Below are 144179 nucleotides of genomic sequence, written 5' to 3'. Positions count from 1 at the left end.
CTTTCTTAGAAATATCAAATTAACAATCATTTATACAATATTAAGAAGATAAAATGTGTAATCAGTTATTTCATATATATATATAATGAACCATCTTGTTTAATATTTTGAGACATATTTCTAAATGATTCGTAACAAGTCTTTAAATTTTATTGAATAAATATGATAAAATTATTATGATTATAATATTTCACGAGATGTTAACATATTAATGTTCATCGACTATCTGTAAAACTGTGGCATTATTTAGATGAAATGCACGTTGATAAAACTGCTCAAAATCTCCACAGAAAAGACTACTTAATATAGAGCTTCCAAATTCAAACAATAATTACTTCTGCCATAAATAGTGTAGGTATACCAAGAAAAGATTTTCAAAATAAAATTTTTTAATTAAGTAAAGATCCTCAATATCTTCCGAGATTATTATTGCACAAAGACTATTTTTAAATAATTTTAAAATAGAAAAAAATATTCAGTGACATTAATTCTAATTTTCCGCTACATTTTTTTCTAACATTAATAAATCTTAAAAATATTTTTGGTATATATTTAAAAATATTTTTACTAATCCACCATTTAAATTATCTATTACAACTTTTTAAACTGTTATATCTGCCTCTCTGGAAGTGTGTTTCTTGGTTTCTATTTCATCTCTTTCTTGTCGATATAAACCGGTGATGATTAAGTGCTTAAAAATATAAACATTCTATATATTCGACTCTTCATCGACATATTTGGTATATGTCGACATTCTACGAAGAATATTACCATTCTCTGACTTCGGTTAAATCAAATTTATCCGCAACTGGAATAAATATTCAATAAAATAGATAGAAAAAATTATTTGATAGGCTTAGGTAATGGAAACTAATTGCAAAAGCCGAAAATTGGTTGACAATGAAATGCAAGATTTTCAATAATTAAAATACTACATAATCTATTCACCTGAGGGACCTTTTGAAAATTAATAATTGGAGAAACGGTTATAACAATGACTCTTAATTGATAAAAAAAATTCTCACTTTTATTTTTCATGAGAAATTTTAAGCATAACTTAAATTTTCAATTGCATAAAAGCCAAGTTTCAATTGCCTAAAGCCATTCAATCAAATTTAAAACGTCTTGTTTATCCTTAAAATGTTTTATAAATTCCAAACCAACTATTTTTATTTCATTAACAGAAAAATGTTTATAAAGTAATGAGATGATTTCCTAAGTTTTCAGAAAGAAACTTAAATGCTTCACATTTTTTGCCGTAAACAATTTTAATGAAGGAAAAGTTGTACGAACTGAGTAATACAAGTGACGAATGATAAAACAATCTTGATAACAACATCGTATTGGTTTAATCCTAGATGCCTTTACTGTCTGAGTTTAGGTAATGAAATCATAATAACTATGGAATAAGAATCACTGATTACAAGAAATGAGCCCTAAAAACTTTCCCTTTGATATTCATTTATTTTTATTTGAAATGATGGATTAGTCAATCAGAAACTTATAGATGATGGCTATAAATCTTATATTTAATTTAAAAGCTTCTTATGAAATTTTTCTATTTGACATTTTTTCCCCTTGTACAGAAATGTGCCTCCATGAACGAGGAGGAAATGATGGAGGAAGCAGTAGCTGAAAAATGAAATGAAGCTCCGAAGCCTGAGTTTTGGAGTAAATCAATGTAGAAAACACATGTAGTTTTAAATAAAAGACTCTTATACCGACGTGTTTTTTTTTCTTTTTGATATTTACTTAAACTTTCTTAGAAATATCAAATTAACAATCATTTACACAATATTAAGAAGATAAAATGTGTAATCAGTTATTTCATATATATATATAATGAACCATCTTGTTTAATATTTTGAGACATATTTCTAAATGATTCGTAACAAGTCTTTAAATTTTATTGAATAAATATGATAAAATTATTATGATTATAATATTTCACGAGATGTTAACATATTAATGTTCATCGACTATCTGTAAAACTGTGGCATTATTTAGATGAAATGCACGTTGATAAAACTGCTCAAAATCTCCACAGAAAAGACTACTTAATATAGAGCTTCCAAATTCAAACAATAATTACTTCTGCCATAAATAGTGTAGGTATACCAAGAAAAGATTTTCAAAATAAAATTTTTTAATTAAGTAAAGATCCTCAATATCTTCCGAGATTATTATTGCACAAAGACTATTTTTAAATAATTTTAAAATAGAAAAAAATATTCAGTGACATTAATTCTAATTTTCCGCTACATTTTTTTCTAACATTAATAAATCTTAAAAATATTTTTGGTATATATTTAAAAATATTTTTTGGTAATACTTTTCAGTGTTTTAGTTATTGGATTCATACTCATGAGTATTATAATAATATTAAAAAAATTCTTTTGAATGCACGTCATTGTGGTTATGCAATTAAAATAAATTTCAATAATTAAATAAACGAATCTAGTCTAAAACATTAATAAGTTACAGTGTTTAGAACAAGAGTTCTTATTTCCTTTTTTTTTTTTTTTCTTTAGCTTTATCATTAACACATTGTGATAAAAAAAAAATCTGTTTAAATCTGCAAATAGCTTCGTTCTCAATGAATCTTATAAATACATTTATTAAAAACCACTTGAGATATGAAGATCCGATTTGCTTATTAAAACTACTGAAAAAGTGGGATGTCTCTACTGAAAAAAAAACCAAAATTATTGTCCACTTGAACGATTAAAGTTCTTCAGGAAAATAATTGTTCAGAAAAAATTCTTTAAGTAAAAAAAGTTAGTGTGTTGAAAAGTATATCTCAATAATTTTTTTTTTTTTACTTTTTAATCTTTAATTTACAATTCATTATTATAACGTTACAAAATTTTGAAATCATTTTTCCTCAAGTTCACTAATAAGGGCACCATTGACATGGAACCGAAATATAATTAGAATTAGACGATTAGCTTATAATCTGAATATATCAAAGTAGTTTAATGTCAATCAGAAAATACAAATACATCAAATTTCAAATCTTTGGAGAACGAGGGAAAAAAATAAATTACACAACATGATCTTTTCAAATATGAAATATGTCATGTTTATTAAATTTTTTAAAAGCAGTTTAGTACACCATCAGCTGTAGAACTTAACAATCGTTGCCATCTTTTATAAATATTGCAGTATATAGTAGTTTAAATTTAATGTATGATTACATATTCTATGAGCTAAGCATTTTCTTGCAAATATGTTTGATTTCTTTTCCCAGAAAGGTATCAAATTTTCAATAAATCAAGAAATGAAGCTAAAATCAATTCTGTTTTCATTACTATACGAAAATACATGTTAAACCAAAAGTACATGAAAACGGTTACTTTTTACATTATAGTAAATGTACAAATTGACCATATGCTATTACTTGTATCAGTATTTTATGGAATACAGTCACACTTACAGTATATACTTGTAAGTGTGAAGGCAAATTCACAGTTTTCTTTTAAATGTGAAGTTTCTCTTATATTTATCTGTTTGGAGCAATTTTGTCTCATCGTGTGACAGAAAATACTTTAAAAGAAGATATGATTATTATTCTAATGTGATCATTTATTTTCTTTTTCAGAACAAAATTATATCTGCGCCATTTTCTGGAAAGGCAATTTTTATTTATATCTTTTGATTCTAATCACAAAATTACTATTTTATCTCAACAATATTGAAAGGTTTCTTCCTGAATTAACGGTTATTTTGAAATAAAAAGTTGAAATATTTTCTTCTAATTATATTTAGAGGCTAAATTTGCACTTACTTTTATGGGTTCTGTTACCCGGGCGGCAGAATTTCGGCTAAAACCACTGTACTCGACTCGATTCCGCTTTAAATATTGATCTGGTGTATCTTAAATCTGTCTCGTGGTTAAATGCTTTTACATACCTACCCAAGGAAGTTAGGAAAGTAGAATACTGTACAGATTTCAATCCTGTATTTCAATCATGGTTGGAAAGACAAGACTAAAATTTATATATCGATGTAATCAATGTCCATTCAGAATAAAATTTTAAGATTGACTTCTGATTAATCATATTTTTCTAATTGTGATTTAATATCTATATATATTTTCTTTAAAGAATGGAAAATTCTACTATTGTAACACGAAATATTTTTATTTCGGTGACAGGATTTAGTTCCTATAAAATATTACTTTTATCTTTTAAATTAAATCTTTCCGATTGCATTTAAAGAAGAAAAATAATAGTTTGAGTCTTCCATTTACAACCAAGCACCAAAAAATGTACACATTTTGAAAGTTTTTAAAATTGATAATTGTCTTTTTCAGGTGTTGAGGCTTTCACATTTATTTAAAGATGTTGTAAAGATCATAAGAATAAAAGGATATTTACTTAAATATATAAATTAGTAAAAAATTAATAGAAAGAATGAATGAATACAAATTTCAAAGCAGAAAAAGACAGAATGGGCAAATTTAATAGAAAGGACAGAGTGGACATTTTTCCAATCACAATTGTTTGCAAGCAAAAATTATAGAATAAAAAATAATGTATAAGAAATTAGCCAAAAACTGTTGCGTTCATTGACCTCATCCATTACAAAAAATTTTTTTTCACTTTCTTTCATTTAATTAAAAATATTTGAACAATTTTTTAAACTTCTATTTCTAAATTGTGTTATAGATTTTCCCTATAACACAATTTTGTAATTTCTTCTAGTTTAGCTGAGTATAAAATTAATACAAAAACTTTTCGGTAAAAAATACCAAAGTAAAAGCTCTTCGTAGATATTAGTTTCTTTATTTCGAATTCATTTCTAAATTCAGTTCGATTCAATTCTATTCGATTCAATTTATTCTAAATTCAAAACCAGAAAATTTCAGTTTCAAACTAATGCAGAAAAGCAAGCTGAACAAAATTTACTTTTTACTAGTATAATGATATTTTTTGAGGAAGGTTTTTTTTCTTTTCTTTGAATTTTAATTCCAATAGTACTTATTTATGAGGAAGCAAAGCCAAAAATTAATCTTTATACTTAGGATCTTATTTTTGATAAATAACAATGAAAAAGTGAAAATACAATAGATCGCAGAAGAGAGTAGAATAGAGAATCGCAGAATAGAGTTGAATTAAATTGAAGAATTTGGTTCTGGACGAACACATTTTATTTCTGATGAAGATATAATATAGAATAAAAAAAGAGTTAGCTGAATTGAGAAATAATTTGTACATTGATGTTGAACGATTCCGATAACTTCTTAATCGCAAATATTTCTTAACAACTTTTAAGCAATAAGATGAATGATTTTTATAAAAATATTTTGCACCTGTACTGAATGGCTTTTCAGAAATTTTCAGCCTCTAATTTCCAGTAACTTATTTACTATGAAAACTGTCATAAACACAAAGTGTAAAATTCTGTTGGTTCGAAACTTTTAATACAGTTGGTTAACTATTCGATTATTCTAACATAAAACCAACAAAATCCTCAGATGATGAATGTGCTAACATGCAGATTATAGAAAGGCAGCAATTAAAAAAATTTTAGTACGGTTATTGCAGTAAATCTATGAAGAACTAGCTACTAAATCATTCTGAAAGCGTAAATGCATTAACAATTTTTTTTTCTATCTTCTGTTTTCACCCTTTAAGAATTTATTGACCCTTCGGAGGTTAATGAACTTCTTGTCACATTACCAGAGGATTGTTTATTGTTTACGATACACTGCTTTTCCCGCACTCTCCCGCCTTATTCTTTTCTTTGACAAGTTTTTTTTTTTTTTTTTTTTTTTTTTTTATAAGAAACAATGCTAGATTTTGTACAATCGGAACAAAGCAATTGATTTCGGCATAGGAAGTCCTATTCTAAATTTTTTTTTCCATTGAAACTTATTTATGTGTTTTTTACATGTTATTAATTGCGCTCCTGTATATTTCATGCCATTACAGTTGGAATCACCTTGAAATTATAATTGATATCTGTAATGATCATTTATTGGAAAAATAGAAAAATAAATAGAAAAACTGCAATTTTCTTGTTTAGAAATACTACATAGTTTTAAGATATAAATTTTCTTTGAAATATTCCTAGAACTTCAAAGTCAGACAAACATCTTTCGGCTAACGTTATGTTTAAAATATTCCAGCACGATTTATGAATCAATTCACTTAAAACTATAAAACTACATTTTTTTAATCTTTTTTACGTGTTATTTTTAACTAAGACACGTCGAACCAAACGGTTCAATAGTTCTAATCAGTTCAAGAAAAATCATTTTCCCGAATTTAGTAAGATAAATTAATTGATAATTCCAAAAATTAAATTTAAAAAAAAATCGCCGTGAAAATGCTGGTGAATCCCCTTATCAAAATTATTTTACATACTTTCTTATAATGCAAAAGAAATAACTCTTAAACAGAAGTTAGGGATCCGAAGTTGGGTCACTTTAAAAGTGCATTCTTCATTAGGTTGATGGAAATCACAATTATTAGTTATCCAAGTAATCTCATCTGCCTTTCTGTTCTTGCCACATTCTCGTTAATTTTTGATTTTTTTTCTTCTCACCTTCGATGTCAACTTTTCTGTACGCGAAACTTTAGCAGCTCTGTTTGCGTCTAGATTTTCAAAGTCTAGATTTCAAAACTTGGGCAGCAATATACATCTCTCGTTATAGCAGTGCATGGATAAAAGTTACACTGTGGTCCTGAATGTATCAATTGACTGTACTCACACCTGTTTAGGATATTAAGGATCAGGCGAGGGTGACATTTTCTTGAGATTTGCATTAAGGATGATATTTGTTCTAATGGGTTACTCTGAACATTTAGACCACCAAAGAAAATGCTGAGAATGGGAAATACTCAATGCCATTAATTGCTTACTTTTCTACTCCCTATGAAGTATCATAAATTGACTACTCTGACCCGCCCTGAGACACACTGAAAAAACTGAATGATAGGACCGCCACGACAGCACTAGCGGAAACTATGCTTGAGTCTTAAGGGCGATCACCAACCACGGTATGACTCTTCCCGTGGGAGGTACGTTAGTCATCGATAGGAGGTAGCCAACCCCCACGCTTCCTGTACCCACCAGGGTGGCTAGAACTAACCATCATGTGCGAAGAATCCCATCCTTATTTCGGAAGTGCCCCCGGTGGGAATCCCTATAGGGATATGAATCTTTCTGTTAGGAAAAGTAACATACATCCTCTACGCTGCTCAAAATGTCAATGCTTTAAGCATTCTGAGACGTTATCGCAAGAGACACGTATCTGCACTCATTTTACCAAACTTGACGATAATGCTGAGTACACTTAACAACAGAAATTTATCTGTTGTAAAAAATATCAACTTTTTATTTTTTTCTCAAACAGAATTGTGAAGAAAGCAGTAAAATTGGCTACGATCGAAGAATAAATATCCCCTTCAGAAGCACTGCAACTGCTTAAATCACAGATATCTACCTTCAACATTAACACTACCTTGTCAATCGAATAAAAAAAATTTCTCTAGCCAAACATAATCATCTATATTTGCTTCCTTTGCTAACTTTAATTCTAAATCTTCGGAATCTGTCACAAAAGCACAGTGATATCGATTGCATGGGAAATTTGAACGCTTTCTGATAGTGTAATTTAGTACCCCATTAGAAGCAACAATAAGAATTTGAGAACCTACAGCCATCGAAAATATCATTCTAGTAAAATAAAACCAATACTACAAAGAACAGGATCCCCCCCCACAGAACAGTATTTTCCGTACAATTTTGCAAATCTCTATTCTTTAAAAATAGGATTTTACAAGCAGTTTACACCATCCCTGATGATATATCAATTTTAACATTTACACTATTAAAAAAGTAAGTTTCTTTCCTTTATAATTATTTAATAAAAAATAAAATAATGTATTTAATATTTTATTAATATAATAAAACATAAATAAACATTTTTTATTTAATAAGCATTTTTTTAAATAACTTATTCTTTGATTAAAAAAATTACTTTAATTTAAAATACAAGCAAAGGATTTTCATATATTTAGATAATATATCAATAACATAACAATAATTTTAACATATATATATACAAATACCTTGTACCTTATTTAGCACTTTTAAAATAAGTTATCTTATTCATGTAAATCTTTTAATTCATAGTTTTTAATGCATATATTGGTGTAGAATGTTATTGACATGAAATATGTGGTTTTATTAGTATGAATAAAACCACATATTAAGTGTGGTTTTATTCATATTTCCCAATATTATATAGGCCATGAATAAAATTCTTCAATCATTTTAAAGTAAATCGGTTGTATGATAATTTCTATTATAATATAAGCATAGTTTAAGATTTTTTTGCTGATAACCTTCGCATGGTTATTTTTTGAACTCATATACCTTTCAAACTTACAATCTAAAACGTTTTCGGTTAAAAATTAAAATAAATTCTACATAGCACTCTTAAATTCATATCCATGAATTTATATCATACAAGCCGCCTTTGGCGACCAGCCGGTTCGCCAATCTTAATGCCCGTTAAAAATTTAATAATTAAATATTTTATAGAACTCCCATTTTAATTGCTTCTTCATTAAAATATTTTAAAACTTCAAATTTTAATAGTCATGTAATTCACTCATAATATTATAAAGGCCTTCAGCCATAACGTAATATGTATCTCTCTAATTTTCTATTAGCTCCCTCAGAATTTATGCTTTAAATTAAAGTGGAAATGATTAAACTGCAATAAATATTTTACTGAAATTTTTTACTGAAACGAAGCATTTTTTTAAAAATATGACTACTGAAAACAGAGTCGCTGAGTATTTAAACCTTATGGGAACTAAAAAATATTTTTCTTAATTTATATAATATCTCAAGAAGTTTTCAGCAAAATTTTCTCAGAATCATCATGAACAGATCGATTAATTAACAATGTTTAGTTTTAAATACATCAAACACTAAAAAAATAAACAGAATTGTTTGAAATAATCTGTCGAAATCATATTAAGCCTTCAAAACCAAGTCCGTATCCGTTGTCAACAATCAGAATACAATGCGCATGCGTGAATTTTCTACGCCAGTTGGGTAACGATATGCAGATTAGAAATTTTTAATTTCCTTTATTCTGTTTTATTTTAATTCAAAAGTACTTCAGAATGAATCTGAAAGATCGATTAATTAACAATGTTTAACTTTAAATGCCTCAAATCTTAAGAAAATAAACAGAATCCTTTGAAATAATCTGCCGAAAATTTTTTAAGCCTATCCTCTTTAGCGTGGGAAGAAAAATGAAGCCTTACTCATTTGGCGGTGGGGAAATGAAGATTTTTTTGGCGGGAAAGTTAGTTTTCAATTAATAATTAAAATTCTAATTAAAAATTCAAAAAAGGACCCCAGGAGCACATTCCCGACCTCCAAGGTATGCATGTGCCAAATTTGGTAGCTGTAGGTCAAACGATCTGGCCTGTAGAGCGCCAACACACACACACACACATTGAGCTTTATATAAGTATAGAAGATAGATAGATATAGCACTTTTAAATCTTAAGTACTCTTAAATCCATAGTTCATCTGAAGCAATTAGCAAATCAAATTTTACTTTACATGATTTTTCATCATTCGGAAAAGAAGAGTTGAAAATTGAGTCAAAATTCAAAACAGCTGATAGCATAAATTTCGAAATTTTCTAATTCTCGTCTAATCAAAAATCCATTAACACTTCTATATTGTTTGAATTTTATACCTATTTACACAGTTTCAACAAAATACACCTTATTTTTGTGTGTCAACATTGAATTAAATTTTTTTAAAAAAATCATATTGAATTTTGTTAAAACGGCTACTGATTAAATGTCTTCAGGTTAAAAGTATTTTTGACAAATAAAAATATAATTTTTATTTTCACAACAAAATTATACGATTTCTTTCTTAAAGGAATAAACTTTGTTTACGATATTTTCAAATCACATCTATAGAATTTCACAAAAGCTCTTTTAACAGAATGGTCGACGAGTCTGTGTTAATTTTTTTTTCATTGTCACTTCATTTGGAGATGTGAAAAAGTTTCAAATCATTCTAAAGTCATGTTAACCATAATATTTTAATTTTTCTTCAAAATTATCTCTGATAAAAATCAAAAGCACGAATAGAAAAATATGATTTAAAAAAATGTCAAACTTAAAATACTCATTTTAGATCTTAAAGTATCAAGTATTTTAAAAAATATGCTTATAAAGCAAAACCTTTATCTAATAATTCTATGCTTTAATATATTTATAATTTCAATATTAATGGAGTTATTATTACAGATATACAAAACTACAGATATTAAAGAAGGAAGAACTTTATATATTAAAAATTTTTTAACAGACTGATAATAAAATACATTGCATGTTGCAGCTTTTCAATTTTTTTAAAAGCAACTTCTGCTGTTTCACCTATAAATTCCACAAAAGTTTTAGACTCAACTTTCTAGTCCCCCCCCCCCTTTTATTTACAATGGCCTTTACATGAATTATACAAATAAAACCCTGTAACAATTTTTTTTAAATTTATGCTATTCTAATTTTTTATATAGCGAACTTTATTCATTGCAAAATAATTTTGGTGATTTGTTCAAAAAAGAACAGAAAACAATTTAACATAATTATTCTTTTCCACAAACAATTGAGCTATTATTTTAAAATTTTAATTAAATCAAATTTTCTAAGAATAGTTAATTTTTACTGAAAAAACTTTGTAAAATTCCTTTTAATAATACTGAGGCCGAGTCTATGCATTATAATCTTAATTTAAGTTGCAGATTTTTTAATCAGTACAAGATTTCCGATGTCAAGATTTTTCCAAATATGATCAAACTGAAAAAAATTTCTTGGTAATTCAAGATAAAAATTCATGAAAAGTGTTAATCTATGTTTAGTTTTTATAATCTTTTTTCCTACTTTTAGGATATGACATTCATTCTTCCTTGAAAAAAAGTTACCTTAAACTAATTTGCTAAATATAAAATAAAAAAAAAATTTGGTTCGAGTAATGTACTTTTGTGAGTCATGCAACAATATTCTCTTTATTTCTAGGATTGTGGTGGTGACTTCATAAGCCAGATAACAACTTCTGGACACGAGTGTACACTTTTGTCTAGTGGCTTTGTTACTCGGCGATGAACCCTAACGTTGCGAGTTCGAACCTCGAACTTGCACAGGATCATTGCTAGGTTGCAGTTTCTTCGTTGCCAAATCTCAGTTTAAGGACCAGAAACTTTTAGATACCAGGGCTAAATTTATCATTAGTCATATATTCACCTCTCTTCTAGTGTGAAGTTTTGAAAAGAAAGGATCAGTTCAAGTGCCAAAAATGCCACTATATGATTAAAACAATGTATTCTAATATTTTCAGTTTAGGGCAACTTTATTTTATCAGGGAACTAGAATATGAGGAGATAAATTGCTGTAAACCTAATATTCACATTAAATTCTTTTAAAATTCTATATTGAATCTTTTAAAGTACAATTTAGCCAAACGGAATCAAATTGCCGTAATTCTCAAAGCTGTTCCTTTCTCTTGTCTATTAATTTTAAACAAAAGGCAAAATGGATGGATATTAAAACCGTTCGTAATGGATTTCTTTTGCAGAATCGATTACTGAACGAATAATTGTAAAAGTCTTCAAGGATTACTCCATGTTAAAAGTTCAAGGTAAGATAACTTTAAAATCACAATTAAAAAAATACAATATATTTCACAAAACATTGCATATTTTTATTTTTTTTCTGACCTTACTCTACCTGAATGGGGAGACATTTATTTCAGATTGAAAATCGCTTGAATTTGTTCACAGTGCTATTTTTCAATTTTTCTTAATCCGTATAAATGATAATTCAAAGGGTTAAATCTGGACCATACAAATCGATATTGTAATATCTCTCAATATTCCTATATCTACCATGGTATGATTTGTTTTGATTCAGAAAAAAAATTGTCGAAGTTTAGGTAATATTACAGAAACTGGGAATGCTAGTCTTTTCAGTAATTTTGCAATATTTAATAGAATATCTTAACGTTTAATCAAAACGTTTGGCAATTATCTTTGGGTGCATGCTTGACTTACATATTCAAATTTCAGTGCAAATACATTTTCCCTCTATATGAATTTAAAAAAAGAAATCATGTGATAAATTGAGATCGGGCATTTTACTAAAAGAAAATCTTACTTTCGGCTATAGAAAACGCTTAATGCAAGATTTAGCAATGAATAATGAATATGTTTGATTCGTTTTGAGGTTGTAAATAAGCTTTTAGATACATACTTTCTTTAGATACATTTTGTATTCTATGTCTCTTATGGAGTTCTGGTAATACTAGATTGTATATCTTTGGAATTCTAGGAGATAGCATTAATAAAGAATGTGAAAAAGAATCATCATTTCTCTGCTATCAACAGTGTATTAAATATTTGTAGTAACAATGAAAGAGGTTTAAATTTCATTACTACAATGAAAAGTATTTCAAATAATACATAAAAATATTTATAAAAATTGCAGAAATTAAACAATAACTAAATTTGCGACAAGGGGAAGAAAATTTTTAAATTTTATAATAGCATAAAAATGACTTTCGTGAAATAATATTTTCGAATGTTATCGTTCAAAAAAAAGCACAGACATTTGATTATAACATTTTTAGATGATTGTCATTTAATTACCTAAAATTATAATGAATTTTTCACAAAAATTCTGCTAGTTGCGCATTGTTACTTTGCAACCTATATTTGAGTGAGTTCTAAGTGAAACGACTTTACCTGTTGAAACACAGTGTGTGATAGAAAGAAAAAAATATGCCTATTATTTATTATTAGCAGAAATACGCTTCGTCATAAGAATTCTAACCATGGTTTAAATCACAGTAATACTTTAGAATCAATCAAAAATGGACAGTCAGAATTGTTTTAAATGATTGTCACAACATTAATTAAAAATCATCCTTTTATTGTGTCTTAGCTTTTATTCTTTTTTTATTCGACCTTAAAGAATAACTGGTTGAGAACAGGAAACGGAAGAATGACAAGTTCATATCAAACCAGAAAGGGTTTCAAAAAAGATTCCTTCACGAAACAGAAAAGGCAAATAAATTTTGACAGCAAGCATTCATTGAATCAAGCACTGGAAGCAGACTGCGTTTCCGTTATTTCTACTGTTTCTATCTTTTGATTTATCGAGGCCTTCTTCCATATTCTATGTTATAGCTTGAAAGCTAGAAATTAATCTAAATTAATCTAACAAAACAATATTTTTATTTATTGGAAAATACATTATCATACATTTAGCTTTTATTTTTCTATTTCCCTAATCCATGGAAAATAATTAAATGCCATGTTTAGGATCCAAAATTCAACCAAGAATTCTCATTTTCAGGGAAACATGCATCTTTTTTTTATTCATTTGTATTACCGAAATATTTCTTAGGAAATAATTCCTGCCAATGATATTCAAGTTGACCTTCTGCTATGAAAAACAAAGCAAATTATTTATTTTTATGACGCATTTTCAAAGACAATCAAATTCCTCCAGATCTCATCTTTTGTTTTATGCAAGCATCTATTAATAAAAAACAAAACTAAGCATCATTCCTCAATAATGCATGCACATAAAATGGCCATTTCGTGGCTATTGTTAAAACCTTTAATTGGAACTCCTGCATTACTGAAAGTATTGATTCGGCCTTCAGAAAAATGCACGAAATATGTTTGAGGAAGTAGAATGAACAAGAATGGAATTATTTCTGCCATCGATCAGTATAATTTAAAGAATGTTTTATATCAATGAGCATCACAAATTTATTCTGTTAAAGTTAGCTACAAAAAGTGACCTAAAATAATGATGCTAAACAATTGGACTGTTTTCATGTTTGCTTGAATTCTATTAAATAAAAAAAATGTAAAATATACTTATCATACGAAATTTGTTCATTTGGTAGAGTCTGATAAAAGACAATCCAATCAATATTTTCTCCCTTATGAAATTAAATAATTTTTAAATTGTTGTTCAGCACAAAAAAGCAGATATTCCCAGAAACAAACATACTTAATTTTGCATCACAATATGTATGTTGCAGTCAATACATATATATAACTTATAAAACTACAATCATATAAGAATGCAATCAATGTAGCAATCTAAAGAAAGTTAGAATCATTCAATTCTTCTGAAAGCTTCATTTCCTATTTTTTCCTCTTCATTTAGAAAGTAAAAGAAATTATACCCCAACGAATTTTCTTAAAAGAGATTATACCGCCAACAAATTTTCTACCACCAATCCAATGGCAAAAACATAACACTTTCAGTTTCCTGAAACAAAGAATGATAGAATTCATGTGATGACTTACTTAGATAAAGAATTTATCAATTAAAGAACGAATAAAAAGAATGATAAAGAATGTGATCTAGGAGCAATCTACGTACGCCTCATTTCATAAAGACATAGTAGAAGCAATTAAGGAGCGGTTCCTCCATATTAAAACTAAAAAGGTTAAGTTTAAATACTTAGGTTAAGTAGTAGAATGAAAAATCGTGAAAATCAGTAAAAATGAATCCGTGAAAAGGCTTAACTTATGAAAAATATTTAGAATAGGCCTGTATGTGACATGATTATGCATTTAGAAGACAGTTGTCTGATTTTTAGAACTTCGATTTTTAAACCAATTTAAGTTGAAAGAATTAAGTTTTTTGTTCATAAAACTTGTGCAGATAGAGTCCAGTAATATTTTGAATTACCAATTGAAGAATGGAATTACCACCATATCAATACTTTATCATATGTCTTAAATATCATTAAAAAATCAAACTTATGGAGAGATACATTATGCAAAAGAGAAAATTTCTAATTTATACATAAAACATGGTGAATCATTATGCAAAATATTCTATTATTATGTTTTTTCAATAGGAATTATTGCATCATAAGAAGTCTGTTCATTACGGATTGCAATTCGGTCAGCTTTTCATAGCAAACAGTAGACATATAGGTGTAATACTTAATGAAAAATACTCTATGTATATATACAGGGTTTACAAAAACCTTGACAGCGGCTTTCATTCCTTACATAATAATCATAGACATATACTGTAAATTTCAATGTTGTGTAAGAAAAGGTGCAAAATGTTATGAAATCGATTATAAGTTTCAGAGGATTAAACTTTAAAAAATACAAAATTTAAATTTTTATACGGACTCCGTACAAAAAAATTCCCAGTGAGTAAAATGTGCCCCATACTTTAATAAGGTCATGTACAAAATTTCAGAATTTTATCATGAAAACTCTCAAAGATATGTTAAAAGATATGTTGGTCTCTCAAAGATCTCAAAGATATGTTGGTGAAGTGTCAATCACAAATTAAAATGCAAATGTTTACAGCTTCAATGCAGATGACGCGATGCAGGAATGCATCATAAGGAAATAAAATATGCTACATATCTTTAGTTTTAAATAAATATTTTAAAATCTATGCTTCCTGAAAAATAAACTGAAATTTTATATCATGAATTACAGAATATAACTTAAAAATTGCACAGTCAATGAACTTGTAAAAAAACTTATGTAATCTTTCCTTTAAGTTATTATTTCTACAAATTTTTAATACTTTTGAACCAATAAATATCAAAATTATTATTTCTTTATTCAATCATTACTTTCTTTGTTAATTTGTGTACGACCCTTAAAACACGAACATCCGACATGATTTTTCTTCTTTGCGAATTCATATCCAGGCATCGAAAGTCATCATTTATGTAGTTTCATATCTTTGAGACTTTTTGTGATAAATTGCAGAAATTTTGTACATGACCTTATTAAAGGATACGGCATATTTTACTCACAGGGAACTTTTTTTGTACGGGGTCCGTCTGAAAATTTAAATTTTATATTTTTTGAAGTTTTAAAATTTTAATCGATTTGAAAATTTTAATCCCTGAAAATTTTAATTGATTTCATAACATTTTAAACCATTTTTCATGCAACTTTTTAATTTACAGTATATCAATATTTATGGAATAAAAGCCGCGATCAAGGTTTTTTGAGAAAAAAAATAGCAGGTACAATCGCTTAACTTGCCAGTTAATTTTCTAGTATATCTCATATTTTAGAGAACATTGCTGACTGATTCTATAAAAATTAAATGAAAAAAATATCGTAAATTCATTATAGCCTAGGAATATAAAACTAAAGACAGAATCTTAATTTCTTCGTTTGTGGCAATGATAGAAAAATATGTGACTAACTATTCGACGAAACAATGAAAAAAAGGACATGAATTTCAGTGTAACAAAGAACATTATGTTGTAGATTATTCATAAAAATATTTATACAAAACTGCCGAAATTATTGAAAAATTATATGACTAAAACATTGTTATTATAAAAAAATCATTTTTCGGATTTAAAAATGTTATATTTTTGAAAATTATCGTAGGAGAGCTCTAAAATGTCACTTAATTTTTCTTTAATTAAAATAAGGAAAGTTCTCCGAGATGCACACTAGCTCATTACAACTAAATTTATCAGCTCTAAGTCATGCAGTCTCCCCTGAAAAGAGCCGATAAAAACACATTTATTACTAGAAGTAGAAAATTACGATATTTTTATCATGACATTTTTTTTCATGACTATCGGTTTTCGTTCAGATAGTTTAGCGATGGTTATATAATTTTATTTTAAAGATTATTTCACCCTTCCAGATTCCAAAATCGCATTAATTACATAAAATGTAAAAATTATTGGGAAAACTTTAAAGTTTTTTTTTAATTTATTTATTTGTAGAATTTTAATTAAGAAATTCGAGGAAGGCAAAATTTATTTAAAGGTCGAATGAATTAGAACATTCTTTGGTATTTTTTAGTTTTCAAAAACACAACTTAAAATGCTAATTAAAGAATGTTATTTATTTCTTAAAAGAACCAAGATTATAGGTAGCAGGTCATCAGTTAATTTGACTTGGAATTTGTATATATATATATGTGCGTGTGTATTCGGATGAGATAATCTTAATTGATGCATTTTACAAAAATCTATTCATTTTTTGCCCAAAGCAATTTACTTAATTTTGAAACAATACTTAGTAAACGAATTATAATGTTTCGGATGGGTTTAATAAAAGATTTTCTTCAAAAAGCCTTCGAAAAAAATAATTAACATGGAAAAAGGTGATTTGAACTTGGTCACAATTAACTTCGTGAAAACATAGCATGTCAGCATCATAAAAAAGTAATGCTTTTTAATTAATGCGCAGGATTTTGAAATTTTTCAAACGAAATTTTAAAAATAATCTTCTGAAAATTCTTGATTGGTCTTAAAAAATCCTCATTTTTAGATCATCCATATTTCTCTATTGAAAATGAATACATAAATAAGAATTGATCAACTGGAGAAATAATAGAATGATTTTTTTTTTTTTTTTTTTTACATTTGTTTCTTATATAGTAGTTTTCCTGAATCATAATTTCTCAGCCTCATATACTCAACGCGATGGTGTGAACGTTCACAAACTTGCCCCAGAAACCAACTTCACATCTTGAAGAAATGCCTTCATTTATGAAAAGCACTTCCGCAATGCGGTGAGTCCAATGAAGTTGACCGACCAAATCACTGTACAGAATATAAAAATCAAAATTACATTTTGATAAAATAGGGAAATTTTTGCTTATCATGATGGTTATATATTAAACATAAATAGTGGAAATAACAAGATAGCAATCGAATAAGCTGGGTTGATTTTTTTTACTCTTTTACGCTTCATTATGGGAAATAAACATAAAATATATCTAGCATAAGTTATAGAAAAAAAGAAATTGCAAAATTAATTTAAATCAGAAGATAAATATGATATTTTAAATATTTAATAAATTCATAATTTTCAATTTTTAATATACAATTAATTTAAGTGAATATTAAAAATTAAAAGATTCAGTCATTATAGTTTTCAGTTTCTGGAAATGCGCATAAGCACATGCGCATTAAATTAATCCCATAGTTAATTTAAAATTAAAAATAACATACCAAAATGGATTAATATGCAGATAATAATTTGATGAAAATCGTTTTAAAGAAAAATTAGAAGCAAGTTAAAGGAAAAACGATTTAAAATTATCTCGTCAACAAAATCCTTTTTTTTTTTTTTTTTTTTTTTTTGCAATTTTTCAGAATAAAAAGGAGAGAAACATATTCCAGTGGAAGTAAAGACACGAAAAAGAAATTCAAAACTCATTTTTTAAAAAATAATGACTATTACTATATATAAAACAAAATTTATTTAAAGTAAGTGTTCCAATTTATTGAATATTTTCAGGAAAATGTCAAAACCTGTCTTTGTCTTTCTATTCCAAACGAAATTTAAATAAATGAGCATTTTTTTTGAGGATATCCACTAGTGTATAATGAAGCAAAATGTGATTATATTCTAGTAATTTCCAAAATAATTTATCCTATGGGAAACTATTAAGTAAGAGAACTATGCATTACAACACAATTATTCTAATTATATAATTCTTTTCAATTTGAAACTTTAATTTTCTTAGAATTCACCAAATTAAATTATCTTTAGACATTTATTTTCTAGACTAAATATCAGTTAATGTTGATAGCATAAAAGTTTAAACTGAGCTCTAATTTGCATAAAGGGATTTATTTAGATTTTTTTAACCGATTATTAAATACTTGGACAATTGATGAATCTTCAATTTTAATCAAAATCAGCGGGGTTGTCTTTCCGAAATTTCTCGTACATTCTCTAATAAAGGTACTTGTGTATTATTAATTGCACTATTGGCGAACAATAGTTACGAATGCGCTTATTAGCATACAGTCTTTAGAGACAACCATTGAAATGCAATTAATGCATCAGTATCAGAAAACCGAGTGTGCATTTCGAAAGCTTTTTTACCGATCGATTTAAACCAAACTTCGATACCTATTTACAATTGTAGCCATATAATCACATACCAAATTTCACATATTTAAGTCATTACGTTTATAAATTATCGTTTTTATAGGCTTGTGAAAATACAGATGGGCAGGCGATCAACCATCAATGGATTTTATTTCAAATTAGATATAAAATCTGTGCATCAAATTTTATTTATCTAGTGATCTCTGTTTTGCAGTTATGGTTTTAAATTATATTTTAAATAGATCTCATTCAGAATTTGATAGGTATCTATAAAGGTGATATAAAGACCATATACCAAATTTCATCCATTTAGTTCAAAGAGTTTTTGAGTTAACGTGTTCACAGACAGAAAGATATAATTCCAAAAATGTGTTTTTTGGATTCGAGAAATGTGGAGATTCGTCAAAATTTCAAGCTCGAATTTTTTGACGTTTACAATATTTTCTCTTTGCATATTTCATTTACGAGAAAGTAAAAAAAAAAATATGATGTTAAAGAAATACAGGAATTTGAAATCCAGTTGAATAAGGATGTAAGCTTATTAGAAAAAAGGGAGTTTTCAAAAAACATTTTTAAAACCTTAGGTAATTATTTCCTTTCAGAATTTGATTATGAAGAAAAGACATTTATGTGAAAATTGAAAAAGTTGTGTGGAATCCTTAAGTATGATGAGGGGAGTGGTAAAAATTTTTAAGTAAATAAATTTTTCTGAAATTGTAAATATGACGTAAATTGCATCTTGTATACATACATAAAGGCGTTGGAAGTCAAAAACAAAATATTCTTGTCTTTCACATAAAAGCAGGAAGTTAGTATTGTTAATTCATACAATTATTTTCTTCCAAAATAAAGAATTTGAAGGATTGCAACTTAATATATCTTATACGAAAAAAATACTTAGAATGTTAATAACATATTATATTATAAAAATAACCAGAAAATAAAATTTATGTGATTTATGGATATCCCCAGCAGCTGTTTAAATTTGCAACAACTGTTAATTGTTTCCACTGAATCCGAAACTGAAAAGATGATTTCATGCTTGAGTGGCGGGCCTTTTTCACTGCAGTGAAACAAAAAAGCTAAATTATCTGTTGCATGTTCTGCGAAATACAGACAAAAAACTCGTTAACCGGGCAACTGGAAAAACTTGTCGAGAAGTGAGTCTTTGTTTTGATCACCGGACGTCAAGGTCGGGTATTTCACTCAAGACAATCTTACTCTCGGGTCAGTGGTGCGTTTCTACCAGGCTAGTCAGTTTCAAACACATTCATTAAGAGCCGGGTCTTATAAAGCTCTTGATTTCTTTTCGTACTTATCTGTATCCTGAACTACGCCAATATTGAGTGAACCACCGAACTATCCGCATCAGCGCTCTTTCATTGCTCTTACCTGTGAACTGGCAGATCATAGTTTTCAAACCAGAAGGTTTCCCTGCAGCTAACCCTGTTCCGGAAATTTTACAACTTCGAATGTAATTCACTATTTTGGAACTTGGAAAGATTTCTAAAATTGAATTTATAATAGTTTACTACAGAAATTTCACACTATGAAATATTTTTTGGTGCTCCTTCTGGTGGCCGTAGCTTTCGCCCAAGAAGATGAGGATGAATCTAAGCCCAAAGAGTCTTGGTGGAAAGGATTCAAAGAACGTGTGAAGTCAGTAATGTCTCGCTGGCGGGATGACATCAAAGTATTATGGGACGATGTCTTGGCAAAAGCTGACGACATGCGTGGATGGACGGCTGAGGTGTTCGAAAGTCTAAAACTCAAGATGAAAGAATGGGTAGAGAAGAGACCTGAAGTTCCAGATGATGAAAAGAACGAAATCGAAACTTTCATTAGCAAGCTCAAAGTACCTACAGAAGCACCCAAACGTATCGACCCGTAAGTTCTGATTGGACATGAGATTAAAAGGCATTCTTCCTAAATTTTTTTGTGAGGGATTCTTATTAAAGAAGTGATGGATTTAAAAGGAAATCGGACTTCTTAGTTTCATGGTGATTATTAATATTGGCTTATTTCGAAATATATGGTTTTCAGTGAGTGTTGGTTTTGAGCATTGTTTGAGTGAAAGACTGTTTTTAATATTATTTCTTTTTTGTATAATTTACAGATGTGTTTTATACATTTTTGAAAAAATATCTTTTTGAATTGTATTATATGTTTTTCATACTCTGATCCAGTTATTAAGAAACTTTTATTTGCTTTTTTCATATGGATTCACCATTAAAATGTTTAATTTTTCAGTGTTATTAATTTTTATTGCAATTATTTCTAAAAATATTTCAAAGTACTCAGTTGTTTTTAAAATGATTCGAAGCATAAAGCATAATTCCATTACGTTCTAAATTCTGAAAATGAAAATGAATTAAATAGATAAAAAAGGTGAAAAAATTATATGAATATCATAAAAAAATCATGCAAGCTTAAACTGCTCTTAAAGTGGTGTTGAAAATTAAATACTTATATAAAATAAAAAAAGCTATTTGTAATGTTTTTAAAGGAAAAAAAAAACCTTTAAAATTTATATACTAGTCATTTTTAGTGAAAGTAAAAATATTAAAAATTTATTTATGTGCTATTATCTGTATCGGTACTAAGTGATAAATATTCCATACTTATTTTAGTAATCCTTATAATACAACATTGTCACACAAGAGAATAGTTACCAAACTCTGATACAATTTTAAACTGTTGCATTTTTAATACTGTGTACATAAGAATTCTATCTAATTATTCAAAAGTAATTCTGAAAATTTTATTTAAATCAAATTTTGGATTGGTAATTAAGAAATCGTGCATTCTTACAGTAGAAAAATTTATTATTTATTAGAAACTGGAGATATAAATTTTAACACTTTAAAAGAATTTTAGAGGGGAAAATAAGCATCAGTAGAGAGCAGAGAAACCACTGAATTTCTTCAACCGGAACTTCTGTGATTAAATAAAGACTTAGATGAAGTCCTTTTAAAATATATGATTTTCTCGGTAAATTTATTCATTTAAAAATGAAAATTCTTCGCACTTTTTTAAATAAAAAATTGCTTTATAACCATATTGTATTTTGTTACATAAAACCATGTCTAATCTTAAAATTAATTTATAAATATATTTTAAAATACAAATAAAAAATTTGTCTGTTAGCTTTTAATGAATTAGATTTGATTTTAATGAATTAGATTTGAATGACATTAAATGAGAAATATAAGGAAACAATATATATTTAGAAATTTAAAACATACCCTCGAAATAATTTTTTTTTGCTTCATAATATTTCTTTTGATTAGGGATTTTATATATTTATAGCAATATATATTTTTGTGCTTTTATCGAATACTATTCACTAAAAGTTTAAGAAAATTAAAGATTGATCTAAAATAGAAAATTTTCTAATCAAAATCATATACCGTTACATATGTGTTTAGAAAATAGTTTACGCAATGTTGGTTTTCTTATTAAGTACCTACTAGCTAATATTTTTTCATTTTTTTAATGCTTCCTAGGCATGTTTATCCTTCCCTTGATCAGTTCAAAATGATCTCTTGATCAAAAATGCTGCATTACATAGTATTCAAATTTTTACGTTACTTTCTAGAAAACAAATCTTTGGTGTTTTTTTCTTATTGAGTTGCTTCATTAGTTTTAATTCCATTAAAAGATGATTTTTAGTTCTAATCAATTTATTTCGATTTATTTGATTAACGACAAGAAATTTTTCTTAAAGAAAGTTTCGCTTTGAGTTTTAAACTGTAACTCTGATATTATTTTTATAATTATGCATTTGTAAATGTATTTGTAAAGATTGTGTAATAGTAAAAAGTCATACAAAAATGCCATCAATCAAGATTTTAGGTAAGAAAGGTATCAAACATTTGCTCAGCAAAGAAAGCTGCTTCTGTCTGGATATTTAAAATCTATAAAATTTGCTTTCATATTTAAAATATATGAAAATATGTATAATATAGCATATCAGCAGAGTTACAGGATGCACAGCTTTTTAAAGTAAGGTAGTCAAATCTCCTACTATTAAAATTACTAATTCTTAAGAATCGAATATGCAGTTGTATAAAAAAAAATTCAATTCAAATTATTTTCTTTAGGAAAAAGTTTTCAAGATGTTTAAACTATCTCTGTTTATCGGTATTATTCCGAAATAAAAAAAAAATGCAACTGTCAAAGACTTCATTCTCAAGATTTTACTCAAGATCACATGTTATAATTCTTTGTGCGAAATGAATTAAGACTTTCGCTATTTCTTTAGTTTCGTTGTTTTTGCAGTTTAATTTTTCGAACTTTCTTTACATTTGTGTAATAATAACAACTTAAAAAAATCTGATAAAATAAAATCGCACTCTCTTTTTATAGTAATAATGTCCAAATTCTCATATTCATGGAGTGACAACTTTAGCCCAGATTTTTAGAATAAATTTCTTCATTATAATCAAATAAATAACCTTACATTTCTATTATAAAACCCTGTCGAGAGGAGCGATTTAATTATCGAATTTTCAATTAAACATTTTTCAAGTCATTAATTATATGTTATAAAGTTGTGCTTGTTTGATTTATAACCAATTAAAGGATTTGTTTGAAGATTACGTAGTTAATATTTTTTTTTATCTCTATTCAAGATTTTTACAATTTTTTATAACTTAGTAGTCACTGAAATGAGCAGTTTTGATTTCATAACTATTATAAATAATTATTATTAACTACGTAATAGCTATTATTAGCTAAGAATATTAATTAAGAATAAAAATAAAAAATCTGCTTTGCATAGTTAAACAAAATTCATTTGTAATCAAAAGAATTTCAAACAAAACAAATAAATAAAGATAAGCGAATTTATCCTTAAAAATTTTAATCAAAATTTCAAAAAAATATGCATTTTGAAGATATCAATCAAAGATTTCAATTCTTCTCCTTTTTTTGAATAAAGTAAGTGACTTCCAAAATTGAAACAAAATAAACTGCTTTCATTTCAGACATTTAAGATAAATAAAAACATCCTAACGAATACTTTCGTTACACAAAATATATATTTTCTTTTTGTTTTCTATAAAATTAAAGAAAAGAAAGAAACTTACTGAAAGTGGACAGACAAAAATATTATTTATTCCATGAAATCTATATCAGCTAATAATATATTTTCTGCAATTTTAACAATGCTTTCAATGAATCAGTATTATTATTAACGGATACTATATGCATCAAGCAAGTCAAACCTGAGTTGTCAATGAATATTTTACTATTCGGTTAGTGCAACAGAAAAATTTCAAACCTTATTTATTTTTTAATTATTTAATTATTTACCAATAATTACCAATAATTTTTAATTATTTTCAACTACGCATTGTAAAATAAAACATATTTTGCATTTGAATTAAAAAAAAAATTATTGGTTCTATCAAGCTGAGTAGTATAGCCATTGATCTACCATTCTGGTAGATCAATGCCATTGACCCTCAGTTAACGAAACCCATCATTTTGATAGATTTTGGATTTCATGAGCAAATTAAAAACAGTTGTGATTATTTTTTCAATTTATGCTGACAATTATTCGTGAAATGAGACAAATAAATACCCAAATTTATCCTCCCCGTTAACCTAACCTTGCAATTTTAGAATTTTGTTTGATGTATATTTGTTTCTATGGATATGCGTCGAAATGTCGGATAAGCTAGTTTCATAAGTAATCGCAATAAACCAGATTCTTTCATGAATAATGTTTTAGTAACATCATATTCTTGATTTTCACATATAAAGGTCTAGATATTGTACAAGGAATGTACGTAAGGAGAATATGCCGAAAAGATTTATTGTTCCAATTGTTCGAAGAGTTTGAATGAAATTTGATTGAAGAATGAAGGATTGTCTTCTCATCCGTAAGCAGTTCGGAAATACACAAATCATATAAAATCCGTTATTTTAACAAAGATAGAAGTAAGAGTACTTTTATTAAATGTAAAAAGAACATTTTTGGAAATGTATGTGGTTAACAGAATATGCCTGCAAAAGAAAAAGAAAAATGTGCGGAATAAATGTACGGATAATAAAAGTTTTCGTAAGTTTGTGTTTCTTTATGATGTTCTAAGAGATTTAATTAACTTATAATAAATCTGTTAAGATTACAAGTATTTTTTAATTAAATTAATCACTTTTTAAAAAGTGATGGTTATCTATATCAATGGATTTCCAAAAATATACAAAAAATGTCCGTAAACCTAGTGACTATTAGGTCATCAGTAAGTGATATGAAATGGTCGATAGCACGCATTTTTTAGTCGATAGCACAAGAAATTTGGTTTTGGAGTGTAATTCCTATCTGGAGTTTATGTATTAAGAACCACTATAATTTTTTCTTCTATTTTACCTTCTTGGAAGAAAGCAACAAAGCAACACCTTGAGGTTTATTTCTTTTGTTCTTTTGAGTCTGTTCATAAAAAGTTCACTCTAACACCCAGAATTTCGCCGCCATTTAATATTTATCTTAAATATTTCATAAAAATAATTTCAAATAGATTTGGGAATACTCAAAAATATTTAGATACATAGTCGTAGCTATGTATGTAATTTATGTGAGTTTTGAAATCAAATTATTTAATTTGGAATCAATTACCATTAACAAGATTTTCTGCGCAGTAAAAAAATCGGTAGTAAGAAAAAAAATCATAATTAAGGAAGAAAAGTTTAATTGTACCTTTGAAAATTTAACTGAACTTTAATTGTACTTTTGAAAATTTAATTCTTCCATTTTTTTTTTAAGATTAAATCTTCTTATTCTACAAAAGGACTTTTTTTTGCTATTATTAATTTAAACTTTTTTTTTTTACTTTTTTCTTCTTATAACTGATTGTTAGCATGCCAAATTTGAGACTTTTTTTTATAAGTCACTTATAATTAATTTCTTTCGGAAAACAGAGCAAGGACTGCTATTCATTGTTTTGAATGTTTAGTTAATAGGATTAATCAAATTAATCGGATCAGATTTGAAGATATTAAATTATTGTTTTCTTCTAAAGTTGCTGTCCTACAATCGAATAAAAAAAATAAGAACTATGCCACTTTTATGTTAGTTTGCTTATTCCTTTTTAGAATTCAGATAACACAATAGATATTTAATAGATGAAATATAAGACATATTTTGCAAGAGTTTTCAAAAGTATAAAATATTTAAGATGATTAATTAAATTTCGAAACATTAGTAGTACTAAAAAATGCAGATTTTAATTAAATATTATATGATACATATTGTTTTTGTATACTATTGATTATTGATATAAGAACCTTTCAGTGTCCCACTATTTTTAGAAATAAATTTCCCAAAATCTCAAAAAAAGTTAGCTTGCAAGTGCTATATAAAGGGAGCGGTGAATGATGATTATAGATCTCAAGTTCTCAGAAACTTTTGTGGCGCTAATGTTTCATTAATTCCAGAGTGAAGTTTCTTCTGTAAAAGGCCAAAAAAACTCCCCTTTTTTTCATCATTCAACTCTTTGGTCGAATTTATAGCATCGGTAATTAAATCTTGCATGCGCGAAAGAACAACATACATATGTTTTCCTTTGAGAAATTGTGAAGAATAAAAATCAATACAAAACATTCATAACTATTCAAATGGTTCATCATTCAGTTTTCTCATAATAAGTTTGATTCTCAAAATATTTTTTATATGATTTTATGCAATCTGATGTAAATAGAAAATTGAATTGAAAATATTTTAAATATTTCTGTCAGAAATTTGTTAATTAATTTCAATTAAAAATTTTAATTGAAAATCTGCAGAAGATTCTAATTCGAAATTCTTCCTATTTCGTAAATTTGTAATAACTACATTCATTTTAGTTTTTACTTATGGAATAAATGAAATTGGAATTTTAACTAAAATAATGAATAGATTCATAAACAAATGAAATTTATCAAAAAAAAAATTCTCTTATCCATACATTTTACCTGAAAAATTTAAATTCACTAAAGAAAAATTAGATTTTCTTCAATAAAGAATTTTCGATGCTAATCTATTGAAAATATTTTAATAAATTTCATAGCTCATCTATAATTAAATGGGTTTGATTAAATTTTGATAAAATAATGATATTCTATTCATTTATTTATTTTTTTTCTGAAATTTCCAAATTAAAAAAGTTTTCAAATGATACTTAGCTTTACTTTTTCCAAAAATCCCAGAAATCATAGCTTATCTATCTCCATTTTATGCAAAGTCATAAAGTATCCTGTGATATTTATAAATATTTGTAGCAAATCCACTTGGGAACATATTTATTGGAAATAAAACAAAAAGTCATATTATCAGTTATTAATTAAATTAACTTGAATTATTTTTTTAAAAAAACTTCGAAACTATTATTCCTTTTATTTAAAAAATCATTGAACTTATAAAACTTTTATTTAATTAGCAGCAAAGTGAATTTAAATAAGAAAATACTAGAATGTGATTAATTTTTTATAGAATTAAAAACTACACTCTTGCATTACAAACTACACATTAAAAATACAATTACCTTGTATAAATTATTTTATTTCAGATAAATTTTAACACATTTAAAATATAAATTGTTTAGACAAAAAAAAATATATATATATATATATTTGTAACAAATTAATGTTTATTATAATTAATTAGTATAATCTGCATTTGAAATCTGTTTTGAGATCCCAAATATATGTCCTTTTTAATCAATAACAAAACCTTGATGGAACAATAAAATTGTTTTTATTAGCCGTTAGCTTACATAAGTCAAATAAATAGTTACAAAGTTTTAATATTTACATGTTTATAAAGTCTAGATTTAAAAAATTTCTGAAATTTCAATGGTTTAAAAAAAAAATAATTTTCAAAAAAAATTGGTAGTACTAGAAAATCACTTTCATAACCTAAAACATACTTAAATGTTAGAAATTAAGATGCTCCTGAATTTCCCTGGAAAATAATTCCATTTTCCATCTTTCTACGTTTTAAGAAGAAGGAAAGCAATTCTATCCTTCAGAAATTAGGAAAGAAAATGGAATCTGCCGAATTTCGAAGTCCTTTGAAGAGTAGATTACTTACAAATAATGGAAGGAAGTTTAAATAGACTGAATTTGGAAGTCCTCTCAAGATAACATTAGATTCAATACAAAGAAAGGAAGAAAGTTTATATTTGCTGTCATACATATTTTTGCTGAAATTAACTAGTGCATTATTCTTTTATGACGATTTTCATTCGCTTTCCATCTCTATTCTTTCAAGGTATTCCCTCATTTCATTCTTCTCCTTATCCGAGGCATCAGAGGCCTGATCAATCCACTCCTTCATTTTCTGCTTGAAGCTCTCGAACATTTCTTTACTCCAGTCTCGCATGTCACTGGTACGGGCTTTCACCTCTTGTTTGAATTCGCTCCACATGTCTTTCATGGAATTCCAGAAATTTTTCATTAGATTCTTAAATCGAGTCATCAGAGATTCATCTGATCCTTCATCTTCCTGGCATAAGATCAAGTTCACCATCAAGCAGAGAACAATCGTTGTAGAAAACAGCAAGGACTTCATGACGAATTAAGGAGTATAGCAAAATTTTACTTTCCAAACTTGTCAATAAAGTTGTTTAATTAATTCCTTATCAACTTTCCACGCACAGACTTCTTGAGACTTTGCAAGGCGGGCAAAGATAAAATCTGGGCAGGTATATCCACAGTTATGAAACTCTCAAATGGTTTTAAAGGCAAATCTCTCAGTACGCTTTATTTAAGCAGGTAGAGAGCTGCTATCCTTTGTTTAAGCTGACTTTAAATAATTCGGAAAGGTATAATTCAATAAGAATTTTATAATTTTAGAGAAAGTAGAAAGTAGATGAAAACGATCCGAAATGTCAGGGGAGATGTCACTCTCGATATAAGTGAGTCGTTAATGAAGGGTGAGTTTCCCGTCTTTAAATACCACAATGGAATACCACATTCATGAAAAAAAAACTCGAAATAAAAAAAAGGTTACATGGCCTTGAAGCTCTTTTATCTAGAGCTGGAATAATTGATGTTTTCCTGCTCCAATACAAGTAGAACAAGCCATTCAAAGAGCAGGAAAACGAAATTCTGAGGTAAGTATACTATGATTTTAATCCGAAAAGTGACACAAAACACCTTTTCAGCGGTGGGGATTTTTTGTTTGATTAGAATTCCACAATGAAAAATTACTACGAAATGATTTCAAGGTTGTGGCAACTATAGAAAGCGTCACGAACAACGTAGGTCATTTGTATTATGTCTGATACTCGGAACTGTTGACACAGGTATTCAATAGCACGTTTAGACACAATTTAAGTTTATACATATGCTGTCGGTAAATATTCAGAGAAATATAGACATGGACAATATTCTCATGCAAATTAAACCCATAAAAAGATCAAAGTTCGGTTTATGTAGCAAAATTCAAAAATAATGGGATTGTTATTATTATGAGTCTTTTCAATCCTTTTAAAAACATTTTATATTCGGAAATTCAGTATGCAAATCAATTCAAAAGAAGAAAGACAAAGTTTTTTTTTCCAAAAAATCTTATTATTATAATCTGATTCAAATCTATTTTCGTGCTGCAAGATATAAACAATATTACACGCATCGTATGGCTGGGAAATTGTTAAAAGCATACTGGGGTCAACAAAATTTTGAATACAATTATTTTGGAATTTTTTTTTTATTTATTTTTCTTTTATTGTTCTTTTCATTGATTAAAACTTTAAAAATGTAGAATTTCGGAATTTCATATAATTGAGAAGAGTTTATAGACTTTATTTTTTAATAATTTGTTCTTAATGAAAAAAAAAAGGAATCAAAAATTTTTACAAGAGATTTATTTATTCCTTCTTATCCTTATTTATTTGTTCCTTGCATCTTATTTTGTTAAAATAAGATGCAAGGACTAAAATGCAAAATGATAAGAGAGCATGAATTAGTATTAAAATATAAAATTACTTCTAAGATTTTGAAAAAAAAAGTAGAATAAATAATCGATATACTTAAAATAAATGTGGATGAAAAATTAATGAAGTTTTTTTTACTGAAAGTGTAATTATAATTGCTTAAGATTTCGAGTATCAGATTGCATAACACGCAAAAATAACACAGTACATCCATTTGATAAATGAATCAAATATAAATTCTATATAAATTAAATATTCCAATTTTAAGAAACTAGAATTCGAAAAAGGCATACCTTGCATAATGAATATTTGTATTTGTCTTGTAAGCTTCACATATATTAAACAGGATCAAATTTCTTTAGCTTTCAACAATGGAAAAAATTCAGCGATTTAATTTTAAATAGGACAATTAAAATGGTTTGAATTTCAGGGCGGCCATGTAATCTATTTGTCAGAAATTCACCAACAAATTTTTGTTAATTGTCAAAATATAGGAAGTATTTGCACGAATATTAAATTGATACTATTAAAAAAGACAAAATTTTAAATTTTGAAATGTCATGAAATCCGTTTTTGAACAATAATATTTTGAAATTTACTGCGAAAAAATGCCAAAATTCAGTTTTATTTTATTAATTAAAATTTCAAAAAAGTTTCACCGAGGAGCACCCTTGATCATTTACTACAGGAATCAAATCCCATGTTCTCATAATAAATTAAGAATTTTCCGAACATTTACTTAATTAAACGTTTGATATTTACTCTTTTATTAATCTGTCTTCTATTTATATATTGATTTTCTTATATAATCTTATAAGAATTTCTTATAAGGTAATTTATAAAAATTATATATTTGTATAAGATTTTCTAAAATCTTATTTTTATATTTCACGTGAAAACTGATCAGATAATAAACAGATTTTTTTTTTTTTTGTTTTCAACAGCAGAAGGAAATCATGCGATTTAATATATGATGAATTAAAGAAACTGATTTGAAATTTATTACAATTTATGTTAAACATTCTTGAAAACTGCAAAAAAAAATCCTTTTGAGTTTTCGGAAGTTATTTGAAAAATGAAAAAAATTTAATAAATTTTTATTTGGTCAAAATTTTAATTAAGATTTCCGAAAGATAAAAGAACACATTCTCATCTTTCAAAGTATGTGTGCCAAATTTGATTGCTCTGAAGCAAACGATTTGACTTGTAGAGTGCATACACGAACACAGAACCACACATTCTCTCTTATTCGTAGTAGAGAATTTTTTAGAAATATTTCAATTGATATTTCAAAAGGTTCTATGAAATTATTCAAAAAAGTAAATGTTCCTTATGAAATAACCAGAGATTATGAAAGGATAAACATATTCTTCATTCTTTAGATTTCAACAATTAAAGAAAACGACGCTATAAAAATTTTCAAGAAACATAAAAATGATTTAAATATTATTGCAAACTTTGAAATAAAATAATAATATATATTTTCAAATATTGTAGAAAATAGGGGATAATTTCTTAAACAACTAAATTTATTTCCTTTGAAAAGAATTTTTTTTCTTTTTAGATGGTGTGAAAATTTCATATGATAACATTTCCCGAATTATCGATGGAAAACCCCATGATTCTGTTAAATTCTAATTAAAATTTTTAAAAAAAAACCGTTGCATTCTCACTCTTTGAAGTATGTTTGTGCTACTTTTAAATCAGACGATTTGTCCCTTAATTTAAATACGATAAACTTATATTAAATATTCTCTTTTCGTCTTGAATTAAACGAACAGATTTTCAGGAAAAAAGAATATTTCTTATGAAAGAAATTTTCTCTCAGCAAATTACTAGAATTTTAAAAGGATCTGTTAGACATGAATCTCAGGTAATGCTAGTTTGCTGTTTAAGCAAGCGAAGTAGATTTCCATCAACATTTTAATATTCTTCATATTCTATTATTTTTATATATCCCATATTTTCTACTTATATTTGTAGCATAATTCAGTGTAAGAAAGTTAGTAATTTACATTTTTAATCAAAATTAGACATATCATATCAATTACAATCTTTGATGCAAGATAATTTAGCTAGGTATCTTAAAGACATGTTGCCAAATATTTCAGGTGCATGAATTTTTTTCTAAAATTATACAAACATTCAACAAGGAAAAATTATGAAATATTTCATAATTGATGGAGAAATTTATTCTAAATTTAAATGGTGAGAATAACGCAGTTCTGTACAGCTCAGTCGCAGCTGTTGTTCAAAAGTTGTTGCCACAAACTGAATTGATGCAATAAGAATTGAACTTATTTAATAAAGTACAGTTGGTGCTTCCTGAATTAGTATTTCAAAAGTACATGAGCAATAGAAAACAGAATCAAAAGGTTATTGTTAAGCTGGGGTGCATTGCTGATTTAGTTGACTTTACACCATTTCATTATAATTAAATGAATGTAAATATAAGTTTTAAATTTATAAAATAAGAGAAAAAAGAATGGAAAAATTTATGTATGGAAAAACAGTTCTTAATGAAGAGAGATTTGGTTAAAAAGAGTGAGAGATTCTCATGTGAGTTTTCACTTAAAAAGAAATTTTTGAATCAGTGAAAGTTAAGATATATTGCTGATTCATTGATGATTTTGCACTATTTTATTATATTTAATTGAATAGAAATATAATTTTCAACTTTGTATAATAAGTAAAACAGAAGTTCATTTATTTATGAACAAGCAGTTCTTAAAGAAGAGAGATTTAATTAAAAAGAATGAGAGATTCTCATGAGAAAAAATAGCTACGTCATGCTACTAAAAAGAAAGTGTCCTTCATGTTAGGAAAAGCTTGATAAACGGGAGTTCAGGTAAATGATTAAGGCGTTTACAGCACAACGTGTATTTTAGTAAAATGAGATTCATTTAAGAAATGGAAAGCGATTGACCAAAATGTTACGAAGCCATTTGGGGAACCTGAGATAGTTAGATCGTAATTAGCGAGATTCTGAAGAAGTTCTTTATGAATTAGAGGCAGTTTTGGGGAAAATTTAGCCTTCATTATCTTTAACGTAATCCAAAACGGATTTAATTTTAAAATAATAATGCAAGACCTTACGTCTGACATATCATGGATATAATCTGACGCACTTAAGATTTCTTTGATCAAATGATGGCTTCTGATTTCGTTTATGAACGAAATTTGTTATTTCGTTTTGCTTCTTTCTGGCTTTATTATAAGGATTTCATTCCATCATGTCTTCCATAGTTTGCTTTTTCATTAGCCTCTTTATATCAAAGAAAATCGATTTTTCGATAAAACTTCACAAATAACACTTTTTGTCAGTTGTTTACTAAACTGACAACTTTATAAATGGAGTTAGCGTTCAATTTTTATTCGGGTGGTAGTAAATAATATTAGTAAGGAAGATATTATTAGAAAAATAATGATTATTTCATTCATAAATACTCTATCAATAAAGCGTGTGATTTTATACTAGGTGATATACTTTTATACTTTTTATATTTCGTGAGTAAATCTGCAAAAAATCCGTTTTAAAATATGGTTAATAGGTTAAAAAATCATCTAAATTTTCACACATCTTCTAAGTTTACATATATTAAATAGTATTCTTCCATAAAACGAAAAAAAAAATACAAAAATGAAGCTTATTTGAAAATTTCTAGGTGAAATTTTTGTGTGTGTGTCTTTTCAAAGCATTAAATTTTGTATTACTCTATTTCATATTTATAATATTACATTATATTTATAACAAAGAAGCTGAATTGTTTTTCACATATATTATTACTATGCCTTAGATAAGGAGAAAAAGATGAAGTGGGATCACTCTGGAAAAGTGAGAAATGGGATCATTCTAAATCCAAAAAAGTCAAGGAAATTTTTGTAATAAAATCTGGAAAAATTAGTAAATATCAAACAGTAGAAATGATGGCTACCCTGTTCATTATTTTTATTATTTATCTAAAATAGTGTTTTGATTTTTAAGAAGTTGCGTACTTGAAAGTGAAAATATTGCCATTTTTTAGCATTATTACTGATTTATTCATAAATTATATGATTATGTTTTCCTTATTTTTGTATACTATTTTATAATATACAGGGTATCCCATAAATATTGGGACAAACTTTAAGGGGAGGTAGGGGACATCACAAGGATTCAGATTTGCATAGCAACCCGTGGTCGGAAACGCCTTCATTCGGCGCTAGGTGGCGTTGTTCACAGTAGCATATAAGGAAGCAGAGGAGTATGGAACGTTTTAAGAACGCGTAGCTGGCAGATATGCACCTGATTTACGGATTGGCAGAAGAAACTGCAAAAGCGGCTGAAAGGTTGTATCGGGAAAGGTACCCACAGAGAGATGCGCCGGACCGCCGGATGTTTAGTAATTTGTATCACAATTTGTGTGAATATGGGTCTTTACGAGGTAATAGACATAGTGAGGGCAGGCCACGAGTGACTTTAACTCCCAGGATGGAAGAAAATGTGTTGGATACCGTTAGAAGGAATCCGAGTGCCAGCATACGAGCCGTCGCTACTGCCGTTGGACGATCTTGGAATAGTGTTCATCGTGTTTTGCAACGTGAAGGCTTGCACCCATACCATCTGCAAAGCGTACAGTTACTGCTGTTAAGGTTATCGATAAATATTATTGATGGGTGAAAACAAAAAAGCAGTTATTTAAGTACAAATAAAAAAACCTAAGATGCATATTAGGAGCTAGCAATGCAACCGTTTTTTTTTTAATTATTATTTTGCATGCTACAAGTGGGATTCTTGAGTAAACATGAGTTGAATTGTCGCTTGTCTGGTATAAAGTTGAGTTGTTACTACAATAACTGCTCCCCGCAGATTACCCACCTCGTGAACGTTTTTCACGGTGGTATCTCGATCAATGTTGCGAATTTCCCATCCTACGTTTAAATGATGGATGAAGCGTACTTAACGAGAGATGAGATGTTCAACTAACACAATGCGCATATATGGGCTAGCGAGAATTCCCATGGCACCCCATCTGCGGGCGATCGCAGCTCAAATGACTGAGGAATCTCGATCTCGATGGTGGGTTTGTCGGGGTACCCGTCCTTGGAGAAGGACTATCCCCTTAATGATGTGGCTGATTAGAGCATAACTTTTGATATATTGCCATGGTACTGTTAAAAAATTGATGTTAAGAGTTCATATGTGGATTTGGTGAAGCTAGGTTTGTGATTGGCTTGGTTTGTGTGAGTTTTGGAATGGCGAGAAGCTATTGGTTGTTACTGTAGGGGTGGGTGAGTGGGTATGCTGCTAGCGGTAACGGGTCTTTACGATAGGAATCCAGTGCAGGGGAAGTTACATGTTAAGTTTAATAGCACTAGATGGCGCCATGAGCATTTAATGTTTACTTTATTTAAGCAGGTAAGGTGAAAGGGTTATACCAGTTAGCGAAAGGGTTAGATGTGTTGGAGGAGTACGTTTTTTGGTCTTTTTATTCGCCGATTGGGTTCGTAATTAGGGATTAGTTTTATTGCTTCGTTATCGATATTTACAAGATTGTTATGGAAGTTAGTGGCTATTTTTTGTATGAATTTTTTGAGAGGTGGGTAATCGAGAGCTTTGTATATTTCAGAGTTGGAGAGATATCTGGGTGCTTTACAGATACTTTTTATAATTTGGTTTTGTTGTTGAATAATTAATTTTAAGTTACTTTTGGCAGCATACCCCCACACTGGGCAGGCATAGGTGAGTACTGGACGCAAATAGGCTGTGTAAATAAGTAATTTATTATCCCTATTCATTTTTGAATTCCATGATAGTAGGGGGTAAAATTTTCTCGAGAGATCACGGAATTTATTTTTAACATATAATAAGTGGGGCTTCCATGTTAGTTTTCTATCTAAGATTACACCAAGATATTTGCAGTTCTGAGACCACGGGATAAATTTGTTATTAATTTTAAGTTGGGGGAAGGATTTATTAATAGGTGATTTATGGAAGATAATTGCTTCTGTTTTAGATACGTTAATGGTAATTTTCCATTTTTCGAACCAACCTTCAAGTTTGTGGAGGTGTCTATTTAGAGCTAGCTGCATGTAGTTTGGATTTTTGTTTTTAGCGAGTATCGCTGTGTCGTCTGCAAAAATGCATAGCATGGTGTTGAACTCATTGGGTATATCATTAATAAATAAGGAAAACAGCACTGGGCCAATTTTTGAACCTTGAGCGACGCCGGCTTGGATGTTTTTTTCCGAGGAAATTGCATTTTTTATTTTTACTTTGAATTTACGGTTTGATAGGTAGGAGTAGATTATTTGAATTAAATAGTTGGGGATATTGTAATTTATTAATTTGTAGATTAGGCCGTGTTGCCAAACTCTATCGAAGGCTTTTTGGATGTCTAAAAAGACCGCTGCTGCTTTTTCTTTATTAATAAATGCTTCTTCGATGAATTCGGTAACACGGTATAGTTGATGAGTTGTCGAAAGATTTTTTCTGAACCCAAATTGTTCTGGGATAAGGATGTTATTTTCTTCAAGGAAGTAATTAAGTCTGTTAAGGATTATTTGTTCTGTTAGTTTACTTATTGAGGGTAGTAGCGAAATGGGTCTATAGTTTGTTGGGTCGGTTGGGTCTTTGCCGGGTTTGTGTATAGGTACCACAGTTGCTGTTTTCCATCTTTTAGGAAAATACCCAATGATTAGAATTTTATAGATTAAAATTGTTAGTTCATACATAATATTATCCGGGAGATTTTTTAGCATTTTATTGTTAATACCATCATGTCCTGGGGATTTATTATTTTTAAGTTTTTTAATAGCTGATTTAATTTCGAGGGGGTGGGGGGGTGTTTTAATTTCTTTAAGGGTGTTTTTATTAAATTCAAAGTGGGCAATAGATTCGTTTACGATTTTATCAGTTTCAAAGTCTATAATGGCATTATTTTGAAATTGGTTTTCTAAGCTGTTAGCTATGCATTCTGCTTTGTCCTCATCTGTTAGAGCAAGTGTGTGTGTGTGTTTGAGCGGTGGTATGTTTTTAAATTTCTTTTTAAATGGTTTGACAAGTTCCCAGATTGTATTGTCTTCAGGATTGGCGTTTACTATTTTATTAATGAAATTATTGTGTTCAATTGTTTTATTTATTTTAGCGATTTCTTTATTTAATTTATTGGATATTTTCTTGAAAGTTGGGTCTCTGGTTTGTTGAAACATCTTTCTAGCATAGTTACGTTCTCTGTTAAGTCGTTTTAATTTAGGATCAAAATGAATATTAGATGTTGTGATGGGTTTAGATGCGGTGATCTTGGCCTGGTTTATGATTTGTTCAAGAGTGTTGACTGCGTTATCAATTTTGTTTTCGGAATCAATGCTTATGAAATTTAGATTATCGATTTTATTTAAATTGTTTTTAAAAAGGGTCCAGTTCGTTTTATTTTTTCCTATGCTATTTGGTAAAGTATAATTAATAAAAAAGTTTAAGTGAATGGGGTTGTGATCAGAGCTTAATTCAGGTAAGGAGTTTATTTCATAGGGATAAATAAAGTCTTTAACAAGTGCGAGGTCTATTGTGGAGGTAGAATTAATTCCAAATCTTGTGGGGGTGGCAGGAGCAATGATGTCGATACCAGCTCTGTTGCAGAAAGTGTTAAGGGAAATACCTCTATGTGTGTTATAGTTACATCTCCAGTTCTTATGATGTGCATTATAATCACCGGCTATAATTTGGTTGGGGCTAATTTGAATTAAATTTTCTAGATCGAAAGTGAAAAGTGAAGTATCAGAGTGGGGGGGGGGGTATGTAGATAGAGGTGAGCGTTATGGGTTCTATATCTTTAAAATTAATAACTATTGCGTTTGCTTCTACGTGATAGAGGGTTGGAATTATAAGTTCGTAATGGGGTATGTAATTTTTAATTAGTATCGCAGTTCCTCCTGCTGCGTTTTGTGTAGGATTAATTATTTCTCGGTAGCTGTAGTAGGAAGCGTAATTTGCTAGAAAGATTTTCTTTTGTGGTCTCAGATGAGTTTCCTGTAATAAAATAATGTCGGGGTTATACTTATTTACGAACAGTCTGAATTCATTTATTTTATTCTTGATCCCGTTTGCGTTCCAGTACTCTATACTTAGGCTGTTTAGCTTGAATTAACTTAGTAAGAGGAGGTTGAATCATGGCTTTGAAAAGCCGTCAAGAGTAGTTGAAATTTTTCTTCTATTGTGTGCGCATTTTTGAGATCTTTTAATGCTCTGAAGAGATTAGGGAATTGTTTGACTAGTTTCCTTAATTCCTGTGTGGCTTCGGCGATGTCTTTAATAAAACTGTCGCCTAGCGTGGTTGATAGATTGATATCTTCTGTGTTTGTTTACAGTGATGGATGGTTGATCTCGTGGCGCCCTCTGTTGAGGAATGTTGTCGTTAAAAAGATCGGCGAAAGATTTGTTTTCTTGGATGTAAGCTGGTTTGTTATAATTGTTATGTCTATTTTGGGAATAGTAGTTGTCTCTGATAGTGTTATTATTTGGAAGTTTTGGGAAAGCTTCACAACCTCTGTATGATGCAACATGACCTGTTTTATTACAGTTGATGCAAATAGGGTCTTGGATTTTATCGGTGATAGTGCACTGATTAGTAAGATGTGCTTGGTTACATTTTAAGCACATGGGTGCCATACCACAACACTCAGCAGTGTGGTGGAATTTGTTGCATTTGAAGCATTGATTGACTATACGTCTTCCCCTAAAGGGTTCGACCGTTATTTTTAGGTAGTTTATGTGCTGTACATCGAATATAAGTTGTGCTTCATTATTCCTAATTAGTTCGACTAGGTAGAAAGGGAGTGGTCGTTTCGTTTTAAGCTGAGTTAACTGAGATACTTTGGTTACTGGTAGGTTATGTTCATTTATTAGAATGGCTTTGATCTCTTCCGGCTCCTCACCATGGGGTAACCCTTTGATTACCACTTTGAGTGGTCGCTCATTTCGTGGCTTGATTATGTAGAAATCATAGCCTTGGGTTTTGCAAAAGTTAGTTATTTTTCTGTGTTGTTCCGCGTCATTTGGGAAGATTTTAACATAGCCTGTTGAAAGTTTATTGTCGGTGTTTCCACAGACTTTCCTGATTTGGGTAAGAATTTCAACGTATGCTTCGTGATATCTTAGCATTATTGGAGGGGGTTTTTTGGGTTGTGTAATGACTTCGTCTTTTTGCGATTCGATGTTTTCCAGAGGTTTAAATTTATTTTGTACTGTTGTGGTATTTGCCTGGCTAACTTGGGCTGGGCGGGCAGTTTTTCTTTTTGGTGAAAATTTAAAATTATCTTGGGAAGTAGAATTAATTTTAGCTCTATCTTGGCCACAACAAAAAGGAAGAAGGTCCAACTCACCCTCTAATCGTCCTTTCTTGGCTAGGATTTCCTGCTGTTTTTGTCTGAGAGTTAGGTATTCTTGATTGTCGTTTCCAATTCCATTTTCCATAAAGTAAGTGATTGCTTTAAGCAATCCTTCTGATTTAATATTTTCGTCATCTATTTGTCTCTCTAAAAAGAGCCGTTCGCTACAGTGGCACGGTTGCTGAGAAATCTCAGCATCCATTTCCATCTCGTCAGATCGAATGCGCTTTACGCTCTCTTCCTCCGAATCACTACCGCTCATGACGGTAGCTAGCAGGAGAAAAATGACTGAGGAGTTGCAGGTCTGCTTCCTTATATGCTACTGTGAACAACGCCACCTAGCGCCGAATGAAGGCATTTCGGACCACGGGTTGCTATGCAAATCTGAATCCTTGTGATGTCCCCTACCTCCCCTTAAAGTTTGTCCAATATTTATGTATTATGTAAGGACACCCTGTATGTATCCTTTATTTTCAGCTGATTCTTTGAAAGAATTTTCACCTATATTTTGATAAGTTTCTTGTAAAAAGCGACTTTTAGGAAACATCTCACCAGAAGAAATTAAAATAGATGAGTAAGTGGTTTTCTTATTTGGAAAGCTTCAGATTAAAATATAATTTTAAAAAATTCCTATGATTTTTAATGTATGCATTGAAAGATTTTATGTAAAATAAATTTTTCATGCAATATTATACCTCAGGTCATGGAATTTGTCAGAATGGAATCAGAATGAAGTTTATGGCCAGTTATCAGAAATCGCTTTCATTTGGAAGAAAATGGCATAAATCGTCCATATAAGCCTATCGAATCACCAATGTCCATTTTGGAGTTTCCATTTTCCATTTCAGAAACATCAGTCAAGTCTACATCTACATCTCAGATACATCTGTCCTTGGTAACATTACTCAAATTTGCTGAAACTGGATCTCTGACTTTTTCGTAGGAATGTTTCCTGAGCCTGCAGATCTCATTGTAAAATTTAGCATCCACCCCTCGAGTTTGATTTATCATGGAATGTGAAGATCACTTGCATTGGATCATGAATAAAAAACTTGAATTAAAAAAAAATTGAAACTACCTCATTCTTTTTTTTTCTCGTCAAAATCATTTCAAAAATTCAAAGTACAAACAAAAGCATTCTTTCTATTTAAACCGCCTTTGGTACTCTAAACATTCTAAAAAGGTTAAAAAACAAACACACTTTATTACAATAGGTCTTTTTTCTTTCCCTTAAACTCTTTTTAAAGAAAAAAAATATGGAACAAATCAAGTTCCCTTTACTCTGTTTGAGTGTAAAATTTTGTGTTTTTGCGAAGCCATGTATTTTTTGAATAATTGGTAATGACAATATGTTCTTTTTTTATTTTTCAGCGAAAAAAAGGACATCTTATTTGTGTAAAAGATGGTTAAAGAAACTTTAATTTTGTTCAGGTGACATTTCTAATGCATGCGCTGCTTCAAATTTAATGCTTAAAAAAAAGTGAAACGTGTTTCGAAATATTACCATTTTAAAGCTTTAAAGCTCAAATAAAAAAATTTTATCATAGAAAAATCTATTTATTTTAAAAAAAATCAAATAAAAATATTTTTTTGTGTCATTTAAGAAGATATCAAACCTCCAAAAATGAAATGCAGAGCAAAACAGCAACGAAGAGTAGTTTCAATTTTATCCTAATTGTCTTATTTCAAAACATTAGCATTAAAATACTTTTGCATGTAAAAGATTAAGAATTGATACCCACATATGCGCAATGATTGCTGTATTTCAATTATTATTTTTGGCTAAGATATCTAAAAAAAATTTAATAATGATATTTGAAGCATTTTTTTTTTGCTTCAAATGTTAAAAAATGCATACATTTATTTACATTTATACTATAACTATTATAAATAGCATTTATTTTAAATCTCCATAAAATGTTTAAAATAAGTACTAGTGCATAATTTATTTCTAATGTTTGAAATTGTTACGTAAGCATATTGCCCCGCCTCTCACTTGTAACGTCCTCTAGCCGTATATGTAAAAAACGATCAGTCTTTGTAACATCATCGACGTAGCAGCACGCCGAAAGGCAAAGCTCAAAAAACTCCCGAAAGAGGAGAAACAATAAAATCTTTAAAAAACTAAAAAAGGTCTGTCATTATTGTTGAACCTCTCCATTCTGGTCCTTGCGACCCAGAGACGAATTAGCGAAAATATGGAAAAAAATAAAACTCAAAAAGCCAAAGAGTTAAATAGAATCCGTGGAAGGATAAAAGCGAAACTAACAAGTATTAAAAAGTTTGTTGAAAGTAGTTCAATGGTTGAAGAAGAAAATAAATTTATATTCTGCTGTCAACAAAAGCTGGCAATTGTGGAAGAAATAAAAAATGAATTAGAAATTTTATTCAAAGATTATTTAGAAATCGACGAAGATGAAGTGCTAAGCCAAAAGTGCGATCAAGAAATGTTGGATATCGAAGAAGAAAGAAACGAATTAGAGGTAAATTTGAAATGCTTACTCTCTAATTATAATGTTAAGGAAAATGTAATTCATAATATAAATGATCAAAATTCAAATTTGAAAGCTTATATCAATCACATTTAGCGATTGCAATACCGGTATACCGGGAACCGAATACCGGTATTTTTAGCCATTTGTACAATTTTGTAATACCGGTATTTACAAGTTTAAATACCGGTTTTTCGGTATTTACTAGAAATTTTTAAAATTGTCTCCACTATATGTTCAGGGATCGCCGACATAGCAAAATAGTATACGTTTTTGTTTTTATGTCTCCCTAACGAGCGAAATTAATTAGCTAATTAATGGCTTAGTTAATTTCTTAAATCTAAATTAGCGAACAATGGATTATCCCTGAAAGAAGATATTGTATCCATAACGACTGATGGAGCAACAGTTATGAAAAAAGTTAGAAAGTGGATTGGTTAAAATCAGCAATTGTACTATGGTCATGGAATTCAGTGAGGGGTAATAGATGTATTATACCAAAAAAAAATAAAAATAATAAAGAGCAGAAGAATCCAAATACTGTGGATATAGACACTTCGGATTCCAACTTTGAAAAGAGTAAGAGTGTGAGTGGTATTGACAATGAAGATAATGGCAATGTAATCGTTGAAGAAGATATTGCTAATGATAATGAAATATTTACCCATCAAGAATTGCTTTCTATAATTTATAAAGTTCGGAAAACTGTTAAGATATTTAAACATTCCCCTATAAAAATGACATATTACTAAAATATATACTAACTGAAAACAAAACAGAATATATGATAATATTAGATTCTAAAACACGTTGGAACAATCTACTCCTAATGATGGAACGATTTTTGAAACTGAGAAATCCAATCCAAAAGGCAATAATCGACTTAAACCTGTAAATCAATTTTTCAGATAATGAATTCCGATTTAGTATCCAGAACTGTATTAGCTCTACTTCCAATAAAACTGACTATTGAAGCAATATGTCGGAGAGATTCTAATTTATTAACAGCTAATGCAACAATAAATTTCACCGTTGTAGTCACTGAAGGAACAGCACACATCACTATCTGAAGAATTATATATCACATTGAAAAATCACACAGAAGAAAGGCATACCGAAATAGAAAATGTCTTATGGTATTTACATAATTATAATGATTTTAAAAATGAAAATGGAAAAGAAGAAAAGAAAAGAACCAATTCAAATCTGATCAAGTTTATAGTAAATTTTCTTAAAATTTTTTACCCACAAACCTATCCACATTCAGAAGAATTCGGTTCAGTTATCAAGGATTGTGATGGCACTAATGTCGATAGTGAAAAGGAATTGTCTCTTGAACAAAAATTAGAATTCGCGATAAATAAAAAAAATTCAACGAACCAAAATGCAATACAGAAATCAGCTATATTGAAAACCATCCGGCGAGAAATCGATTTATTTGAAGATGAGGGATTTGGAAGTAAATACTTGGAAAAAGTATATCGCGCATTGCTAACAGTACCGCCAACTAGCGTAGTCGCCGAAAGAGCGTTTTCGACAGCTGGTAATTTTTGCACAAAATCACTCTTTAGGCTTAATGAAAGTACAATTGATGCATTATATTTTTTAAGATCACTTTTCAAAAATTTGTCATAGTACCACAGACTGAAAAGTGATATTTACACTTTTTTGTGATTTAAATAAATAAGATGTTCCTTTACTTTTTTGGGATTCTTTATATACTGTTGTAATTTATAAGTTACAAATTATTTTTTGTGATATTTACACTCTCTAATGGCAAATAAAATAAAGAATACCTGTGTTTTCTTTCTTTTTCTAAAATTTCTAATACCAGTATTAAAACCGGTATCCCGGTATTAAAATCTAAAAAATACCGAATACTGGTATTGAAATTTTGGTCCGATATTGCAATCCCTAATCACATTGAATTAAAAACGAAACTTCCGAAAATTCTCTTACCTCTATTTTACGGAAAAATGGAAGAATTCAGTAATTTCAAAAATCAGTTTATGTGTCTAATAAACGACAATACCGAATTAACGAATGATCAAAAGTTATTTTATTTAAAAGCTTCCCTCCGTGGTGAAGCTAAATTTATAGAAACAAGTGACGATACATTTGAGTCACTGTTTGCTGCTCTCGAAGAACGCTTTGAAAATAAGCGAGCAGTTGTTGATATTCAAATTCGAAACATGCTAAAACTAGAAAAATTAAATTTTGAGTCTGCAAAAGGCTTACGAAATATCACAGACACAATAAATAAAAGTCTGAGAGGTTTAAAAAGTTTGAATTTAGAATGTAATGACTTTACAAATGCTATATTAGTAAATATAATATTAGAAAGACTTGACAAAGAGAATAGAAAGGCATATGAAATGTCCATACAATCAAAAGAAATACCTTCATTGAAGGAGCTCTTGCAATTTTTAGAATCAAGAACGATGGTACTCGATCAATTAGGGAAATATCCTACAAGTAACAAATTCCTCAAGGAATTTCAAGGCGCAATAAATAAGTAAAAAAACTTTCTTCTTAATGCAAATAAACTAAGTAATGTAAACCTATGTATTTTATGTAAATTTGAACATCCTTTACAAAGATGCTCTGAATTTTTAAAATTGAGTGTTTCTAAAAGAATCAAGCTTTTAGAAAAATATAACATTTGTAAGAACTGTTTGAAATTGCATAAGCCACCCTGCAAATCCACATTCCTCTGCCAAAGCTGTTAAAAATCAGGCCATAATTCTTTGATACATCTGGATCCTAAATTCTTTTAAGTACGCGCCTTGCAGAGGTCACTTCCCCAGACGCGGGGGAGCAACTTAATGTAAACAATGAACCATCTGGCTCGTCGAGGTTGCCACAAAAACTAACCCCTGATGCTGAGTCAGCGCTTACAAGTAACTCGAAACTATCTTCAAACATTCCATGCACCGCGCAGTTATTTATTGAAGATGCATTTGGTCAAAAAATAAAAATAAAAGCTCTGTTGGATTCTGGGAGTTTGGTAAACATAATAACTGCAGATTTGGCCAATTCTTTAGATTTAAAGCGGGAAAAGGTTAATGCATCCATCTCTGGTATTAACGGAGGAGAATTCTTCGTTAAAAATAAATTAACCACTACCATTTTTAAGGAAGACAGTGATTTTTCCAGAACTGTATCATTTTTAATTATGCCTAAAATAACGCATTTAACTCCTTCTAATGAAATTGATATCTCAAAAGTTAACTTCCCAAGTGAGATAAAACTTGCGGATGAGACTTTTCATATTCCTACTAAAATTAATGCATTACTCGGATGTGAGTTGTTCTTTGATTTATTGAAGGCAGAAAAATTTAGATCATATGATAATTCACTCTTGTTACAAAATAGTGTGTTCGGATATTTAGTAACGGGAACAATCAACGGCAGAAATTCTCATTTCTTTTCTGGATTAATTTTTGAAAATGACAATCTGGAGAATTCTGTTAAAAATTTCTTTAACTTAGAATCTTTTCCTAGTGATAATACAGATGATTCAGTCGAATCAAAAACATATGAACAAACTTACTGTGAGGAACATTTTCTTTCCACTCATAAGAGGGATAATACCGAAAGGTATGTTGTTAAATTACCAATAATTGAAGAAAAACGTTCTACACTAGGCAATTCAAAAGAAATGGCAGAAAGGCGTTTAAATTTACCTTGGAAAAGATTAGATAAAAATAAAACAATGGCAATGCAATACAGGGCTTTTATGGATGAATATTTCCAGTTAAATGATATGCGAAGAATTTTAGATACTCCTGAAATTGCCAATAGTGAATATTATATTCCTCATCATGCCGTATTTCGCCCAGAAAGCACATCAACACCCTTGCATGTCGTTTTTGATGCATCTGCAAATTCTAGCAGTGGAGTTTCACTTAATTCCATTTTATTGAACGGCGGAACAATTCAACAGGAACTATTTTGCATCATCTTGAGATTCCGAACATATCAATTTGCATCTAGTGCAGGTATAAAGAAAATGTATCGCCAAATTTTGGTCGCAGAAGCAGATAGAAACCTACAAAAAATTCTGTGGAAACCTAATAGATTTGCTCCTGTGGAAACATACAGACTACGGACTGTGACATATGGAACAAAATGTGCTCCATTTTTAGCCACCAGAACACTCAAGGCATTAGCTGAGAAAGAAAAAAGTGAATTTCCCCAAGCATCTGCAACACTTCTTACTGATGTTTATGTTGACGACATTTTAACTGGTTCAAATAACTTACCTGAAACCAAGGCTTTACAACAGCAGTTAATAGAACTTTTAAGTAAAGGAGGCATGCAACTTCACAAATGGGTTTCAAACCACCCTGGATTATTAGGGAATAATCAAAACTTAAATTTTGAATTTCCAGACTTAACAACAGTTAAAACGCTCGGAATGCAGTGGCGTCCCACATCAGACATTTTCACGTTTGAAGTGACTGTCAATTTGAATAACAATTACTGAAAGCGGGAAGTCGTTTCAGTCATAGTAAGACTGTTTGATCCTTTGGGTCTTATCAGCCCAATTATAACTAGAGCTAAGATGTTTCTTCAGAGACTTTGACAACAAAAGCTAAATTGGAATGACACAATTCCACAAAATGATTTGAATGACTGGTTAAATTTCTTAAAAGATTTACAGGCAGTGAATCAGTTAAAAATTCAAAGATGTGTTATCATCAAGAATCCCACCACCATAGACCTACATTGCTTCTGTGATGCCTCAAATAAAGCCTACGGTGCAGTCATCTATGTGTGCTCAAAAAATAAATCTGGTGAAGTGAAAACAAGTCTTTTGTGCAGCAAAAAATTATTTTAAAAGCACACATAAATTCATCAAAATCTTAAAGTAGGATAATTTTTTTTGAGTATTAGAGTATTTTTTTTGTATGTATACTAGAAATTTAAAGCGTGTATAAAAAAGGCGGAGGAGAGAGCGATATAATTTCGGACAATGATTTCATTTACTCAATAGCATTTATATCTCTGTCAAATATTTCTATTTGTTAAGATGGCAAGATATAGGATGCTTTCTTTCTAACCTAGATAATTACTAAAATTTTGAAAATTTGTTTCGCTAAGTTTATATAAAACCTCTGTTAGCCCTCATCAGTGCCTAGTATGCTATCATATCTTGTCCATATATGTTAATAAAATATTTGCATTAACCCTCCAGCTGCGTGTCCCGTGATTTCCGCGTGTTGCCAAGTCCATTTTCTATTGCATCCCCCGTGTTTTTCGCAATTTAGAGTGTTTATTTTTACGATTACAGATTTTTATTATATCATATTATTATCGTGTAACATATAGTATTCGTTCACTTTGAAAAATATTTTAACTTATTTGCAAACATCGCATCTAAATAGTGATTTTAAAAAATTACGGAATCAAAGAGTTAAAAAAATCATACATGGAGAAATAATTCTTTGTTATTAGTTTTTTTTTTTTTTTTTTTTAAATATGTTACAGTAAATTTCGCTGACAATATCTTAGTAAACTTTTAAATTGTATTATAAAACATTATTGGCAAAAAAAATATTTGAAATGAATTACAAATTTTAGCTTCAAATGAATTTTTAAATAAATTCTGTCCATCTTGTCATGTTATTTCCCAGTTATATTTCGCATTCATAAATAAAGTGGTGGAGCCTATCGTAGACTTTAAAGAATTATATATAATCTACTTACTTCAATAGATTATAATTATTACAATTCAGAGAACATAATGAGGCATTATTTTGCAGCCTTATGTGATTTTTACGAAGCCATCATATAATACATTTCACATTCATTCCATCATCCGTTCATCATAATTTGCTGCAAATCTGTCAAATTCGTGGCCAGTAATGAATATCCTTGCAGTTGATAAAACATAAAAGTATATAGCAGAATTATCAATAAAAACTCCTAATTTTTATCTCATTAATAACTAGCCGCCTTTAGCGACCAGCTAGTTCGCCAGTATTAATACTCCCTAAAATGATCAACTAAATATTTTGCGTAACTTGGGGTAATAATAGGTAAAATTTTTAAGCTTCAAACTTTGATAGTCATATAATTCACTTATATTATTAGTATAAGTGAATAATTCACTTATATTATTAGTATAAGAGAATAATTCACTTATATTATTAGTAAGGCTTAGTATGCCTTAAGCCATTCTGTTCATTGTACTACGCATCTCTGTCTCTAATTTTCTTTCAGCTGCGTAAAATTCAATTTTAAATTAAAGTAGAAATGATAAAACTGCAATTAAAATAAAAATCATTTTTACTCAAACCAGGCTAGTATTTTAAAAAAATATGAGAACTGAAAGAAGAGTCATTCGGCATGGTAGTTTTATGTGCATTACAGACTAATTTTCATAATTTATAATATCTCAACGAATCATTCAACAAAAATGTCAAGAATTCATCGCAAAATTTAGGTTTTAATTTTATTCCCAAAGGAATTTAAATGATGTCAATAATAATATTTTTTTCGGTTTATAAATATACTTAAAAAATTATGAAATTTGAATTTTAGACAGTCCTTTGATTCTAAGGAATCATATTCTGCAAAATATTCTTGATACTCTAACTTTTAAATAAATAAATAAACATATATATCTTTTACGATCAAATCTAACCGATTTATTAACCCGTTGAGGACCGCGATCTCGTATATGTGATCAACCTTTCCCACTCTAGGGGCCCATGATCGCGTATACGTGATTTCAATTTGGAACGTTTCATTTGAAATTTTTAAATGGCACTAGATGACTTTGGTTGAAGTCCGTTATAATTTCGAATAATGTTTCACAGAACATTAACCTTCAATATGTTCATCTGTTTCTGAGTTTTTTTTAAATTTGATTCTGGTATTTAAACGTATAAACAATTACACTTTTTAGGCTCTCTCGAGAGGTTAGGCAGTTAAAGAACCTTGACTGACTGCGTTCTGGGTTTTATTTTTTGTCAAATTTTATATTTTGACATAAAATTTCAATTGTAGTCACAAAATCCCGTGCCAAATTTTATATATCTAAGTCATTGCATTTTGCGTTATTTTTTACATGTTTATGAAAATACAGACAGACTGATGGTCAACCAATTGTTCAATCTAGCTCAAAATTTGGTAGATGTCTTCACTGTAGAGGTTAAATCTGTGTGCCAAATTTTATCTATCTAGATCTCTTCGTTTGTAGTTATCGTGTTAACTTATATTCAAATAGCGGGTCAGACAGACTTCTTCAGTGTAAATTTTATTCAAAATTTGATAGAAATCAATAAATTTGATATAAAGATCGTATGCCAAATTTCATCCATCTGGCTGGAGCCTTTTTTGAATCATCTTTGTCATATACAAATGGGCATTTTTCAAAAATGTATTTTTCGTACTTAGTAGGGTCTAAAACCAGGAAATTCGTCAAAATTTCGAGTTCGAATTTTTTTGACAACTACTATACTTTTTCTATACTTTGTCTACGAGGAAGTAAAAAACAAATGAATAAGTGAAAAATATAATGAGACGTACGAAGTTATTGTTGACTACATATCATCCAGTTCTTCAGCCATTATTTTTTCAACATCTATCAATTTAAACACACATCAGTACGCGGATACAAACATATCAGTGTACGATATTTTTCATAAATGAAAGTTCATTCATTTCGATATACATAGCTATACATTACCTAAAGGGCAAAATCCTTAAATATTTATTTTCGAATCATTCATAGAATAATTGCTGCTGCATATCTGGGTCTCAAATTTTGACAATCTCAACACCCTCGTTTACAATCCGTGCGCCTAATAGTTGCTGTTAATTTAAATAGGTGCGTGTAGATGGTGATGGATGAGAAAGGTAATGAATTATTAGCGTGACGCAGTTATATAATAGAGTTTCTCTTCAAGGCAAGCGCTTCCAGACATGGGAAATGGTATCCTGGACTCAGCTGTTCGTGGAATAATGAACATTTTCGGAAGATGAAAGTAATGCATAAGAGAAGATGATTAATTTTAAAGAATTCCTTATATCATGCGTGAAATCTTGGTATTTATTTTATACATTTTTTTTCTTTTATATCTCTAACGCCAAAATGTTAGCCAACAACCTGACGCTTAGATAATGTCTATTAAAATATTCAACAAATTATACACAACTGCAGCCATATTTTTAAATAATTTCGTAATTCCTAAACAAAAGCCTAGTTATTAAAAATTGAACTTGTTTTGGAGAACGTTCAGGATTTTTAACATTATAAATAATTACTAATTACCATAGTTACGAGCTTGGATGAAAGTGGAATATGAAGAAAGGGTTGAATAATTAGTGTGAACCTAACGGAATTAATTTTCAGTAAGGAATAATTAATTAGAATAATAAATCATTCCAGCACCTATATATAATAATCCAAAAGAGGTTTCAACTTTAAAATATTTATTAAATATTAGGGAAATATTTCATATCGCTTATAACTGTTCAAGATGCAATATTCGTAAAATATTTTCCTTGTTTTTATTTTGGTAAACACAAATATTTTATCTTTTAATGTAGAGAATTTTGCCTTCTAATAGTGCGTGAAAAATATTCATAAAAAATATTAGTTAACGAATCAGTAATTTTAAATTAATTAATAATGCAATAAAATAAAATATGAAGCAATATTTTTTTAATAATACAATTTAAGAAATCTTACATAACTCTTCGTTTTGTTTATAATGGCATCCAAAATATATTCTAATCATATTTCTCAAATTACTAATAAAAGAATTTCAAATATGAAAATGGATTTTCATTTTTAAAATACTATGAAATTCTATTCTATGAATTCTAAATTCTATTAATTCTATGAAATTCTATTCTGACTATTTTTGATTGAGTCAATACTATCTGAACATTTTTTTTAAAAATAACACAAAACTTACAAAAAATTATGCTTGAATTTTCGAAAATCTATTTATTAATTAATAAAAATATGGCATTTTAAAAAATGTCATAAAATTTGTTAAAAAGTTTTAAAGAAAGAAAAATGAAAGCACACAAAAAGCATGTGTATGTGTGTGTGTGGAGCAGGAGGGGTAATTTCAAATTAGCTACTCTCTTAAAATAATTTCTTAATCACTATCCCTCTATTTTCACTTTAACTTAACTACTCACGAGCTATTATTTTCCCCATGGAATTAAACGCTGAATGCAACTTGAAACCTGGGGGTTTCAGGTCCGGGCTGAATGGTGGTAGTTCCAAAATTTCCGAAACTATATAAGATCGAAATTCTTTCTCATGCTTTCTCTTAGCTACTCAGTTCATCACTCTGTCCTTGCCATGATTTCGACAAAGAAATCCTGACAAAAATTGCAAAATGGATTATTGTCATGAAATTAAAATGAGGTATCAATAAATAATGAATATAATTTTGAACACATGGAATTGAATGAATGACAATATGAAACGAAAATGAAAGTATTGCCAGTTTACTGCATTTCGATATAATTTCCGTTCATGTTCAAGCATCTGTCCCAGAGCTTGATCAGTTTTAAAACCCCGATCTCATAGAACACCACTGGAAGCTAGTAGAGCCACCGCCATACTGCCAAAGTGAAGCCATCATCAGAGTCAAGCTTCTAACCATCGAGGATCCTCTTTAAGTAAGCAGATGAAAACTTGGTGGTTTCAAGTCCGGGCTGAATGGTGGGCATTCCAAAATTTCCGAACCGAATCTTTCCAATTTTGCCCGAACGGAGAAAGACTGTCCCGGAAACTGTCCAGATTTGGAACCCTCAGATTTTCAGTTGTTTAGACATAAGAATTTTTTCAATTATCAGAAACTTAACTCTGACGATGACCACAAACTGGCCGTGCGACAACTGCTCTACTTGCAGCCTATAGTGTTCGATGAAACAGGGATTTTCAAACTTATGAAGATCAGGAATAAATGCTTGAAGATAAATAGCAGTTATGTTGAAATGTAGTAAATTTGCAGAACTTTCATTTCCATTTCACATTACAATTAATTGCATTTTTCATTATTACACTTAAATTATGTAAATTACTTTATATATATATATATATATATATATATATATATATATATATATATATATATATATATATATAAAGAGAGTATATATATATAAAGCGAGAGGGAGAGATAAAGAAATCGCATTCAAGATCTCATTTTTGATAAAATTGAGGAAAATATATCTATTTAAAACAAACTCTCAGCTTATATTTCTTTTTTATTATGAATAAAGCTTCACACATCCGGACAAAAACAATTCTTGAAAGAGTCAAAAATTATCATTATTCTTTTATACAATAAAAGAAAAAAAAAAGAAAAATATTCCAAAAAAAGAAAATTATTCATGTGTATTCGAAACTTTCTTGGAAACAAATTTACTTTAGAAAAATGACTTAATATGAAACAATGAATAAGTTTTAAAAATTATACTTTAAGATTTATAAAAATGTTTGAATAAAATCAACATAAAGGCACACTAAAATATATATAAAAAAATCACATTATTAAGTTGTTTGCTTATTCTAAACTTCAGCCACAACAAACACGTTATGCTACAAGTATCTAACTCTTCCATGGAAAAGGAGAGAATATAAAGATATTTCTACTCTTTTTTAAATATCCAACGCAGAGCAAATATTTACTCGTGAGATTTCCCAAAAGTAGAGATTCCTTCTTTTCTCTCTCTATTGTGCTACTAACTTTAAAGAGACTTTCGCTAGAACAACATTTTAGAGTGTTAACATTTAATAACTCCATAAAAGAAGCGAATGTGTGATTTTAACATAAATCCCTTAATGCCATTACATTTCTTTTACTAATTTCTAATCCCATGTTAGCAAACCCGGTAAGCGCATTAAATGTTTTTCTTGTTCTTTCGCTTGCTCGCGATTCTGATTAAAGCGAAAGAAGTTCCAACTTAAGAAAGCAAATCTTAGAAATGAGATGTTCAAAATAGAAACTAATTTGTCCTTTTCTCTATTCTGGAAATTGCTTGTGCGTAATGTATGTAAGAGTATGCGACAAGAAATGAATTTTTGGATCTGATGTGTTCATATTCATCTCAAGAAAATTGGTTTTGGTTGTAAATGAAGAAAAAGGATGGATTAATCCTGCATGGAATTATTCTGCTGCATTAAGTTCTTAATGATAGATTTTTCTCTCTCTGATGTTTTACGTAATTGGTTTAAGAGAAATAAAATATGACACCATAAAACACTGAAAAATTATTAACATAAAAATAAGTGCACAGAAAATGCATTATCTATCCAAATGGGAATTATGATTAAAAGCTTTATTTGGTAAAAATGTAGATAATTTAGATATTCCAAAAAATTCAGATATTCTTTTAGTTTTTGTGCAGTTGCCTTTGGCGACCAGCTAATTCGCCGGGAATAGTAGTTATCTTTTATGCATAAAAGATTTAATTTCAATTAAATCATAACTTGGTGTTTATAAACCATAACTTGGTGTTCATGGTTTCTTGAACAAGATATTTTCAGGTATCAAATTGTGAGAGATATTAAATTTTCAAATTTTAGTAATCCTATACCTATTCTACTTATTGTTTAATTGAATTTTTCTAATGGAATCAAGATTAATATGATCATAGTGCCATTAGAAGTGTGATTTTGAAAATAATTTATATTCTAATTGTACCTTACCTTTTGCAAGCTGGGACTTCACTTTCTAATTCCTCATGTAAACTTCAAAGATAATTAAAAGAATTTTTCTTCTTTAGTCTTCAACATTGGACAAAAACCATATGACTATATATTTTGTGAAATAATAAAAACAATCTGAATTTCTTTTCAACAATGAAATGTATTTCAAAAATTAAATAAAAGATATTTTTAAAAATTTCAAAATTTCAAAAGAAAACACGAAATAATTAAAATGGTGTCGTTTATAATATCCTTTTTCTTAATTTTAATTCGATGCGAAAATAATTTTCTGCTATAATATTTTTGAAGTTATAGAAGGGAAAAAAGCTGATATTTGAATTACTTTTTCCAATTTAATTCAGCCATAATAATTGAAATTATAAGTAAATTTTCGAAAACAATTGGTGATTCTAGATTAAACAGTATACCCCTTAGAACAGTTTTTAATTCATATTAAACTAAAATTTCTAATGAAGAGTTTGCTGTAAAGTTCATATTTTATTATCAAATGTTTATAAAATATATTAAAAATCACAAAAGCAAAATATAAAATTTTCAATTCACCTATTGATGAACTGAAAAATAAGAAATGTTTGTGCATATGAATTTAAAATCAGATGTAATAAAAATAGTTCACAGGTTATAATGTCATACATTGAAAAAAAACAACCTTAAACAGAAGCTAACAATAAATTTTTCTGGAACATTCATGTTGCTTATTTTTTCAGCTGAATTTTCTACCAAAATATAGTATTAATGATAAGAATTATTTATTTTATCGATAATTAAGTTAATAAAATTATATTATTATTAAAAGGTTTTTAAAATGATGAATAATGGAAAAATCGTGTAGAAACTGTTTTTACATAATCACATAAATAAATTTTGATAAAATTGTTTAGTTATAATAGATTTTTAATAATAATAATAATAAAATTAATTCAATAATTTTGTTATTAATCATTGATAATTTAATCTTATTTTTTTTAATCTTACCTTATTTAATCATGTATGACCTTTTTCCTTTTAAAAAAACTCTGTCTGGTGTTTTTTTTTAAAACTAATCATATTTCCCTGGCTATTTAATTTCTAACACGAAAATATTCCTATTTACGGTTTAAAAAAGTGTTTTTTTTAATTATTTCTTCTGTTATTTTTTTTATTTAACGATTATCTTCTTAATAAGAATATTTTAAATATATAAGTTCATTTATTCAAAAACTAAAGGAAAACTTGACAATTTGATATGAGTGTTCTGTAATGCAAAGTAATACGATATTTGTTAATTTGGTTATTGAACTTCGGTGTTAATTCAAAGGTCAACTTGTGGTTTTCTACTCTGCGATGACTACTGAAACATGGATGAAACTTTATCTTCTTCTTCTACGACCTTGATCACGACCCCCGTTAGACAAGGCCGGAAAACTTACGTCACAGAAAGTAATGACGTCGCTCCGAGAGGTTACACGAGTGGGTGCGAATTGGGGGACCGAGGGAGGAATTTCACCCTCTTCAAGTTTACTGATAAGAAACGAACTCTTTTCCTCCCACGCCATGTTTTAGCCAGTGGCCCTCCTGTGTTTGAATAGACAGGAAGCGCTATTTCTTATTTGCAAGAAAAATCATTTGGATTACTAAAAATAAGGAATAGAAATGCCTTTGATCTGTTGTGTTCCAAACTGTAATGGAAATTACAGGAATGGCCCAAGAGTAAGTGTTTTTGCCTTTCCTAAAAATGAAGAGCTTAAAAAGAAATGGTTAAGTGCCATACATCGTGAAGGATTTTATCCGACGCAGCATAGTAGGGTAAGCTTATTTAATTATTTTAAACTAATGCTTAATGTTTCTAAATGAAAAATCATTTATTCTCACATTAGAAATTTAACAGCTCAGTAATATCCATTATTCGTGATTTTAATCAAGTGCATTATGAAAAGAATTATTTTATAAAATGCTGTAATACAGGTAATAATGTCTGTAATTATTGTTAATAATAATTATAATATTTGCCGTAATTATGTTTACATGCTTTATTTACTATTACATCTATAATTACGTTTATATAGGTAAATTTTATTATATGACATAACGATAAAAGCATGAGAGTAAACAATAATAATTATATATATTTTTTATGTTGTATATTTGTTACTGTATTTAAATTAAACATTAAAGGAAGTCAATATTTACGAATAATTTCCTTTACTGCAGGTCTGTGAATTACGTTTAAAAAAATGTCATTGAAAGAGAAACTAGTCTATTTGATTCGAAGTCAGGAAAATTATTAAGTGCCCCTCTTAAATATCCGAGACTAGTGATTGGAGCAATTCCATATATTTATCATGTAATAACCTTTCATTTCGTGGAAACCATAAAAATAATAGAAACTCCTAATAATAGAAATTTTTGTATGTTTAATCGAATAATTCAGTAAATACAAACTGTGTTAATAAATCATATAAACAGAATTAAAAATTCGAAAATTAGAATTGGGCATCATTTAGCACTGCGATCAAATGAACAAAATATTCCTGCATTATGAAATGAAATCCTTAGCAAAATTAAAGTCTATTCAAAATCATCCAAGTGCAGCAGTAACCAAATGGAATATAATCTTGATTTTTCCCCATTAAGAACAAACGCACTTCAGTCATTATTAGGTATGAAAATATTGAAGAGAAAAGATTAAATATAAATGCGTCGTTTATAGGGGTTATTAAAGTAATCATTGTGACTGGAGAAGGATTAGCAAAACCTCTGTTGAAAAGATTAAGTGAGCTGGATTTAAATATTATGAATTGTAGAGGATAGGCGTAAGGCAAAGATAGCAACACGAAACGGAAGTACAAAGTTTTGCAATTTAGAATAGTTGATCTAAATCCACATGCAATTTATATGTCTTGCACATCATACTTTTTAAATTTATTAATTTGTGATACCATTTCTAGCAGTATATATTGTAATTTTTTTTTTTTTTTTTTTTTTTTTTTTTTGTATATTACAACTTCTATATGCTTTTTTTATACCCTTTGGGAAGCCAGAATGGATTCAGTTAAAGCAATGTATACACAGTTTGAAAAAATTTGTAATGTCCTAGAAGAATTTATTGAGGTAAATAGAGATAGTACAGCGGTATGCGAAGTAAAAATATTGGAATCAATAAAAGAAATGCCATTTATTTTATACTAAATAGTATAGTTTTCAATATTGCCCAAAATTAACACTACCAATGAACTATTTCAACTAAAAACAGTTGTTTTTTATTCGGCTTTTAAATTGATCAGTAAAATTAAAACTGAAGTTCAAAATTTAAGTACAAAATTCAACACATTTTTAGATGAATCAAAAGTGATAGAATGCAATTTGAATAATTCAGAAAATTTTCTTAAAACACGAATTTGAAAAAGAAAAAGATCATATACCGAAATAAAAGAAGATGAAGTTAAAGAATTTGAGTATTAAAAATATCACAGCAATTGATACTGTTATTGTACAGAGAGAAGGTAGATTTAAAAATGTGTCAATTTAATCACTAATATAAAAAATTTCAAATTAAATTCAGCAAATTAAAAGTAAGGAAGAAGTGTAGTTGGTCAAGGCGTGAAGAAGCTTACAAGCATTTGCTATACAAATCATCGAAAAAAAATGGTGATTTTTCTGAAGTAATTAAAAGCAAAAACAAATTCATTTAACAAATATACACGCAATAGCATTATATATAATGTTTGTAATTTTTTTTTTATACTTTAACAAAAAATTGCGGCTCCAAATGGTTTCTTGCACCCAATCTCTTTTATATTTAAGGCCGGCTCTGATTATAATTCAGAACTTCTGTACCTTATGTGAATAAGAAATTTTGAAATTTTCTAATCAAAAATATTTCGCAACAGATATAATTTTTAATGATGTAGTGAATGAAGAAGAAGTACATGATTATGGCAAAGGCATTTCAGGACATAAACCGGAAAATGTTTATAGATTGGCAATCTGGTCTGCAGTCAATGCATTATTGAATAATTACATGATAGTTTGAAAAGCTCTTCTAAAACCGGAAAGGAAAGAAAATTTGATAAATTTAGTAAATATATTTCTAACAAAGTAATGATAAAATATATAGTTAAATAAGAAAGCTCTTCTAATGTTTCAAAGATTTATTGGATATTTTTTTGAATAGAATACTGTTTCGTGAAATATTGTTTTTATTGCTTTCTTGGAGTTGACGCCACGGCAAATATTCATAAAACCATTATTGTATGGAATTGTTTTTAAATTAATCAACAAAAGCATTGCAAATGTATTTTTTATATTATAATTTAAAAATTTATGTACCATATATGAAGAAGAAATTTTGAAATTTTCTAATCAAAAATATTTTGCAACAGATATAATTTTTAATGATGTAGTGAATGAAGAAAATAGTTTTAAATCTAAGGAAGATACACCTACTGGGAAACCTGCCCTGCACTTAATGCAAAAAAGGTAATGCATACCAAGCACCGTACCTCCAGGGTGATGTGGAAAGCGGTTGCATTTTAATTATTAATGAATTCTACAATATATGTGTGTTGAATTGCATGATATGGAAGTATATGAAATGATATTAACAAGTGAAAAGTAATTTCTCTTCACTCTCTAGCGCGCAGAGACTTGACGTTAAGGGAATGGAGTGTGCCGTCTCGTCGTGACGTCACGGAAACCCGCAGAGGCCTTGTCTATCGGGGGTTGTGAAACTACCCTAACCGAGAGGGAAAAACATGAACTTCCAACAGACATCCTCTGTTCGCTTTGTGAACCTCTCTGTGTAGCCTAGGAACTCGCATAAATATTCCAGCATGTTGATTTCCCCCTCCCTTTTCCCCATGCTCGCTCCATCTCTTCCCTAAAACGCGTTCGTTTTCGGCATCTAGGATCATTTGACAATGAAATTGGTTGCTAGTTCACTTTCCCTGTAACTGTCGCTCTACGCTTGTTGTTTTCCAGTTCAGCGCAATGCTCTGAGCAGCCGGCGTGTTCCAGAGAAGTGCTTTTAAGCAAGGGATGAATGCTACTTGTTACAGTTGAAAGGTATCACATGTGTTGTTGACGGCTTGCATCCGAGGTAAGGCCATTGATTTAGTTGTTACCATTAATTGCGGAAACACAAACGATAATGAGTTAACACCTTGGGTTGGCGTTTGAGATTTATTGAAACGTGTTGGTGGCGGTGTTAAGATATCAAATCTTGCGTTAAAGACACTTGTGATTATTGCTTGTTTGGTAAAGTATGTAGTTATTGTTTTAAGTAATCTTTGGCTTGCAACTGTGTTGTGTACCTAATATTTTATGCTTTAATATATATTATGCTAATATTTTAATCATTTTTTAAAATTTCTCCTCAATTCTTAAAGTATATAAATTTAATGCTAAATAAAAAGTTATAAGTCAACGCAAGAATACATCATTTTTTCATAATGGTAGTTAAACTCAAACTGTTTTTTTTTTAAATCAATCTTTAAGTTTGAATAAAACAAAACTCGAAATTACATCGTAAAATGTTAATTGGGTACTTTAAAAACTTCTATGACTCGTTACATAAAATTCTTTTTTTAATTTTAATACATATAGAAAATTTGTGAAAGGCATTTTCACCAAAATATAGGTCAGCTAATTTAAACGTATTTTCGTTCATCCTCTTTTTAATTTTCGGAGGGGCTAAAGAAGGGAAACAGAAAAAGAAAATTAAATCTTTCAATCACTTTCTTGGCTTCAAGGTATTGATAATTTAGGCAATATCTTCTCCGCCGTTAAAATGTAAGAAAATTTGAAGTTTCCATAAAATAAATTTTCTGCTTTGTACTTAAAAATGCGATGTATATTTATAAATTAATAGGCTTTTTAAAATTTATTAAATTAACCGAAACAACACAAAAAAAATGTATGCAAATATAGTCAATACGAAAAAAACGCATACTTTTGCCTTTTGTGAAAAAAACGCAAAGTTTTAATCTAGCAATCTAGCTCCAAATGTCTGAATGATATCTAGCACGTGTAAATCTAAATAAAAAAAAAAAAAAAAAAAAAAGCTACTCGAATCCCCATTTATCAAGGTTATTGATATGCGGAGTGATATAGAAATGATTTTTTCGAAATGTTTTTAATTTCGTCAAAGCAAAATTAAGTGTAAACAAAAGGAAGAAAATCGTCGTTTAAATAGTGAAAGACTGCAAACTTCCCTAATATTTTCAATAAGTTTGAAAGAAAATACAGTTGAAACTAGCGAAACATTTGCTTAAGCACTTACTAATCGTATTAACTCTTAAACAAGATTCAATTAATTAACTTAAGAAATGAATATTATTTGTCTAATATTCTGTTAGAAAAAAAATCTTGCAAAATTGTCTTTCAGGTAGCGATTGCCTAAAATATGCTGGCAAATTTTGTTAAGCACTGTAAACTCTAAATCTTAAAATCCAGTATGTTTTCAATCAAATGTGTAATTTGAAATTATGATTTTTTTTTTTTTAAACTGAAGATTTTCTGTGTTGACTGCTGAAATTTCCTATATCCATGATAAAATATTTTCCAAATTCATTAATCTTATACTGAATTTTATTTCTCTTGCCATGAAATTGGAATTCATATCCACTTCCAAAACGATTAATAAAATATTGATTCTAAGCTGTATAATAATGTTTTTGTTTCACTGAGCCTAAACAAACTTCTGCAAAGTATTTTTCCGAACAAGAGTTGTGAAGAATTTTATTTAGAACTTAAAATAACATTCGCAATAAAGTACTTGCCAAATCGGAATGGTTTCAATTGGGTATTTTCATGCGTTAAAGATAATTGTGATATTGGTTACTACTTGGTACGCAAATGATGAAAAATTATTTTATTCCGTCCCGTTTTGTTTCTCTGAACTCCTATTTATCGTTCTTTATTTCATTGTGATATTAAATAACAATATACTGATGCAACACTAAATGCGATATATGTCAATGAAATAGTATTAATATCGGATAAATTTTAACCTCCTGTCATTTAACATTCTTTGCAACAACTCGCTTAAAATTTGAACCATCCATAGAATTCGATGGCATTTCCTTTACTATATTATAGCTGTAATAAAGAGGTTATCTAATTAATTGGGTTTGATTAGATAAGAATCACGCAGAGTTGATTTGTTAAATCTCTATTTAGATTAAACGTTTGTAAGCAAGTTCAAATATATTTAACAAAGTTTCTTCACAACAGACCATGAAAATCGTGAGATGCAGTAGTAAATGGACTGGTTTCTAATTTCCACAGTCCTCCCCTCGAAATCCGGAGAAGCAATTTGGGAAGCTTTATAAAAACAATCCTAGACAGAAAAATAAAAGTTAAAGACCTAAAGTAAATTATTCTTTTATCGGAAAATAAATTTACAAGCGGACTGGAATTTCACTTTCATTAATCCGAATTGGATCGTGAGGGAACAGAATCCACGCGGAGACTTAAAGTTGATTATTTCTATCGGTAGACGGGCAATGACCTTGTATAAAGTCTCATGCGGTGATTGAGCGAAATTAACAATTTATTGCCTGCGCTAACTTTGTAATTTAAAGATGAGGAATCTGAATCGTTACTCCAACATTGTATAAAAGCGAAGAGGAAATCACCCACGAATTTCGATAATGAAGTGTTAAGGTGAACAGATTTACACCGAATGTTTTAAGGGTGCGCTGCTATATTTTAATGAACTTTCCTTCTTATGCATGTGGAAATATTAGCATCTGAATGCATATGCTGCTGGTACAATGTGCTTGTGATGAACTCTTTGCTTGTATGTGCTTATGAATTTACTTTTTGAAGTGTTGTTTCTTTCTCGTAATTTTACAAGTCTCTTTTCATAACTGTAAGTAATTTTGAACTGTATCTTGAATTTAAATTTAAATAATGAGAATATATTACGAGCCAAAAATCTAACTTTAAGGTTAATGACTACTTGATGTTAGTGATTTTGAGATGCATTTTATACGAAGAAAATACGAAGCATTATTTTCCGAATTCGATTCATATATTTCTTTTTCTGATCCGAAACATATAATTATTCTTATATTATTCTCAATTTTATAAAATTCATATCGGGGAGATAATTCTCCTAATATTTATTTTGATTGCGAATGCCACCTGAATTTACATCTATAAAGAATTGCTAAATCGGATGACAAATGTGTAGTACCTTAAGTCTTAATTCACTAAAAATTAAGATGTATTCAGTGAAGAATGTGTTCACCGATTTTTCCGAAAAACTCAGTGAATATTTTTAGCAACATATGATCGTCATCCCCATATAAAGTTATAACAATGTTTACAAGTTCCTTTTTTCTCAATGCTGTCCAATACCTATAATTCAGAAATTTTCGGGTTTTTTTTTTAACAAATTTTAATAATATGCCAAAAATATTTTTGCAATGGTTACTCGTGTTACTTTTTGAGCTTCGTATATAATTACTATATACCATAACATAATCAAACTGATGTCAAAACTTAAAAAAAATATTTAAATAATCCAAATTGCAAGTAGATGGCTCGTTTCAAAAATAGTTTTAAAATTTACAAAAATGAACGTGAGTATATCGAAAAGTTTGTGCATCGTTTTTAAATTAAATTCCACCGCTATTATAAACGAAACTTATAGGAAAAATTTGGAAAATCTAATTATTTTCACTTTTTAAGCATTCGGATGTTTTTGAAATCGATTTGATCATTATAATTTCACTGGTATTTCCGAAATGGTTATAAGTTAGACTTTAATCAGCATAAAAATTTCAAACTGAAAATTTGATAAACTTTTAAACGAAATTCGCATATGTATTAGGATACATAAAGGTTCTCATCTATATCCTGTTTTTATTGCCAACATTAGAATTCAATTTTACAGTCTTGGCGGGTTTTGTATGACCACAATTTTCAGGAAGTTTAAATGGCAACCACCTCGAAAACTAGTTTTGGTTAGGGGGTGGGGCAAACTGTGAAAGCAAGCTAACATAGCTATACTGTTTCACCCTAACTTGGCAGTATTGTAAAAGGTATAAAATGTGACGCTCCGCGTTGGGAAAGAGTTCCCCATCAATTCCGACTTTAAAATAGTTAAAATGCACAGAAATTTATCATAAATTACAGAAATCCTTTTTTTATCAATATGTATTTAAAATTATTCTCAAGTTAGAAGTGCTTATATGTTAAGTATTTTGTAAATAAAGCGAACGAATAAAACTAAAAGATTGACATAATGAATTCCACTTTGGCTAGAGCCGGTCTTCAAGGTCAAATATTTGGCGCGCTTTTCTTTTACGTCTCCGCCAACTCAGCTTCATTCAGTTCGCAACCATTATCTTTCGTACTTTTTTATTCTCACTTTTTTAGCAGCTGATATTTTTGATACTATTAATCGCATTAGTAATTAGTTTTGTTTGGTGAATATTTATTCGATTAATCATTTCTATTAACTTCTAAAATGTTTGAAAAAGAGTGTTTTCACCGACTACGCTGTGCACACCTTCAAGACGAGTGAAACCAACAAAGTACAACATGTAAAAACATATTAAATGTTTATTCTCGACTCCGAGAAAACCCTTAAGATTCTATCAATAAAATCGTTGATAAAGTTTCGCATCTTACAGATGTTTCGCAATGAACAGTTTTCCTTTTAAAAAAAGAAATAAAAGCATCCTTTAAGTACCCCTGGAAAGAAGCTACCAGGCTCAGTAGATAAACATTCAGGTCTTGTAAAATATGATTTTATATTATTCTGTATTTGACGAAAAATCCATGCATTTTTTTCGCAGAAATGAGATCCCAACATTAGATAAAGTTTTAAAAGATGTGAACGATGATACAGATATCTTTTCGAAAAACATTAGCCGAACTACGCTTTACAGAATATTGAAAGATGTATTCTCTTTTGAGAAACGGTGAAACGAAATGTAATAACTTTAATGATTTATTAAAATGTGTCAATAACATTGAAAAAATAATGAAAATAAGGAAACAACTAATTCCCTGATAAAGTGATAAAGTAAATTATTTACTATTTGGCGAAAAATTTGAGAGATAAAGTTTCGCCAGCGATCTGCATTTCTAGTAACTTTGTACTTCCCCTGACCACGACTGCGATGTATATATAAGGGTGTACAAATCTGCTCTGTACTTGATCATTTTCATTCCGTCTCCAGCCATGGAAGGTGACGGATGCTCGGATGACTCCAGCAGTTGCTTGAGCAATCTTAGTAGCAGAAGTAGCCATGATTCGGATAAAAACCTTTGTGTACATATCCAAAATGTTCAGGACAAGATTAATAGACTTCACGCAAGTACACCAGCCTTCTTCCACGCAGTTAAGTTTGCGATTGAAAATAAAACAGCGCATACATCTGCAGCTAAGGAGAACAGCTCTAGATTTGCAAAAATACAATCTGACATCAGGGATCTTGAAGATTTAGATAATTTAGGCCCCTGCCCCATCAGGAACTGTGACAAACATACCCCCGTAATCGAGGATCAGCCTGCACAGATGGATATTGAAATTGAGCAGCCCTTTCAACCTATTGACAAGAGACACGCGGCAAAAAGAAAAACATCTATTGAAAACCCAGACATAGCCACCTGCAATAAATTTCAAATCCTCGAGGAGGATACACAGCAACTAAGAACAGAAATTCCCCCCCATACATCTAAAGCTATCGGACGGGTACAATCTGGTTTTGAAAGAAATAAACAAAATTCCCCAACACTGAAAATACCTACTATAATGGATTCATCAAAATCACTCCCAGCACCGATGCAGACAGATTGGGAATCCTCGAGTACCTGAGCGAAAAGAAGCTAGAATACGTTTTAACGGAAGACCCTACGGAGAGACCCATCAAAATTGTCATCAAAGGGCTGCCTCTCAATCATGACATCACCGATATCAAACGAGAATTGGAAGTTCTAGATTTTAATATTGGTCGCATCTCCCAGCTTAAAAATTATCGGAACAAGACCTTCTATCCCATTTTCCTGGTAGAAGTCAAGAAAACGGGTAATTATAATAACATTTACAATATCAGCCACCTGTCCTACATTAGAATAAAAATTGAAACCTACAGGAGACCTGCAAAAGCAACGATGTGCTACAGATGCGCTGGATTTCATCACAGCGCTAGGAATGGGGTCAATTCACGGTCACGTGTCATGTACCAAACAAACCGCTTCTGTTCAATTTTCAATCGTTCTGCGCATGTCGTGATGTCTGTCGATAACGTTGATGAAACCATCGTTTTGTAAATACTACGCTACCCGATCAATTATGAAAAACTTCTGATTTTTTAAAAAGAAGATATTATTTTGAATTATTTAATCCAAATTTTCGTAGTTATATAATTTTATTTTTTATATTAAAATTTTAATTAGTATTTTCAATGGAATTATTGTTTTTGCATAATTAATTACCATCGCTTTTTAATTCGTTTGGTGCCACTTTATACTTTCCTTTCCATATCCCTTCCTTTTTTATCCAAAGGATACATTTTGACAAACGACTATGGCAGTGTTTTTGAAAAATTACATATGTTCGTTTTTACATATTATTTAAATATTATTGAATGTTGAATCTTATGAATATAGTTCTTTTAAAAAATAATTATTACTCTTAGATAAGTTAATATTTTAGAGCTTACTAATAAAATTATTACATTTTTATTCTTATGTAATTATTTTTATTAATATTGAGACTTTGATGTTTTATGTTTGCTCAGAGGAAAGAACATGAAACTCAAATTAGTATATATTGAATAAATTATGTTTACAATTTCAAATTATAAAATATAAAAGGCATAGATACCTTTTTTAAATCTATGCAACTTAATGAATCAGTTATTTCATTTTAATTTGTAGAAATCATTAAAAGAAAACAAACTGAATCAAATTTTCATAATTTTTATTTACACATTACAAAAAAAATATAGATAAAATATATATGATAATTATTTGGAAAAATAGGATCAAATGGATGTTTTAATGCACTCACTAATTCAAAAAAACTATTTACTATTTATCAACATCTATTTTTCTAGACACTTAGAAATAATATAAACACAGTATTACAAGAATGTCAATGTAAATAATGAAATCAGTTTTATTCAACAGAAACATCCTAGATACTAAACAATATTTTTTTTTTATCACCAATAAAAACATAATGTTGAACAATATACTTTTAAAGCAGAACATTTATGAATTTTTTTAATGCTAAAGTTACATTGATAAAAATTACATTGAATGAATATCATAAAATAAAACAAAAACATATAATACAGTAAATTTAATAAACAAGAATAAGGTCATGATAAATATATATATAGAGAGAGAGAGAATTAAAATAGGATATAAAGAGTAGTTGAAAGAAACACTTTTATGCTTTTACAGAATTTTATAATTCAAGATTGTTATGTTAAAGAAATAGAAAAAGAAAAAAAAGAGTCCAATATTTTCTGGAATGAATCTCTTTCTTTCTTACAGAATCCTGAACTTCTTGTAGCTCATTTTGCAAATTGCTGATTCTGTCAATTATTTCAGAAAAAATAATAGTCTGGGAAGAAGCAGAGTACATTCCACTGAAATCAGAATTCATATAATTTTGCTTAGTAATCAATTCTCTTGCATTTATATACTTAACTAAATGACATGTGTTTTCAAAACTTAAATATATATATATATTTCTTATATATAGCATTCAATTTATCAAATGGGGTCAATTCATGTGACGTAAAAGTCACATGTCATGTACCTCTTGCGCATGACATTTAAGTTTCATCCGCACCGTTTTCCTCGAGCAGTCTGCCATTAACGTTCTCCGCCAAGTATGAAGCGGATTTTTTGTTTACATTTGGAGTTCTAATTTTTGAATCATTTTCTTTCCTCTTATTATGTGTTAACAGAGGAAATATTGGTGTGCTGATGGATGCATGCTTTAATGCGAAACACAAGTGACTGCCATGATAAAATGTTTCCTTATTTTCCTTTCAACAATCCTGACTTGGGTTGATAGCTTTGGTATAGATTTTTTCAAGCCTTCGAAGTCGGTGATATGCTCCAATCATTTTGAAGAATTCATTCAGTGTGTGTCCATTTATTAAATATAGCTGTTCCAGTAATTTGTTAGAAAAACTATTCGAAGAAAAAGAAATCGGTAAGCGATTTGCCATCAAAAACAATCAAACAAAAACATGAGTGCATTTCTAATTTACTTTATTCACATTTAATGAAATTTCTGATAATTTTGAATATGCTTAGAAGGTTTTAAAATGTTTATATGAATATTAAATTGCATTTTTCTACAAAATTTTATCTAAATTTAATTAACGTACGTAAACAAATTCCTGTTGCAAAAATAACAACTGCTATAATGCTAAACTTAGGTGAAAGTGAATAAATTTCTTAAAGATTTATTTAGTAAGTGAATCCTTTACCAACTATTGAAAATCCAATTTTCTTATTGACTGTTATAATATATATATAATTGATGTATTTTATTAAAAGTGCTCTTAATTTGATACTAATTACTAAGCAAAAGATTACTAAGCACAGATTACTAAGCAAAATTATATGAATTCTGATTTCAGTGGAATGTACTCTGCTTCTTCCCAGACTATTACTTTTTCTGAAATAATTGACAGGATCAGCAATTTGCAAAATGAGCTACAAGAACTTCAGGATTCTGTAAGAAAGAAAGAGATTCATTCCAGAAAATATTGGACTCTTTTTTTTTTTTTTTTCTATTTCTTTAACATATCAATCTTGAATTATAAAATTCTGTAAAAGCATAAAAGTATTTCTTTCAACTACTGTTTACATCCTATTTTAATTCTCTCTCTCTCTCTCTCTCTCTAAATATATATATATATATATATATATATATATATATATATATATATAATCATGACCTTATTCTTGTTTATTAAATTTACTGTATTATATGTTTTTGTTTTATTTTATGATATTCATTCAATGTAAATTTTATCAATGTAACTTTAGCATTAAAAAAAATTCATAAATGTTCTGCTTTAAAAGTATATTGTTCAACATTATGTTTTTATTGGTGATAAAAAAAAATGTTTAGTATCTAGGATGTTTCTGTTGAACAAAACTGATTTCATCATTTACATTGACATTCTTGTAATACTGTGTTTATATTATTTCTAAGTGTCTAGAAAAATAAATGTTGATAAATAGTAAATAGTTTTTTTGAATTAGTGAGTGCATTAAAATATCCATTTGATTCTATTTTTCCAAATAAATATCATATATATTATATATATATATATATATATATATATATATATATATATATATATATATATATGTGTAAATAAAAATTATGAAAATGTGATTTTGTTTGTTTTCCTTTAATGATTTCTACAAATTAAAATGAAATAACTGATTCATAAATTGCATAGATTTAAAAAAAAAAGGTATTTATGCCTTTTATATTTCATAATTTGAAATTGTAAACATAATTTATTCAATATATACTAATTTGAGTTTTATGTTCTTTCCTCTGAGCAAACTGATAACATCAAAGTCTCAATATTTATAAAAGTAATTACATAAGAAAAAAAATATAATAATTTTATTAGTAAGCTTTAAAATATTAACTTATCTAAGACTAATAATTATTTTTAAAAAGAACTAACTGGGGGAACTATATTCATAAGATTCAACATTCAATAATATTTAAATATGTAAAAAAGAACATATGTAATTTTTCAAAAACTGCCATAGTCATTTGTCAAAATGTATCCTTTGGATAAAAAAGGAAAGAATATAGCGGCACCAAACGAATTAAAAAGCGATGTTAATTAATTATGCAAAAACAATAATTCCATTGAAAATATTAATTAAAATTTTAATATAAGAAATAAAATTATATAACTACGAAAATTTGGATTAAATAATTCAAAATAATATCTTTAAAAAAAATCAGAAGTTTTTAATAATTGATCGGCTAGCGTAATATTTACTAAACGATGATTTCATCAACGTTATCGGCAGACATCACAACATGCGCAGAACGGTTGAAAATTGAACAGAAGCGGTTTGTTTGGTACATGACACGTGACCGTGAATTGACCCCATTAAGAGCACTTTTAATAAAATACATCAATTATATATATATATATTATAACAGTCAATAAGAAAATTGGATTTTTAGTAGTTAGTAAAGGATTCACTTACTAAATAAATCTTTAAGAAATTTATTCACTTCCACCTAAGTTTAGCATTATAGCAGTTGTTATTTTTGCAACAGGAATTTGTTTACTTACATTAATTAAATTTAGATAAAATTTTGTAGAAAAATGCAATGTAATATTCATGTAAACATTTTAAAGCCTTCTAAGCATATTCAAAATTATCAGAAATTTCATCAAATGTGAAAAAAGTAAATTAGAAATGCACTCATGTTTTTGTTTGATTGTTTTTGATGGCAAATCGCTTACCGATTTCTTTTTCTTCGAATACTTTTTCTACCAAATTACTGGAACAGCTATATTTAATAAATGGGCACACACTGAATGAATTCTTCAAAATGATAGGAGCATATCACCGACTTCGAAGGCTTGAAAAAATCTATTCCAAAGCTATCAACCCAAGTCAGGATTGTTTAAAGGAAAATAAGAAAACATTTTATCATGACAGTCACTCTTGTGTTTCGCATCAAAGCATCCATCCATCCATCAGCACACCAGTATTTCTTCTGTTAACACATAATAAGAGGAAAGAGAATGACTCAAAAATTATAACTTCAAATGTAAACAAAAAAATCCGCTTCATACTCGGCGGAGAACGTTAATGGCAGACTAATCGACGAAAGCGGTGCGGATGAAACTTAAATGCCATGCGCGAATAGGTCATGACATGTGACTTTTACGTCACATGAATTGACCCCATTGCAGATGCAATCCGCGCTGCATTAAATGTAATGGGGAGCACATGACCATGGAATGCCCACAGAAAGAGAAAATACTAGAGCCTGTATGCATTAACTGCAAAGATACCGGACACCTGGCCTCATGGAAAGGATGCCCTGCATATCCAACTACAGCCCCAGCGCCCAGAAATAGAAGATCCTTTGCAGACGTAATTCGAAATAGAAATACTACCCCTGAAAAAGTCACTGAAATGGGGTCAATTCATGTGACGTAAAAGTCACATGTCATGTACCTCTTGCACATGGCATTAAGTTTCATCCGCGCCGCTCTCGTCGATCAGTCTGCCATTAACGTTCTCCGCCAAGTATGAAGCGGATTTTTTGTTTACATTTGAAGTTATAATTTTTGAGTCATTTTGTTTCCTCTTATTATGTGTTAACAGAGGAAATACTGGTGTGCTGATGGATGCATGCTTTAATGCGAAATACAAGAGTGACTGTCATGATAAAATGTTTTTTTATTTTAATTTCAACAAACCTGACTTGGGTTGATAGCTTTGGTATAGATTTTTTCAAGCCTTCGAAGTCAATGATATGCTCCGATCATTTTGAAGAATTCCTTCAGTTTGTGTCCAATTATTAAATATAGCTGTTCCAGTAATTTGTTAGAAAAACTCTTCGAAGAAAAAGAAATCGGTAAGCGATTTGCCACCAAAAACAATCAAACAAAATCATGAGTGCATTTCTAATTTACTTCATTCACATTTGATGAAATTTCTGATAATTTTGAATATGCTTAGAAGGTTTTAAAATGTTTACATGAGTATTACATTGCATTTTTTTACAAAATCTTATCTAAATTTAATTAACGTAAGTAAACAAACTCCTATTGCAAAAATAACAACTGCTATAATGCTAAACTTAGGTGGAAGTGAATATTACTAGCTTTCTAATTACATTTGCAGATTTGTGATGGATTCAAAGTGAATTTATATCAAACATCTTTTCTATTGTTCAAAATGAAATGTCAATAGTTTATTGTATTTAAACTGAAATTGACTGTTATCATAATATCCTGTTATAACACTGTGCACCTCAGTGATTTCTGTTTTAATAAATAAAGGTCTTTTCATTGAAAATCAATTTCCATATCAGCATTTATTATATAATTTTTATTCCCAACTTCATTGCTACATGCATGTTTCACTTTTTTTTTTCTATTTCTTTAACATATCAATTTTGAATTATAAAATTCTGTGAAAGCATAAAAGTGTTTCTTTCAACTCCTCTTTATATCCTATTTAACTTCTCTCTCTCTCTCTCTCTCTCTCTATATATATATATATATATATATATATATATATATATATATATATATATATATATATTTATCATGACCTTATTGTTGTTTATTAAATTTACTCTATTATATGTTTTTGTTTTATTTTATGATATTCATTCAATTTAATTTTTATCAATGTAACTTTAGCATTTAAAAAAATTTCATAAATGTTCTGCTTTAAAAGTATACTGTTCAACATTATGTTTTTATTAGTGATAAAAAAAAACTGTTCTTTAGTATCTAGGATGTTTCTGTTGAAAAAAATTGATTTCATCATTTACATTGACATTCTTGTCATACTGTGTTTATATTATTTCTAAGTGTCTAGAAAAATAAATGTTGATAAATAGTTAATAGTTTGTTTGTTTTTTTTAGTTTTTTGTATTAGTGAGTACATTGAAACATACATTGGATCATATTTTTTCAAATAATTATCACATATATTTTATATATATCTCTCTCTCTTTATATATATATATATATTTGTAATGTGTAAATAAAAATTATGAAAGCTTGATTTTGTTTGTTTTCCTTTAATGATTTCTACAAATTAAAATGAAATTATTTATTCATAAGTTGCATAGATTTAAAAAAAGGTATCCATACCTTTTATATTTCCTAATTTGAAATTGTAAACATAATTTATTCAATATATACTAATTTGAGTTTCATGTTCTTTCTTTTAAGCAAACTGAAAACATCAAATAACTAACTCTCAATATTTATAAAAGTAATTACATAAGAAAAAAAAATACAATAATTTCATTAGTAAGCTTTAAAATATTAACTTATCTAAGAGTAATAATTATTTTTAAAAAGAACTAACTGGGGGAACTATATTCATAAAATTCAACATTCAATACTATTTAAATAATATGTAAAAAAGAACATATGTAATTTTTCAAAAACACTGCCATAGTCATTTGTCAAAATGTATTCTTCGGATGAAAAAATGGGGGTGGAGGGGATATGGGAAAGGAAAGAATAAAGCGGCACCAGACGAATTAAAAAGCGATGTTAGTTAATTTTGCATAAACAATAATTCTATTGAAAATATTGATTAAAATTTTAATATAAGAAATAAAAATATATAACTGAGAAAATTTGGAGAAAATAATTCAAAATAATATATTTAAAAAAAATCAGAAGTTTTTAATAATTGATCGGCTAGCTTAATATTTACTAAACAATGTCAACAACAATGTAAACAGTGTCAACGTTATCGGCAGACATCACGACATGCGCAGAACGGTTGAAAATTGAACAGAAACGGTTTGTTTGGTACCTGACACGTGACCGTGAATTGACCCCATTGCACAGAATCCACCCGGACAGAGACCCCAGCGCCAACAACGGTTACCTGATTCTACCCCAACTTTAGAAGCCCACGACCCTCAAATAAACATCCCGGAGATGAAGGAACTATTTGAAGCATTCAGAGAAATAAGAAACCTACTGAAAGAATTTCCCGGATTACTAACAGTTGCAGCCAAATTAAAAGAAACTAAATCCAAAGATGAAAGAAAACTGATCCTCCTTAACGCACTTCTCGACTAAGTCCAGACTCACCCGCCCACCTCCCTTAAACAGGCTCCTGATTCGTCCTCCACAGACAATAGACTATCCACCACCTGGCTCCGATAACTGCCAAGAAAATGTCAACAACTCCCTTCACCCGCACCCCTCCAGCCAATCGTTCCTGATTGGACACCGCCGCACCTACTCCCCTTCTCTCTTCTGCTTCACCGGGTCCCACCCGGCCAAGCCTCATTTCTCTCTTGCAACCGGAGAGGACGGTCCTTCGGACCGCTCCTCTCGAAGTCAAAAGTCCACGGCAGTCATGTGAAGCCAAGTCAACTTCTTCTACTTACTAGCCATCTACAGGAGATAGCTTCTGTTGGAAGCGGGCTCTCCTTTAATTTCTACCACTTCTCGCTCTGTACTTGATGCTTGCTACTCTATTCAAAAGCACAGCAGTCTTTCCTTGGCTCTTTCTTGGCTTTTAACTTTACTTGAAGTGGTGAACTTCATCGTTTAGTAATAGAATTTACATTTAAGTATTTTGATTAAATAATTTTTTAACCAAAATTCTCTAAATTAAAAGAACTGGTTCTTTGTCCTACTATGAGAGGTAAGTATCGATGAAAGCGAATCGAAACAACGGTTACCATCGGCATATTTCTGTTTAGCGCAGGATGCATTTCAAAATGTAATTTTTTAATTTATTTCTGTTTGGATTTGTCTTGTATTACTTAATTTCAAAAGCGGTAAAATCCAATAAGATCAAATTGATGTGTATTATAATAATAATAATAAAAATATTCAAATATTTTTAAAGCTTTTAAAGTTGAGTATGCGAAAATTTGGACAAATTTGCTTATTCATTATTTATAGAATTTCATTCTATATTGTACTTGCTCAAATTCTAAAATCATACGGCTAAAAAAAAAAACCTGAGTTGTTGAAAATTTAGCATTGCAAAAAATTATAAATTTGGTGATTTAAGCATTTCATTTTAAAGTAAATTTCTAAAACGTCAGTTTTTTTAACCTTACTGGACTTCTCAATCTGAAGTTGTCTTAACAATCCTAGAAACTATTGCTATTCATTGGAAACTTGTTGAAGTTGATTACTTATATTAACTTCTTTAAGCTGTTATTTTATAGAATTCCGCTTATGCTTATTGAGCAAAAACTTTCTTTAATTTATATAACATAACTTTATTATTTTTTATTAATTTATAACTATACAATATAATTATTGAACGTCGTGCGCGCATTATTGTTAGTATATCGTGCACGTGCTATACAATCCGCGCATCGGATTGTCGTACTTTTAACATGTTCTGAACTTTATACATTCATATTTGTTTTTGTATACGGCTTGTATCCAACAAATATTTAAAGCAATTTGGCCAAATCTGATCCTTTTCTCGTAAAACCAAATCCAAATCATACATGCTGTTCTGAAAAAGGGGGAAAAAAAATTCGAAAAATCATTGTAAAAATTGTATAGCCTGAACCAGTGTGACTATACATTCCAGAACTAGCTTTGACATCTAATAAAATGTAGAAAAGATTGTTGGGTGGGAGGGTTTAAATGGCCATATTTCGGATATTTAAACTTACTTTACTTTCGCACAAATCATGCAAACGACTTGTTACGCTGAGATATTTTCCTTTATTTTTGCTATGGAAACGATAATAACCGTTATTACTTCCCAAACTGTTCAACTTAATGAATTTGTGTAAGAGTAGTCTATAACGAAATTAAAAAAAAAAAAAAACCGAGATTTGCATGTCCATTTTGTTTTGCTTAACAAGCAACATATTCGAGTCAAAGAAAAACTTTAATGTTCTTGTGGAACTTATTAAATGTGTGTCGTAAATATTTTCTATTGCCTCTTCCTTATTCGCTTCCATATCTGAAAACGCCTACACCCTCGCAGGCTTATCTCAACATCTGCAATCCTAATCGTAGTATCTTTTTCATGCCAAAAGTAACTTCTCTTCATAATTTACCTGTTTAAAATTTTGCCTGCTACAGGTTCTCCAATACAAATGTTCATAACCCAGCTGCATGCAATCCTTCCATTCGGCTGAGTCCGAAATGCGCCTATTTCGAACAAAGTCTCTTCCGTAAAGATGAATGGTTTCCGCCTTCAAGCATCCAGCCGACTGAGCGTTCTGGGTTAATGAGCAAATATACGCTTTAAAGTGTTAATAGAAGAAAGCTTTCCTTTTCGCATCAGCTAAAAAGCGTAGGAAGCTGAGGTTGTTTTTTATTCTTGTGTCATTTATAACAAAATATCATCTTGCCAAGAAAAGAGAATTTTTATCGATGCTTAAAAATACATTTCGCTTTTTATAGTGTTTTTTGAAGGGGGGGGGGTGATTCTTAATTTTAAAATTTCGTCAGGCGTTGGAAATTTTTTCTATTATTAACAGAAAATTTAGAAATTCATTTATTTTAAAATGCAGAAAGCTTGTATTAGTTCTCAAGAATCATTTTAAAGTTCTTCTGCTTTTTAAATTCAAATTGTGTGTAAGAACATGATTAGTCAAAATTAAAATCAATGTATCGACAGCCAGTTTATTAAATGTTTTGATTACAATACGATTCACCTATATTTTGATGCTATTTATAATTTTTTATTAATATCGGTTCAATATTTTATTCATAATAATGGTGAGTGAACACTTTTTCTTATACTGAAGGTGAAAGGCATTCATTTGAGGCTTATGCTCAGTAAAGATTAATTTTTATTTGCCCTTTATTGAAGTGCATCCAAGGGATGCATTATTCCCTTTATCTTTTAGGTCATGATGCTTAATTGGAAATAAAATCTAAAGTATATAAATAACTATTAATTCTGAATAATGCTCTATATTTTATATTAATATCTACAATGAAAACATGCAAGATTAATAAATATATCAAGTTCCATGGATAGTGAAATTCCAAAATTTTGTCGATAGTTGATTTTGTAGTTTAACTTTTTTAGTACTAAAGAAATAGTGAATAGATTCTGCCTTCCTTTTAGTCTTATACGAAATTGATCCAGAATAGATGCTCAAATCGGTTTCTCAAGCTATTTTCGTTCGGAACCGAGCTTTCTAACAAAATTTGCAGTACATTTTTAATGAATATTTAAGTTTCTGCCTGCTATCGATCTATTCTTTATTTACGTGAGATTGCTGTTAAAACACCAATTTATAAAAGATACTGATTTTCTATATTTGACTACCTTTTACTTGGACTGGCAAAATGCTATATATCCGCTGTCTTAAAAAGCTAGTTATCAAGATTTAAAAATTGCTGCTGTTTTACCTTCCATTACTGGGAAATTGACTTTTCCAGAAGACTCGAGCTTTGGAGGTACAGGACATTGGGAAAAAAACTAAACTTCACTTATCAATGAGGTTGCAAAATTTTTCCTCAAATTTAAATTTTAAGCGAATTTTTAAAAACAAATTTTACTTAAAGAATATATCTTCGGCTTTGTTTTTCTTTTTTAAACATCTCGATTTTTAGAGGTTCCAGAACACTTATGTTTTGCAGAGTATTTTGACATTTCTGATAAAGATGCAAAAATCTGAATTGGTGGATGGGGGGAGGGTCGTGAATTGAACTGAAGTGGAAGGGTAAAACTTTCGCTATCACTGCCATTTGACTTGCACATGCTGTTCACCTCTAATTCGATGACTGCCCTTCTCTATTTCTCGGCTATAGTAAAGATCTTTTAGAGATCGGAGTTCTAGTCAGTCATGAAAGTGAATCTTACCAAGGTTCAAAACCAGACTTTAAACTCATTTCTCCCTGATTTGGTTGATACATTTTTTATTCCAAAGATTTCAAGCTATATTTTCAAATCCTTAACACCTCTACTCCCTGATAGTTATGCTCAGAACATATGCTGGCTCGGGACCTTTCAGGAGTTGATCCCCGTTGGAAGCGATCAACCAAAGATCGGTTCCTTCTTCCAACAAATTTATCAGAGCCTTTCAGATTACTGAAGTATATTTTTCTATTGATATTTTTCCTTTCGTATGAACTTTATAAATCAAATTATGAACAATTTCTCTGATCTCGCAAATTGGCAACCACTACTTTGAGTTTAGACTTTCAGGAATTTAAAATATGAAATAAAATTTTAAGCAAACTTTATTGGTAATTTAAGATAAGTAATTATGAGGGTTTTATGTAATGTTTAAAATAAGATGACTATTATTTATTTTTATCGCAAACACTGAAGTTGAAATTAAAATTTAAAGTTGCCGCAACCTCGGTATTCTAAAAGATCCTCTGTTCAAGAGCTTTAAAATAAACCATTATTAGAAGCTAGTGTTGATATCGGACCTTGATTATGTTATCCCATCAATAATAAATCGGAAGCTCTAAAATTTCCTTATCTGTACAATAGAATAATAAAAATATGAAAGAGCATTACGGAAGAACCATTTTCGATCTTTGGAAAGACAAAGAAAAATCGCGTCCGAGCTCGGCGAAATATTTAAAATTTTCATCTATTTTACAATACACACGGTAATGCTTCTGCTGAATCTTCCGATTCAGAAACCTGCAAGACCGCACTTGACCTTCATCTTGAAAGAAGCGTTTCCCTCCATTTGACCTGCTACCTTTACGGCCGTATTCACCAAACCGGTTGCTAAACATCGGATCGTTCAACCCATGATCAACGACAAATCATCAACCAATGATCATTGGTATTCACGAACGTTAATTTCACGACTAAGCATCAAGGTTACGACAAGCAGCTTTTTCTGCCTTTTTGAACCGGAAATGGATCTTCATTGGTCTATATATATCACATGATTATCAGCTGATGGGTGGCGTTGTTTCGTGTTTTTGTTGTTATTTTGTTTCTTTCCCAGATGTGTACAAGGAATGTGGTAAGATCAAACGAGAAAACAAAGGTGATATTGCCTAGTGACAATCTCACCGATTTGCTTACATGATATTATAGCTTTTCGTAGGATTGTTTCTCTGACTATACATTATTAACCAAGTATATTTTAAATTTCCACTGTATTATTATGTAATAAAACATTTGAGCATTTGCTCTCTTTTGAATTGAGAATATGCATATTAGCTGTGCTTTGAATAGTTTTCCAATGAATTAAATTTTTACAAAAGGTCTATCTGAATTAAATTTTTGAAAAAAATGCATATTAACCTTAAATTAGTTAATTTACTTATGGAAATATTTAAACATTTTTTATATAATTATAGAGTATATACATAAACAATAGAAATAACAAACTGCTGCAAACTGATTTCGCAAGTGAGGAGTTCATTGAAGTTTCTTCTAAACAATGAATTTAACAAAAATTGTAGTATCCTGTATTTTTAATATAATAAAAGAGGAGGAAATGTAGTGTATAAAATCTTGCTTACAAGTATTATGACTTTCATATTAGTAAATAATTTTCATTTACACAAAATATTTCAATTTCCAAAGGTTATTTAAATTGTAATGAAAAGCAATGATATCTCTGGCAATCCCATATAATTGTTTGCATGAAGTTTATAGCATATATTACAAACTTCTCTTTAAGGTATAAGATTGTTATTAGACTTTCAGCATTTATTTTTAAACAAATAGGTTTTAAACTTCCACAATATATTATATTTTTAAAAAATACTAAGATTGTTTTTGGTGTCAATATTTAAATATGTATTAGCTGTCTACATATTCAGTAGTTTTTGAGATAATTTTTTTCCCTCAAAGCTGAATAAAAGTAAAAAATACTTATTCTGTGGTATGCTTTTATTTCTATCGAAAAGCAAATATGGAAAAATTTTCTTTTATTAACTATCAGAATATTAAATTTTTACATATATTTTGTTAAAAAAGATATAAATTTATAGTTATAAATGTCAGAATATATACATATAAGAAGAATATATACATTCAGAATATATGCTGCAAATCAGAAGATTCAAATTATAAACAAAAGTCAGTGAAAATTGTATATGAATATTGAAGACCAACAGCTATTTCACCAAAATAAATATTCATGCAATAAATTTGTATAGTATATAGTTATTGTGGAAGTGAAGAAGCTCATTTATACCTCATATCTAAAACTTTTTGTAAACAATGAATTTAACAACTCTTTAAATTTGAATGGGCTAATTGTTAGCTTGACAACATGTACTTGACATTACAAATCAGTATAAAAATAATGTAAATATTGATGAAAACCATACTTATTTTAGAATTGATATCCCTGAATGAAATAAATGATTAATTTGCAGATCATAAGCATTCACTTTTGTTCAAATAAATTGAGTGGCAAAACATCTACAATTAACAATGCATTTTTTAACACTTTCTGCTTGATGATTCAAACTTAATCAAAAAGCAACACAGGTTAACTTGATTAGCCTGTCAGAAACTAGTAATGATATTTTAATTCTTTCAAGTAAATGTGAAATTCCATGTGTTTCAACAAGTTTTTGCCTTTTTCTTTTTCTTTTTTTTTATTCCCAGGATTTTGTACCAAAAAAGTTATTAATTTTTTGATATTTTAACATTTAGTTTCTACTCATACTTGAATAATATCTGTCACTTTATTATATTAATTTCCAATGATGTTTTTAATTATTCATATCTTCATGACAATCATTACTTCCTGAAATCATAAACCTATGAGCACAACATCTAACTAAATACTGTTAAGTCAGCATAATTTCCTTTGTTTAATTGTCAAATTTTTCAACTCAGGATCTTGTGTATTTAAACAAGGAATATCTTTCTATATTTAAATTTGATGAAAGATGATCCAAATTGAAATGTTTCAAAAAAGTGAAAAAAATTTTCACAAATTTTTTTTTCTTGAAATCATCTTAAATATTATTCTAATAGGTTACATTAAACTGTCAGTTAAGTTAAGTTGAATTTTTAAAATAAAAACCTCTTTTTTAAAATTTTATATTTGCATCATAATTTGTAGAAATTTGAATTAACTCGGATAAGTTATTATCTATACTTGGTTTTCAAATTCCAAAATTTTCAAATCCCAATTAATCTATTTTCTTTGTTTTTCACACACTTCTCAGAATGTCTTAAAATATGCAAAATTAAAAAAGGACTTCTGTATACAAAAATCTATTTTATTCAAATTTGACTCGAAAAGTAACATATATGAATTACAAAAGAAAATTCTGACAGAGAAGTTACAGCTTCTACAAGCATTAAAACAAAGTTCCATTAAAGGTACTTTAAAATATAACATTCATGCTGATTATTAATTCAAAATTCTTCTACAAGAATTACAAGAAAGTGTCAATAGAGGTGCAACATTAATGCTGATTCTTAATACAAAATTCTTCTATATGTGTCTTTTTATTTCTCTAATACATATACATATTGTAATAAGATAATGAGCACATAAAACCACTAAAAAATAACTACACTGATATGAGCCATACATGCATGTCATTTTCTATAAATCACAAAAAGAACAACATTAAATTAAAAATACATTTGATTTTCAAAGATGGGAATAAGGAATTATTTAGTCATTTCTATACAGATAAATTCAAAAAATAATCAGGTAGAGAATACATTAGAAATAATGTTAAAATTTGTTATGTAATGAGAAGGAAAAACATTAATAAAAATTGGGAATCATTTTCAGCAGATAACAAAGGTCAAAATTTGATTTCTTTAAAAAATGTTAATTTTATACAGATTGTTGAAGATTAAAGCTGAAGTAAACTGATATTGTAAAAGAGATTAGCTATATTGAGTGACTAAGCACATTATTATATCACACAATTTATAAGTAACAAAAGTAATTTCTTTAAATTTCTAATTATTAATCATAATAAAAACTGCAATAATTCTTTTTCCATAAAATAAATAATAACATAAAAAATCAATTTACTAAAAAAAAAAAAAAAAAAAAAAAAAACTTATATACCCATGTGAAAACAGTGTACAATCATGGAAATGAGTCATACAGGAAAGTTTCAAAAATACAAAAAGCAATCCTGTATAATCATCACCAGACAGATGAAAAAGATTTTTTTGTTTGTTGCTTTTCTTTCTTTTTTTTTTTTTTTTTTTTTTTTTTTTTTCAGGAGGAAAAGGCTGACTCTTTATTTCTTCCATATCTTTGCAAGTCTTTAATCTGAGAAATGTGAAATAAAAATTAATTATAATATTATAAATAACTAATGAAAAAAATTGCTAATTTAACAATAATACTTACATGACATACTTAAAAATTGATAGTATAAACACAAATATTATAATTTATTTGATTATAATATTAAATATTTTAAATATTATAAGATTTGATATAAGTCAAAAATTCCATTTTTTGTAACTAAATTTTGAATTTATTTATACAGTACTTTTTAAAACTTTTATATATATATATATATAAAAAAAGACATAAGATATTCTATTCTCAATCACTAGAAATGTGCATTCTAAAATATTTGTAAGTGATTTCAGATAACTTTGGAAAATATTCTACAGAAAGAATATTTTTTTTCCTAATCTTAAAATATTATTTGTTCAATGAAAACATATTTATTATTTAGGTGGTTGTTTCTCAAAAACCCTTCTTGCTTTATTCATACAAAAATCTGCCATAATCTTTGATATACAGTGGTATAATGGTAGGGGTAGAAGAATAAGATTTTTCAATATGGAATAAAGCATAATTAAAATGTTAAGTTTATATTGCAAATAATCTTTAATACTTGAATTCTTTATTATATTTTTACAGATTTACAAAATTGAAAAATAAAAGGAGCAAGGTTAAAATTGATTAACATGTACACTGTCTATGTAAAGAATGGGAAAATTTTCTTACAGCATAACAAATGCAAAAACTGTTACAGATGAATTCTAGTTATAAAAGTAATATTAAAAGTTAATTAAAAATGATTTGAAAAAATATTACATACATTATCAATTTTTAATAACTTATATCGCCATAATAACATAATTAAAAAAACTATAAGACTACACAAATGATATGAATATGTATAGATATGAAATAACTTATTTTATTAGCAAGTCATTAGATTAACCAAATAGAAAATATGCAATAAAATGTTTTTAATGGAAGGATTTTAAGGAACAAAAAACTGTAAAACAGTATTGAGAAAAAACAGTATAATCGTACTAAACTTGATGAGTTTTCTAAAAGGTATTAATAAGTTTAGAAAATTCTTTTAATTATGATTCCTTTGCTTCAAAAATTTGAATGTTCACGGAATTATACAAATGACAGATTCTAATTTTAATTCCAGAAAATAATAATCAAAAATCAACTCGGATATAATAACAATAAAAAGGGATTCCCATATGAACGATGTAAAAGGGATAAATGTAAACATACCTCAAGTCGCTCAGATTCATTATTTGGTAGGTAAATGAATCTTGGCCTCATTTCAGCTATACATCTAGATACTTCATTTATAGCCCGGCAACATGATGACTGGCTAGTTTGATTGAAATCACCAATTATTTGTTGATGACTTCCTGAAGCAAAAAAACGTAAGGCAATACACAATTTCTCTTCAGTAGTTACAGCACTGTTTCGTAAGATATTGGTGCTTAATTTCTCCTTCTCAAAGATAAAATGCATTGGAAACAAAATCACATTCATCTAACAAATCCACATCAGAAACTCTGTCAGAAAATTATTCACCTCCAATCGGATATCAACTGCAATAATTCCAATGTATCTAAATCCTCCATGTTTGTTTGAAAACTAAAATAACAGTTGTCCTTCTTGAGAACTGCGCATGCGGAAAACCGTTGATCAAATTTGATCATCGGAAGTCCGTGAATCAAAAAATGGGGCAAAACAGGGGGAAATCGTCAACCGATTTGGTGTGGTGAATACCGATTTGACTGCTGATCAGCGTTTAATCATCAGTTGATGTTTAACAACGGTTGGTGAATACGGCCGTAGTCACGTTCTTTTCTTTCTTGCTTTGAATAGCAACTAAATGCCTCGCTGTCTGGCTGAAACACTGCCGACCTCACTAATGGGATGCATAAGCGATGGGCTGTCATTGAGATTTGAACTGTTGTAATTTTACGCATTCGCTTGCTTCTTCCTGGTTTGCGTAAAGCTGTGGCTTAAGGTTTTCAACCTTTTCGGAACAAGAATTAATACTTTCGTTTGCTGATTATTGTATTGGCTGTTAAACTGTAGAAATGGTTTTTAATTTTGAGTATCAAATTGCGGAGAAATGTGCGGAATACATGCCAACTAAAATCTTGTGTGTTCTTCAAATGCAAAACGTGTTAATTTAAGAGGGTTCTTTTTTATATATGCTTTAATTGTCCTTAAAGTAGTACAAATAGCTCTCATTCAAATAAACGTTATCAATCTTGGATTCATATCGATAATAGGTGTGCTGTAGTCATTGTGCCATAAGTGATAAAACCATTAACCCTAAAAGGCATCACTGTTTAAAAATAAATGAGTTTTGAATAACTGCATATAATTTAGAAAAATTATCAACATTTTAATCTTTTTCTTGAAATTATAAAAAAAAAAAAGTGCGCCTAAACGGTTAAATTATGAATTCAATTTCTACATAACACATCGTCTAACAATTCCGCTATAAAAAAAACAAGTCCCTTTTCACAAATGCAAAGGAAAAAAATCTTATTTTAATGGTAGAACTATTTATAGAACAGCCACCTTGGTATCTTTTCAAGCTTCCCTATTAAATTTTATTCTATTATTATTGCTAGCCTTTTTTACAAATATTTATCAAGACATTTGAAGAAAAGCGATTTCCAATCGCTTATTGTTGCCCTGTAGCCACAATGCACTGTAGGGTTAAAGCCAAGGCAAGAATTAAGTGGTGCACAGAATATCCCCTGGTATTCAGCCTATGCTACAAGTATCTCCGTCAAATAATATAATGAATCGATGGCAGTATCTGAAGTCAGCTACCCATTAAACAGCTTTCAAATCCTCTTGGCCTACGAATTTACTTAACTTACTGACTGATGCATTTTGTTTTGGAACACCTATTTTGATTTCTAAAAGGGCATTTGAGATATTAAAGTTTTATTCTTGCACATTAAATTAATATTTTACTTAATTGCAGATTTAAAATTAAAGTTCAATGTGCGAGTGAGATTCCTTAACCCCTTCGAATACAATAACATGTTCTCCTTGCCCAAATGATTGTTACTCGATATTATGAAAGTGATTTTTCGGTAATAACTTGTATTTTAACGAAATGCGTATATTGCTGATTTTAAAGTTGTAATCATTAAATTTGTCAAATTGATGTCATTAATATTCATTTCTATATTCTAAAATTTATCGGATTTGTTAAAGTATATTTGTATTGTGACGGTTAATATATTGAAGTTTAGATTGTTAAATGCAACAATTCCCTCTTACTATTTTGAATTTTTCGTGCATTATCATTTAACTGCTTCTATATTTGAAACACAATAGGAATGAACTTTATGCATTATAACTTATGAACTTTATGCAACCGAAATGTTGAGTAAATACTTACAATAAATCAGAAAAATAAGATTTTCTTAAAGCAATCAAGCCAAACGAATTATTACTCAACAGAATAAGTCAATTCTTTTCCAGCCAAAATTAATATAACGAAAAAAATCTAATCTTGGTTAGTTTAAAAGTACATTAAAAAGTCCTTCATTCACTTTTATATTTGGGATATCTACAATTTAAACGCCGGAACAGTGAAGTACAAGCATTCTTTTTTTTTTTCTTTTTTTTTTGAAATTCAAAAATATAAGTCACTAGAAATGCGACTTGCTCGAGGCACAACTTCCACTATCAATCTGGATTAGGTTTTGAATTACCATTTCAGTAAAACTGGGAACAGAAAAGAAAATATGTGAAGTCTCGGGAGAAATAATTTTCGAACTTGGCAAAAATTCATCTCTCGCTTACTGAAAAATTTATACCAAGAAATTTGAATATGTTTCTCTTCTGAAATCCTATTTATTTTCGACACATGCTTTTTCGTCTGTAGTGACTGCTTTGATTTTCTTCCCTTTCACTTCTGGAATAAATTTTGAATTTACCTTCGAAAAACTGATTCAGTTCCGATATTTCATTTAATTCTGAGATGTTTGAAATGTTTTTTTTCCTTCGAGTGCAAAATATGCGTAGTCGCAAAGTGTGCAAAACAGGGGTGGGTGGGTGGTGGTGGAAGTATTGCACATTCCCAGTTGTCATACTTCAATATATGCAGTGTTGTGCCAAGGGAATAAAGATACAATCCTCCCACTCCTACCCTAAAATTGTTGCCCAAGATAATACTCTTGCATTTCGAATTTTAGACTACTGTGACTGGGAGGGGGGAGAGACAAAAATAAATAAAAGTCGTTTGCATTTATGCTATCAAATATAATCGTATCGATGCTCACAGCATTAATGAAAGTATACATAACATTGTAAAATTTCTCTATATAGAGTACATAAAGACAATACTGTAATTGACAAATTTTAATATCAAGATTTTAATGTCTTTACAGTTTAAACTTCATGGAATCCAAAAAATTACATTTTCGGAACTATGTTTGTAACCACAACAATTCAAGGGTATTGAGCTTGAGACATGAAATTTGTCTTATTGTCTCAAAGCAGTTTTGTAGAGCTCTAAAAATTATGGGCAAAATTCATTTAAAGCAAGCATGTTTGTCCGTCTGCATATAAATCACTTCTTATAAAAGCAGAATGAATGAAATTTGTTGCATTATTTTATCTTAGAAATTGAAAATGCTTGTTTATAAAATCAAACGGGATGACGTCTATCTCCTGGTTTATTTGCACGTACATAAGTCACGAACTTCATAGTTCAATGACTTAAATAAAACTTTGTATGCCTTCTTACGACTAAAATCGTATATCTGTATTAAAATTTCAACTTGCTCGTTGAAAGCAAGTCCAAAACTCAGTCTAGATTTTCATTATGAATCGAAAAACATTATACGATGAATGCGCAGAAGTTGAGGTATTGGCACTTAAGCTATTTTATGGCAGTATGCAATATACATTAGGGAACTTATCTTTTAAAAATATTTTCAATATAGTTTCACATGTCAACACACTTTTAATGTTGATTTATGTTAACCTAATATTTTTAACTTTATGGATATGTATTTTTATCTATTATCTTTAAGTAGTTGCAATACTATTGCAGCAAATTTTCGGTTTTCAAAATATTCTGATAACTGAATGAACGTAGCAAACCATATAAACTAATTATATTTAAAAATGTGTTAATATCATTCTGGAAACGGAGAATAAAGATCCTTAATTGCCTTGCTTGTGGTTTCCCACAATATAGCGGCCCTAGGCAGCTATCTAGTTTGCCCAGTTGGAAATCCGCTACTGTGGGGAATTCAGACTTGTCATGACTCTTAAGATTTACTATCTCCTTCTATATCTCCATTATTCGTTTTGGTTATCTACTTTTACAAAAAAAATCTGAAAATTGCGATTTTGGGCGAGTAAAATTGCAATATCGTGTAATAAAATCATCCAGAGAATACTCACTCTGATTTCGAATGGAATAATTGTTGCACGTTCGTGTTTCAAATTTACCTCAAATGATAAATTTTTAGAATACGCCACTCAAACACTTGTATGGACAATTGTTATGCTAACAGTGCACCATTTTATAAAATAATTACCGATCTAAAATACAATTTAATCTAAAATACAAAACGTTATATCGCCTCGATAGTGTCCCGCTTTCAGAGTACCCAATTGCCTTATGGAAGTACTGTACAATACTTTGTCTTACCATAGGGCAACAATTTTAGCCCTTTACACCCTAGAGTAACGCCGCTACTGCTTTGGGTTGCATGCATATTTTAGGTTTTAAAATGCATATAATTGCTTCTTTATTCATGATCATGAATCAATTACTTTGATTAACAACTAATATTGGAAATTAGGATCTCATTGAAGGCTTGATTATATCGTTTAAGTAAAACGAATCGTATCTTGTAAGATTAAATAGTGCATACAACTCAACGTCGCCGTAACGACCCGTCGAGTGCTAAGAGTTAAACTGTAATGCTATAAATACTTTGAATTTTTTAAAAAATGTAATGAGTTTTGTGGAATGAATCTTTGATATTTTATAACAATTCTTCAAAAAATATTATTCAAGGTATTTTCTGGAAAAAATACGCGAAAAAAAAATACAGTTCGCTTATTTTGTCAATTTACCATAAAACAAAATCGCAAATATTAAATATCAACCCAATTCATTTTATAGATTAAATCAGTCGTCTACACATCTGCTATCTACTTAAACGATAAAACATCAGAACTATTCGGTCATTAACTGATCCCAGTCTTTCAAGGAATGCCATCTTAATAGAGAGCACAAACGACCACCAAATCGTGTCATTCCTTCCGAACACCCCCTTGATTGACGGTACCCGAAGTATAATCAGCATCACTCAGGCCGAAGCAGCAACCGATAATTTTGTTCGAAGAATGCCCGAACTATGCCAAGAACTCCAATCTGTTCTGATCGCATGAGGGAAAAGGTGCTGTATATTTCCAGTACAGAACAATATGCATTTCACTCCTCCCTTACGTGGAACTTCGATTCATGACATGTTTCGCAATCGTGCTCTTGCCAAGTAGTTTATTTTTATCAATTAATCATTGAAAATGCTTATTTTTCTTGAAATGTCATTTAGAAAAAAAAAAAAATTTTCCTTTAAAACCCAAATTAACAAAGTACATAAGCGAATCACAGGTGATTGAAATGTATACTTTTCCTTTCTTTTCTATAACTTAACAAATATGCGAATTCGTGAAAATGAAACTATTTTTATACGGTTTCAATTTCGCTAATATCTGGTGATATTTTGTATAACAACCCAAGCAGCAAGAGAAGTCGCTAAACGATTGGCCAAGCATCGCAGCCATCTGATATACGCCGCCCGTATTTTGCCAATGTCACCTTTGCATTGGCCCGACATCGGATTTTGACCATATTTTTTTCTGTCGCCTCTGAAGATCGCTTTTTCATCGGGGCGAACTCCTACGGCGACTTACTGAAAAAGACCGGCTCAAAGCAATCGGCCCATAGTCGCCTCGATGTCGGGAAAGTTGCTTTTCCTAGGTGGCGCTATGCGAACATATTTTAGAAATTTCCCATGAATCACCTGGCGTGTACTGGATTTTGAAATTCAACCAGCAACGCATACTGTCATTTCAAGAAACTTGGTAAGTGTAAAGTTTTTATTATTATATATTTGTAAATAATATATTATTTATTCTAAATAGTGAATAAAAAAGATTATTTTTGTTGAAGCCGTTCGAACTCGTTGCTTAACATGGACTTGCACGTGATATTATTAGCGTTAGGCGTAAGCGACGATTATCATTTCTTTTCTTGTTTGTATTCTTTTCAAGTGATTTTATTTCCTATCTTTTTTTTTGTGTGTGTCTGTTCTTAAATTATTGCAGATATTTTTCCATTTCATTTACAATGCCTTTCCTTTTGTTAACAACAATTTCTAATGAAAAAAGTTTTTTAAAAAATATTAAATTGCGTTCTTATGTTTTGGTTTTGCAATAACATTTGTGTTATTTTTATTTTGACATAAGGCTAAAAAAATAGATTAGCAGAATATATTTATTGTAAATTTCAAAAAAAAAAAAAAAAAAACTTTAAAACTTGCAATTATGTAGTTGTATTTGAATACTCTTATGTGAATAGTTTATAATTATTTCACCTTTCATAAAATAGTAACATAAATTTTACACCCATTAGTTTATATTATTTTTCTCTATTGTCCTAAACATTATTATAATATTTGCCTATATAGTTCATTATCAGATTGAAAACATTATCAAGCTTATGAAATTCTATATATCTATTTTACTCCTTAATTACATATCTCCAATTGTCAACAAATATTTTATTTGTACTTTTAAAAGAAGTGAAAGCTCAATCATTATTCTAATTAAGGAATATGTTTTTTAGGTTCATCAAATCTGCAAAAAGAAGAGTGAACTTGAAGAAAAGTATATGTATAATTCTTTATATGTATTACCAGCAAAATATGAAATCCAGTATTCTATAGAATGCCCAAGCATTGTATATAATGCCTAAAACAAGCCAGTAATGTATGAAACAATTTGTATTTCATACATTTTCTAAGCATTCTATAGAATGCCAAATGACAACCTGGCAAAGTATGAAATACATCTCTCATTCAATGAAATAAAAATTTTGTGCAACCTTTGTTTCAAAACTGAAAATGCAATTAAAGATAAAATAAATTTTAAAATTGATCTATAAATATAAACAAAAAAAAAAAAAATTTCTCACTATTTGTTTGGAAACTACTGTGCAAGTTTCTATTCCTGACTTCAAAAAAGAGCAAAATATTGGAAGTTACAATTAATGTGACGGAGTATGGTTTCTACCAACTTGGAACATCAGAAGGAAATTTAAAGCAATTATATGCGAGACAATTATATGTCCCAATTCACTTAATATCCTAAGAACTTGTTTAGAATTGAAGATATTCCAAATCACAATTTCTCTCTGGTCAGTTGCAATTACTCAGAGCATTGGAAGCAATCGAGGATTTATCAGATGTATGTGTTTAAATGCCAAAATATGTAATGTCTTTTCGTGAAAAATGTAGTAAAACTTCAAAATGTTGCAATGTGATAGGCTTGAATGACAAGTAGGTAAATTTTAATTTCTGATTTTTTTTATCTGAAAACTTATTTGCCTTAATTAGAAAGGCATAAATTTTGTTTTGTACAAATTTTATTTTTCTATATAATTTGAATAAATTTTTTTAATGGCAACCTCATTATTTTTTCAGACTGACAATTCAAGTGATTTTAATTCTATTTAGCTTAGTTAATTTTCCTTTTCATTTACAATTTTTCTATGAAAGAAGTTTAATAAAGTATTAAATAACATTTTTATATTTTGGTATTGAAATAACATTTGTGTAATTATTTTTATTTTGATATGAGGCTAAAAAAAAGTTTAGCAGAATGTATTTATTTTAAACTTCAAAAAAAAAAAATCTTTAAAACTTGAGATTATGCAGGCACTTTTGAGTTCTCTTATATGAATAGTTTCAAAGTATTTCGCATTTCTTAAAACAGTAACATAAATTTTACTCCCATTAGTTTGAGTTTTTTTTTCTTTATTATCTTAAACATTATTATAAAGTTTGCTTACCCAGTCCAGTATCAGAACAAAAATATTATGCTTATGAAGTTCTATAAGACTTTTGCTTGTTAATTACTCATCTCCAATTGTCAACAAATGTTTTATTTGTACTTTTAAATGAAGCGAAATCTCAATTACTATTACAATTGTTTTCTAGGTTCAGCAAAAAGGAAAAATGAAATGTATAAATAAATGTATAATTTTTTATATGTAGCTAAAGATTCAGTTATACATATATAGAATATTTATATAAATGTGTGTGGATTTTTAGAAATTTCAAACTCTTCAAGTATTACATAATAAATAAAGTTTAAATAAATTTTTTATAAATTACTTTGTGTCAATATTATTTATTCTTCTAAATTATAAGTCATAGTTTCAGGATTTTGCTTGGGTGTATAAGTCATTACAGAAAATTCAGTAAAAAATTTCAAGTAAATTATTATTTTACTTTGTATTTCTAAAATATTATTTAATGAAGGTCTTTGTAAATAAATTGTTTTGCATAGTTGTTTTTCTTTTCTCCTAAAAATAAAGAGGGGAAAATAATAATTAAAAAAATATTTGTCTAAAGAAATTTTGTATAATTGAAGTAGTGTTTACATTTTTAGGTATGGAGTTTTTGCGAAATATGCAGAGTTAATCATAGATCAAATTTGGTTCTTGTGCCATGAAACAAAACCAAACTAATCATAGATTTTTAAAAAAATTAGAAATTTGAAGTAAATTGTTAATTTGTGCTTGTAAAATGTTATCAATTGGACATTAGCTAACACTAACATTTGTAATGAGGTATAAAATTTCTACACCATAAAGTAACTTTGTAAGTTAATAATAAATAAGATTTCGTATAAATGAACGAAGTGTTGTATTTTTGTGCATGGAATTTTTGTGAAACATATTTTTCAAATATTCAGAGTTAATCATAGATCAAATTTGCTTATTTTGCCACAAATCTAAACCTCACTAAACATAAATTATGAAAATATTAGAAATTTGAAGTAAGTTATTAAATAAGAATTAAGTTTGTGCTTGTAAATTGTTGTTTATTGAATATTAGCTAACACTAACATTTGTAATGAGGTTTAAAATTAATGCAATATGAAGTAAATCTGTAAATTAATAGTAAATAAAATTTCCTATAATGGGAAGAAGTGTTCCATGTTTGGATATGGAATTTTTGTGAAATATTCAGTGTTAATCATTAATTAAATTTGGTTCTTGTGCTACAAAACCAAACAACTAAATATAGATCAAGAAAATATTAGAAATTTGAAGTAAATTATTAATTTGTGCTTGTAAAATGTTGTATGTTGGACATCAACCAACACTAACATTTATAATGTGTAAAATTTCTACAACTTGAACAAACTTTGCATGTTAATAGTAAATATAAGGAATTTTGTAGAATTGAAAGAAGTGCTGCATTTTTGTGTATGGAATTTTTGAGAAATATTCAGTGTTAATCAAAGATCAAATTTAATTCTTGTGCCATAAAACCAAACTAATCATAGATAATAAAAAAATTTTAGAAATTTGAAGTAAATTGTTATTTTGTGCTTGTAAAATATTTTCTATTGAAGAAACATATAATAGGAATTATATAATTTAGTGTTTTAAACTATTTTTAACCAATGCATTAAATTTTAGGGTGTTAAAATAGGAATTTGTGTTTTATTCATTATTCTTTAGGAATTATTTGTTTATTGCTCACATTGAGCAATATAAAAGTGTGTATAGTAAAAAAAAAATATTTTTTTAATAAGAATGATATATTTTTCTGTTTCGAATTTTTATAAAATAGCTTTTAAAAACGAATGATATAGGCAATATATATAATACATCTACTTTTAAATTTCTAATATCAGTTAAAATCATACTGATTAATTATATAATTGAAACTATGATTATGTTAACATTTCTTCCCATGCATTAAATAATGAAAATAAATAGGAAATATCAATGAAGGAAATAAATCTTATATGTAAATAGATGTTCTGGGGATCAAATTTAAAATTATTTCAGATAATTTTAACATTTGTTTATTTTTTTTAAAGAGCAGTAAAAAAATGTCATTTAAACATTTTATAGGGTAAGATTGTGGTAAAATCTCTGCTATAATAATAGTTAAAAAAAGTTGGAAGAATTGTTAGAATGACATTTTCCATGAATTTTTATCGAAAACAAGTATTTTATGGAATTTTAAATTTATCAAAATAAATAACAAACACTATTATTAATAGGTAAAAAAGAAAAGTAAACTATACAAAATTTTGAAAGTATGATAGTTTTAAATATTATGACACTAGTTTCTAGAGTTTGAGAAAATTGAATAACCATTAAACTAATATTTCAATTTGACACCAGCAAGTGTTCAGAAATAAATTGCCTATTGATTGGCATTTGGTTGCCCATTACTAAAATACATGGGGAAATGATTGGTATTGGGTCGCCGATTGTTAAAACACATGGGGAAATGATTGGTATTGGGTCGCCGATTGTTAAAACACATGGGGAAATGATTGGTATTGGGTCGCCGATTGTTAAAACACATGGGGAAATGATTGGTATTGGGTCGCCGATTGTTAAAACAGGTCGTGAAATGATTGGTATTGGGTCGCCCATTGATAAAACAGGTCGTGAAATGCTTGGTATAACGTCGCCCATTGATAAAACAGGTCGTGAAATGCTTGGTATAACGTCGCCCGTGATAATAACAAGTCGCCAAAGGATCGGCAAATTCGTCGAAAACAAGTCGGGGCGACCATCGCGCGGCGAACCGCCGGGGACATGACCAATGTCGGGGCGAGATCGCCTCCGATCTCGCCCCAATCTCGCTCGTTCCGTGGGGCGATGCTTGGCCAATGGTTGGCCAACGATCTTTTGCTGCTTGGGAATCGTCTACTTAATGTCTTGCGTATTTATTTCTATAGTAAATGCATCTTTACTATACATTTCCAGTTATTTTTTTCAAATATACATTTTATCATGCACATCGAATTGCTTGAATGAATTTGAGCAATTTACAAATTCGCTAATATAAAACAATAAGGTATAATAACTTCAATTTTTGTAAATTTCACATAAATAGTGGATTTTCTTAATCATTTATTTTTTGAAAGTAAATGCGTAAACCTCATCAAACTTTTTATAAAAAGCTATGAACTTGCTCTCCTCTGTTTATGCAAACACTAATGTATAATTTATTTTCTGTCTATAATGTATAGTAAACGTTTAAAACTTGAACCCATTTAGATTCAAATGCTTTAAGTTTACATCTATGAAAATTGAAGTGCTTATATTTATAGCTCTTAAAGCTATATTTTTCCCCTTTTTATTCAAAATAATCCATCGCAATATTTTTAAGGTACACTTAAAGGCATAAAAGGCAATTTTTCTATAAATATTGCTTGCAAAAGAACTTGAAGGAGAAAAAAAGAATACTCGATTTTTTATAAATCCCGTGTCGGTCATTTTTAGAAATTACACACGTGTTGTAGATATCTCAGTGCGTCGGTTCTTTGTGATTTCATCAACTGTCAAAAGATGAAGGAGCCAAATTCCTGTAACTTTATCAAGTAGAGTCTTGTCATTCCATAAAATCGGAAATATAAGGTTGTTATCGGACGGGATTGCGGATCTAGAAATCATTTCGAAGGTTTTAGTAGGTCTCAAGTTCTTTTCCAAGTTTATCTGTTTTCAAGTCCTGTTATTCATCACTTTAAATACCGAGGAAACTTGCATTATGCTTTAGAAATTCAGCCGATGAAAGATCGTTGAGGTAAGATCTTTGTCATTCAAAATGTCTCATTAATTTCTATCTAAATCGCGCAGCAAACGCAGTTGACTAAATATATATTTAACTGTACAACTTCCTAAGAATTTGACTAACTGCTGAAGTCAAAATAATAATGGAGTAAAATTCGCTTCGCGTTCGGAATTTCTAATTCTGATAATAACTTGCATGTTTGAGTTGACAGATGTTGTTTTTTAGTTCTTTATTTATAAAATGATAAAGATCCAGTTGCGTTTCTGAACGATTTTATAAAAGCAAAGATTAAACTAACAATATTCTTAAATGTTTTTCTAGTATGTACAAAAAGCAAGGTTTTTTTTGCATGTATTTAATTATAAATCGCACGTCTGATTGCAATAGTGTTTAGATTTTACTATAAATTGATACAAATATTTTAATTCCATGAGTGTGGTTCATCTTAGCTAAAGATGGCTTTTGTGATATAAAACTCTAACTCAATTCAAACGAAATTCTAGGACTTCAAACATAAAATTTTGATGAATTCCCATATCGGACTGCTCAGAGTCCGAAACAGTTTTGTATATCCGGCTCTGAACACGATTACTCACTTTAGGGAAGCCGATGAAATTTGGTATCTTGCCTTCAAATCAAATTTGTATTTTTATAAAATTTTGAAGAAATTCTATTTATTGGAAGTCTGACTCTGAACACAATTGCATAACATAAACTAAATGAAGGAAATTTGATACATTTTAAAAATGTAGATCCTCTTCAAATTTTGAATTAATCTTTTAAATTTGACCATTGATTTATAATTTTGAAAATATATAAAAGCATGGAACTTAAATAAACGACTCATTTAAGTTGAAAGTCGGTAAATTAGTTTTATCATTTAAAGTGAAGACTTTTTGAACTAAATCTGTCGAAGTGTTCGCCGTCTCAATGTTTGTACTGTCATTTGTATGTAAATGTGGTGGTTGAAATTTGGTAAGACCTTGATTGTAAACTAATTGTAGTCCAGCGTCATTTCGATTGTAATGGGTCAAAAAGAGACTTTCAAAATGCATATTCGATTTTTTTTTAATATACTATGAAACAAAGACTCTCTGCCTCTGAAAGTATATTAATATTTGTGATATATTCTTTTTAAAACTAAATTTGCAGTATTGCCAAAAAGCTTTGTTTCATAACACTACAAAAAAAATGCAGAATGTTGAACCAAGCTCGAAGCCAATTCATTTATTCCAGTCTTAATCTGTATAAATCGGACAAGAATCAAATCATTCCTATCGTCAGAACCATACTGTCAGATTCTTATCGTAGAACGTGCCTGAGCTCGGACAAAAACAAAATCGTCTTCGTCGGGTTGCGTGTCCAGAGCATATGAAAAGAGAACCCAGCCTATATGACTTCGGGGCGAAATAGAACGCCAATAATGCGGCCTAAATGTCCATTCAGCTATCAAATGAGAGGGAGGTGACGACGTGCCATCACATCCCCATCAGCAGAAAAAGTGAATTTCGCAGTTTAGGATGGGAGGGGAAATGTCCTCCAGCTTTCACTTTCATCCGAATTGTCGCTTTCATAGCCTAAAAACCCATTTCTACCATTCCAGCATTTTGTGCTTAGTGGGAGATTATCTACTTGATGAGTTTAAAGCAGTTTGACGAGTGATTGCCCCATACTAACTCGTACTCAGGGTCAAACCACGATATTTTTCAATTCGGAAAAGAGTAATTGTTGTGCTTTATTATTTTTCTATTTCAATATTCGTCGAGTTTTTGTATTAATATATAAACAGATTAGACTTGTAAAATAAAGAATTTTTAGAAATCGAGAGAAATACTTCAAATTTGTGACTTTTTTCATTGTCTTGTCAATTCCACTTAAACTTTAGTGTTTACTATAATCATTTTGTTGTATTTTATATAGCGTCTACTGTTATATTTTGATACGCGAAAATAAAGTTGAATCATAATAAAAATATATATATATATATAGTATTGCGTATCCGCTATAATGTGGAAAAATCTTTCGAAGTTGGAAAGCACAAATTGCATGTATATATTTCATACTTTAAAAAATCGAAACTTTACCCCATTGCAGTCTTCTAAGTTAATTCAGCATGAAAAATGATTGTCAATTTACACAATACGGCAAGACTGTCTTTAAGGGGGCAGTGGACTTTAAAATGAGCAAACATGGGAGTAACTTTAAATTTTAATATCGTTCCCTCGCCAAAATGAATGTTTATATTCTGTTAAAATAGTATTCATCTTATTGAACAATATCTATACATAGTATAAAATCTCCTGAAAGCGTCTGTATGTTGAAACCCTAACTCGAGAAATACTAAACTAATTTTGGAGATATTTGTACCATTTTGAAAGGCATTTATTGTTGAAGGCTTCTGAATATTGAAGTCGTATCAAAATAAAAAAGGAATTTTATATTTAGAGATTTTAATTTTCCTACTACGTTTCGCGCATACGTAAAGCAGCAGTATCTGTGCTTTGCACTTACTTGCGCGTGAGCGGAAATCTTAAATTTCGCATGTGCAAATAGCAAGAGCTGTGGTATTTATGCGATACATTTCTTTGTTTACGTCTGATTTTAAACAGCGATTCAAATCTCATTATCCCCAAAAGAAGGATATTAAACCTTGGCCGAAGCACATTAAATGCCAAAATATTTGTTGCACGATAATGAAAAGGTTGAGGAAAGAAAAATCGGGTTAGCAAATATCAAAGGATGTCCACATTTAGGGAGGGAGTCTTCTTTTGAGCGAAGTAACCTTTTAAATCGCACGGCAGAGACAGAATGAATTTCGCCTTTCTGCTGACAGAGAAAGTCGCTTAAATTTAAAACGCAGGAAAAGAAATGAAAGAACAAACGTTTTTGATATTTGGTCCGAAAAGAAGTACTCGGTTTCAATAGAAACAATGTCTATAGTCTGTCCATATTATTCAGTTTTAGGATAATTTATCGCCAAATTTAAACGAAATGACTGATAATGGCGAGAACGGCAGCAATGGGATAACAGTAGCAAAAGCGCCACCGAAAAATTGTCTACCTCGCAAGGCGTCAAATGACTGTATATCAAAGCTTAGCCCTAAATATTTCTGAATATGTGCCATAAAAAAACTGTACTTCGTAGTTATTTGATTTCTCAATATCTTTTTAATCCCGCATGACATTCCAATGTCATATCGGGTGGAGGCTGGACTTGAGTCTAAAGCTAATTTTTCCTCTTGGATGTTATGCCACGGGCAATACTGTGCGGGTACTGCTAGTTTCCTATATTTGATAGCCCTAGAGGGGGAAAAAAGCTAATCTTAATTTCTTTACTCAATGATATTATAATTAGATTTCAAAGATATTTAAATGTTCAAGTTGTCTTAGTTTTGGAAAAATTCAACAGAATTGATAAAAATTTCAAACATTAAAAGAATATAGGGTATGCATCTTATATTTCAGTTTTTTAGATAAGTCTGTTTTAGTTCCGAAAAACATAATTCTTATGAAAATTCAGTAAGTGTGCATAAAAAGTTTTCTAAAAAAATTGGAATTAACAAAATTACAGTTTAGTTCCAAATTTATATTGGGTAGTAAGAAAATAATTGAAGAAATTAAATTCAGTTCGCCTAGAATATTTAGAAGTTTAAAAAAAAAAAAACATATCTTTTGTTTGTTAAAATAGTTCGTCTTAACATTTTTTTTAAAAAACTTGACGTATTCATATTTTAAATTTTTTTCATACATGTATATTAACCAAGTGAATAATTGACCAAAAAGGCCTAATAGTCCATCGTCCCCTTAAGACTGTAAAGTAAGACTTAACAGGTTAGAAGTAATCGAATATTCTCTCTGAATATTTTTTTATAATCGTCGATATTTTCAATTCCCTTTCTTAAAAAAAATATTCATTCTAAATTACAAGTTCCTTTCTAATTTTGAATATTCTATAAAATCCCCAATGCTTTTTAGTCGAATATTCTTTCAACAATCCGGTTTACTCAGTGAAGCATTCTTGCTTTTATTGGATTATCTTGCTTGTTGACCTACCTTCAAAAAGCACTAGAATAAGATCCGTGATATGGATAAGGACACTGCATTTTATTCATATTCATATTTATTTGACTTTTGAACTCTTGTTTAACTACGGATATTGAAGGCGTATGTAAACAAAAGATGCAATATGTTACCTTAGAATCCATGGAGTTCGAAGATTTGTAGATTATCGTAGCACACAATGGGTCAGAAGTTTTGCTGTAATTATTTCATTTATAATAGTGCTGAAAAGTTTCTAAATATACTTCCTCATTAAGTGTCTTATAATTGTGCTGAATATCTATTGCAGTTTTTCTTCGTAATAGTCATAACTTATTGAACTGATTCGACTTTATAAAATAGTTATTTCGATATTTTGTCTAGGAAAAAATAATCAAAGTGGAATAAATTTATAAAAGCAAAGTCGTAAGGCACCTACCGCTTTTAATCAGTTAACTGTTTTTGACGAATGTACTCGTCATTGAAAATATGTCGCGTTTTGTCTTATGACGAATTTATTCGTCAGGAGCAATAAGTAGTGACAATTTGCAGTTTGAATTAAAATTTTAGGAAAAATTCAAACGTATTTGTAAATTCAAGATGTTTAAAATATTTTGAGGCCAAGTCGAAATCAAAGGAACAAATAGGATATAAAAAAACTGCATATAATACGAATTTCTTTTCTTAAATATATCGCTGTGTTGTATTAGTCATCCCAGAAGCAATTAGGCCAACCATAAGTTTAGACTATTCAATAAATGACGCGGCTGGTCATAAAAACCAGGGTGAGGATCCTTTTGTACCAAGCTTTGCTCAATACCATTCTCTAATATCAAATTAATTTTTTTCTTTTATATGCAAAAAAAATGTATATTAAAGTAAATAAATAAATGAGATTATTGAAATAACAAGTCATTTCATTATAACATAATTTCGTATTACACATACTCTGTACCGCTATATATTCGTCACCGCTAAATTTTTGGGACACAGTTTAGATACTCATCTTCCGAAAAGGTTCGATACAGTTAACTGGTTAAGGTAGAATATAATTTCAAGATATATTATTGAATGAAGTAGTAACAAACAGAATATGGCAGAGTTCGAATTGCAACAAATGTATCGGTAAAAATGTATAGAAATTTTAATTCTTCTAGATAATAAGAAAATAGAGCAAAAATGGGAAAAACAATTTGCAAAATTGTTTGAAGAAAATATAATTTTGCAAGTTGGTTGGTAAAATTAAATCGAAACATCTATTTTTATAAATAATTGTAATATAATAATATAATCTTATTTCGAATTGCTTATGTATCGATTTATATTTTAAAACTGATTATCATAAAAAAAGAGGCAATGTATGTATTCCAAATCAAATTATTCACCAACTATGAATATAAATGTGAAAACAAGGATTTCGTTGGATGAACACTTGTCTTCTAATTAAAATTCATTCTACAAAATTAATCTTTTTAATTCTTCACTCTAATAATAGGAATTTTGTTCTTTTCGGGATTCTAAAGTAAAACAATGCTTCCAAATAGAATACAAAACAAAATGGCTCTGTACACGACGATGGTTGTTTTTATTGTTCTTTACTGGTCCTCTCTCGTTTCTGGTCACGGACGTCTCCTAGAACCGCCTTCGAGGTCCAGTATGTGGCGTTTCGGTTTCGAAACAAAGCCAAATTACAATGACAACGAATTATTTTGTGGCGGATATACAGTAAGTATTACGATTTGGATTCAAATTTTCATAAAATATTGGTCACTAAGCATAATTAGTTTTTTCATGTTTGTGAAATCGATTTTTGTAATCGATTTTTTTCACTCTATGATGGAGTACTCGATATGTAGTTCAATCGATGTTAGGGTACTGAACTGTGCAGTTGTTTCCCATGATGGTATATTTTCATAATTTAAATAAATTTTAATTGGCATCTCCTTTTGGTAACGCATTTGAAATAAACTGATAAGATAATTCTATAGCTTTATTGCAACTATTAAGGATTAAACATAGGAAAAAAATACTCTAATATAATAAATATAAATATTTTTAAGTATCGTTTCGAGATCAAAATGAAAAAAACATAAATATGAGAAACTCTAAACAAATCATAACGAAATCAAACCTCAATGAATAATGAAGAAAATCTTGAATATTCATTAAAAAGGAAGCTCATTATAAACAAAATCGAAAATCACCCATGTTTATGATAAAAATAGGCCCATTTCTATATTCTAATTATCCTCGTCATTAAAACGTACTTTGAAGAACTTCTTAATATTCCAAGCCAAAAATGTGTTAATTTATCACATTTTTTCCCTTGAATTCAATCTTAAATATTCATGTATTGTTATAACCGAAAGTTTGTGTATTCAAATCTTTTTAAAGCTAATTCCTTCCATTCGCTTTAATTAAAAAGCAACTTACTATAACAAGATTGAAGTAGTAGCTAAAATGAAAGCCCTATTTGAGGAATGTCCCATTTTAAAGCTTGTGATTTGAAAATTATTCTAGAATAGAATACAATACGTAAAAAGAATCTTTCTGTTGTGAAAGGATTAACTATCTTAATATCTTTCAGTGGCTAGATTTTTCTTGTAAACTTGTGGATATTTAGGATTGAATTAACGTGTTCGTAATAAAGAAAATAAGGGTTTTTCAAATGTTTTGTTCAAAATGCTTAACAGAATATTTTTTTATTAGACCATAAATGGACTGCAATTTCTAAAATATGTTCATGTAGGATAATCAACTTGGTAGATTAAAATTTAAACGATTTTCTGGAAGAACTGTAAAATAGCATGGAATTTTCTTTTTTTTTCATGATGGAACATTTAAATGACCTTTCATATATAACTATCAAGATTACGATTTTAAGATTAATTCTAAGCATTGGCTCACTTTTCTTTTTGTCATATACTTGCTTAATATTCAAGTTACTTGGAATGAATAACTTCCTCCTCAAATTACTGGAGGCTACTCAACCAAAATAAATGCTGTAATAAAGATAAGGCAATGACTATACTATATACTTGACAAGTTCACGTCTCGTTTTTATTTTTCTAACACTGTATCAAGCAAGCGATCTGTTCCTTCTATAACAGCAAGTTATTTTTGATCAAAAAAGATTACTGGCTTCTGCTAGAAAGCTCGTGGTTTGTGGAATTCTTGGTTTACAAGTAAATATTTTTTGCCTTCTTAGGTTTGAGATTTTTCAAATCTTCATTTTAATTAAGTTTTTTAGCTAAAAATCTTCAACAATGAAAGTGGAATGTAATCTGAAACAATTGGTAGTGAAGAGACGAGGTAAAGTTTACAAAATTCGAAAATAAATATTTTGCTATTGTATTTAGTTTTAAAAAGGTCAATGTGCAATGTATTCTATTCGTCCATTTTGGTCTCATTACACGGACTACATGCAACCAATTGTATTATGCGTTTGAACCTCTCACCGATTTAAAATGGTACTTTTCAAATGGTTAGTTTCATTTTCAATCAAACAAAAGTTCTGAACTCGGAACGGTTCCATCTAATCGGGACACTTAATCTTTTAACTATAGGTACTTCTTAAATCTTTAATTTTTAAATCAAACGATAATTGCTATGCAACAGTTTGCATTTTTTTTGGTAAAAGGAATACGCTTCTACAACTCCAATGAATTAATTAAAAGCTTATTTGTACAAGCGTATCTAGTATTAAAAGAAATTTCTTAGCAAGGAATAACCAAGCTATATCTAAGCAAATTTTAACCCTTGATCTCTAATGAATTTGTCGAATTCCATTTAGTATGAAAGTCTAATATTGCCCACTATTCGCTTGAGCCACTTTCGCTGTAAACGTCTTGTAAAAAGATAAATGCTAGATTTGTTTTGCCGTGAAAGAAATAGACTTCGTAAGTTATAAAATCTATATTCCATGGATATTCCTATGGGCATGGAACTTTTTTATTCGGAATTTCAAATGTCATTTTCTTAAACCATGTATTCTATTCGAAGCAGTGGACACTTTTAGCCTTGAGATTCATGAGAATTTTTGTACAGGAATATGTCTGGCGAGGTTAAAATTCTCGACAAGCATTTCCAAACTTGTAAAAGAAGAATCGGGATTTAGAATGTATAAAACAGTTGTTGTAATGGATATTTTCTTTGTAAAACGACGAAAACACGCTTATCCAGTGTTATAGTTAGTTTAAAATACAGAACTCCCTTTAGCGTTTTCGGTTTTAACTGAAATTTGCCGTAGTTATTAATCCCAGGCGGTCTAGTATGGCTAGACCATAAATCCAGAAACCTCCAGAAAATGTAAAAAAATGATTCAAAATAGTGGGAAAGGGACATCTTCAATTTATCCAAAGATCTGGTACACCAGATGAGACTGAACCCTAGGTTCTTGCTCTTTATGTTCACATTATTAATCCTGTATATGCAGGGCGTACTTCGCCCAGGAACACCCCTTTACCATGATAAAATTTCAAAGCAGAACTTTACTGGAGTAACTGAAATATAAAACTTTCAATTTCCTATATTAATTGAAATTTTTAAGGTCAACTTTTAATATCAATTTTCAATTTATTTCTGATTTGTATCCAAAATTTCGCAACTTAATTTTAAGGGAGAGAAGAAAATATATGAACTTAGTAGAAAGTAAATTTAATTCGTATAAAGAACAAAATATAATAAAGTACAACATTTTTTTTAGAAATCTTACAAGGGCAACAGCAAGTTTTCGACTGGAATGAGTTTTAAACCACAATGTCTGGTAATAAAAATGCGAGGGGCATTCTAGAAGATCAAAACGTTGATCTGTCTCGGCGTATGTTACCCTCTTCTAGCTTGTCCAGAAAGAAAAACAAACGTGTTCCACTTTGTTATCTTAAGATCCTTGTCTAACCTTTGTTCATCAAAGTTGTTATTGATACTTATCTAAGACATAACAAAAACACAACGACTAAGATCAACAGCAATGAATGCCTTTCTATCTAAAGTTTATCCTTATGACTGTAACAAATTTAAAGCGTGTAAATTATTATCAAATGAAATCGAAATAAAAACATTAAGATTTACGAGTTCCAAATTATGAATTTGGGAGTAGACATTTTTAATTTGAGAGAAAAGCTTTAAAGAATTCGAGAATTTCAGATGAAAATTCTACGTTATACCTATTCGGTATAAAAAATGATGGTAACATTTTTAGATTTTTAAATCTTTAATTATGATTATACATTTGGCTTTCGATTGCAAGAACCAACATGGCTGTCATTTCCGGCATAATTCTATCGAATGCATCAATTTGGTGCAAAGTGAAACGCGAGTCAAGCAACCTTTATTTACTATGAGAAAATAAAAATGAATTAAACATATAAGTCTATTATATAAAAAATTGAAATTAGAAAACTGCTTTGCCTTTTCTTTCTATTCTGCGGAGTAACATTAAAACTGGGTTTTAAAGTATTTGATATTCAACTTAAGATTCACTGGAACAAAATCTCTAATCTTATACTTTTTATTCAATAAAAATGATCAAAGTTGCATTTCTATTCTGGAAGGAAAATTTGAAATATATTTCGATCTTGAAGCTGTGCCACTTGAAACAATCTATTGAGTAAAAGTATTCCATATAATAACTCAAATACAATGGAAAGAGGAATGAAATACAAGATATTTTAGGAGACTAGTTTAAATTTTAATGCACAAAAAATGCTTCTGTTACTAACAAATTTATGCTAGATACATAAAAAAAGTGGTTGGTATATTTCGTTGCTTACAATTTCTTTTCCGAGCTTGTACTTTTTTAAAGTCCACTGTGTGTCTTAGTTTTCTGCAATATATCATTTACTTTTAAATTGAGGGTACAACCCTTAATCATTTGCTTTTCTTTCACATTTTATACATTGTTTTGAGTGTCTCGCAAGTGATTTATTTCTCTTCGGGCAATTCCCCCCCCCCCTAGTAATCTGAATAAAAACTGTTCCAAATTTTGATGCAGCAATCTGAAATAGTGATAAATCGTGGAGATCAAGAATTCTTTTATAATTTAAGTTTAATGTAATTTTTTAAAGTAACCATGCTTGCACTAAACTTTTTGCGATAACTTCATTTAAATGATTTATTTTATGTGTAATCCAAAGACTTGATAGTTGTTAAGGTTGTTAATAAATATTGGAACCGAAAACCGGAGCAGTTTAATCAATAAGTATATCTAGGCTATTGCTTATGAATGTCGCAAAATATCCATGAAATGAAATGTTACTTCAGCGAGCTTCCATTTCGCATAAAATATTAAAATACCAAATGAGCCAACTAATTGGAAATGTTAGTTAATCTTTGACGTCTAACATACAAAAAATGAACAATGCTGAATCTATTTTGTGGTGGGTTTTTCCAACTAATATAATCATTGTAACAATTGCTTACTAAAGTTACATTAGGCACTGACAAATCCAAAACATTTATTTCAGAATTCAGAAAATTGTTCTGTATCTGCCTATTCGCTGGACCTTAACTATCTCTTTAGTTCCAAATGGCTGCCTTCAGCTATCTTGAACTATCGGTTGTAGTCAATATCCCTAAAGCAACTAAGCTTAATTTTTGGCTCTAGTATGTGTCTATTTGAACAAGATGTGGGTTGAATTGTTGATTTGTAGGTGATACAAGTTTTCTTTTACATAACTTAAAGCGCATTTCTTTAAATAAAAAAAAAAAAAAAAAATGAATGTTTGTGTCAAATTTTATCATGCAAAGCTGTGCATGTGAATATGCAAGAACATAATATGGGTTATAAATTTACATAGGAAGTTGGGCATCCTTACATAGACTTTATCTAAATGAATCGTCTAATGATTAGTCTATGTAGACGAAATATGTCTATATAAATATTTTTTTATTAATTTCTTAAACAGTTGAATATGCTTAATATACTATCTAGATTAATGCTCATCATGATATTGATTTTATTTCTTTCTGTTTTGAATTTCTCAAACTTCAGGTTCAGTGGCAAAGAAATGGTGGCAAGTGCGGCATATGTGGAGATGCTTGGGATGCTCCAAAGCCCCGACCTAATGAAGCTGGCGGAATTTATGGCAAAGGAATCATTGTCGGGAATTATAAACCTGGACAGGTAAATTACTTATTTTCTTGGCACTTTTTGATGGATGACTTTAGAAAACTGCATGTCGTATTTTAATTTATCTGTATTGCATCTCGCAAGATATAGTACCGAAACAGTGATCTGGAAATTTTTGAATCGTAATTGTTATATTAACTCCACTTCCATCTGCTCCATATGTTTTATTTAAGCTTTTTTCAAAATATTTTGAAAAACATCCGTTAGAGAGTATTTGTGTGCAAACAAATATTACTATAATCATCATTGTGCAATTAACTCTTGTTTTTACTTGAGCAATCGATAAATCTCTGGATTTGCAATTGTTTTTTTAACCACCTGAGGTGGCAAGACATTCTCAGCTGCATGTGCCAAAGCAGTCCATTATAACTCGCAACGAGGCCACACAAAGTATCCTTTACCTAATGGCAATCGGAAAAAAAAGACGAATATTTTATAAATGATTTAATTTTCGTCTCAAGACTATGCTCCGGCAAATGATCTCAATCGACGAGTCGCGAGTTTCGCATTTATGACAATTGCCTGACGACGTACGTAGTATATCGAGGACAATTTTGTAACAAAGTCATTTTGACTTGCGTGACACGTCTTCCCACCGCAAGTGATTAAACAATTGTCGCTCGCGCCGTTGTAATAAAGGATTAACTTTCTATAGTTCGGTGAAGCTGATAAATTCCAGTCTCACTGACTCTTGGTATAATGGCAGAGCATATCGGATCTATTTCTTGCACCATTCAATATAACCACGTAATCAACTATTTGTTGGTTATAATGCCGATAGAATCTTAAATTACAATTAATCTATTAACTATGTTTTTAAATTTTTGGATAAGTTATATATGCACAATTTTGTAACAGTAATTTTATTCAAATTATGATTTGAAAACATTTGATATTTTTGAAAAAGGCTCTTTATAAAAATGTTTCTTTTTTATTAAATTTTTATATAATAAATTAACGTCATTAATAAAAGATCGTATTATACAACCTCGAAATTACATTTATGTACGGTATTTCATAATATAAAAACCGAACGAAAGATACAATGCTTTAATTATGACAATTCCGTTCTGCTCAACTTACAGACGAATTTTAAACTTGTTCGCATGTTGTAAAGAAACGAAACATGGAAACGAACACTTCCTGCTACACGCAATATTAACGCACGTACAGAATGAAACTAAACACTCGTGTGTACCAAGTATATTTTTGACGCCGAGGGGTATACGTAAAATTTCAAAATCTCCAAATGGGGATCGTGGGAGAGAATGGTTTAATTGTAGGCTTTTAATTTCATTTTGTTGCTACTTCAAAAAATAGTTCCATTGCTACAGAGTTGTGTATCGAAAGGAAGTGTTTTGTTCCAGCAGAATTAACCCTATATTTACCTCGGCGCAAAACCTTTTAAACGGATTTTAAGTTTTTATAATTATAACTTTATCTATTAGTTTACATCCAGACTCCAGCATTTTACCATCATAATAGTCTCGATTAATAAATGAGTCTTCAAATAACGGCGCGCTATCTAGATATATTCTTGAAAAGACGATGTCAATAGATTTTGAGACATTTCGAAGTATTAAACTTGAAAAGAAATTGGGTTTAAAAATATATATAAAAATTGAATCCTAACCCCTCTACCTCTAGTAAAAAAAAAAAAAAAAAAAAAAATCAGACTATTCTGCTTCAAATTAGGAGATATGATGGATTTTTGAATTGGGTTCAGCATACCATCATGCAGAACAATGAATTAAATTGACTATTTGAAGGATAAGGCTGCAACTACTTTGAGTATAAAAAATATTGTAACTTTTAAAAATCGGAAAGTTTGTGTAATTTGAAGGAGTGTGATGATACTAATATAACAAACTGAGAAGGATATTGAAAATTCTTATTAGAATAAAATAGCGTTTGATATTAAATCATTATCTGCATGAATTAATGTTTTTTAGGCTCCAACTTTCAGTATTGAAAAATGAAGTTCATCTGGCTTTTCTTTTATAAAGCAAAAGCTCTTGACTTTAGAGATGAACCTTTTGAAAAACTATTGTACCTTTATCTCTGTGCTAAGATATCGTACATGGATTGCAATAGAAGCCAGGATCTCTGCTTGTTATAAAAAAAAGTTATTGGCACTAAGTATCGTATTTGCTGTAAAAATTACTAAATTAATCTTTCTCGTGATCCGTTAATATTTTAAGAATAAAGTGTCAATAGGTCAATGGAATAATCTTCAGAAGCTGCATTGACCGGACTGGCCTTTCCAATTGATTGATTATTAAGCGAAGACGGGTCACTCGGCCTTCATCAAGCTTTGCTTCAGTCGTCACGTGAACTTCGTTAATGCATGGGTTACCCTTGCTCTTGGAGATATTTACCTTCACGGATGGCTTGTGCATCCCAAAATTAAATAACTGATAAAAGATGCATCAATAACATCTCGCTCGCATGCTTCATATTTGTTTGTTGGGTTTTTGTGGATTCCTTTTTCTTTGTCGCATGCACCCAAGCAGCAAGAGAAGTCGCTAAACGATTGGCCAAGCATCGCAGCCATCTGATATACGCCGCCCGTATTTTGCCAATGTCACCTTTGCATTGGCGCGACATCGGATTTTGACCATATTTTTTTCTGTCGCCTCTGAAGATCGCTTTTTCATCGGGGCGAACTCCTACGGCGACTTAGTGAAAAAGACCGGCTCAAAGCAATCGGCCCATAGTCGCCTCGATGTCGGGAAAGTTGCTTTTCCTAGGTGGCGCTATGCGAACATATTTTAGAAATTTCCCATGAATCACCTGGCGTGTATTGGATTTTGAAATTCAACCAGCAACGCATACTGTCATTTCAAGAAACTTGGTAAGTGTAAAGTTTTTATTATTATATATTTGTAAATAATATATTATTTATTCTAAATAGTGAATAAAAAAGATTATTTTTGTTGAAGCCGTTCGAACTCGTTGCTTAACATGGAGTTGCACGTGATATTATTAGCGTTAGGCGTAAGTTACGATTATCATTTCTTTTCTTGTTTGTATTCTTTTCAAGTGATTTTATTTCCTATCTTTTTTTGTGTGTGTGTCTGTTCTTAAATTATTGCAGATATTTTTCCATTTCATTTACAATGCCTTTCCTTTTGTTAACAACAATTTCTAATGAAAAAAGTTAAAAAAAAAATATATTAAATTACGTTCTTATGTTTTGGTTTTGCAGTAACATTTGTGTTATTATTTTTATTTCGACATAAAGCTAAAAAAATAGATTAGCAGAATATATTTATTGTAAATTTCAAAAAAAAAAAAAAAAAAAAAATCTTTAAAACTTGCAATTATGTAGTTATATTTGAATACTCTTATGTGAATAGTTTATAATTATTTCACCTTTCATAAAATAGTAACATAAATTTTACACCCATTAGTTTATATTATTTTTCTCTATTGTCATAAACATTATTATAATATTTGCCTATATAGTTTTATCAGATTGAAAACATTATCAAGCTTATGAAGTTCTATATATCTATTTTACTCCTTAATTACATATCTCCAATTGTCAACAAATATTTTATTTGTACTTTTAAAAGAAGTGAAAGCTCAATCATTATTCTAATTAAGGAATATGTTTTTTAGGTTCATCAAATCTGCAAAAAGAGTGAACTTGAAGAAAAGTATATGTATAATTCTTTATATGTATTACCAGCAAAATATGAAATCCAGTATTCTATAGAATGCCCAAGCATTGTATATAATGCCTAAAACAAGCCAGTAATGTATGAAACAATTTGTATTTCATACATTTTCTAAGCATTCTTTAGAATGCCAAATGACAACCTGGCAAAGTATGAAATACATCTCTCATTCAATGAAATAAAAATTTTGTGCAACCTTTGTTTCAAAACTGAGAATGCAATTAAAGATAAAATAAATTTTAAAATTGATCTATAAATATAAACAAAAAAAAAAAATTCTCAATATTTTTTTGGAAACTACTGTGCAAGTTTCTATTCCTGACTTCAAGAAAGAGCAAAATATTGGAAGTTATAATTAATGTGACGGAGTATGGTTTCTACCTACTTGGAACATCAGAAGGAAATTTAAAACAATTATATGTCCCAATTCACTTTATATCCTAAGAACTTGTGTAGAATTGAAGATATTCCAAATCAGAAAATTTCTCTCTGGTCAGTTGCAATTACTCAGAGCAGTAGAAGCAATCAAGGATTTATCAGATGTATGCGTTTAAGTGCCAAAATATGTAATGTCTTTTCGTGAAAAATGTAGTAAAACTTCAAAATGTTGCAATGTGATAGGCTTGAATGACAAGTAGGTAAATTTTAATTTCTGATTTTTTTATCTGAAAACTTATTTGCCTTAATTAGAAAGGCATAAATTTTGTTTTGTACAAATTTTATTTTTCTATATAATTTGAATAAATTTTTTTAATGGCAACCTCATTATTTTTTCAGACTGACAATTCAAGTGATTTTAATTCTATTTAGCTTAGTTAATTTTCCTTTTCATTTACAATTTTTCTATGAAAGAAGTTTAATAAAGTATTAAATAACATTTTTATATTTTGGTATTGAAATAACATTTGTGTAATTATTTTTATTTTGACATGAGGCTAAAAAAAAGTTTAGCAGAATGTATTTATTTTAAACTTCAAAAAAAAAAAACTTTAAAACTTGAGATTATGCAGGCACTTTTGAGTTCACTTATATGAATAGTTTCAAAGTATTTCGCATTTCATATAACAGTAACATAAATTTTACTCCCATTAGTTTGAGTTTTTTTTTTTTCTTTATTATCCTAAACATTATTATAAAGTTTGCTTACATAGTCCAGTATCAGAACAAAAATATTATGCTTATGAAGTTCTATAAGACTTTTGCTTGTTAATTAGTCATGTCCACTTGTCAACAAATGTTTTATTTGTACTTTTAAATGAAGCGAAATCTCAATTACTATTATAATTGTTTTCTAGGTTCAGCAAAAAGGAAAAATGAAATGTATAAATAAATGTATAATTTTTTATATGTAGCTGAAGATTCAGTTATACATATATAGAATATTTATATAAATGTGTGTGGATTTTTAGAAATTTCAAACTCTTCAAGTATTACATAATAAATAAAGTTTAAATAAATTTTTTATAAATTACTTTGTGTCAATATTATTTATTCTTCTAAATTATAAGTCATAGTTTCAGGATTTTGCTTGGGTGTATAAGTCATTACAGAAAATTCAGTAAAAAATTTCAAGTAAATTATTATTTTACTTTGTATTTCTAAAATATTATTTAATGAAGGTCTTTGTAAATAAATTGTTTTGCATAGTTGTTTTTCTTTTCTCCTAAAAATAAAGAGGGGAAAATAATAATTAAAAAAATATTTGTCTAAAGAAATTTTGTATAATTAAAAGTAGTGTTTACATTTTTAGGTATGGAGTTTTTGTAAAATATTCAGAGTTAATCATAGATCAAATTTGGTTCTTGTGCCATGAAACAAAACCAAACTAATCATAGATTTTTAAAAAATTAGAAATTTGAAGTAAATTGTTAATTTGTGCTTGTAAAATGTTATCAATTGGACATTAGCTAACACTAACATTTGTAATAAGGTATAAAATTTCTACACCATAAAGTAACTTTGTAAGTTAATAATAAGATTTCGTATAAGTAAAAGAAGTGTTGTATTTTTGTGCATGGAATTTTTGTGAAACATATTTTTCAAATATTCAGAGTTAATCATAGATCAAATTCGGTTATTTTGCCACAAATCTAAACCTCACTAAACATAAATTATGAAAATATTAGAAATTTGAAGTAAGTTATTAAATAAGAAGTAAGTTTGTGCTTGTAAATTGTTGTTTATAAATGTTAGTGTTTGCTAATATTCAATAATGAGGTTTAAAATTAATGCAATATGAAGTAACTCTGTAAATTAATAGTAAATAAAATTTCCTATAATGGGAAGAAGTGTTCCATGTTTGGGTATGGAATTTTTGTGAAATATTCAGTGTTAATCATTAATTAAAATTGGTTCTTGTGCTACAAAACCAAACAACTAAATATAGATCAAGAAAATATTAGAAATTTGAAGTAAATTATTAATTTGTGCTTGTAAAATGTTGTATGTTGGACATCAACCGACACTAACATTTATAATGTGTAAAATTTCTACAACTTGAAGAAACTTTACATGTTAATAGTAAATATAAGGAATTTTGTAGAATTGAAAGAAGTGCTGCATTTTTGTGTATGGAATTTTTGAGAAATATTCAGTGTTAATCAAAGATCAAATTTAATTCTTGTGCCATAAAACCAAACTAATCATAGATAATAAAAAAAATATTAGAAATTTGAAGTAAATTATTTTGTGCTTGTAAAATGTTATCTATTGGACATTAGCTAACACTAAAATTTATAATGAGGTATAAAATTTCTTCATGAAGTAATTTTGTAAAATCAATAGTAAATAGAATCCGTAAAATTGAAAGAAGCGTTACATTTTTGTATATGGAATTTTTATGAAACATATTTGTGAAATATTCGGGGTTTAACATTGATCAAATTTTGTTATTTTGCTACGAATCTAAACCTCACTAAACATAAATTATGAAAATATTAGAAATTTCAAGTAACTTATTAATTTGTGCTTGTAAAATATTTTCTATTGAAGAAACATATAATAGGAATTATATAATTTAGTGTTTTAAACTATTTTTAACCAATGCATTAAATTTTAGGGTGTTAAAATAGGAATTTGTGTTTTATTCATTATTCTTTAGGAATTATTTGTTTATTGCTCACATTAAGCAATATAAAAGTGTGTATAGTAATATATATATATATATATATATATATATATATATATATATATATATATATATATATATTTAATAGGAATTATATATTTTTCTGTTTCGAATTTTTATAAAATAGCTTTTAAAAACAAATGATATAGGCAATATATATAATACATCTACTTTTAAATTTCTAATATCAGTTAAAATCATACTGATTAATTATATAATTGAAACTATGATTATGTTAACATTTCTTCCCATGCATTAAACAATGAAAATAAATAGGAAATATCAATGAAGGAAATAAATCTTATATGTAGATAGATGTTCAGGGGATCAAATTTAAAATTATTTCAGATAATTTTAACATTTGTTTATTTTTTTTTAAAGAACAGTAAAAAAATGTCATTTAAACATTTTATAGGGTAAAATTGTGGTAAAATCTATGCTATAATAATAGTTAAAAAAAGTTGGAAGAATTGTTAGAATGACATTTTCCATGAATTTTTATCGAAAACAAGTATTTTATGGAATTTTAAATTTATCAAAATAAATAACAAACACTATTATTAATAGGTAAAAAAGAAAAGTAAACTATTCAAAATATCGCGTATTTTAAGGCTTTTGACAAAATTTTGAAAGTATGATAGTTTTAAATATTATGACACTAGTTTCTAGAGTTTGAGAAAATTGAATAACCATTAAACTAATATTTCAATTTGACACCAGCAAGTGTTCAGAAATAAATTGCCTATTGATTGGCATTTGGTTGCCCATTGCTAAAATACATGGGGAAATGATTGGTATTGGGTCGCCCATTGCTAAAACACATGGGGAAATGATTGGTATTGGGTCGCCGATTGTTAAAACACATGGGGAAATGATTGGTATTGGGTCGCCCATTGATAAAACAGGTCGCGAAATGATTGGTATTGGGTCGCCCATTGCTAAAACACAAGGGGAAATGATTGGTATTGGGTCGCCGATTGTTAAAACACATCGGGAAATGATTGGTATTGGGTCGCCCATTGATAAAACAGGTCGCGAAATGCTTGGTATAACGTCGCCCGTGATAATAACAAGTCGCCAAAGGATCGGCAAATTCGTCGAAAACAAGTCGGGGCGACCATCGCGCGGCGAACCGCCGGGGACATGACCAATGTCGGGGCGAGATCGCCTCCGATCTCGCCCCAATCTCGCTCGTTCCGTGGGGCGATGGTTGGCCAACGATCTTTTGCTGCTTGGTGTTGAAAATGTATTAATATTTTATTTTATTTATTTGTTTATTTTAGAATGGCAACGTTATTTAAGAAATATTTTTTGCTGTCTCATTTTGTAGATGGCAACTTGTAGATCAATCCCAAGATGGAATAAACAAAGTTTGAATTTTTTACCTGTGGGATATCGTTTTTCTATTTTGATATAAAAAGCGAAAGAAAACGGTGTTTTTTCTTAGGCAGCTTTAACATTTTTTGGCGTCCGCAACAGGACATTCTCGAAACAAAATAAATCAAGATGTTTCAAGCAATAAAAGGTTTTAAAAAAGAAGATCTGAAATACGTTGCGTCTGAAATTGGAGAAGACGTATCAGAAAATATTACGATAGTTGGATTAAAAGATCTTATTTTAAAAAGTTGTGAATATAAGAATGATCCAGAATTCGTTCAAGAACTTTTAAGTAATGTTATTTTGGAAAGGAAATTAAAAGAAGAAACCGAAAAAGAAGATAAAAGATTGCAGCTTGAAGCTGAAAAGGAAGATAGAAGATTGCAGCTTGAAATTGAAAAAGAAATAGAATTGGCAAGAATACAATCTCAAAATAGAGGAGTCATTTTCTGCTAATTCTACTGCTGATTTAAATAATTATAAGAGAAAGTTTACACTGCCTAGATTAGAATGTAGACAATTTGGCGACGATATTAAAGATTGGCTCCCATTTTGGAGTCAATTTGAGCAAATACATAAAGATGAGGATATCGCACCAGAAGACAAATTTCAGTACCTAGTTCAAGCAACAATTTCTGGTTCTCGTGCTAGAGAGGTTGTTGAAAGTTTTCCGCCAACTGGCGCCAACTATCAAAAGGCTATTGATGGTTTAAAATCGCGTTTTGGTAGAGAAGATATTTTAGTGGAAGTATATGTGAGAGAATTATTAAAATTAATTATTTCTGTGCAAACAAAAGAAACATTTTCATTAACTTCTTTGTATGATAAGCTTGAATCATATTTACGAGCATTAGAAACGTTAGGTGTAACCACAGATAAATGTGCATCCATTTTGTATCCTATGGTTGAATCGTGCTTCCCAGCTGAATTTTTAAAGGCTTGGAATCGTAGTAATATTTCCAGTATTAACTCTGACGCGAAAGGAAGATTGGATAATTTGATGCAATTTTTGAAAACGGAAGTTGAAGGAGAAGAAAGAATATGTTTGGCTGTAGCCGGTTTCGGTTTAGGAAAGGGCCAAGAATACAGACCTTTGAAAAAGAAACAATATAGCTCGGAGAATTTGAGAAATAAAGTACCTACAGCTATAGGTTTGTTAACGACTGCTGCAGATAAAGATGTAAAGAAATCTTGCGTTTTTTGCGGTGGTAAACATTCAAGTTCAGATTGCTTTACGGCTCAAAAAATGACTCTATCGGAAAGACAAAAAATAGTCAAGGAAAAACGATGCTGCTTTGCATGTTTATCGCCATTTCACGCAGTTAAAAGATGCCGAGCAGTTTTAAAATGCCTGATATGTTCTAAAAAACATTTTCCTATAATGTGTGATGTGCTTGATTCGCAAAAGATGTCTGTAGAGGGAAAAGAAGATAAACCCGCACTAGATGTTAATATGGCTAATTTTAATAAACACAGCCCTAAGATATTTCTTCAAACTCTACAAAGCTAAAGTGGTATCGGATAATAAACAGAAAATTGTGAGGTTACTTTTTGATTCTGCATCACATAAATCTTACATTTTGAAAAGTGTAGCTGAAGAAATGAATTATACACCCGTTCGATGTGAAAAATTGGTACATTCTCTTTTTGGTGGCGTTATCACTAATGAATTTAAACATAATTGTTATAAAGTAAAATTGAGAAATTTGATTGGAAATTTCGGCTGTAATTTTGAAGTTCTGGATCAATCTATCATTTGTGACAATATTAGACCGGTTTTTAAAGGTCCCTGGATAAAAGAATTAGAGGAAAATCAGATTAATCTAACTGATATTAGCGATACTTGTGAAGGCATTGATATTCTAATTGGAGCTGACGTTATGGGGAAAATGTTAACTGGCAAAAGAAAAGTCTTATCTTCAGGTCTTGTCTCTGTAGAAACTTTCTTAGGATGGACCTTAATGGGTAAGGTACCACAGGAAGAATCTTCGGAAGAAAACCTGGCTTTAACAGTGCTGTCCTTATTTGTAAATGAAGCTGAAATCACAAATTTATGGAAATTAGATTCAATCGGAATCAATGATCCTGTTGAGAAAAAATCTAAGAACGAGATTGATCTTCGGACCAAGGAGCATTTTCTAGAAACGGTAACAATTAATAAAGATGGTCGATATGAGGTTTGTTTACCATGGTCTGATGATAAGTCACCTTTGCCCGACAACTTGGATTTGGCGAGGAAAAGGCTCGACTACACTACCTCAAAACTTATAGCTATGAATATGTATGAGAAATATGAAAATATTCTTCTAAATTGGTTAGATGAAGACATAATAGAGGAAGTTCCTACCAACGAAATGAACTCTTATGGTAATTATTTACCTCACCGTGCAGTGATAAAACTAAGCAGCAGCACTACTCCAATTCGTCCGATGTTTGACGCTTCAGCGAGATTAGCAAATTATCCATCTTTGAATCAGTGCTTGGAATGTGGTCCTAATCTCATTGAGCTTATTTCAAATATTCTTCTTCGATTCAGAGAGGGACAGCTTGGCGTTATAACTGACATCAGGAAAGCTTTTCTGCAAATTAGTATTCGTAAAGAGGATAGAGACTTCCTTCGGTTTTTGTGGTGGGAAAATAGAGAAGAAAAGAAATTGAGAGTTTTTCGTCACACAAGAGTTGTTTTTGGGGTAAAATGTAGCCCTTTTCTTTTAGCTTCAGTAATTGAGTACCATATTCAAAAATGTGAAGGATTTGAAAAATCTTTGAAGAAAAGACTTTTGGAGAGTTTCTACATTGATAATGTCGTTACTAGTGTCGACAGTAAAGACCAATTAGATCGATTCATTGACAATTCTAAAACCTTGATAGCAAAAGGTGGTTTTGATCTTAGAGAATGGGAATGGTCTGGCGACTGTGAAACTAATTCAAAGGAAGAAACTCAGGTATTAGGTCTTATTTGGAATAAGAAATTAGACACTTTGAAAATTAACATGAAATGGCTGGATGGCATTAATGTGGAAAAAGTAACTAAAAGGAGTATGTTATCTACAGTACATAAAGTATTTGATCCTTTTGGATTCACTGCACCAGTGATGCTCTGTCCAAAAATAATGCTACAAAAGGCATGGACATTAGGTACAAGTTGGGATGAAGAAGTAACTGGTGAGCTTCGTAAAGAATTTCTACAGTGGTTTCAAGAACTTAAGCATTTGTCTGACATACAGATTCCTAGGTGTGTTCAAGCATCTTCAAAAGATATAAGCAACTGCACTATTCATACGTTTGTTGATGGAAGCAAAGATGCATATGCTGCTGTTACATTCCTTAGAATAGAAAATAATGGTCGAATCGAGCTATTTCTACTTGCAGCGAAATCTCGAGTGGCTCCTTTAAGAGGCACAACTATCCCAAGAATGGAACTTCTTGCGGCGGTGATTGGAGCGAGGCTAGCGAATTCAGTTGTTGAAGCTCTTGGTTGGAAAAATGTTACGATATATTACTGGAGTGATTCTACAACAGTGCTTGCATGGATATTACGAGAAGAAAATTGGTCTGTCTTCGTTAGGAACAGAGTCCAAGAGATAAGGAAGTTGAGTAATCCTACATCATGGAGACACATACCTGGTGATAAGAATCCGGCAGATTTACCTTCCATGGGCTGCAAGGCAAAACATCTAGTCTCCCTAAGATGGTGGGAGGGTCCACAATGGATGAAAAATGCTTTTGAATTTCAAAACATTATGGGTTCCACCAATCATGATTGGAATGAATACGTGTAAAAGATATAGCTCAAAGAACATAGAAGTTATAAGTCCCCCCCCCCCCTTCCAGAAAATAGAGTAAAGGATGCTGCGGTGTTTCAGATAACTGGCGTTGATATGGCTGGACCTTTATTCCTTAAAGACAAGAAGAGCTGGGTTCTAATTTTTACTTGTGCAGTGTACAGAGCAGTTCATTTCGAGCTTGTTACTGCTGCATCGACTGATGTTTTTTTAATGGCCTTTAGGAGATTTGTTTCTCGCAGGGGAAGATGCACAACAATATACTGCGATAATGGCTCCAATTTTGTTGGAGCAGCCAACTATTTAAAACAACTGGATTGGAACCGTATCCAAAAATATGGAGCAATAAACTCTATTGACTGGAAGTTTAATCCTCCAACTGCTGCCTGGTGGGGCGGATGGTGGGAGAGATTAATTAGAATTTTAAAAGATCTTTTGAAGAAAGTGTTAGGACATGCACGTCTCAATTATGAGGAGATGATAACGGTTTGGCAGACTGCGAGCGTGTAATCAACTCAAGACCTTTAACTTACATTTGCGAAGAGGAAGCTATAAAACCAATTTCTCCATCGATGTTCATACAAGATGTGCATGAATGCAATCTTCCTGATATAGATGCTGTAGAGCAAAATTCTGTGAGCAATAGATTCAAATACAGACAAGCAGTGCTTAAAGACTTAAGAAATCGTTTCAGATCTGAGTATTTGGGTGCTCTCATACAGCGGAGAAATAAAAAATCAAGAAAATGTACAGTTACTGTTGGTGACATTGTTATGGTGGGAGCAGATAATAAAAAGAGACTTGTCTGGCCTTTAGGTCGTATCACAGAAATCATACCAGGTAAAGATGGACATGTACGACTTGTTCGAGTGCAAACTTCACAGCAGAATTTCCTGCGACCAATTCAAAGAATATATCCATTAGAGTTAACATCCTCTGATGACTTCTCCACTTCGATGACACCAGATGATTTGAATAAGTCAAATGACATCACCAAAACTTCTGACAGTACTTCTGGCAACGAGATGAAATTTAGTAGAGCCGGAAGAAGAATTAAATTGCCAGAGAGACTGAACTTGTGATTTATTTTGTTTTTGATTGGACATTTTCACACTAATTTTCATTTTTATATTTAAATATTAATTGAAAATTTGTAAAACGTTGCCATTTATTGAATCTCTTAACTGTGTTTAACTAATAGTATTATATTTTGATTATTATTTATAATCAAAAGGTGGGAGGATGTTGAAAATGTATTAATATTTTATTTTATTTATTTGTTTATTTTAGAATGGCAACGTTATTTAAGAAATATTTTTTGCTGTCTCATTTTGTAGATGGCAACTTGTAGATCAATCCCAAGATGGAATAAACAAAGTTTGAATTTTTTACCGGTGGGATATCGTTTTTCTATTTTGATATAAAAAGCGAAAGAAAACGGTGTTTTTTCTTAGGCAGCTTTAACACTTGGGTAGTTATCAATATGGAAGCCCAAACCATAACATCAGATGAAGTAGCAAATTCAGCTTTTCAGAAATAAATTATTTCCATGTTTTGAAATCTGTCGTTAAGAATTGACATTAGAATCTTTTATTTAAAATATATTCCAATATTTCACAAATTTATTTAAAGTATATCCATGAAGTGGATATTAGTGGCATTCCGAAGACATCGGGTGAAGTAACTTAATGAAGTTTTAAGTTTATTATATTCGCATTTTAACTGTATATAGTTGGAGTACCTACTAAAATGTTAGCTAATAGTTAAGAATATTAATTATCTATGTACTGTTTCATAATTTTTCTAATCGCTTTTATTTAATTTTAATTGTTACATCTAACTGTAATGTACATCCTTGGTTTAGTGTAGCAGTTTATCTCCTTCCATAATCATGCACTAAAAAAACAAATTTAGATATCAGCAAACTATTAAATATTAATATTGCAATTAAGGAATAAAACATAAAATATCAAAATGCAAATGCATAAATGAATAACTCAGTGACAGTTGAATACCAGTATAATATATAATTCGTAATTACAAATATTTTCATTTATATTTTACTTAAATAATCAAACATTGCGAAATATGAAGGAATGCTACATCTAGGTGAAATTAGCTAAAAAAAATTTTTAGTATATTCATCTAACAATTAAACTTTGGATACAAACAATAAATGAAATGGAAATTTTTGTTCTTTGTTCTGTGATAGCTGAGTATTTCAATACGCTGTGATCTTTTTATTCATTATGACTACTTGGTCCTGATACTTTACAATGTTTTTCGTATCTAATTGTAAAAATATTGTATAAAAGTTTAATTTTCACAAATGCTGCTCCCTTCGTCGAATCTAAACATCACTTTGCTGATATTCGAATTTATCTTGCTACGATACCTTTTATTTACTTTAAAAGCCGAAGGAAAATATTTCCCCGTGTTCTGCATGGTTTTTTCATTTTTTTTTTTTTTCATTTGCGAGATGGTATTTTAAGCATGGAAGAGGAGGTAGTCATCAGTCAGTTCCGCTTTTATTACTTTGTCGAATGCTTAAACCCATTCTTTAAAATTCAACCCTTTTGTGGAAATATCTTCCATCTGTCTTTGTCAAGACTAATTAATCATGCCTTTCATTTTTCATATGTACTCTATGAAAACGGGGTGACGTGAAGAAATTTCATCTGTGAATTGTTTTTGAAGGGTGTCATCTAAGAAAATGCTTTTCTAAAATTGTACTTAATTCTTTTTCTCGTGCGATTGCGTTCTAAAAAAGTGCATAGATTCCATTCAAACATAATATTGCAATAGCCAATCGCATGCGTAGAGAATATTATCGATTATGTTGGTATTAAAATCAGTCGGAAAAATTAAAAAAAACAAAGACCATTTAATGCTGGAATTTGGATCATTTATTACAGAAAAAGGTCTATTGGATACAGTAATTTCATTTTGCATGGGAGGGAGGGAGGTAGAGAATGATTTAATACGTTAAGTGCCAAGCATACTTTGTTGTCTCTTCCATCTAGTCCGCGATGATTGATTTCCTTGATATGCTGAAAAACAGATCTGTTATCACTTTGGCGCCCTATTCCGCCACACGTGCTCCACCAAAATTTATCTAATCTAATAACTAAAATTATTTGAACCATTTCTATTGGTGATAAATGAAATTTCGATTACACACGTGGACGACATAGTGTTAAGTTGCGATAAGTCTATATACATTTAGGTGTGTTGTTTTGTAATCATCAGATTAAAATTTATTAAGAGAATATAATTTTTTAAATGTATATCATCAGTCAACATTGACAAACGTAGCTTGAAGGAAAATCGTATTGCCAATCAACAGTAACTGATATAGCCTGAATGAAAAATACAAGTCGGTCACTAGAAACTTGCGAAAGGTACACTTACTGACGCAGTCCAAATGAAAAAAACGGTGTTAGTCGCTCATGTGTCTAACACTGAATTTTCCGTATGTTGCTTCAGGTGTTAAATTGGTTCTTATTTGCAAGGCATGATGTTACAAAAGATCTGACTTGGGAATTAAGATAGTCATGTATGAAATTTTTGTCATGTATTTCAATGTATTTCTTTTAATTAAGGAATTCTAATTCTCAGTATAGAATCTAATTTTGTTAGTGTCTCAGGTCATGGTTATAAAATTTTGTTTTGATAAATATCGAATTTTCCCCTCTGATATAAAACTCGGTTGAGCTTACATATTGTATCCTTAAACAGGAAGTTAAATCTATTGTGGAGCTGACAGCAAATCACAAAGGTTTCTTTGAATTTAAATTGTGTCCTCACAATGATCCTAAGACTGTGGCCACTCAGGATTGTCTTGATCAATATCTACTTGAACTTGCTGATGGTTCAGGAATCAAATACTATCCTTCTACGAGGACGGGCAAATTTGTGGTGAATTTAAGATTGCCTCAGCATCTCACATGCTCGCAGTGTGTCTTTCAATGGACTTATACAGCAGGTAAGTGCTTAAAAATTGATAAATTTTAATATATTAAGTGCCAATCCCGCTTTGGTATCTTTTTTTTTATCTAGCTAGCGTTATCGGATTTCTTTAAGCCGATAACCAGAGATCTATGCAAAGTGGTGGTGCGATAGTATGGATTTAAATGCATTTTGTGACTCTAGATTAAAATTTATTCAGAAAATAGCATTATTTAAATATACATCAGTTTTAAATATATATAATGAATTTCGAATTCTGCCGACTAAATAATATGTAACATTATTTTGGTTGAGTGAAAGGCAGGTTGAACAAGCAGTGAAGAGACTTTGTAGCTTTAATTTCGTTTTATTCTCTTCTCTGGGGCAAGCATGATTATATACGAGAAGGCGCAGCGCGGCACAAAAACAGAAGGCAAACGGTGGCGAACAAATGATCACTAGTATTGTATAACATAGGATTTCTGGCCATGTGCCGATGGAATGACCTTTGACACCTTTTCAAGGGCACAGAAGATATCACTTTTATTTGATACGTAGTACTGATGGCGCATTATTTTTACAAATTGATTAATTAAACCGGAATTGGAACAAGAAATGAGAATATTTTTAGAATTAAGTTACCATGGGCTAAATTAAGATAAAATCTTGGAAATTAAATTGAAATTAGAATTAAAGTATCATTACATATATATAACGCATCTTGAGTGAAAATTATTGTCAATCAACAGTGACTCGTGAGCTGAATAAAAAAATCATTGATGACGGACGAAATGAGATGAAATGTATGAATGTCAATCCCAGTGACTGATGCAATCTGAACAGAAAAGTCGGTTCAGTTGGACATTGGTGACTGTGTTAAATGCATGATGTTGATTTTTATTCCCTATCTTTGACTAGGTAGGATGTCTATTCTTCTTATTGACCAATATCTTTCTAAATTCATAGCAATATTTTTCCAATTGGACATAAATTACTAGACTAAATATTTAATGTTTGAATCAATAAATGTACACTAGAAAATCGTGAAATATAAATTGCCTAATTATATTGGTAGAACCTCGAAGCATATTTTCCATAAATTCAATACTCTTATGATTAAAGCTGGTACTAGTAGGTAGGGATGGGTAAAGAATGGACCTGTTATACAGGTTTGAATTTAATTATTTAAAATCATTTTAGCGGTGACAAAGAAAAAATAAAATGAATCTTTCCAGTTGAAAATACAAATAATGCATTTTAAATTTCTCCTGATTACATAACATAAAGTATAAAAAGATTATTTTTACTTATCCATTTGCTTTGAAATCGGTTATTTGTATATTTGCTATATTTCAACATATTTTATTTATTGCTAATTTTTTTTTGGTTATTGCTAATTGTTTTAAGCATGCAAGATAAAAATGCATTGGAAGTAAATAAAATGTTTTTGGATATATGGAGATCTATGTGCAAGTTAATGAAATAACTATCGTGTATTTTCTTCTAAAAAAAAATTCTCGGTGTACGAGTCAATCGACATGAAATATGTTGAATATTATATATTAGACTTTTCCATCGATGGATCTTTCAGTGCAATTACTTTATATGGACCATTGTATCTGTTTGGAGGAATGATGTGGGGAGTATTGCCGCCAAATTAGTCTCTTCAACAAAGTACTGCACCTTTCTATTACCCTGGGAGTCTTTGAGAGTCACCCAGACTCTCTCCTCCCTCTTCTCTTCTCAGACTACTTTATTTCCTTTTTCAAAAATAACGCCCAATTTATACCAGAATTTTGAGTAAATGTCCAGAGAATTCGTTTCCGTTTCATTCCTGTATTTCAATCGAAGAAAGACATTGCATGCAAATTTTACGTTAGTTATTTTTAAAAATTCTCTAACCGTATTCTAAATTTTTTTATTTTATGATGAAATGATACACATCTGGTTTAACTTGTTAATTATTTTGAGGACAAGTTGTATGCTTTACGCTTTTTAGTTAATTGAAAGCAAAATGAAGTTTCTATTTTTTAACTCTTCAAAAGCTGTTTCTTGGAAACTGTAGACGCTCCCTGCTAATCTGCCATCATTTATTTTAAATGGTTATTACTCTATATTTAGTTATAAAGCAATGCATAATTTTTATGGCTTATTTTGTATCCAGAATATTTTTCTACATATAGCTCGATCAAATGCTCAATACCAAATTTTCGTTTTGGAAAGAAAATTGTTTTTTAAAATTTGTCCTTTTTGCAGCAAATAACTGGGGACGTTGCGACAATGGAACATCGAAAGTTGGATGTGGACCTCAAGAGACTTTCAGAGGTTGTGCTGATGTTGCCATTGGTGATTTTGAGTAACGACATTTTTACTTACATTGAGAAATCTCCAGTCAAAAAGACCATTTCTGCTATTCCTCCTAGAAGACAGACAACTCTCCGACCAAGGTACAGGCCAAGACCTCACTGAGATTGCAGTTAATTGACTGAATTAAATATAATTGGCATCTGTTTTTAGCTGATGAGAAAATGGCCATCGATACTTTTGGGACTTTTTAATATCAGAACTGTTGAATTCCGAATTTTTTTGCACAAATTGTGTTATTCATTGTCTAATCCGTTTTTTTTATCATCGCTGGTTGATGAATTTTTGTTCGTAATTCAATGTTCTAGTTTACCTATGTGGTTGTAGTTGATTTTACTGTTTCTACATTTTCAATTAATGTTATTTATTATATCAAAGCTGTGTCAGTATTTCGTTTTGTGGATATTTGTATGTTTTATACATGAAAAATATTTATTAATTAGGTGATATTTTTATAATTGCTCATTTTTCATGTGAATTTTTAAAGGAAATTTATTGCATAACACATAACGTAATTGCTTCATTTGTAAAAAAAAAAAAAAAAAAAAAAAAAAAAAAAACACGCATCTTTGGACAGTAAATTTTGTAATACTAAGTTCGAAATAATGTGTACATAAATGATTTCAAACTTTAAATACAAAAGTATATAGTATTATCTTTATGAGGAGCAACTTGCTTTTATTGGATCAAAAATGATTTAATACGAGTTATTCTAAACTTAAATAATTCGTTAATTTAAATTTTTTATGGGTAATGGCTACAGTCCTACTTATGATTAATCGTCTATGGTAATACCTGAAATGGATGGAATGTTATTTTATTATTCATTACTTGTAGAGTGACGATCACACACACATTAGGACTAGAAACTTACTAATCGAACCTTGTTCCCAAAGTTTTCATCTTTTAACATTTAAACTGAATATCTCAAAAGATGAGAGTTCGTTTCCAAGAGGTATTACAATATTTGAAAAGATAAAAACATTTTATCTGATCAAGATACAAATTTTCAAATATTTCTCATCTCGCCTATCTTCAGTGCGCTGCAGAAGAGAAAGAATAAGTAAACTCAAATTATCATAATTGAAATTCTTTAGATTTAATTTCTTGTTACTTCAATTAACTTCTATATTTAAAACGTTTCTCTTGGTCATGTATTAGGACCCCATTATTGATACTTGGATATATTGCAGGTCCAAATTCCAAAAAAAAGGATGATTGGAAAGAATATGCTCGCATCTAAAAGTTTTCGAACCCTGTTCAATGTTGTAGTAATTAGTGCTAATTACTCCCTCAATTAATTTTGTGTTAATGCAAATTCGGTCTCCTACATGTAAATGAATGCTTGAAATTTTCAAATTGGATAGATAACAGCATGTTGAATAGTGGAAGCATATTGATTAAACTTCGAACTTAGTTTTTGAAGATTATGTGAAATCTGGAAACGATTACTTTGAGTCGAAATCCTCATTTTAATGAGGGGTAAAAGCATTAGTAATTGGGGTAGAGAAGATCAAAAGCGACTCTTTGGCTTGCTTTAAAATCCATGCAAGATGAAAAATAACTTTCATTCGAAATTTTTATAAAAATTTTGGAGTTAAGTTATTGAAACCAAATAGATGAATTGGTAAGATTTCAAAATTTGAACATCTTTCGAAATGTCATAAAAAGATCACAGGTTGAATTGAATTAGTATACAGTCTGGTTCAATCTGCAACCTAAAACTATTTGACTCAAACTTGTTTTAGTTTTCCTTTGATCTATGCGAAGGACTCCTAAAGCAATTAAAAAGTTATTACGCAACATTACCAAAACTGACTAACATTTTTAATGAAAATAGTTAATACCCCATCTTTCAAAAGCAACTCGTGTAGTGTTATCCTTTTTTTAATGTAATAAATCTATAGATACCATTCTCATAATATATTACATGTTTTGAGAAGAAATGTTTACTATTTATTTGCAATTATTATTTTAATATACGGGGTGGCTATAATTAAAGTTTCACTTTGAAATGGTCACCAATGGGAAAACTGCTAGACCAAATGTTAACAAACTTGGTAATAGTTTAAAGGAAGTCATGGGAATTTCTTCCGACAAAAAAAAAAGTACAAAAACTCTGGACCGGGGGAGAAATTGAGCTGTATGCAATATTGTTAAGCAAGATAGGACATGATGACATGGGTTTAAAATGTGTTTAATTATTTCTGAAACACAAAGCACGTTCAATGTGGGGCCCACCATTTTCTGAAAGCAAGTTAAATCGCATTACTGCATCCTCACCAGTAGCTGTTAGCATTTCGGGAGGAAAAATACACACATGTTGGTGTATCGCTTCTTTCAGTTTCGCCAAATTGTTTAAATTATCACCATAAACAGTGCTTTTGAGATAACACACATTGAACATGCTTTGTAGCACGTTTCAGAAACGATTAATCATATTTTAAACCGATGTGTTCATGTTCTATTTTGCTTGACAATATTGCACACCTGGTGGTGAGTTTTTGAACCTTTTAGGCAGAAAAGAACTTCCTATTTCCTTCTTTAAATTATTACTAAGTTTGATAATATTTGATCCAGTTTTCCTTTTATGGCTACTTCAAACTGGAAATTTAATTACAACCACCCTGTATTTCAAATCCTCGAAATTATTTTTAAATATGCAGAATATCTGTAGACGCTTACTCTGAAAAAAGGTTAATAGTGCGCACTAAGTCAATCAATATTTTCCCATTCAGCATAAGGGCACAAGAAACTCATAAGGGGAGAGCTGCTTATTAACTAACCAACTGGCTCATCGGGAGTAATGCGTGCTAAAAGTTTTAATATTTTGTGTGATTATATCTTAATGGCTTTCTCTCTAAAATATTTTTACTCCAGATTTTCATAGACATGTAACTCATATTACAGTAAAAGTTATCTTGCTGTTGTTTCTTATGGCGATTGCCATGGACAAGCCCGCTGTTACATAGACAGCGATTTTAAGCCGGTGGGGAAGCGTCCCTTATTTTTAGTAGCGCCAACTAGGGGCAAGAGTGCGACTTTGCCATTCACGCATCACTCATTCGCTTGCACAACCCCTTTTCACAGGAGGGCACATTCACACATCCCACAGATAGAACAGAGGAAGAACAGCAATGCTCGAACCCAGGACGCCCATATCACGGGGAAGACGCTCTACCCCTATGCCAGAACGCCGGCAAAGTTAACTTGTTCAATTCAATGCATTATGTTTTTTCCTAGTTAACTTTCTATACATATCAAATAGTATCAAGAAGAGAGCAGCATTGTTTAAAAATAAATTATAGCATGATTTTCAAGTTAAACCTTAATTGTACAAAATTTCATAAAAAACACATCTTTACAGAAATCTGCTCAACGTGCAGTGGGGGAGGAGGATTGAATCTCCGTATCATGATAATTAGCAATTGGGAAAAAATTCCAGTTTAAAATATTATTGGCAACAGTGAAGACGATTTTAATCTTATTTCAATGAAGAAATATATTGTTATAAAATGCGCTTAAAATATTTTTTTAAAAAAAATTGAATATAAATAAAAAAATAAAACTATACTATGAAAAATTGTATATTGAAAACTTATAAACATGTGTAATTTGAATTTTCAGACAAAGTAAAAATCATTTTTGTGCTTAAATATTTTTTGAGATTATAGAAGGAAACGTCAAAATTTCGCTTAATTTTTAATTGATTGTACCGCTAATTAAAATTTCAAAAAATTTTGATGTACATTAACATCTTCAAAAGTATATTTGTACCAAGTTTGGTGGAATGATTTGACCTATAGAGCACAAAAACACACACTCTCATTCATCTTTATTATTAATAGAGTCCATAAAATCTTATACACTTATAGCTTCATGCTCCCCCAGAATAAAAAAGTTTTTGACATCAGCTCCAGGAAGCGATAAGTCTCCGATCAGGGCACTTCCATTAATTTTTCGTCTGCATATTACTTTAAACCCTATAAAATATGGTCTATTAATATGCGATGCATTCATGATTAAAAGCCTTGGTTGCTTATAAACCCTACCGCTAAAAAAATAATTTCAAACGTCTACAGGCCCAAATGTACTTGAATACTTTAGATTGGGCCTTTAATTTATTCATGCATCAGAATAAGAAGCTTTTACAAAAGCACAGAACTAGAATTTAAATTTATTAATTCGTCCATCGGCAGTGTTTTCATTTTTCAAGTAATGTAATTTCATATATTTAAGAAAATTAAAATTTTAAAGCTGAAGTCATTATTTTTGACTTCTCCAAAACACCAGTTTTCAAATTTCTTCATAATTTCGGTAATACTGTTGGAAATAAATTAAAAATCTCCTGGGTTTTTTTTGGCGACATCGACAGTTTTGTTTTTAAAGACTTGAAATATATATTATTAGTTCTAGTGAGTTAGCATTAATCGTTGCTGATTAACTGCAATGATATACTAATTCGGATCATGGATTGAATCCTCTATTGAAGAAATTTAAATGTTCAATTGCTGCATTTATACGCATGCGCTTATTTATAATATATAGTAGTGCGTGAGAGGGGCTTCCTGTTATGTATGCAGCAAGTATATTACGTTAAGTATTGCTGTAATTTTTTTTTCCTTTAATGGTTACTAATAATTAACTATTTCATGTAGAAATAAATTTCTAAATTTTATTTTAAGAATGCTTTTATTATCACTGTGTGGATATCCTTCTTTAAAACAGAAAGCTAAAATTATCAATTTAAGTTAATTCTTTTAATGAGACCAGGCTCATTAATTATTCTCCAAAGAGTTTATATGGACACAAGACTTCACGCAGCCGATTGTTTTGCAAAATAAAACTATTTTCTCTTTAAATGCGTAATTATGTTTGAATATAATTATGCAATCTTTTGTGCGTTAATAAGGATAAGTTACAGATCCTTTAAAATGATGCCGAATTCTGTAGCATGTTTTTTTTTAATTAATAAGTCAATCCTTGTGCACCACAAAGTACAGCACAAGGCTTACAGAAGTAAGTAGAAACAACTACATACATAGAAAAAAAATATGTAGTTATAAAAATAGGGATAAAAACAACAGGAAAAAATAAACAACAAAACTAATTAAAAATTGAAGTAGCAAAGGCAATGAATTTACAGAATGAGAAAAAAGCCATTTTGTGGTTGACCAAAACATGAAGTGGAGGTGGAAACTTAATATTACAGGCATCAAGATCCACAATAAAATCTCTTCTCCCTTCAGTAAGTTTGGAGCAATCAAAAAGCAAGTGTTCGCCATTTTGAACTACACCCACGCTGCAAAAGCACAGATCAGTGTTCGATAATCCAAATTTCTTGAGATAGTAATTGAAATTACCGTGTCCAGTAAGAAATTTTGTTAAGTGAAAATCACTGAAAAAATGCTTGTTATTCAGTCTTTGAAAAATTGTTGGGAAAAATAATTTGGTTAAAGAGGCAGTTGATGAATTTTGGTACAGCTCGTTCCATAAGAAAATGGTCTTTTTGTGATCCTCATTACGAATGTGAGATTTGGGGATGCTCACAGGATCAATGATGTTTAGTTTTGTAGCTTGCTTTGCAAGCCAATCGGCTCTTTCATTCCCTAAAATGCCAGAATGACCTCGGACATGAGAAAAACAGACACTAATTCCTCTTGCTTTAAGCTCGTAAAGAGTGATTTGAAAATTCACTACAATTTTGTTGCAGGAAGGAATATTACTAAGCAATAATAAGGATGAGAGAGAATCAGTACAAATAAGGAACCTGGATGACAGAGTACAGTGGTTTACGATCCATTTGACCGAGTTACTGAGTTGTGTAGCATGTTAAGCCTCTTTTTTTCGTGTTCCATCATCACTCATGTTTGTTGTAAAATTTCATTAAATCCTGAATATAAGTTGGTGAGAAATAGTGGAAGTTGTCTTCACATGAAGATATTGAATAATATTAAAAATATTGAAATAATATTAAAGATTATTTTGTGCTATTATTGAAATCTTAAAACTCTTTCTCTGAACTATCAAAACTATAGGAAGATTATGTTCGTGGATGTGACTTCTCAAAGCTTATAAAATTGATTGTTTAGTGGCGTCATCCAGCGGCATTTACTATATTCATTAGTCTCTAGCTAAAATATGTGCATGACGTTATTCAGGGTTATCTTACTTTTTGAAAACGAATGACGATTACGATGTTACTCATATGCGATTTTAATATTTAAAATCTCCATTTTCCGTAATAGAACGAAAGTAAAGACATCAGCATAATGGTTTAAATATTTATGCCAGCATTTTTAGTTAAAATATTAAAATTTAAAAGATTTTATTTTATTTATTGAAGTTTGCTGCTGATTATAAGATCAATGATGAAACACGTTTTATTTACCACTTGAGCACATCCTATATTGTGAAATTCATTTCATTCATTGTCTGCTTTTTATTTTTTACGATTTTAACAGCTTTCTAAAAAAATTAATAATGAGAAAATCAAAGGCATAATAAATAATATTTTATTCTTTTGTTTCTGCTGAACGTTTCAGGTACATTTTAAGGTATTCTTGTGTGTTTTCATGCTTCCAATGAAAATGTGGAAAGGAGAGATTTTTAAATGTTTATTTGTCGGTAAAATAATGCTAAATGCTTATTTGTCGTAAATCTTGGAAGGAAAAAGAATTTTAAGAAAAAACAAAAGATTCAGGTGATTCAAATCAATGGCGAACTTTTTGATAAAAATTCAAAAATAATTTGAAATTGATTTATTTTTGAATTTTGTAATATTCTCTTAGAAGTTTTAAATTCTGAAATTTAACCTGTGGTAAACAAATCTATTAAATGATGCAAAAAAGTTAGGATTTACTAAGAAAAACATATAGACAGAGTAAAATTGACTTTCATACTTCAATTATACATAAAGTAATTTCGATTCTTGGAATGTAATTTTAACGTGATATCTCCGCTCATTTTTTTAAAATTAAAGTTAAATATTTTCGTATATTTCTAACTTTCCTAATTTTTTTTTTTTTTTTTTTTTGAAAAAATAAGGGGGTAAGAGAAGCATTTAATTAAGATTAAATTTTTGTAGAATATTCCGGATGCGCCCAATTTTGCTCAGTTTTATTCATACTTCTAAAATTTAAAAATAAACATAAGTTTCCGAATATAATCATTTTGTATAAAAATGCCATGTGAAATAATCCCCAAAGTTCATTTGAAATGCTGCTCTACTGCTATATATTGCATAGTTATTACACTATCAGCAATATTTATGGATTCATCTCAAGTATCATTTTTTTTATATGAATGAACTTTTCAAGCCTTATGTGATGAAAAATTTCTCAAATTGCCGTTTTAGTACCTTTATGCCCTGAAAATTGAAACTGAAATTCGTGAAAATAATATTAAATCAGACAATCCTTCATAAAACATAAAATTTTTCCTCATAAAAAAAAATGGCTTTTTGTCGTGGTGCCATCTCTTATTAAGATGACGTACTAATTTGTTGTAATAAAGTGGAATTTGATTGAGCACATTTAAATGAAGTAAATATAATGAATTTCTTCATTTTGCGGCCAAAGCGCCCTCTTTTTTAATAATAGGCCAAATTAGTTTTCCTATTAAACACAATTTTAACTTAATCAATTTATTAGTGATTTATTTAATTTTTTTTATATTTACAACTGTGTGGAAAGTATACGTTTTTAATTATTCATTTATATTTCAATATTTATACAACATAAAAAATACATAAAATATAAAAAAAAATTAACAGCAATTTTTTAACGAATTCTTTACTTTTAAATAAAAACACATATAATCTGTCATAATTCATTATTATGACCAGAGCCGGCCTTCTCTTCAAAGGGGCCTGGGTGCAAAAAATCATGTGGGGCTCTAATTTTTTTTCTGCATATATTATTAATGCATATTTGTTTAATGCGTTTTTTTTTTTTTTTTTTTTTTTTTTTGCTAATACATCAATTACTTCAGAAAAATTCCAATTTTTTTGCAATTTCTTTTTCGACGCTTAATACAGCTAGTGCATTTAAACGTTCTGAACACATGATTAACCGAAGATAATTCTTTCTTTAATTTTAATTTGCTGAAAGAGCGCTAAGCACTTGCTGTAGTAACTGGCAGCGTAAAGAAAACTTTTAACACAGTTAAGGCAAACACCTTCAATAGCTCTTAATCTCTCAGAATAAATTTCAATATTTCTGGCGTCTTTGTGGTTTCTAAAGGTTTAAGACTGAAATCATGTATAAAGCTTAAAGGATAAATGTAGGAAGAAGGTATATAAATTATTTATATCATCATTTTTCAAAATATTAAGTTTTTTCATGTATTAAACAGAGCGACTTAATCAGATAATTGATCTTATCATTAAAATAGTTTGGTATGGAATTTTGAGTTTAATTTGGTTGACAAATGAGCGTCCAAAATGCATATCCAGTTTTCTTCGTTATTCTACGAAGCACTAAACGCTCATGTAAGGGATTTTGAAAATGGGTGCTTCTTGAATTGATATTTTTTTTCTGAATTAGTTTCGCGTGAATTTTATATTTCAGCATATTTTTGAGCGTTTCTTCTCTTTTTCTTTCACTTTTCTTTTACCTTACACTTCCTTTGTTTAACTAATTACTACACTAATATGAGATGGCAATTTACCTCAAATACAGCACAGGGTAGAAACTTATTTCTTAACATATTAAGTAAAAAGGAAATTTGTTCTCAAATTTTACTCAACACATTTTTTACAAATTTTAATCACTTTCAATCTTGATCGATAGTATTCGTTTAAAAACCCACATGAAAAATCTAGTTAACATTCGAAAAATTATATAAATTAAAACCCACATAATTTAATTAAATATTAACTCCCCTTTTTGCCCCCTCTAATATTCTATGCTTGATTATTAGATTTATTCCATTGTTAACTTAGTAATAATCATTGGTTATATTTCAGTTGTTATTGGATGCCGAAGGTTTCAACAATCACTCGTATTATTATTGTTAGCAGAAATTTTACTGTTTAATGTTAAACAAACGCACAAAATACAAACAATATAATAGACGAAACAATGAATCTACCTTCTGCTGCTCTGTTAAGAATCATTTCTCTTTTTGCAACTGATCGTTGTGTGACTTTTTTTGCTGAGCTATGCTTGGTGCGTTTTTTGTACATTTCAATGAGGCTACGGCCATCATTGGATGGATCGTCTTGTGGACGATCTTGGAACTGTTGAAATATTACATGTTACCCCACTTACCCTCAATCGGAGATCTGTTTTTCGATCCCGATTTGGATCAAGATGTTGATACACCATCTGATCCACCTGCGGCTAGAGTAGAATCCGTCCCAGTGGTTCGCTCTTACACGGTATTTAGGATTTGCCAGGCTTTAGAACTTCCAGTGAAACTGGCTCCATCTGCAATCCAGAAGTCTGATATCACTGTTGTAGAATCCTATATGGTCTACAAGCTGTGTTCTGCTTTGGGTTTGCCTGCACGGATGGCTCCTGTCGGAGTGCCAGTTGTAGAATCCTTTGCGATCTACCAGTTCTGCTTAGCCTTGGATATTCCAGTGAGATACAGGTCGCAGAAGGACACAGTTTAACATCAAAACTGTCCTCGGCTGCCCGATGCAGTTTTCAGATCAGAACTGTCTTCGGATGTAGCGATGGAGGGTGGGTGGGTCCCTGGGCAACGGTGTAGTTCTTTGGAACTGCATCGGCTAAGAGGCTACTCAAGTATGAAACAAATAATAAACTTTTTTATTTAGTTTGGTAAAACTACACACCTAATTTTTGATTTTGATTTTTAATGCCCCAAAATTTCATTACAGGCATCAAATTCAGAACGTGTATTTATGGTAGCACAACTTCAATGTTTTTTTAGATATACGTAAGAATTATATATTTTTTATCCTAAAAAATAATAAATAATTTAAAATATGTATTTGACAAAGAATTGTTGTAAAACTCACACATACAGAAAATCAGTGGCGTTGACAATCAGAAATCTGATGGAGGAATCTTATAATGACTTGAATTTGAAAAATTATAGTGACAAAAATTTACAAATTCATAACATAATTCGTCGCCATATATTTATAGCCAGTTATGACAAAGTGGATTAAAGGGCTTATGGACATTATGAGAGATTACATAATTAAACTTCAAATATATTATTAAAAATTATCATTTTGCAATACTTGTCATCCAGAATGTAACATAACGAATTAAATGAATGATATTTCAATACAATATAAATAAGCAAATATTTTTATTTCAGTTTTTTAATAATGATTTCATTGATTCAATGTAAAAACATACAAAGTAATTTTAATATTTTTAATTCATAGAATATGGATTTTTAACCATCTGTATTTGGTAATTATGTTAATAATATTTTATTTTATGTTGACCTGTCTGCGGTCCTTCTCAACCTAACAGCCCTATATAGCTGTCTAATCTGCCGAATTGAAATTTCAACCACTTAGTTGCGCAAAAGTATTACACAATATTTTTACAATTTTGTCCATTATTCACAAAACCGTAAAGTATCAAAAAAGTTTTTAGAGAGAGTATTGTTTGCAGACTAGTGTTGCGGAAATTATCCGGTAGGTGTTCGACAAAAAAACAACAACATGCTGGATAATGAAAAAGACATTTTATTCTGTAAATATTCTGGGAAACACGAACTGCAAGTAATAAAAATACAGCCAAGATTTTTTTTGTAGAAATCAGCAATAAACAAGCATATACAGATTACTAATCAAATTGTAAAACTTGATTTCTCCAATTCACAAAGTGATAAACACCCCAAAGAAAGAATTGGTTCTGCATTTGCCCGTCTCACCTTATTTAGTTTCCCACATGGAATTTTTCAGTAGAATCTACAAATCTCAGTTTCCAATCAAAATTGAGCCATAATTCCAGAATCTTTCAGAACCTTTATTTTTCTTACCAAAGTCGTCTAACTCATCGTTATATCTCCAAATAGTCATCAAAATTGTCACTAGCATACCATTCCTTATGAATCCCTATCTTTCTAGAGATAATACTAATTAAGCAGTAAAACGATATTACAGATTCGAAGCAACTGCGCTAAGTTACAATATCATTTTATTATATTTTATATGATTTTATTGTTAAATCTTTTTGTTAAATAATTGTTTAATGTTTTTATTGTTAAAATAGATATTTTTTTTTCTTTTGTTTGACAAATATAATGCAATTTGAGAATATTTAAAATACTGAAAGAAATGGGCGTAACTTGCAAAATAAATATATCATAAAATAGCTTTATTTTTTTGTTATATTTTTAAATTAATCGTATTCTTTTGATGCTGCGATAAAAAATTTTAGAAAGAATAAATGAAAAGCAATAATTATTTTTCGTCCTTTTAATATTCCTCTACAGAGTTAAGGAAGTCATATTTAAATATGTAAAAGTGTATGCTTTGGTCGTAACTCAACATCTAATCTCTAGTTTGTTGTAGATGGATACATAGAACTTGCTATTCAAAAAATAGTTTAAATGTCATAATTAATTATATTTTATCTTATATAGCTGAATAAATATAAAGTTGAAAACATTGCGCAGTCTGAAATGTTATAATGTTTTATATTTGTTTCACTGTCCTATTTATCAGACTTAGTTAAACAATTCTGAAAATCTAGTATTTTAAGAAAAACCCAACTTTTCTAGAAATTAAAACTGACAGAGTAATAAAGCTGCGAATAAGAGAATTATCTACAGTGACACAATTAGATTTCGCAAAGAGATATTATATATTGCAAAAAGAAGTGTTTTTGGAAGCAGCTTAAAAAATATCTGCTTTTAATATTTCCCATTTTAATTTACAATAGGTTTTTACTCTTAAATAATTTTATTTGCTTTACTTAATAGTATGAAAAATAAGGCTAACTTCCCCGTGATCTAGGTGTCCCGGGTTGGAGTCCAAGTTCGGGCATGGTTGTTCTCTACCCTGTGTTCTATCTATGAGGTGCGTGAATGAGCCCCCCTGTGAAAAAGGGTTGTGCAAGTGAATGTGTGCGTGTTTCTACTTCATATGAACTAGACGTCAGACTTCTGCCCTCGGGTCCTCAGGGGTCTTTACCCTCAGAATCTACTGTGCAATAAAACTTGACTTAAAATAGTCACGAAACAAAAAAAAAAAGAATAAATTATTTCCTTTAATCGCTTTTGCTGATCAGCTGGTTCATTGGAATTTTTGATTAAGTTTACTTCCAATTAAATTTTTTTGTAGATTTTCTACAAAAAACATTTTTAAGTCAAAATTGTGATAGATAATTTTGCTTCATTCATTTAATAGACTTAGTGTAAAAAAATAGCATCTGTTCTGTATATTATATATATGAACCATTCTTATAAAGTAAGATTTCATAACATCATAATGCTTAAAATAGTAATAATCCTGTTCATTATGTCTTCTAACTTTCACCTGTAATAAAATTTTGTTATTTTATCAAGAAAACTACATAGATATAAAACAGAATTCTTCTTCCCTAAGTTTCAACGATGGAAGAAAAACAAGCTACTAAATAATCGTATTTGAAGAAACATTGAAAAGCAATTTGAATTTCAGGGCGACAACATAATCTATAATTGGAAATTGAACAAAATTAATTTTGTTCAATATAATTTAATATAAATTAATATAATTTTAATATAAAAATTTAATTTTAATATAAAAAACTGCAAAATTTATGCGATCTTTAAATTAGTATCAGTAAAAAGAGGATTATTTAAATTTTCAAGCAATGTAGGACTCATTTTCATCATGCAGTTATATTTTCGCAAGTATACGTGAAAAAACGCTAAATTGTTGCTTAAATTTTGATTACTTAAATTTAAAATATATATATATATCTCTTCGAGGTGTTTTCAACCTCCAAAGTATGTATGTACATATATAGAGAGATAGAAATATATACATGCCAAATTTAGTAACCCAAGGTCAAAAGGCCTGACCTATGGAGAGCCAACACACACACACATATTCTCCTTTATCAATACTTGAGACATTATTTATTTTTTACTTTTATTAATAATTTGAATTAAATGAATGAATGAATAAAAAGCAAGGGATTCAATAAATAAAAGCCATTCCAGTGATTTTATTAAATAATTATGAATGTACAGTTATTTTCAAATATTTGATTTCATAACCTTTATATTGTTTTGATACTTTTATTAATAAATGACACTGCACAAAGAAAAATTAAAGAATTTTTCTTTATTTAAAAATATAACTGACATATTTCCTTGAAAATAAATATTTACAAAAGTGACACACCAAAAACAATGACATATTTTTGAAATCAAAGTTTGATTCAACGTATGTCGAACAAATTATTACAAATAATGAAAATAATTTCATAAAAATTCTTTCAAAACAATGTTAAATCTTCTTTTAATATTTCATGATCAACAATGGCAATGATAACGGTATCTATATTTGTTTCATTAAATACCAAGTATAAATATTCTGTTAAATGCAAATTTTATAGGAAAAAGGGAGTAAGGTTGATGTCAATGAATACAGAAGATATATTTTTTAAAACACATATTTTGTAAACGGCGCTAGTAAAGTATACAAAGTCTAAAAAAGTAAAACAGTTGTCTTCATTTTTTTTTTATCTGATTTGGTCACATTTTAGAGATAGCTACACACGCCGTAGATATATAAATATAAATATAAATATTTTCTTTTACTTTTCTTTAGAACGAAACAAAAAAAAAAAAATATGCTCTTCTTAGAATTAAACCAAGTTTCTATAGAAAACTTTCCGCTCTTATAAAATACGGGACATCATACAGAATAAAACAAAGACTATTGCAGGAAATTTAATACACATTTTTACTTTAAGCAATATAGTTACGAATAACATCTTTTTTTGAAGATTCTGAAATATTCAATATAAAAATTCATTTTGTTATATTATTTAATGCGTAAATTGTTTCTAACATGATGATGAACTTTATACTATTTCGAACGAGATGGACTGCTCCAAAAAAAAATCTCATTATCAAGGTTATTATATTTTTAAAGCTAGAAATTACTTTTATTAATATTTATTCTACAGTATTAGATTACATCTTGAAGTTTTAACGATAGCCACTCAAATGATTATATAACTTTTATGTTCTATTTTGCATTTGTTGAATAAATCTCATTGATTATCGAAAACAGTCTAATCTTTTTCACTAACGGAATAAACAATATCGTGAGAAATAAAAATAAGATATTGTAAATTTTTTTCTTCTATATTCTTAACAGATTAAACACCAATCGAAGCATACCACTAAAACTCTATACATCATCCTTATAAAATTTCTTTTAAATTTTAATTGATTTTTCATACACTATATGGTCTATGGAAAAATAAGATTAAGCACCTAAAAGAAATATATATGCATATATATTCACCTTATTCATTCTAGAAGATGCAAAAAATGAAAAACATAATATTTTTCATATTCATTGCATTTATATAATATGCATTTCATGTGGAGATTCAAAATTCTGTTTGGTAAAATGAGAGAGAGAGAAAAAACTAGCCGGAACAATATATGCACGCCACGAAATGTCGTCCAAAAAAGCTAGAAAATATCAAGCCAATAAAGTGTAAAAAGATGTTTTTCACTTATACGAAACATACACATTTCGAGTTTCACAATGGCTGTTTTTAGTTTTTATCGTTCACAATTATTCCCAGTTCACAGCAAAGAAACATGAATTGGCAAACTCTTTCAAAAGTATTGGAATTTGCTACTGCAATTTTGTTGTCATCTACTAATCTATGCAGACGCTAGAATAGAATAGTTTATGAATGCTCAGTATTGGCAAAATGATACCTGTACTCCGCAGGAAATCGAAACGTTTAGTGACTAGCGCTAAAATCCTATTACAATGATGGCGAAAAGTGCCCTCTAACTCATCCGGATGGCGTTTCCATTTGTATTTTTCGACATAATATTACCATAATATTATTTACAATAAATATGTGAAGCGAAAAAAAATCCATAGAAATTCAGTCAAATGATGTATTAACGAATCATTAAAAATCTAACCATTAGCTAGGTTTTCTTCCTTGCAACATCCATCTGAGTCTTGGATCTTTTCTGATTCGATCCAAAGCCTCTTGGAAAGTTTCACCTTTTATAATCGTAGGCCTCGGGAATAATGTTCTCTGATCCTTTAGCACTCAGATGATACCAAGATGTTGTCTATATTCGAAATATTTCTCGAGTTATAAATATTTTTCTTGAATTACTTTCATTGAAAACTCTAGTTACGGTGCTTTTAAAACTCATTTTATGAAGAATGATATTTTTCTACTATGTTGCTTCATTCAAACAATCATAACTCAACAATTAATTAACTAAATACAGTTATTTATATATCAAAACAAACTGTATGAAATAGCGGATGTTTTGTGCCTCAATCAAAGTAGTATTTATAGAAATAAATTTTTAATAGCTGTTTAAAAGTTAAAATTACAGAAAAAATCTCGCTTTTTCTATTCATCGTTGATGAAAAAATTGTAAAAAAAATAACTATCTATTTTTATAATTTGATTGAGGCAGAAAACATGAAGACTAATATTAGACATAATTTCCAACTAGAATTATGTGTCTGTACAAATTAGAATTTAAGATATGTTTCAAAAAATAGGCTAATTAGCTCATTAAATATTATTTAATTAATTAATAATTAGTGTAATATGGTTTTTTCTCACTGAAATGAGTTTAAACATATATTAATAACCTACTGTGAAAAAATTGGATTTTTAAAGTTAAAATTAAAAAAAAAATCTTCAAGTGTGTACGTACACCTTAAGGACATAACTTCACAAAAAAATACTGAAAAGGGAATGCTTTTAATTACTGTAACAGTTATAAGTAAGAGGTATTTCAGCGGAGAATTTTCTTCTGACCGATCCATATTTTAAGTGACAAGATTGTATAGAATGATTCACTATTATTACTGAAATATTTTAACTAATAAATAATTAAGAGAAAAATCAGAATTTTGATTTATTTCTATTATTTACATAAAACATGATATTTTCTTATAACAGTATTTCCTGCTTTAACTTTTTGAAGAGGCAGGAGTAATGGCGTAAATGGAGGGAAAGCATAAATAGTGAAATAAAAGTGCTATACTCGAGCCGAGGGGTGGAGTAAACATTTCATAGATGATGCTATTGATATGACGGAATATTTTGTTCTTATTTCTTGCATTTGTCTGAAATATTTAATACAAATTAATTGCACAACTCTATTTTTGTAATTCCTCCTCTCCACTTATTAGAAAAGCTATTAACACATTATGCTACCCAATTAAAATATTATGAAACACATATATGAATTACATTTCATAGAATGAGTACGGACTTATGTGAGATATTATAAATGTTCTTTTATTTTGTATGAAGCAATTAAACATTAAAAAATCAGCATTATATTTAAAGTATTTGACACTTACTGCAGATTTTAAAAAGTTATATTGCGTTTTGCCAAAATATGTTATCGTAAACGAGTTCCTGCTTTTTTTTTTATAATGCACGCCTACCCTTATAAGAGTATAAGGCCTAGCATAGAACGGTGGGGAGCATTTCCATTCATTATTCCAAAATGGAAGTAATTAAAAAAATGAAGCACTGCCTCTGCTTGACCTATAGAAATGGAAAGAAAAGGTGACTATATTGCTCAACCACTTAGCATCGATAGTACTTACATACACAGTATTACTAATAAAATGTAATAAACGTTACATACAGTATCAATACAATGATTCAAAAATTTTACATGATGAACAATCTAGTTATAAAATGGAATCTAAACCTTAAAATATATAAAAATACTCATTTCCTCAATGAGAATAGAACTCAAATTTAACAGGTCATAGCATTACAGATTACTCCATTGATTTAAAAAAAGTCCATTGTTCTATTGATAACCAAAGAGTTTTTTTAATAAATTCCCAAATTATGCGCATCTGTTTTCAGGAGCTGGGCTTATAAGATAATTCTTTGCAAATATGCATTCGAATATATAATTATCCGCGTCACATGGTTCGAATTTTTGCTTGCATCTCTTATTCTTAATGTTGTTTATAATAAAAGTTGGTTGGTTTGTTGGTTTTTTTTTTTTTTTTGGCGCAAAAGCCATGCTGCGCCAAGCAAATGTTTATAATAAAGGATTATAGTATATAAGTATTATCAAAATTATCTTTTTGTGCCTTTAACGTCATTCTATGTATAACACCCTGTTTCTGGTTTGTTACGAAGACAAGTTATTTCCTGTTCGGAATAATTAGAATGCTATAAACAATCGAAAACGTAAAATTCAATAAATGTAAAGAATTTTTAAGACATCAAGAACCTAAAAAATCTGATGCGAGTAAAAGTGTTTGTATATCAGGAAAACTCACCGTGTATAGGAATGAAAAAACTGTGGAATGTATTTTTAACGAATAATTGATTTCTTTTTTCTGGGGCTTTATTTTTGGTGATGAAAGTACGTAACTTACATGCATTCCACCACAATACAAGCCATCATCGTCGTAGTTTTTAGGAGTGTCATATCCATGTCTCCACATACTTGAACGCGATGGTGGCTCCATCAAACGAGCATGGCTCCATATGCAATGCACGCAACCAAGTAGGAGCAGGATTTTAAACATCATCCCATTAGCTTCTGTAATCATTATTCTGTAAAAAAATATCATCTAAATTAGATATAAAAATGCAATAGAAGTCAAAACGAAACTTCGGAACTTTTAAGCTTTTGATCTAATATTTGTATAAACATTTTATTACATCACTCTTATGCTATAAAGAAAAATTCAATAAAATTTATGAAATGCTATCAATTAATAACTAAAACACCAAACGAACTTGATGAATAAAATTTTTCATTTGATTTTTTTTCCCTTCAGTTTGATTAACTATGACAAGATTTAAACGAAAATGCAAGTATGTGAATATGAATTTGATAGTTTGGCTATGTTTATTTTCGAAGCAACATGAGGGTTATTTAAGGTTGGATCTCGAAATTTTGAATCGTGGACGTATAACGAGACCGGCACGCATTTCTTGAATTCTATAATCCTGAACAACAAAAAATTACTTAGATGCATTTTAGAATAAAAATGTAATACCAATTCAAATCTGTAAGCTGTCTATCTGTTTATTTTTCCGTGTGTGTTTACATTTGATATTCAAAAGTGCAATAAAGTAGATAAGTAAACTTTTATAATCTTTTACATCATGATTCTAGATTTCTATCTTTCTTTGAATTCCGGTCAATTAACTGGAAGATATTCAAAATGCATACAGGATTCCCTTTATCATACGACAAATGTGAACATGAAGTACAATCTAGGGAAGTATTGCTGTCTTTGATGACCATTTAATTTGCTGGAATTTTGGTTGCATTTAATTTAATTGGAATTTTGGTTGCCTTAAATCTCTTATGCCTAACTAGATATTATGCTTTGCTCAACGAAATAATTTTAAGCATCAAATTGTATTGGGCATTAAAAGCGTTTCATTTAATTAGGTTTGCATTTGTTCAGTTTAATGTGCACATGAACATTCTTACGAGTTAGACGGATTCTATTTAGGCACTTTTGAGAATTATTCACTATGGGTTATGAAATTTTTTGTGCATGTATATTAAAATATAAATACTTCAAATTTCTGAAAAAAGACAAAAAGACTTTCTATAATTTTTTTAAAAATTCAAAATATTTCAGGCGATTTAATTTTTTATTTTTCTAATATTCTTCCCTTGTTACTCAATATAAATTTATTTGGAACAAAACTGTGTATAATTTTATAATTCCAATTAAGTGCACATTTTTTAGAAATATTTTCATGCACACTTACTGAATTTTCATAAAAAAAATTTGTTTTTCTGAACCAAAATTGATTTTTAACTATCTGAAAAAACTCGTAATTTAAAATCCATAACCTATTTTCTTTTAATGTTTAACCGAATTTTTTATTATCAGTTCTATTTAATTTCTTCAAAACTTAATGCACCTCCCCCTCTAGGCCTTTCAAAAATTTATTTTTGTTGTTGAGCGTTGTTTATTGAACAATACATTTTATAACACTATTTTAGTTGAATATAAACATACATTTTGGTGATGAAACGATAAAAAAAAAATTGCATGTTTTTGTCGATTATTGCTTATTTCCAAGTCCACTGTTCGCTTAATAGAATCGAGTTTCATGACACCATAGTGCCGCCTAAAAGAACATAATTGTCCATGTAATTTATCTGCAAACTCTACATCGGCTTTCAAAGCAATGTAATTTCCTTATTTTTGATCCCAAGGTAAACTGCGGATATAAATTTTCTTCGACAGTTTTAAACAATGAAAGAATCTCAGAAGATGAAAAATTTGATATATCAGTGAAAATTTCTGTTGTTACGTTGAAATAATTAAGCCTATCGCTCGAAAGCCATTCAAAAAATAATTGTTGAAAAATTGTCAAAATTTAGCAAAAATGTGCATTGCAGACAAAAATTAAATTTTTTCTACTAATAAGACAACTTTTTTCATTTTAAAATAATATAAAATTCCTTATAGTGAAATAATATGTTCGGAAATGGGATTAAAAATGGGGGGAACGATAAAATCTCACTTAAATTTTGTTTAATTATTATTTTACTATCATCACTCCCCAGATACTCCTTCGCACCATATGAAATAACGTAACCTCTACTACGCCAACACATATGTATTTTCCTTTATTATTAGCAGGGATAAGAGAAAGTGGAAGGAACCCACTCTTGCCGGTTTATTTTCATATTTATACTTACTTTAAATCAATGAATAAAATTAATTACTTTCTAAAATCTTTTCAATTTCAGTCGATTTATCATAAAATTAGCTAATTTGTTTTTGAATAAGTAATTAAGTGAAACACATTTTTAATTTTATAATTTATTACAAGGATTTCAAACGTTTTCGTAATTTGAAGATTAGTCTTAGAAAATTCAACTTTATAATCAATTGCAAACAACATAAATAATATTATATATAAAAACATAGAAAAATTACTCATTTTATTATTTAAAAAAATCAATCAATAAATATAATGTATAATCAAAAAATTCATTTTTATTCAAATTTAGTATAAAATTATTGAATAAGAATTTTTTACAAAAAAATTGCTGATCATCCATTTTTACTCAATGCAATATATGAAACGAAATTTTGGGAAATTAATCAGTATTTCTAAAAAAAATTTTTTAAAAAAGGGATAATTTGATGCCTACGCATTTTGAGGCTTCAACAATTTGTTGCCTTCAAATCACTTCAAAACCTCAAGCAAAAACAACATCAACATCTCTCTTGATAATAATAATATACTTTCAAGCAATTATAAATAACTGGTGATAATATACTTCCAAGAAAATAAAATAATTTGGAAATTTTTTTTCATATGTTAATAAAAGAATTCTCAAAATATAAATAAATAATTACGTAATCGTTGTCTAATAGCCAAACTAAAGTCAATTATTTCCATAAATAAAAAGAAAAAAATTGTAAAATATTGAAGTTTTTGTTTACTTAAAAAAAAAATCGAAATTTTTTCAAAGTTATTAAAGATTAGACCTTTCTATCGAATAAATAATTGAAATGTGGTAACTCTGAAAAATTGTTTTGGAAATTCAGATTCAAAATACGATTAATTTTAAAACAAAGGATATTGAAAATAAAAAAAAATTCATTTATTAATTTTTTCAAATTTCTCTTGAAATAAAGCGCATAATCGAAACAATAAAAACCGAAATCATGTTTCATTTAGAATTCATCAATTAAATATTGCAAACGATGAGTTTTATTTAAATTGATGTGAAAAAGTATTTAAAAAAGAACTTCAGAGATTGATATGTATGATTATGCCATTCAGTATAATATATTAGAACCCTTACCTTGCACAACAATGGATGATGAAGATGAGCGGACACTGAAAGATGAAAGGGTCCCAAACACCTTTTAAAGTGGAAGGAGGTCTCTTCTCGACAGCCTTAATCACTCACAGCTCAAGAATTCTGAAAGTTCCGTTCTTAGCAGGTTTTTCTTTTTGGAACAACGGAACCCTAATTAATTTTCTTCCTGTTACCTGGGGAAAGGGTTTGTTTTTGTTTATTTCTGCTATTTGTACGTCGTTAGTGGCATCGGTGTGACTGCTGATGCTTCAGTTTGGAAGTAAACTGGTTTAAGTCTGACATAAATTTTTGTTCTTTTTTAAAGCAAGTTGTAACACTTGTAAGCAATTTCTCTAACTGCTTAGGATAAAAAATGAAAGAGGAAGTTTTGTTTTTAGATGTTTGATACTCTAGTGTTGTTTTCAGTTGGTTGCACAATTCTTTTAATCGCTTTTAAATTTATTTTTAGTTCTATCATTTTAAGTTCCATGTAAACTAAGAATTATGGATAATATTTTTCATACTACGTTGTAAAATTCCAATTTATATAAGTGGGAGTATAAGAGGGA

At 29.3% G+C, this 144179-nt stretch overlaps 2 protein-coding genes across 8 annotated transcripts in view; both read left to right on the top strand.

The window, feature by feature from the left end:
* The window catches only part of LOC129969256 (uncharacterized), a 14272-nt gene extending 12548 nt beyond the window's left edge, over positions 1-1724 (top strand). For both annotated transcript variants that reach the window (XM_056083732.1, XM_056083725.1), the window contains one exon: positions 1587-1724. In XM_056083732.1, coding sequence (XP_055939707.1) covers positions 1587-1643 — 57 coding nt within the window. In that variant the 3' untranslated portion in view covers positions 1644-1724. The remainder of the gene's footprint in view (positions 1-1586) is intronic.
* Positions 1725-58321: 56597 nt separating this feature from the next.
* Positions 58322-123047, top strand: LOC129971181 (uncharacterized). Of its 6 annotated transcripts, none has more exons than XM_056084747.1 (5): positions 58322-58492; positions 98754-98934; positions 104201-104332; positions 120049-120295; positions 122515-123047. In XM_056084747.1, exons 2-5 carry the CDS (start codon positions 98767-98769, stop codon positions 122616-122618), a joined length of 651 nt encoding a protein of 216 aa, XP_055940722.1. In that variant the 5' UTR covers positions 58322-58492; positions 98754-98766; the 3' UTR covers positions 122619-123047. The 6 variants fall into 6 exon arrangements, with proteins under 6 accessions (XP_055940722.1, XP_055940698.1, XP_055940742.1 ...); XM_056084723.1 differs by having other exon boundaries at positions 98733-98934; XM_056084767.1 differs by lacking the exon at positions 58322-58492 and adding an exon at positions 58503-58655.
* Positions 123048-144179: the final 21132 nt, after the last annotated feature.

The sequence above is a fragment of the Argiope bruennichi genome, chromosome 1 (assembly GCF_947563725.1).
Source record: "Argiope bruennichi chromosome 1, qqArgBrue1.1, whole genome shotgun sequence".
NCBI lineage: Eukaryota > Metazoa > Arthropoda > Arachnida > Araneae > Araneidae > Argiope > Argiope bruennichi.
This window is presented reverse-complemented; position numbering and strand designations above follow the sequence as displayed.

Bases quoted from the DNA above. Each gene is read 5' to 3' on its own strand.
- LOC129971181 (XM_056084723.1), top strand. From the start codon at position 98,740: ATGCTTCCAAATAGAATACAAAACAAAATGGCTCTGTACACGACGATG. The intron at 98,935-104,200 runs GTAAGTATTACG...CTCAAACTTCAG, and splicing joins TATTTTGTGGCGGATATACA to GTTCAGTGGCAAAGAAATGG. The intron at 120,296-122,514 runs GTAAGTGCTTAA...TCCTTTTTGCAG, and splicing joins TCAATGGACTTATACAGCAG to CAAATAACTGGGGACGTTGC.